At 42.4% G+C, this 140966-nt stretch overlaps 3 protein-coding genes across 5 annotated transcripts; 1 reads left to right on the plus strand and 2 right to left on the minus strand.

Moving 5' to 3' along the window:
* Positions 1–51031: 51031 nt before the first annotated feature.
* Positions 51032–121282, minus strand: raph1a (Ras association (RalGDS/AF-6) and pleckstrin homology domains 1a). 3 transcript variants are annotated; one of them, XM_086144685.1, is made up of 20 exons: positions 121154–121282; positions 93757–93824; positions 85468–85602; positions 84723–84831; positions 84494–84633; positions 84148–84390; positions 82367–82519; positions 81570–81746; positions 75132–75206; positions 66732–66809; positions 65188–65262; positions 64923–65007; positions 62000–62121; positions 61825–61890; positions 61266–61409; positions 61051–61161; positions 60427–60525; positions 59441–59561; positions 58336–58466; positions 51032–55511 (listed from the first exon to the last, which is right to left on the minus strand). In XM_086144685.1, the coding sequence occupies exons 3-20, from the start codon at positions 85600–85602 to the stop codon at positions 53136–53138; spliced, it is 4440 nt and encodes a 1479-aa protein (XP_086000811.1). In that variant the 5' UTR covers positions 93757–93824; positions 121154–121282; the 3' UTR covers positions 51032–53135. The 3 variants fall into 3 exon arrangements, with proteins under 3 accessions (XP_086000811.1, XP_086000813.1, XP_086000812.1); XM_086144687.1 differs by lacking the exon at positions 75132–75206; XM_086144686.1 differs by lacking the exon at positions 93757–93824 and having other exon boundaries at positions 121154–121220.
* Positions 121283–130808: 9526 nt separating this feature from the next.
* On the plus strand, positions 130809–137505 carry cd28 (CD28 molecule). The gene is made up of 5 exons (XM_086144524.1): positions 130809–130954; positions 132851–133095; positions 135164–135320; positions 135407–135558; positions 136413–137505. Exons 1-5 carry the CDS (start codon positions 130882–130884, stop codon positions 136461–136463), a joined length of 678 nt encoding a protein of 225 aa, XP_086000650.1. The 5' UTR covers positions 130809–130881; the 3' UTR covers positions 136464–137505.
* Positions 137506–138984: 1479 nt separating this feature from the next.
* Positions 138985–140059, minus strand: LOC147234376 (trace amine-associated receptor 8a-like). The gene is made up of 2 exons (XM_086146074.1): positions 139887–140059; positions 138985–139807 (listed from the first exon to the last, which is right to left on the minus strand). Exons 1-2 carry the CDS (start codon positions 140057–140059, stop codon positions 138985–138987), a joined length of 996 nt encoding a protein of 331 aa, XP_086002200.1.
* Positions 140060–140966: the final 907 nt, after the last annotated feature.

A 140966-nucleotide genomic window follows, 5' to 3' on the forward strand; every position in this document is an offset into this window, starting at 1 on the left:
CAAGGTGTCTCGGAGAATGTATAGATATCAATATTGCACTTATAACAGTGCTAAGTTGAGCTGGAGGTAGTGCTCATGGAGGTCATGAGCCGGTGCATCAAAGAGTGTTTTGAGATGTTTGTGAGCAGCATCTGCACTAAGCTTTATGTGCTTGTTGCATTGAACAGTCTGACAGCCGATGGGATGAAGGACCTGCAGTGGCGTTCCTTCTTGCAGCGAGGATGCAACAGTCTTTGGCCGAAGGAGCTGCTTAGATCCCTGCAGGGTCATGCAGAGGCTGAGAGGAGGCTGTTGTCAGTCCTCCCACTCTTAGACTTATTGGAAAGAATTCCCTGTTGACAGTCGCCGCTAAAATGGTTCAGTGCTGAACATGTGCAGAGGTGTATCCCAGGGTTCCCTCTATAAATTCAGACAACCAAGTCCAAAAGCTCCCAATTTTACCCTTGTATGCTGATGATATGGTATATTTTGGAAATCTGCTCCAATGTTCATATTATCTATTGATCTTGTCATTGTTACCAACAGTGTGATGGATCACTGTTTCATTAGAACTGCTCCACACGTGTCTTGGACGTAGAATTAAAGTCAGTATCTTTCCAATGTCATATTTAAATTGTGATTGTTTCATGTTGTTTGTGTTTGTCTTCCTTAGCTTTCCTTCCTGTGTGATTCATCAGTCCTGCTCAGTCCAACCCTGTTCCTCATGTCTTGACCAATCAGCTCCCTGCCTGCTCACCTGTCTCTTGTTGTATCCCGTCAGTGTAGTATCTTTGCGACTTTTGTCCCAGAGGACTTGTTGTTTAAACACCAGGAAAGTCTTTGGCTTGAGATTCAGGTATTTTCTTTCATTTCATGGTTGGACTCTGAAGGAGGCTCACTGAACTCTTCTCATGTGTAGAAAAGAAATAATTTGAATTTATTTCTATAAATAACTTGAATGCTACAATCCAGAATGCTGTCGCGGCTGCATCAGTTCCTCTTTAGCCGAGGGAGGTTTTTGTACGACGTTGTATCACTGTGTGAACGGGAAGCTGTTACTCTGCTGACAATAATAAACTCCTGCATCTTCATTCTGGACTCTGCTGATGGTCAGAGTGAAGTCAGTCCCAGACTGACTCCCACTAAAACGATCAGACACTCCAGAGAAACGGCTCGTGGAATAATAAATAAGAAGCTTTGGAGCTTCTCCAGGTTTCTGCAGGTACCAGTGCAGGTGATTGCTAACTCCTGTACTTGCTTTACATCTCATGGAGACGGTCTCTCCTGGAGCAGCAGACGGAGGTCCAGACTGAGTCAGGATAACCTCTCCAGATGAACCTGCAAAACAAGATTTTAGGAGAGAAATTGACGGACGTGGCAATAAAGGAGCACCATTTCTCCAAGGTGGATGCTGCTCATTTGGGTGTTCCTGCTCGGCATCGGAACTTGATGGCGGTGAACCTGGAGCAACGTCTCCAGAGGAGAGTCTCACCCTGGATGAGGAGCCCCAGGGTGGCCAGCTGGAGGATCAGTGACTTCATCATGGTGCTGCCGGTATGTCGGTGCTTCTGAAAGGTCTGGAGCTCTTAACAGCTGGGAGCGGAGAGGCAGGACATGTATGCAAACACAGAGTCAGTCAGCTGGAGCTGTCCTCAACATGTCCTGCTGTGTCCTCCTCACTGCTCCACACATACGCATTTGCCAGTTTCAAAGGTCTGAAGCTCAAGATGTTTGACTGTCACCTTGCATTTATTGTAGTGAATCTTCCTGCTGCTCATAGAGTTCATGTTTGCACAACACCCTGTTGCTTTCTTGGATCCTGGAAAAAAAGCTCCCTTATTAATATTATTTTATCCACTGCTGTGACTGACTGTGGATCAATATATTTCAGTCCAGTCACTCCTGAAGCCACAGAAGAACTGATGACCAATCGACGGTCCATTTTGACCGAGCCCATCTTCCTCTGAGCCTTCTGCTTTTTGGATTCAGGGAGCCTGATTCCAGATGTATCCTTCTTAAGAGACAGAGAATCCACCACTTCATTCAACAGGTCCAGTGCAGAGCATCTTGAGGTTCAGTGGTTCGGCCCGTCTCCTCACAGCAAGAAGGTTCCAGGTTCCACCTGGTGAGTGACTGCGTTCTCTCTGTTTGAGGTCGTCATTGTTCAAGAACTAACCAGTCATACTTGCACTCAACCTCTTCTGCCTGCTTCTTTGGGGTCCCTCATCTTCGGTCCAATTCTATTCAGTTCCTACTTCGTTGATCTGCTTCTGATTTACCCAGAGGTCCAAATCCTGATGTATGCCGATGACACTGTTCTTTGCAACCAATGCGGTCCAACTGATTGTTGTCGTAGCCAGTTTAATACATAAATAAAGAGCATCCTTATTAAGTTTTAGAGCCTTTAAAGTGAACTTTAGACACATCAGCCTGCTGGAAACAGCTTCACCTCTTCAGCATTGGAGGTTTTCAGCAGGTGCAAGGCTGGGGAGAATAGACATTTGACATTTTCAGTCAGGTAACTCAGCCTTGTGATCAAATTTTGAGAACTTTTGCCTAACTATTAGCCCTTTGTACAGTTCGAAAATGTATACATTTTTCTTTCCACGTTCACATCGACATGATAGCTGACACAAGTTTTCACATAAGAAGTCCTCCTGCTTTGTGGACGATAAATCTTCAGTTTGGCGAGAAAAAAAGTTTCATTTAAAAGCAAACGCCACACCATGTTAATCTGAACTCCAAAGGTCGACTGACAGACTTGAAAGATCATCAAAGTAAATTGTTAAACACAAACAGTTAAAAGTAAATACCGTATTTTCACGACCATTAGGCGCACCACACTAAAAGGCAAAGTCTCAGTTATGTGTGCCATTACTGTATTTAACACACATATAAGGCGCACCTGATTATAGGGCACGGGTTTTATATACAATCCACACCCGCACTATAATGTTCTCATGGTGTCCTCTACTACGTCCGCCTTTCAACAACAACAACAACAACAACAACAACACACACAAGCATACAAGGGTCCAGTGTCCCTTTTTAAAAACAGAGCGGGAGCTAAACTGAGTTTGGTATTCATATTTTTTTACCGGTAATCATCATCCATCGAACCCATGGAAGTCCTCATCCTCTGTTTCTGATTTGAACAGCTGCGCTAAATCTCCATCCAACATGCTCGCTTCACTTTCTTCACTGTCACAGTCGCTTTCCTTGGAAATGATGCCGGCTTTTGCAAAAGCTGGAACAAAAGTGCCGGCGGACACGTTAGCCTGAGCAGCTACAATCCATTCGCAAATTGTGGCGTAACTCGCCTTCCACTCTCAGTGAAACCGTGGTCTCAAAGAAGACTTTTCGTACCCCGTTGTGCGTCTCGCTACCGTGCTGGTCCCCTTCTTCTCCACTGGGATGTGGAAAGCGAGCGGCATCTCGTCCATGTTGGTGACGAGGCCGGGCTGGATGTGTTTGTCCGCCATGTTTTCAGGGTTGTTAAAACAAGGATGTTCTGCACATACCTGTTCTTTTATTATACAATCAACGTCCACACTTCCCCCTATAACGTTCTCATGGTGTCTCTACGACACACGCAGGGTGCACTGCACTATAGGGCGCGCTTCACATTTTGGAGAAAATCTAAGACTTTTATGTGCACCTTATAGTCGTGAAAATACCGTAAGTTAAACATTTTAATTTATCAACCGCCAACTTAGTGTTTAGTGAATATATTTGGTGTTTGTTTTCTTAAAAAAACAACTCACACTGGGTTTCTGTTAAATGTTTGTAAAAATCACTGTTTATTTTCAGAGACCTTCAGTTGTTTGATTGCGGAGTTCCTCAAGGTTAAATTCTGGCGCCTTGAGATCTTTCACATTGACTTTTTCCTTTTCAACTGAACTTTTCAAACTATTTGTTAAAGAATCCACGTGCAATATCACGTCTTGTAGTGACCGCAGTGGTTTTGTTCTTTGAAATTTACCAGGTTATTTTCTTGCGTTTCATTACTATTTTATTGACTGTTTGCTGAATCCTGGTTTGATTTCACTGAGAAGCACTTTGTGACTGGAAAAGATTGGACTCAAAGAGAGTGTCATTGAAATGGGAAACCCTGCAGCTACATTTGCGTGTGATATAAAACCCTTCCAGGAGTGTCATGATGAAGACCTGGTGTGTGGAAATGATGCTCCAGCTGCAGCAGCAGACACTTCACTTTCACTTCAGTCTGACTGAGGGGGTTTTTGTACGACGCTTTTTCACTGTGTGAATGTCCTCTGACTGTTGATGTAATGGTAACTCTGACAGTAATAAACTGCTGCATCTTCAGTCTGGACTCCGCTGATGGTCAGAGTGAAGTCAGAGTTTGATCCACTGCCTGAAAAACGATCTGGAATTCCTGATGCTCGACGAGTAGCAAGGTAAATGAGAAGTTTAGGAGCTTGTCCTTCTTTCTGTTGGTACCAGGCTAGAAAGTTCCCGCTGCTATCAGAGTACACATTCTGACTGGTCCTACAGGAGATGGAGACGGCGTCTCCTGGAGCCGAGCTCTTTGCTGCAGGCTGAGTCACCGTGAACTGACCTCTGGACTCTGAGGATACAGACACACAAAGTGAAAGAGACTCCACGGCTTTGCGGGCTTCATCTCACACATAGTGATGTTGAGAGAGGAGAGGAGGTGGACTCTCTGGACTTTACCTGTGAAGCAGCAGCAGAGGAGAGTCCAGATGAGGACGGAGACCCGCGTCATGTTTGTGATGAGGAGGATTTGTGATGAAGGACGGCTGTCAGTCATCCAGGGTCCAAGTGTCAGGACTATAAAGAGTCCCAGAGCACTGGAGCATGGAGCTGCTGATGCAAAGTGTCTCTATGGAAATCAACGCCTGACTCCAGCCAACACTTTCAGGGAGGTCTCATCCATGCAGATGGTTGGTTTTTCATGCTTCTTTTTGTTTCTCCTTTTGTTTTTTTATCTAACCTTTATTTAACCAGGAAAAAAAGTTCAGTTGAGATTAAAAACCTCTTTTACAAGGGAGTCCTGGCCAAGAGGCAGCAGTAAGTTACAGACAGAACAACATTACAAACAGTTCAAAGAAGGAATTACATTTTGACAAGTTGACCTCTAGTGTTCTCAGTTTGGTTTTAAAAGCATTTAGTGAGATAAAATAAGGGAGTTTCCAGTCTTTTTGAAGTCTGTTCCATGCAGTGGGGGCAGCACAGGCAAAAGCCCTTTTCCTTCGTTCTGTGCTTGCAAAAGGGACATAAAGCAACAGTCGATCATGTGATCGCAGCAGGTGAGAATCAACAGTCCGCCTTGTGACTCAGTCACAGATGTACGAGGGCAGCAGCCCGAGCACTGCCTTATAAATAAAAGTGTACCAATGCCCCGACCTCCCGGTGCACAAAGAAGGCCATCCAACACGGGAATATAGTTCACAATGATGTGTTAACCATCTACAATTTGTTATGAACCTCAGCGAGGCGTGATACACGGTGTCGACTTTTTGAAGACTTTGAGCAGAGGCGTTCATGTACAGCAGATCACCGTCATCTAAAATAGCTAAAAAAGTTGCTCCTTAACATTAGAGGAGAAACACACCTTGTTTCGAAAAAGAAAACCCAGTTTTAATTTAAGTTTTTTCACCAGACAGTCAATATGGGGCTTGAATGTCAAAGAGTCATCAAGTAAAACCCCGAGGTATTTCTATTCATGCACCCGCTCGATGACATTTCCCTGGAAAGTTGACACCACGGGAAGATCTGTAGGGACCGTCTTGCTTTTTGGAAAGATCATGAGCTTTGTTTTGTCAGCATTTAGAATCAGTTTTAGCTGCACTAGTGCGAGCTGAATCGCATCAAAAGTTTCTGCACAGATTCAATTGCTTTCACAGGGGTGGATCCAAAGTAGTAGATGATTGTGTCATCAGCATAAAGATGAACATTGGCATCTGACAGATTTTTTCCTAGTTCATTAATGTACAAAATGAACAAGAGGGGTCCTAATATTGAACCCTGTGGCACCCCCTTTTGGACACTCAAAGAGAAACCAGAAACCAGACCATCACATTTAACGCACTGAGTCCTGTCACTCAAGTAATTTCTAAACCAAGAAAGTACAGAGATTCAACATCCAAAACTGCCGATCCGATGCATTAAAACAGCATGATCTACAGTATCAAAAGCTTTCGACAAATCAATAAAAAGCCAGGCACAATATTGCTTCTTATCAAGAGCAGAATGTATGTCATTGACCACCTTTGTGGCTGCTGTGATGGTACGATGTTTTTTCCTGAAACCTGATTGCAAATTTGAAAGAAGTTCACTAGAAAAACTTTTAGCTGATCACAAACAAGGGGTTCAATAATTTTTGATAAGACACACAAATTGGATATTGGTCTCACCTCCGTTTATTGAAGGAGTAACAAAAGCCGATTTCCAAATGGCTGGCATTTCACCACTTTGGTTGGAGAGACTGAAGAGGACTGTAAGGGGCTGTGCTCCAAAATCTGCTGCTATTTGCAGAAAATAAGACTCTATCATATTTGGACCAGAGGGTTTTTTCTATGATCTAAAGTTTTGAGTACTTTATGCACTTACTGCACGGTAAAAGGAATAAAATTGAAGGTATCCCCAGAAAAAAATTGAGGATCTGTGCAGGTGTTTACAGAAGCTGCACCTTTTTGATCAAACAAAGATCTGCACAAGATAAAATGTTTGTTAAAGCAATTTAACATTTCAGCTTTTGCATGGACCGGGACCGAGTCCTTCAGAACAAATTTTGTGCAGACTTAATTACTGATAAAGACTTTATCACCTTCCAAAATTTGTAAAGGATGATTGAGATTGTCAGTTGTGACGGATAAGTAATATTCCGATTTGGCCTTTTTGATAAGAGAAGTGCATTTAATTCTTAGTTGGCTGAAAACAGTCCACTTGGCTGCAATATCACTTCTCCTAGCTTTGGCCCATGCCAAGTTGCGCTGATGGATCATGTCTGACAACTCTGGAGAAAACCAGGCATTTTCACGTCCTTTCACTCTAAATTTCCTGATCGGAGCATGCTTGTTCACCATTCTCATAAAAGTTTCCTTAAAGAAAGTCCAAGCAAGCTCGACATCCGGGAGCTTGTTCACTGAATAGTTTAAAGTTTCTCTTGTGGCGGTGGTGGGCTGTCAGGGCCTGCAAGGCCTTCTCTGCTGGCCTAAAGAATATCTGAATCACAAAGGTTAATAATATTTTCTCCATGAATACTTATGAAATAATTCCAACTGGTCTATTCACTTCCTTTCACAGCTTTTCTTCTGGTTGTGCCGCTTCCAGACATGCATTTTCATATAAAAGCATTTAACCAATCACATTTCAGCCATCATCTGTTGCCAGGCAGGGTCAAAGTCAAAGGAGTCTGGCTGGGGGGGGTTAGTTCTGCAAGCCCCGTTCTGCAAACGGAAAAAAAACAAGTGTTGATGACGTGGTTGCTTCAACCAATCAGATTTTGAGTTGGCAACATCAAAGCCTTCTAGCAGGCTACAGCAATGTCAGCGTACTCACGCCCTCTGATTGGATAGTCAGAGAGTACTAGCCAGCTGCGAACAGAAATATAGTTGTGTTTGTTTCATATCGTTTTTTTCAGCCCACAATGGCTACAGGAGAAGAAACGGATTTAGTTACCAATATATTGTGAAAGCGATTTTCGTTTTGAAGAAAAGCTGGACATAGTAAAGAAAGGTCGGGCAACTCCTAAGCTAGTGAACCTGGCACAACCAGGAAGGGATTTGTCCGACATTTTCAAACCACGAACTACAACCGTTACCCCTGGCTCATAGGATCTGAGGTTCACTGCAAATAGTATTGCTGGGAGCGTTTGGAGCCGAAGCGCACGGATAATCTGTACGACGGAATAATTGAACTCTTTTTGAGGAGAGAAAGGAGGATGAATTTTGTCTACAAATGATCAGCATTTCTGGTGAGTAAAATGCTGCTATTTTCCTAAATAATACTGCCAGTTTATAAGGTTATTATTGGTGCTTTTTATGTGTCGAGGCTGTTTGATATAAAGGCATTTATTGTGGCTACTGTCCGTTTTTGTGGCTCCCGCCATGCGACTCTCTTTATACCGCATTTCTGCATAATAAGATGTTTTTCTTTTTATAGCCTTAAACTAATTATGGGGGGTGGATTGATTCGGAGCACTACTGAAGGCCTAGGTGTAAAATGCACGGCCCGCCACTGTCTTGTGGATAACGAGCGGATTACTTTTAGGGATTTTAGTGTCCCGGCAAGCAGCAACAGCGCAGTGATCACTCATATCATTGCAGAAAACTCCCAGAGATGAGAATTTATGAAGAACATTTGTAAGGATTAAATCAAGTCAAGTGGATTTATCAGGACTACTAATATTTGGCCGAGTAGATTGATTGACCGATTGACTTAGATAATTTGAGTCACAGAACCATTTAAACTCATCCGAAACTGAGGTTAACCAGTCCCAATTTAAGTCCCCGGACAGCAAGAGTTCGTTAGACTTAAGCCTAGATAAAAGATGTCTTAATGTTGACAAAGCTTCCTTTTTGGCAGAGGGAGGCCAATAGCAACCAACAACCGTTAAACACAATTTCTATATTTAAAGCCAAAAACTCCAATTGCTTACAGATGGATTCAGATCAGAAGAACTACAACAAAAAAATCTTGATTTCACATAAATTGCTACACCTCCACCTTTCTTGGGCCTGTAATTAGGAAACATATCATACCCAGGAATGTTAATGCTGTCCTTTGGAGTAGAATTTGAAAGCCACGTTTCAGAGATGATCACGATATCAGCACAATATCAGCTCCTCAGTCACAGTCCACCGTAAAATAGTCTTTAAATCAGATTTGTCAGAAAAGAATATGCAAACATAGATATAGATACCAAGGAACAAGATGGTGTATAACATGAACAACAGACAAACAAAATCTTAACATCTGAGAAGAAATAAGAAAGTCCTTGTGCAGAGAATGGTGATAGAAACAGCAGGTGTACAGTAGGGATGAGGATCCTGAAAGAGACATGATGAGCAAGGTGTCCTGGAGAATGTATAGATATCAATATTGCACGGATAACAGTGCTAAGTAGAGCTGGAGGTAGTGCTCATGGAGGCCGTGAGCCGGTGCAACAAAGAGTGTTTTGAGATGTTTGTGAGCAGCATCTGCGCTGAGCTTTATGCGCTTGTTGCATTGAACAGTATGACAGCCGATGGGATGAAGGACCTGCAGTGGCGTTCCTTCTTGCAGCCAGGATGCAAAAGTCTTTGGCCGAAGGAGCTGCTTAGATCCCTGCAGGGTCATGCAGAGGCTGAGAGGAGGCTGTTGTCAGTCCTCCCACTCTTAGACTTATTGGAAAGAGTTCCCTGTTGACAGTCGTTGCTAAAATGGTTCAGTGCTGAACATGTGCAGAGGTGTATCCCTGGGTTCCCTCTATAAATTCACAGAACCAAGTCCAAAAGCTCCCAATTTTACCCTTGTATGCTGATGACACTGTCATTTCCTGTTGTGTCTCATATTATTTCATGCATAAATGTATTGATCTTGTCATTGTTACCAATAGTGTGATGGATCACTGTTTCATTGGAACTGCTCCACATGTATCTTGGACGTAGAATTAAAGTCAGTATGTTTCCAATGTCATATTTAAATTGTGATTGTTTCATGTAGTTTGTGTTTGTCTTCCTTTGGTTTCCCTCCTGTGTGATTCATCAGTCCTGCTCAGTCCAACCTTGTTCCTCATGTCTTGACCAATCAGCTCCCTGCCTGCTCACCTGTCTCTTGTTGTATCCCGTCAGTGTCGTATCTTTGCGACTTTTGTCCCAGAGGACTTGTTGTTTAAACACCAGGAAAGTCTTTGGCCTGAAGATCAGGTATTTTCTTTTATTTCAGGATTGGACCCTGAAGGAGGCTCACTGAACTCTCTCTTGTGTTGAAAAGAAATAATTTGAATTTATTTCTATAAATAACTAGAATGCTACAATCCAGAATGTTGTTGCGGCTGCATCAGTTCCTCTTTAGCTGAGGGAGGTTTTTGTACGACGTTGTATCACTGTGTGAACGGGAAGCTGTTACCCTGCTGACAATAATAAACTCCTGCATCTTCATTCTGGACTCTGCTGATGGTCAGAGTGAAGTCAGTCCCAGACTGACTCCCACTAAAACGATCAGACACTCCAGAGAAACGGTTTGTGGCATCATAAATAAGAAGCTTTGGAGCTTCTCCAGGTTTCTGAAGGTACCAGTGAATATTATTGCTAACTCCTGTACTTGCTTTACATCTCATGGAGACGGTCTCTCCTGGAGCAGCAGACGGAGGTCCAGACTGAGTCAGGATAACCTCCCCGGATGAACCTGCAAAACAAGACGGCGGAAGATTTTAGGAGACAAATTGACGGACGTGGCAACAGAGGAGCCCCGTTTCTCCAAGGTGGATGCTGCTCGTTTGTGTGTTCCTGCTTGGCATCAGAACTTGATGGCGGTGAACCTGGAGCAACGTCTCCAGAGGAGAGTCTCACCCTGGACGAGGAGCCCCAGGGTGGCCAGCTGGAGGATCAGTGACTTCATCATGGTGCTGCCGGTGTGTCGGTGCTTCTGAAAGGTCTGGAGCTCTTAACAGCTGGGAGCGGAGGGGCAGGACATGTATGCAAACACAGAGTCAGTCAGCTGGAGCTGTCCTCAACATGTCCTGCTGTGTCCTCCTCACTGCTCCACACATACGCATTTGCCAGCTTCAAAGGTCTGAAGCTCAAGATGTTTGACTGTCACCATGCATTTATTGTAGTGAATCTTCCTGCTGCTCATAGAGTTAATTTTTGCACAACACCCTGTTGCTTTCTTGGATCCTGGAAAAAAAGCTCCCTTATTAATATTCTTTTATCCACTGCTGTGACTGACTGTGGATCAATATGTTTCAGTCCAGTCACTCCTGAAGCCACAGAAGAACTGATGACCCAGAGGTCCAAATCCTGATGTTTGCTGATGACACTGTTGTTTCCTCAACACTATTTGTCTTCATCAGTTTTAAGGATACATAAAGAGGATCTTTACAAGTTTTAGAGCTTGTCAAGTGAACTTCAGGCACATCAGCCTACTGAATTCAGGTCCGTCTCTTCAACATTGGAGGTCAATCTGCAGGTGCAAGGTTTGGTAGACTAGATGTTTGACATTTTCATTCAGTGACAGTCAGGAAGCTCAGTTTTGTGATTGATAATCCAGGTTATTGTTCTACATGAACTTTGAGAGAATGTTTTCAGCATTCAATGCACAGTCCGAAATATTAGCCTTTTGTACTGTTGGTGTATGTAATGCAGAGTTCCTTAAAGTTCAGTTCTGGAGCCTCGAGGTCTTTTATTATGACTTTTCTATCCCTTTCTGTTTGTTTCCTCTTGAATTGATTTCACTGAGAAGCATTTTGTGACTGGTGTTTGGAAAAGATTGGACTCAAAGAGAGTGTCATTGAAATGGGAAACTCTGCAGCTATATTTGTGTGTGATATAAAACCCTTCCAGGAGTGTCATGATGAAGACCTGGTGTGTGGAAATGATGCTCCAGCTGCAGCAGCAGACACTTCACTTTCACTTCAGTCTGACTGAGGGTGTTTTTGTACGACACTTTTTCACTGTGTGAACGTCCACAGACTGTTGATGTAATGTGCACTCTGACAGTAATAAACTGCTGCATCTTCAGTCTGGACTCCTCTGATGGTCAGAGTGAAGTCAGAGTTTGATCCACTGCCTGAAAAACGATCTGGGATTCCTGATTCTCGACTTGTAGCCCCATAAATGAGGAGTTTAGGAACTTGTCCTTCTTTCTGTTGGTACCAGGATAGATAGTTCCCATTATAAACATTCTGACTGGTCCTACAGGAGATGGAGACGGGGTCTCCTGGAGCAGAGCTCTTTGCTGCAGGCTGAGTCACCGTGACCTGACCTCTGGACTCTGAGGATACAGACACACAAAGTGAAAGAGACTCCACGGCTTTGCGGGCTTCATCTCACACATAGTGATGTTGAGAGAGGAGAGGAGGTGGACTCTCTGGACTTTACCTGTGAAGCAGCAGCAGAGGAGAGTCCAGATGAGGACGGAGACCCGCGTCATGTTTGTGATGAGGAGGATTTGTGATGAAGGACGGCTGTCAGTCATCCAGGGTCCAAGTGTCAGGACTATAAAGAGTCCCAGAGCACTGGAGCATGGAGCTGCTGATGCAAAGTGTCTCTATGGAAATCAACGCCTGACTCCAGCCAGCACTTTCAGGGAGATGCAATATATGCAAATATAGGATATAGATACCGAGGAACAGGATTATGTATAATAATATGAACAACAGACAAACAAAATCTAAACATCTGAGAAGAAAAAAGAAAGTCCTTGTGAGGAGAATGGTGATAGAAACAGCAGGTGTACAGTAGGGATGAGGATCCTGAAAGAGACATGATGAGCAAGGTGTCTCGGAGAATGTATAGATATCAATATTGCACTTATAACAGTGCTAAGTTGAGCTGGAGGTAGTGCTCATGGAGGTCATGAGCCGGTGCATCAAAGAGTGTTTTGAGATGTTTGTGAGCAGCATCTGCACTGAGCTTTATGTGCTTGTTGCATTGAACAGTCTGACAGCCGATGGGATGAAGGACCTGCGGTGGCGTTCCTTCTTGCAGCCAGGATGCAACAGTCTTTGGCCGAAGGAGCTGCTTAGATCCCTGCAGGGTCATGCAGAGGCTGAGAGGAGGCTGTTGTCAGTCCTCCCACTCTTAGACTTATTGGAAAGAATTCCCTGTCGCCGCTAAAATGGTTCAGTGCTGAACATGTGCAGAGGTGTATCCCAGGGTTCCCTCTATAAATTCAGACAACCAAGTCCAAAAGCTCCCAATTTTACCCTTGTATGCTGATGATATGGTATATTTTGGAAATCTGCTCCAATGTTCATATTATCTATTGATCTTGTCATTGTTACCAACAGTGTGATGGATCACTGTTTCATTAGAACTGCTCCACACGTGTCTTGGACGTAGAATTAAAGTCAGTATGTTTCCAATGTCATATTTAAATTGTGATTGTTTCATGTTGTTTGTGTTTGTCTTCCTTAGCTTTCCTTCCTGTGTGATTCATCAGTCCTGCTCAGTCCAACCCTGTTCCTCATGTCTTGACCAATCAGCTCCCTGCCTGCTCACCTGTCTCTTGTTGTATCCCGTCAGTGTCGTATCTTTGCGACTTTTGTCCCAGAGGACTTGTTGTTTAAACACCAGGAAAGTCTTTGGCTTGAGATTCAGGTATTTTCTTTCATTTCATGGTTGGACTCTGAAGGAGGCTCACTGAACTCTTCTCATGTGTAGAAAAGAAATAATTTGAATTTATTTCTATAAATAACTAGAATGCTACAATCCAGAATGTTGTTGCGGCTGCATCAGTTCCTCTTTAGCTGAGGGAGGTTTTTGTACGACGTTGTATCACTGTGTGAACGGGACGCTGTTACCCTGCTGACAATAATAAACTCCTGCATCTTCATTCTGGACTCTGCTGATGGTCAGAGTGAAGTCAGTCCCAGACTGACTCCCACTAAAACGATCAGATACTCCAGAGAAACGGCTCGTGGCATAATAAATAAGAAGCTTTGGAGCTTCTCCAGGTTTCTGAAGGTACCAGTGAATATTATTGCTAACTCCTGTACTTGCTTTACATCTCATGGAGACGGTCTCTCCTGGAGCAGCAGACGGAGGTCCAGACTGAGTCAGGATAACCTCTCCAGATGAACCTGCAAAACAAGATTTTAGGAGACAAATTGACGGACGTGGCAACAAAGGAGCACCGTTTCTCCAAGGTGGATGCTGCTCATTTGGGTGTTCCTGCTCGGCATCGGAACTTGATGGCGGTGAACCTGGAGCAACGTCTCCAGAGGAGAGTCTCACCCTGGATGAGGAGCCCCACGGTGGCCAGCTGGAGGATCAGTGACTTCATCATGGTGCTGCCGGTATGTCGGTGCTTCTGAAAGGTCTGGAGCTCTTAACAGCTGGGAGCGGAGAGGCAGGACATGTATGCAAACACAGAGTCAGTCAGCTGGAGCTGTCCTCAACATGTCCTGCTGTGTCCTCCTCACCGCTCCACACATACGCATTTGCCAGTTTCAAAGGTCTGAAGCTCAAGATGTTTGACTGTCACCGTGCATTTATTGTCGTGAATCTTCCTGCTGCTCATAGAGTTCATGTTTGCACAACACCCTGTAGCTTTCTTGGATCCAGGAAAACAGCTCCCTTAGTAATATTCTTTGTCCACTGCTGTGACTGACTGTGGATCAATATGTTTCAGTCCAGTCACTCCTGGAGCCACAGAAGAACTGATGAACAAACAACGGTCCATTTTGACCGAGCCCATCTTCCTCTGAGCCTTCTGCTTTTTGGATTCAGGGAGCCTGATTCCAGATGTATCCTTCTTAAGAGACAGAGAATCCACTACTTCATTCAACAGGTCCAGTGCAGAGCATCTTGAGGTTCAGTGGTTCGGCCCGTCTCCTCACAGCAAGAAGGTTCCAGGTTCCACCTGGTGAGTGACTGCGTTCTCTCTGTTTGAGGTCGTCATTGTTCAAGAACTAACCAGTCATACTTGCACTCATCCTCTGCTGCCGCTTCTTTGGGGTCCCTCATCTTCGGTCCAATTCTATTCAGTTCCTACTTCGTTGATCTGCTTCTGATTTACCCAGAGGTCCAAATCCTGATGTATGCCGATGACACTGTTCTTTGCAACCAATGCGGTCCAACTGATTGTTGTCGTAGCCAGTTTAATACATAAATAAAGAGCATCCTTATTAAGTTTAAGAGCCTTTAAAGTGAACTTTAGACACATCAGCCTGCTGGAAACAGCTTCACCTCTTCAGCATTGGAGGTTTTCAGCAGGTGCAAGGCTGGGGAGAATAGACATTTGACATTTTCAGTCAGGTAACTCAGTCTTGTGATCAAATTTTGAGAACTTTTGCCTAACTATTAGCCCTTTGTACAATTCGAAAATGTATACATTTTTCTTTCCACGTTAACATCGACATGATAGCTGACACAAGTTTTCACATAAGAAGTCCTCCTGCTTTGTGGACGATAAATCTTCAGTTTGGCGAGAAAAAAAGTTTCATTTAAAAGCAAACGCCACACCATGTTAATCTGAACTCCAAAGGTCGACTGACAGACTTGAAAGATCATCAAAGTAAATTGTTAAACACAAACAGTTAAAAGTAAATACCGTATTTTCACGACCATAAGGCGCACCGCACTAAAGTCTCAGTTATGTGTGCCATTACTGTATTTAACACACATATAAGGTTCACCTGATTATAGGGCGCGCGTTTTATATACAATCCACACCCACACTTTAACATTCTCATGGTGTCCTCTACTACGTCCGTCTTACAACAACAACAACAACAACAACAACAAAAACAACACACACAAGCATAAAAGTGTGCGTTTTTAAAAACAGAGCGGGAGCTAAACTGAGTTTGGTATTCACATTTTTTTACCGGTAATCATCATCCATCGAACCCATGGAAGTCCTCATCCTCTGTTTCTGATTTGAACAGCTGCGCTAAATCTCCGTCCAACATGCTCGCTTCACTTTCTTCACTGTCACAGTCGCTTTCCTTGGAAATGATGCCGGCTTTTGCGAAAGCTGGAACAAAAGTGCCGGCGGACATGTTAGCCTGAGCAGCTACAATCCATTCGCAAATTGTGGCGTAACTCGCCTCCCACTCTCAGTGAAACCGTGGTCTCAAAGAAGACTTTTCGTACCCCGTTGTGCGTCTCGCTACCGTGCTGGTCCCCTTCTTCTCCACTGGGATGTGGAAAGCGAGCGGCACCTCATCCATGTTGGTGACGAGGCCGGGCTGGATGTGTTTGTCGGCCATGTTTTCAGGGTAGTTAAAACAAGGATGTTCTGCACATACCTGTTCTTTTATATACAATCAACGTCCACACTTCCCCCTATAACGTTCTCATGGTGTCTCTACGACACACGCAGGGTGCACTGCACTATAGGGCGCGCTTCAGATTTTGGAGAAAATCTAAGACTTTTATGTGCACCTTATAGTCGTGAAAATACCGTAAGTTAAACATTTTAATTTATCAACCGCCAACTTAGTGTTTAGTGAATATATTTGGTGTTTGTTTTCTTAAACAAACAACTCACACTGGGTTTCTGTTAAATGTTTGTAAAAATCACTGTTTATTTTCAGAGACCTTCAGTTGTTTGATTGCGGAGTTCCTCAAGGTTCAATTCTGGCGCCTCGAGATCTTTCACATTGACTTTTTCCTTTTCAACTGAACTTTTCAAACTATTTGCTAAAGAATCCACGTGCAATATCACGTCTTGTAGTGACCGCAGTGGTTTTGTTCTTTGAAATTTACCAGGTTATTTTCTCGCGTTTCATTCCTATTTTATTGACTGTTTGCTGAATCCTGGTTTGATTTCACTGAGAAGCACTTTGTGACTGGAAAAGACTGGACTCAAAGAGAGTGTCATTGAAATGGGAAACCCTGCAGCTACATTTGTGTGTGATATAAAACCCTTCCAGGAGTGTCATGATGAAGACCTGGTGTGTGGAAATGATGCTCCAGCTGCAGCAGCAGACACTTCACTTTCACTTCAGTCTGACTGAGGGGGTTTTTGTACGACGCTTTTTCACTGTGTGAACGTCCACTGACTGTTGATGTAATGTGCACTCTGACAGTAATAAACTGCTGCATCTTCAGTCTGGACTCCTCTGATGGTCAGAGTGAAGTCAGAGTTTGATCCACTGCCTGAAAAACGATCTGGAATCCCTGATGCTCGATGAGTAGCAAGGTAAATGAGGAGTTTAGGATCTTGTCCTTCTTTCTGTTGGTACCAGGCTAGATAGTTCCCATTGCTATCAGAGTACACATTCTGACTGGTCCTACAGGAGATGGAGACGGCGTCTCCTGGAGCCGAGCTCTTTGCTGCAGGCTGAGTCACCGTGAACTGACCTCTGGACTCTGAGGATACAGACACACAAAGTGAAAGAGACTCCACAACTTTGCGGGCTTCATCTCACACATAGTGATGTTGAGAGAGGAGAGGAGGTGGACTCTCTGGACTTTACCTGTGAAGCAGCAGCAGAGGAGAGTCCAGATGAGGACGGAGACCCGCGTCATGTTTGTGATGAGGAGGATTTGTGATGAAGGACGGCTGTCAGTCATCCAGGGTCCAAGTGTCAGGACTATAAAGAGTCCCAGAGCACTGGAGCATGGAGCTGCTGATGCAAAGTGTCTCTATGGAAATCAACGCCTGACTCCAGCCAGCACTTTCAGGGAGGTCTCATCCATGCAGATGGTTGTTTTTTTGTCTGTCTTTTTGTTTCACGACAGCAACTCAGCCACCAAGTGGAAAAGTGACGGAGTGGGGTCAGCGGATGCTGAGCATATAGTGCCAAGAGGTCACCAACTTTCTGCAGAGTAAGTCGCAAACTTCATTTTCCTATTTGACTGTGCACCAGTGCACAAAGCAAGCGCCATAAAGACGTTAATGACAGCGTCTGGTGTGGATGAACTTGCCTGGCCATCACAGAGTCCTGACCTCAACCTGCTATAAGACCTTTTGGAAGAATTAGAGCAGAGGCTGAGATCCAGGCCTTCTGGTCTAACATCAGTGTGTGACATCACTAATGTGCTTCTGGAAGAATGGTCCAAAATTGCCATAAACACACTCCTGATCCTTGCGGACAGCCTTCCCAGAAGAGTTGAAGCTGTTCTCGCTGCAAAGCCTTGATCCGTGTCATATTGAACCCTATGGATTCGGAATGGGATGCCACTGAAGTTCATATGCGAGTATATTGGCTGGTAGTTTAGATGTTGTTCTAAAGTGCAATGGACATCCACATGACCAAAGAATATGAGCCATGGATGAGGAACACACATGCTCAGCTTGACCTTGTCTGCCAGTACAGTTAAGATGTAGATTATCTTTAATTCATCGTACAAATAAGCAGAAACGTTACGTGTTTTGAGCATACGACTGACGCCCCACTAACATTTATGTTCCGTCTCATCAGTAAAAACTCACACATCCCCGTCCTGTTTTAGTCGTCAAAGACTCATGTTTATCCCATCACCGTCTGGTTGCATCCTGAAAAATATTTGCATCGGCAAAGTCATTTCATCAGGGGTCGTCGTGGATGAACTCCGCAGTGGAGAGGATGTAGGTTGGCTTTTCTAGCTGACCAGAGGAGGTCCCGCAAGGATCGAGAGAAGTACCACTCTTTCCTTCACGTTTCCCTTCACGTTCAGATATGCTGAACTTGTCACAAGGCTGGAAAGTGAAGGTTCGTCCAGTGGAAGTAGGCTGCAGAGGTTTCATAGCCACTTCAACATCTAGGCTACTCAGGGAGGTGGGAGTTAAAGGACGTGCCCACGGACAGGGAGTCAAGGACTTCTCCAGGGCTGCTGAAAATGGGAGCCAGTGGCTGTGGCTGAACAGAAGAGATCCAACGTGGGTCTTCAGGTGAGCTGATGGCATCTAGGGAGTGAACCTGGGGCGCTGGGATTCACTGCTGAACCCTCTGGAGATGTTGTGGGCCAATCAGTGAAACATTTATGAAGGAGGGTGCTCACTTGACAACCCGAAGGAGGCCATCGCTCACTTGAAACCCCACAGGGTCTCATCGGTGCCTTAGGTATGCTTTCATCAAGGGATATCAACACCTAGTCCTACACAACAGATCTGCTCTGGACTGTTGACGCAAAATACTTGAAATCCTCCAGCCGCTTGATCTCCACTCCCTGTAGCCTCACCGTTCCACCCGAGTTCCCCTCATTCACACACATATATTCTGTCTTGCTGAGACTAGCTTCCATTCCTCTACTTTCCAGAGCATACCTCCACCTCTCTAGATGTTCCTCCCCCTGTTCCCTGCTCTCACTACAGATCACAATGTCATCTGCAAACATTATGGTCCATGGAGATTCCTGTCTAACCTCATCTGTAAGCCTTTCCATCATCACTGCGAACAAGACGGGGCACAGAGCTGATCCCTGATGGAGGCCCACCTCCACCTTGAACTTCTCTGTTACCCCTACAGCACACTGTACCAATGTTTCACAGGCAGCACACATGTCTTGCACCGGTTTAACATATTTCTCTGACACTCCAGACTTCCTCATACAATACTTTTCAAAGTACTCTTTCCATCTTCTCATCACTCTTCAAGCATCTGTCAATTCATTTTCCTCTGTATCCTTAATCACCCGGACCTGTTGTACATCCTTTCCATCTTTATCTCTGTGTTTTGCCAACCTGTATAGATCATTCTCACCCTCCTTACTATCCAACCGAGCATACAAGTCATGGTACGCCCTTTGTTTTGCCTTTGCTACCTCTATCTTTACCTTCCGCTACATCTCCCTGAACTCTTGGCTGTTCTCTTCAGTCCTCTCAGTATCCCACTTCTTCTTTGCTAACTGCTTTCTCTGTATATACTCATGCACTTCCTCATTCCACCACCAAGTCTCCTCTTCTACTTTCCGTCCAGATGACACACCAAGTACTCTTCTACCTGTCTCCCTGATAACACGAGCTGTTGTTGTCCAATCATCTGGAAGCTCTTCCTGACCGCCCAAACACTTTCTCAACTCCTCCCTGAAAACGAAGCAACATTCCTCCCTTTTCAGCTTCCATCACTTTGTCCTCTGCTCTGTCTTTGTCCTCTTCATCTTCCTTGTCACCAGATCCATCCTACAAACCACCATCCTATGCTGTCTGGCTACACTCTCACCTGCAACTTCTTTGCAGTAACTGATCTCTTTCAGGTTACCTCGTCTATACAAGATGTAGTCTACCTGCGTGCTCCTACCTCCGCCCTTATAAGTTACCCTATGTTCCTGTTTTTTCTGGAAAAAGGTGTTCACTACAGCCATTTCCATCCTTTTTGCAAAATCTACCAGCATCCGTCCCTCTTTGCTCCAAATCTGCCCATCACTTCTTCATCCCCTCTATTGCCTTCACCAACATGTCCATTGAAGTCTGCACCAATGACCACTCTCTCATTTCTGGGAAGATTCTGCATCACTTCATCTAACTCATTCCAGAACTTCTCCTTCCCTTTAGATTCACATCCCTCCTGCGGGGCATAGCCACTAACAACATTGAGCATCACACCTTCAATGTCCAGTTTAAGACTCATCAGTCTATCTGACATTCTTTTCACCTCTAGGATGTTCCTAACAAACTCCTCCTTCAAGATAACTCCTCCTCCATTTCTCTTCTTGTCAGTACCATAATAGTACAACTTAGAGCCTGCTCCTAAGCTTCTGGCCTTACTACCATTCCACCTGGTCTCCTGGACACACAGTATATCCACCTTCCTTCTCTGCATCATGTCGACCAACTGTCTACCTTTTCCTGTCATAGTCCCAATATTCAAAGTCCCAACTCTCAGTCCCAGACTCTTTCCTTTCCTCCTCTCTCTCTGCTTCCGAATAAGCCCTCCACCTCTTCTTCTTGTTCTTGTTCTTCGAGCCACAGTAGCCCAATTTCCATTAGTACCCCGTAGGTCATCAGTACCAATGGCGGTCGTTGTTAACCCGGTCCACGGTATGATATAGTTATGGTTGACTCGCATGTTTGGTTTTGGCAAAAGTTTTACGCTGGATGCCCATCCTGACGCAACCCTCTGCATTTATTGGAGAGACACGGGCCAGTGCCGCCCTGAGGCTGCATTATTCTCCGAAAATACAATGGTGTGGGAAAATTATCTGACACTCTGTTCAAACGACTGGTGGAAAATGAAGATTGTGCATCTTTGAAATGTGGCTCCAAGTTTTCCTGCCTGTTAGTGAAGTGTTTGTGTGAGAGTCAGAGAACCGTGTCTTTACACTCAGAGGTTTTTGTACGACGGCTCAATGAGTTTGTGTCACTGTGGTTGACGTTCGGTGGAACCAGACTGGATGTTGGAGGTGAGTGAAGTCTTTGACTTTATCGATTTTACTTCAGACTTTTTTTGAGTTTTCCCGTGAAAAGAGTTGGTTCTCCAGTGAGATCAGGTTGATTTGAGCTGAAGGACAAAGCGGACGGAGGCTTTCAGGTTGAAGAGAGGGGATAGAAGCAGTCAGACGTACAAGAAGAGCCTGAATCCTGGCTGATATTAGACTCTGATCTTCAGGCTGGTAGGTTGAGTTTGTGCCAATAAAGTCCGAGAGTCGTCTCTCCCTCCAGTCGGACGGGTTTGTCGGGCGCCTCCATCACTTTGTGTCGCTGTGGTGGACTTTTGGTGGAGGAACCAGACTGTCAAAGCCACACTGAAGCTGCTGAAGTGAAATGAGGTTCTCAAACGTGTGACGTGGCTGTTTTTCTGCAGTTTTTCTGTGAAGACGCCGTCGCAGAGAGAGCAGATTAAGGCGGGTGTTTGAACAAGTGCTGAACTGCTTTATCAGCTTGGATACTGATGGAAATGTGGTTGGAAAAGAAGTCCAGTCTTTCATAGACGATTGAAATCCTCGTGAAGACGGACTGATGGTCGTCTCTGCACGTCGGATTTCTTTTCATGATTTTCACACTTTTGAGGGATTTGATAGAAGGTCGTGTCAAACTGTTTCTGCTATATCTGCCCGTTTGTAGACTTTCAGTCGATTTGCATGAGAGGCTTCTTGCAGGGAAGTGAAACACTGTGTGAGTGAGTGAGTGACTGGTGGAGCAGAACAACATCTGACAGGAACTCCTTAGGAGGAGATGGTCTCTAAAACAGGAAAGAGGTTTGATTGACAGCTGGAACAGAGTCAGACGTCAGATCATGATAGCATTTTTAAGCTTCAAGCACTTCCAGGTCGCAAGTATCACCCTCATCTCCTCGGCCGCGGAGTGCCGATGGAAAGTTGTCGAGGTCCTGCTCTAACCTGCCCGCCTTCTTCTAGGTGATGTTGTCCGTCCCACCCTGACGGTACTGCCCCCGTCCAGCGAGAAGCTGGAGGACGGCGACGCCACCGTCACCTGTCTGGCCGACAACGGTTTCCCCTCAGACTGGAGTCTGGCCTGGAAGGTGAACGGAGGAAGCAGCGGCAACTGGGAGCAGACCGAGAGCCGTGGGCCGCCGGGGAAGGACGGCCGCTACAGCTGGAGCAGCACCCTGAGGCTCTCTGCAGACCAGTGGACCAAGGTGGACTCTGTGACCTGTGAGGCCACCAAGAGCTCCCAGACTCCACTCAGTGAGACACTGACCACAGCCCAGTGTCTCCAGTCCTGACCCCTCTCTCTGCTTGGACCTCCACACCTATTTCTCTTGGCTACTCTTTGCCCTCCTCTTTCCCATCACATGTTGATTTCCTTTGTTTCAAGATAATAAACACCTTCTCATCAAATCGACACTTGTTGTCGTCTCTCACTTTGACGGTTTTTGGAATTTTTTGCCTTGATTGACCAAAGACACAGGCAGAAGAGAGTCAAGAGTGGAGGTAGTCGTTGTTTGGGGTTCTTTGTCAACAGAAGGTGACCTCCTGGCAACAGGGTGAGTCTGAGGCTGCTGTCTTGATATTGGTCAGGTAGAGGTGAGTGTAATCAGGTGAGGACAGGTGTGGGTCTTGAGCAAGGAGACAAAGAGCATACGGAAAGTACAGTGCTGTCATGGACCAAAGGTGTGCACAAGTCAAAATGGTCTTTTAGTTTCTCCTTAGTCACAGTGACCCTGAAAATAGTTTGTACATTTCAGCAGATACTTTGGTCACAGTGTTTTAGGAGGTCAGTGTCACATTTGTTCAACCAGCAGAGAGGTGTCCCAAAAGGATCCATGTCAGGACCACTATCTGCCACCTTTTGTCACCAGTAGAATAAATGGTGTTCAGTCACCTCAGTAAAGAGGAACCCTTTGGGCAGATCTGTGTCATAGGACATCAGTGCCGGATGACTTTCGATGGCCTTTCTGCTCCACCTGCTTTAAGGGACTTCTCATAAACATCTTCCAGCTATCTCTTCTTCTGATGACACACTGCTTGACCAGAGAGTATTCTGAAGATCACTGTGTTTCTGATGGTTACAAACCCTTGCTGCGAGATGTACTCTCTCTTTCTTATCCTCCTTCAGGCCTGGTTCTCCACCCCTTTCTGCTCAATAGCCTCCATCTTCTCTAAAGAGTATCAAAGAAAGACAGTGAGCGTCTTTATTGGACTTTTGTTAAAGGGAGCTCTCTGATGTTGGATTGCTGACAAAAGGACATTTGTGGATGAATGTAATGAAATCATTTCATGAGGGAGTCTTGTTTTACAAAGAATGACAGATGTCACACAACTTGTGGTGAGCAGAGACCCGACACTGGTCCTCAGTGAAGTGTGTCAGTCTCTGCAGCAGCAGACACTTCACTTTCACTTCAGTCTGACTGAGGGGGTTTTTGTACGACGCTTTTTCACTGTGTGAATGTACCCTGACTGTTGATGCTATGTAAACTCTGACAGTAATAAACTGCTGCATCTTCAGTCTGGACTCCTCTGATGGTCAGAGTGAAGTCAGAGTTTGATCCACTGCCTGAAAAACGATCTGGAATCCCTGATGCTCGATGAGTAGCAAGGTAAATGAGGAGTTTAGGAGCTTGTCCTTCTTTCTGTTGGTACCAGGCTAGATAGTTCCCATTGCTATCAGAGTACACATTCTGACTGGTCCTACAGGAGATGGAGACGGCCTCTCCTGGAGCCGAGCTCTTTGCTCCAGGCTGAGTCACCGTGACCTGACCTCTGGACTCTGAGGATACAGACACACAAAGTGAAAGAGACTCCACGGCTTTGCGGGCTTCATCTCACACATAGTGATGTTGAGAGAGGAGAGGAGGTGGACTCTCTGGACTTTACCTGTGAAGCAGCAGCAGAGGAGAGTCCAGATGATGACGGAGACCCGCGTCATGTTTGTGATGAGGAGGATTTGTGATGAAGGACGGCTGTCAGTCATCCAGGGTCCAAGTGTCAGGACTATAAAGAGTCCCAGAGCACTGGAGCATGGAGCTGCTGATGCAAAGTGTCTGTATGGAAATCAACGCCTGACACCAGCCAGCACTTTCAGGGAGGTCTCATCCATGCAGATGGTTGGTTTTTCATGCTTCTTTTTGTTTCTCCTTTTGTTTTTTTATCTAACCTTTATTTAACCAGGAAAAAAAGTTCATTTGAGATTAAAAACCTCTTTTACAAGGGAGTCCTGGCCAAGAGGCAGCAATAAGTTACAGACAGAACAACATTACAAACAGTTAAAAGAAGCAATTACATTTTGACAAGTTGACCTCTAGTGTTCTCAGTTTGGTTTTAAAAGCACTTCGTGAGATAAAATAAGGGAGTTTCCAGTCTTTTTGAAGTCTGTTCCATGCAGTGGGGGCAGCACAGGCAAAAGCCCTTTTCCTTCGTTCTGTGCTTGCAAAAGGGACATAAAGCAACAGTCGATCATGTGATCGCAGCAGGTGAGAATCAACAGTCCGCCTTGTGACTCAGTCACAGATGTACGAGGGCAGCAGCCCGAGCACGTCCTTATAAATAAAAGTGTACCAATGCCCCGACCTCCCGGTGCACAAAGAAGGCCATCCAACACGGGAATATAGTTCACAATGATGTGTTAACCATCTAGCGAGGCGTGATACGCGGTGACGACTTTTTGAAGACTTTGAGCAGAGGCGTTCATGTACAGCAGATCACCGTCATCTAAAATAGCTAAAAAAGTTGCTTCTTAACATTAGAGGAGAAACACACCTTGTTTTGAAAAAGAAAACCCAGTTTCAATTTAAGTTTTTTCACAAGAAAGTCAATATGGGGCTTGAAAGAGTTATCAAGCAAAACCCCGAGGTATTTCTATTCATGCACCCGCTCAATGACACCTCCCTTGAAAGTTGACGCCACGGGAAGATCTGTACGGACCTTCTCGCTATTTGGAAACATCATGAGCTTTGTTTTGTAAGCATTTAGAATCAGTTTTAGCTGAACTAGTGCGAGCTGAATCACATCAAAAGTTTTTGCACAGATTCAATTGCTTTCACAGGGGTGGATCCAAAGCAGTAGATGATTGTGTCATCAGCATAAAGATGAACATTGGCATCTGACAGATTTTTTCCTAGTTCATTAATGTACAAAATGAACAAGAGGGGTCCTAATACTGAACCCTGTGGCACCCCCTTTTGGACACTCAAAGAGTCAGAATCCAGACCATCACATTTAACGCACTGAGTTCTGTCACTCAAGTAATTTCTAAACCAAGAAAGTACAGAGCTACAAAATCCAAAACTGCCGAGCCGATGCATTAAAACAGCATGATCTACAGTATCAAAAGCTGTCGACAAATCAATAAAAAGCCATGCATAATATTGCTTCTTATCAAGAGCAGAATGTATGTCATTGACTACTTTTGTGGCTGCTGTGATGGTATGATGTTTTTTCCTGAAACCTGATAGCAAATTTGAAAGAAGTTCACTAGAAAAACTTTTAGCTGATCACAAACAAGGGGTTCAATAATTTTTGATGAGACACACAAATTGGATATTGGTCTGTAGTTAGTTAAAACCGCTGGATCACCTCCCTTTAGTAAAGGAGTAACAAAAGCCGATTTCCAAATGACTGGAATTTCGCCACTTTGGGTGGAGAGATTGAAGAGGACTGTAAGGGGCTGTGCTCCAAAGTCTGCTGGTATTTGCAGAAAATAAGACTCTTTCATATCTGGACCAGAGGGTTTTTTCTATGATCTAAAGTTGTGAGTGCTTTATGCACTTGCTGCACGGTAAAAGGAATAATATTGGAAGGGATCCCCAGAAAACAATTGAGGATCTGTGCAGGAGTTTACAGAAGCTGCACCTTTTTGATCAAACAAAGATCTGCACAAGATAAAATGTTTGTTAAAGCAATTTAACATTTCAGCTTTTGCATGGACCGGGACCGAGTCCTTCAGAACAAATTTTGTGCAGACTTAATTACTGATAAAGGCTTTATCACCTTCCAAAATTTGTAAAGGATTATTGAGATTGTCAGTTGTGACGGATAAGTAATATTCCGATTTGGCCTTTTTGATAAGAAAAGTGCATTTATTTCTTAGTTGGCTGAAAACAGTCCACTCGGCTGCAGTATCACTTCTCCTAGCTTTGGCCCATGCCAAGTTGCGCTGATGGATCTTGTCTGACAACTCTGGAGAAAACCAGGGATTTTCGCGTCCTTTCACTCTAAATTTCCTGATCGGAGCATGCTTGTTCACAATACTCATAAAAATTTCCTGAAAGAAAGTCCAAGCAACCTCGACATCCGGGAGCTTGTTCACTGAATTGTTTAAAGTTTCTCTTGTGGTAGTGGTGGGTTGTCAGGGCCTGCAAGGCCTTCTCTGCTGGCCTAAAGAATATCTGAATCACAAAGGTTAATAATATTTTCTCCATGAATACTTATGAAATAAGTCCAACTGGTCTGTTCACTTCCTTTCACAGCTTTTCTTCTGGTTGTGCCGCTTCCAGACATGCATTTTCATATAAAAGCATTTAACCAATCACATTTCAGCCATCATCTGTTGCCAGGCAGGGTCAAAGTCAAAGGAGTCTGGCTGGGGGGGGGGTTAGTTCTGCAAGCCCCGTTCTGCAAACGGAAAAAAAACAAGTGTTGATGACGTGGTTGCTTCAACCAATCAGATTTTGAGTTGGCGACATCAAAGCCTTCTAGCAGGCTACAGCAACGTCAGCGTACTCACGCCCTCTGATTGGATAGTCAGAGAGTACTAGCCAGCTGCGAACAGAAATATAGTTGTGTTTGTTTCATATTGTTTTTTTCAACCCACAATGGCTACAGGAGAAGAAACGGATTTAGTTACCAATATATTGTAAAACGATTTTCGTTTTGAAGAAAAGCTGGACATAGTAAAGAAAGGTCGGGCAACTCCTAAGCTAGCAAACCTGTCACAACCAGGAAGGGATTTGTCCGACATTTTCAAACCACGAACTACAACCGTTACCCCTGGCTCACAGGCTCCGAGGTTCACTGCAAATTGTATTGCTGGGAGCGTTTGGAGCCGAAGCGCACGGATAATCTGTACGACGGAATAATTGAACTCTTTTTGAGGAGAGAAAGGAGGATGGATTTTGTCTACAAATGATCAGCATTTCTGGTGAGTAAAATGCTGCTATTTTCCTAAATAATACAGCAAGTTTATAAGGTTATTATTGGTGCTTTTTATGTGTCGAGGCTGTTTGATATGAAGGCATATATTGTGGCTACTGTCCGTTTTTGTGGCTCCCGCCATGCGACTCTCTTTATACCGCATTTCTGCATGAAAAGATGTTTTTTTTTTTTTTATAGCCATAAACTAATTATGGGGGATGGGTTGATTCAGAGCACTACAGAAGGTCTAGGTGTAAAATGCACGGCCCGCCACTGTCTTGTGGATGACAAGCAGATTACTTTTACGGGTTTCAGTGTCCTGGCAAGCAGCAACAGCGCAGTGATCACTCATATCATTGCAGAAAACTCCAGAGCTGAGAATTTATGAGGAACATTTGTAAGGATTAAATCAAGTCAAGTGGATTTATCAGGACTTCTAGTATTTGGCCGAGTAGGTAGATTGACCGATTGACTTAGATAATTTGAGTCACAGAAACATTTAAACTCATCCGAAACTGAGGTTAACCAGTCCCAATTTAAGTCCCCGGACAGCAAGAGTTCGTTAGACTTAAGCCTAGATAAAAGATGTCTTAATGTTGACAAAGCTTCCTTTTTGGCAGAGGGAGGCCGATAGCAACCAACAACCGTTAAACACAGGGATTTTGCAATTTCTATATTTAAAGCCAAAAACTCCAATTGCTGACAGATGGATTCAGATAGAAGAACTGCAACAACAAATCTTGAATTCACATAAATTACACCTCCACCTTTCTTGGGCCTGTCAGAAGGAAACATATCATACCCAGGAATGTTTATGCTCTCATTTGGAGTAGAATTAGAAAGCCACGTTTCAGAGATTATCACAATATCAGCACAACATCAGCTCCTCAGTCACAGACCACCGTAAAATAGTCTTTAAATCAGATTCGTCAGAAAAGAATATGCAATCATAGATATAGATACCAAGGAACAAGATGGTGTATAACATGAACAACAGACATACAAAATCTAAACATCTGAGAAGAAAAAAGAAAGTCCTTGTGCAGAGAATGGTGATAGAAACAGCAGGTGTACAGTAGGGATGAGGATCCTGAAAGAGACATGATGAGCAAGGTGTCCTGGAGAATGTGTAGATATCAATATTGCACGGATAACAGTGCTAGGTTGAGGTGGAGGTAGTGCTCATGGAGGTCGTGAGCCGGTGCAACAAAGAGTGTTTTGAGATGTTTGTGAGCAGCATCTGCACTGAGCTTTATGTGCTCGTTGCATTGAACAGTCTGACGGCCGATGGGATGAAGGACCTGCAGTGGCGTTCCTTCTTGCAGCCAGGATGCAACAGTCTTTGGCCGAAGGAGCTGCTTAGATCCCTGCAGGGTCATGCAGAGGCTGAGAGGAGGCTGTTGTCAGTCCTCCCACTCTTAGACTTATTGGAAAGAGTTCCCTGTTGACAGTCGTCGCTAAAATGGTTCAGTGCTGAACATGTGCAGAGGTGTATCCCAGGGTTCCCTTTATAAATTCACAGATCCAAGTCCAAAAGCTCCCAATTTTACCCTTGTATGCTGATGACACTGTCATTTCCTGCTGTGTCTCATATTATTTCATGCATAAATGTATTGATCTTGTCATTGTCCCCAATAGTGTGTTGGATCACTGTTTCGTTAGAACTGCTCCACACGTGTCTTGGACGTAGAATTAAAGTCAGTATGTTTCCAATGTCATATTTTAATTGTGATTGTTTCATGTTGTTTGTGTTTGTCTTCCTTTGCTTTCCCTTGTGATTCATCAGTCCTGCTCAGTCCAACCCTGTTCCTCATGTCTTGACCAATCAGCTCCCTGCCTGCTCACCTGTCTCTTGTTGTAATCCCGTCAGTGTCGTATCTTTGCGACTTTCGTCCCAGAGGACTTGTTGTTTAAACACCAGGAAAGTCTTTGGTGTGAAGATCAGGTATTTTCTTTCATTTCAGGATTGGACTCTGAAGGAGGCTCACTGAACTCTCTACTGAGTAGAAAAGAAATAATTTGAATTTATTTCTATAAATAACTAGAGTGCTACAATCCAGAATGTTGTTGCGGCTGCATCAGTTCCTCTTTAGCTGAGGGAGGTTTTTGTACGACGTTGTATCACTGTGTGAACGGTTGGCTGTTACCCTGCTGACAATAATAAACTCCTGCATCTTCATTCTGGACTCTGCTGATGGTCAGAGTGAAGTCAGTCCCAGACTGACTCCCACTAAAACGATCTGACACTCCAGAGAAACGGTTTGTGGCATAATAAATAAGAAGCTTTGGAGCTTCTCCAGGTTTCTGCAGGTACCAGTGCAGGTCATTGCTAACTCCTGTACTTGCTTTACATCTCATGGAGACGGTCTCTCCTGGAGCAGCAGACGGAGGTCCAGACTGAGTCAGGATAACCTCCCCGGATGAACCTGCAAAACAAGACGGCGGAAGATTTTAGAAGACAAATTGACGGACGTGGCAACAAAGGAGCACCGTGGCATCCAAGGTGGATGCTGCTCGTTTGGGTGTTCCTGCTTGGCATCGGAACTTGATGGCGGTGAACCTGGAGCAACGTCTCCAGAGGAGAGTCTCACCCTGGACGAGGAGCCCCAGAGTGGCCAGCTGGAGGATCAGTGACTTCATCATGGTGCTGCCGGTGTGTCGGAGGTTCTGAAAGGTCTGGAGCTCTTAACAGCTGGGAGCGGAGAGGCAGGACATGTATGCAAACACAGAGTCAGTCAGCTGGAGCTGTCCTCAACATGTCCTGCTGTGTCCTCCTCACTGCTCCACACATACGCATTTGCCAGTTTCAAAGGTCTGAAGCTCAAGATGTTTGACTGTCACCGTGCATTTATTGTAGTGAATCTTCCTGCTGCTCATAGAGTTCATTTTTGCACAACACCCTGTCGCTTTCTTGGATCCTGGAAAAAAAGCTCCCTTATTAATATTATTTTATCCACTGCTGTGACTGACTCTGGATCAACATGTTTCAGTCCAGTCACTCCTGAAGCCACAGAAGAACTGATGACCAATCGACGGTCCATTTTGACCGAGCCCATCTTCCTCTGAGCCTTCTGCTTTTTGGATTCAGGGAGCCTGATTCCAGATGTATCCTTCTTAAGAGACAGAGAATCCACCACTTCATTCAACAGGTCCAGTGCAGAGCATCTTGAGGTTCAGTGGTTCAGCCCGTCTCCTCACAGCAAGAAGGTTCCAGGTTCCACCTGGTGAGTGACTGCGTTTTCTCTGTTTGAGGTCGTCATTGTTCAAGAACTAACCAGTCATACTTGCCCTCATCCTCTGCTGCCGCTTCTTTGGGGTCCCTCATCTTCGGTCCAATTCTATTCAGTTCCTACTTCGTTGATCTGCTTCTGATTTACCCAGAGGTCCAAATCCTGATGTATGCCGATGACACTGTTCTTTGCAACCAATGCGGTCCAACTGATTGTTGTCGTAGCCAGTTTAATACATAAATAAAGAGCATCCTTATTAAGTTTTAGAGCCTTTAAAGTGAACTTTAGACACATCAGCCTGCTGGAAACAGCTTCACCTCTTCAGCATTGGAGGTTTTCAGCAGGTGCAAGGCTGGGGAGAATCGACATTTGACATTTTCAGTCAGTTAACTCAGTCTTGTGATCAAATTTTGAGAACTTTTGCCTAACTATTAGCCCTTTGTACAGTTCGAAAATGTATACATTTTTCTTTCCACGTTAACATCGACATGATAGCTGACACAAGTTTTCACATAAGAAGTCCTCCTGCTTTGTGGACGATAAATCTTCAGTTTGGCGAGAAAAAAAGTTTCATTTAAAAGCAAACGCCACACCATGTTAATCTGAACTCCAAAGGTCGACTGACAGACTTGAAAGATCATCAAAGTAAATTGTTAAACACAAACAGTTAAAAGTAAATACCGTATTTTCACGACCATAAGGCGCACCGCACTAAAGTCTCAGTTATGTGTGCCATTACTGTATTTAACACACATATAAGGTTCACCTGATTATAAGGCGCGGGTTTTATGTACAATCCACACCCACACTTTAACATTCTCATGGTGTCCTCTACTACGTCCGTCTTACAACAACAACAACAACAACAACAACAACAACAACACACACAAGCATAAAAGTGTGCGTTTTTAAAAACAGAGCGGGAGCTAAACTGAGTTTGGTATTCATATTTTTTTACCGGTAATCATCATCCATCGAACCCATGGAAGTCCTCATCCTCTGTTTCTGATTTGAACAGCTGCGCTAAATATCCGTCCAACATGCTAGCTTCACTTTCTTCACTGTCACAGTCGCTTTCCTTGGAAATGATGCCGGCTTTTGCAAAAGCTGGAACAAAAGTGCCGGCGGACACGTTAGCCTGAGCAGCTACAATCCATTCGCAAATTGTGGCGTAACTCGCCTTCCACTCTCAGTGAAACCGTGGTCTCAAAGAAGACTTTTCGTACCCCGTTGTGCGTCTCGCTACCGTGCTGGTCCCCTTCTTCTCCACTGGGATGTGGAAAGCGAGCGGCATCTCGTCCATGTTGGTGACGAGGCCGGGCTGGATGTGTTTGTCGGCCATGTTTTCAAGGTTGTTAAAACAAGGATGTTCTGCACATACCTGTTCTTTTATTATATAATCAACGTCCACACTTCCCCCTATAACGTTCTCATGGTGTCTCTACGACACACACAGGGTGCACTGCTCTATAGGGCGCGCTTCACATTTTGGAGAAAATCTAAGACTTTTATGTGCACCTTATAGTCGTGAAAATACCGTAAGTTAAACATTTTAATTTATCAACCGCCAACTTAGTGTTTAGTGAATATATTTGGTGTTTGTTTTCTTAAACAAACAACTCACACTGGGTTTCTGTTAAATGTTTGTAAAAATCACTGTTTATTTTCAGAGACCTTCAGTTGTTTGATTGCGGAGTTCCTCAAGGTTCAATTCTGGCGCCTCGAGATCTTTCACATTGACTTTTTCCTTTTCAACTGAACTTTTCAAACTATTTGTTAAAGAATCCACGTGCAATATCACGTCTTGTAGTGACCGCAGTGGTTTTGTTCTTTGAAATTTACCAGGTTATTTTCTTGCGTTTCATTACTATTTTATTGACTGTTTGCTGAATCCTGGTTTGATTTCACTGAGAAGCACTTTGTGACTGGAAAAGACTGGACTCAAAGAGAGTGTCATTGAAATGGGAAACCCTGCAGCTACATTTGTGTGTGATATAAAACCCTTCCAGGAGTGTCATGATGAAGACCTGGTGTGTGGAAATGATGCTCCAGCTGCAGCAGCAGACACTTCACTTTCACTTCAGTCTGACTGAGGGGGTTTTTGTACGACGCTTTTTCACTGTGTGAATGTCCTCTGACTGTTGATGTAATGGTAACTCTGACAGTAATAAACTGCTGCATCTTCAGTCTGGACTCCGCTGATGGTCAGAGTGAAGTCAGAGTTTGATCCACTGCCTGAAAAACGATCTGGAATTCCTGATGCTCGACGAGTAGCAAGGTAAATGAGAAGTTTAGGAGCTTGTCCTTCTTTCTGTTGGTACCAGGCTAGATAGTTCCCGCTGCTATCAGAGTACACATTCTGACTGGTCCTACAGGAGATGGAGACGGCGTCTCCTGGAGCAGAGCTCTTTGCTGCAGGCTGAGTCACCGTGACCTGACCTCTGGACTCTGAGGATACAGACACACAAAGTGAAAGAGACTCCACGGCTTTGCGGGCTTCATCTCACACATAGTGATGTTGAGAGAGGAGAGGAGGTGGACTCTCTGGACTTTACCTGTGAAGCAGCAGCAGAGGAGAGTCCAGATGAGGACGGAGACCCGCGTCATGTTTGTGATGAGGAGGATTTGTGATGAAGGACGGCTGTCAGTCATCCAGGGTCCAAGTGTCAGGACTATAAAGAGTCCCAGAGCACTGGAGCATGGAGCTGCTGATGCAAAGTGTCTCTATGGAAATCAACGCCTGACTCCAGCCAGCACTTTCATCCATGCAGATGGTTGGTTTTTTGTCTGTCTTTTTGTTTCACGACAGCAACTCAGCCACCAAGTGGAAAAGTGACGGAGTGGGGTCAGCGGATGCTGAGCATATAGTGCCAAGAGGTCACCAACTTTCTGCAGAGTAAGTCGCAAACTTCATTTTCCTATTTGACTGTGCACCAGTGCACAAAGCAAGCGCCATAAAGACGTTAATGACAGCGTCTGGTGTGGATGAACTTGCCTGGCCATCACAGAGTCCTGACCTCAACCTGCTATAAGACCTTTTGGAAGAATTAGAGCAGAGGCTGAGATCCAGGCCTTCTGGTCTAACATCAGTGTGTGACATCACTAATGTGCTTCTGGAAGAATGGTCCAAAATTGCCATAAACATACTCCTGATCCTTGCGGACAGCCTTCCCAGAAGAGTTGAAGCTGTTCTCGCTGCAAAGCCTTGATCCGTGTCATATTGAACCCTATGGATTCGGAATGGGATGCCTATGAAGTTCATATGCGAGTATATTGGCTGGTAGTTTAGATGTTGTTCTAAAGTGCAATGGACATCCACATGACCAAAGAATATGAGCCATGGATGAGGAACACACATGCTCAGCTTGACCTTGTCTGCCAGTACAGTTAAGATGTAGATTATCTTTAATTCATCGTACAAATAAGCAGAAACGTTACGTGTTTTGAGCATACGACTGACGCCCCACTAACATTTATGTTCCGTCTCATCAGTAAAAACTCACACATCCCCGTCCTGTTTTAGTCGTCAAAGACTCATGTTTATCCCATCACCGTCTGGTTGCATCCTGAAAAATATTTGCATCGGCAAAGTCATTTCATCAGGGGTCGTCGTTGATGAACTCCGCAGTGGAGAGGATGTAGGTTGGCTTTTCCAGCCGACCAGAGGAGGCCCCACAAGGCTCGAGAGAAGTACCACTCTTTCCTTCACGTTTCCCTTCATGTTCAGATATGCTGAACTTGTCACAAGGCTGGAAAGTGAAGGTTCGTCCAGTGGAAGTAGGCTGCAGAGGTTTCATTGCCACTTCAACATCTAGGCTACTCAGGGAGGTGGGAGTTAAAGGACGTGCCCACGGACAGGGAGTCAAGGACTTCTCCAGGGCTGCTGAAAATGGGAGCCAGTGGCTGTGGCTGAACAGAAGAGATCCAACGTGGGTCTTCAGGTGAGCTGATGGCATCTAGGGAGTGAACCTGGGGCGCTGGGATTCACTGCTGAACCCTCTGGAGATGTAGTGGGCCAATCAGTGAAACATTTATGAAGGAGGGTGCTCACTTGACAACCCGAAGGAGGCCATCGCTCACTTGAAACCCCACAGGGTCTCATCGGTGCCTTAGGTATGCTTTCATCAAGGGATATCAACACCTAGTCCTACACAACAGATCTGCTCTGGACTGTTGACGCAAAATACTTGAAATCCTCCAGCCTCTTGATCTCCACTCCCTGTAGCCTCACCGTTCCACCCGAGTTCCCCTCATTCACACACATATATTCTGTCTTGCTGAGACTAGCTTTCATTCCTGTACTTTCCAGAGCATACCTCCACCTCTCTAGATGTTCCTCCCCCTGTTCCCTGCTCTCACTACAGATCACAATGTCATCTGCAAACATCATGGTCCATGGAGATTCCTGTCTAACCTCATCTGTAAGCCTTTCCATCATCACTGCGAACAAGACGGGGCACAGAGCTGATCCCTGATGGAGGCCCACCTCCACCTTGAACTTCTCTGTTACCCCTACAGCACACTGTACCAATGTTTCACAGGCAGCACACATGTCTTGCACCGGTTTAACATATTTCTCTGACACTCCAGACTTCCTCATACAATACTTTTCAAAGTACTCTTTCCATCTTCTCATCACTCTTCAAGCATCTGTCAATTCATTTTCCTCTGTATCCTTAATCACCCGGACCTGTTGTACATCCTTTCCATCTTTATCTCTGTGTTTTGCCAACCTGTATAGATCATTCTCACCCACCTTACTATCCAACCGAGCATACAAGTCATGGTACGCCCTTTGTTTTGCCTTTGCTACCTCTATCTTTACCTTCCGCTACATCTCCCTGAACTCTTGGCTGTTCTCTTCAGTCCTCTCTGTATCCCACTTCTTCTTTGCTAACCGCTTTCTCTGTATATATTCCTGCACTTCCTCATTCCACCACCAAGTCTCCTTATCTACTTTCCTTCCAGATGACACATCAAGTACTCTTCTACCTGTCTCCCTGATAACACTAGCTGCAGTTGTCCAATCATCTGGAAGCTCACCCTGACCACCCAGACCCTTTCTCAACTCCTCCCTGAAAACCATGCAACACTCCTCCCTTTTCAGCTTCCACCACAACTCTCACCTACAACTACTTTTGTCACTGATCTCTTTCAGGTTACCTCGTCTATACAAGATGTCGTCTACTTGCATGCTCCTACCTCCGCTCTTATAAGTTACCCAATGTTCCTGTTTTTTTCTGGAAAAAGGTGTTCACTACAGTCATTTCCATCCTTTTTGCAAAATCTACCACCATCTATCCCTCTGCATTCCTATCCTGGAAAATCTGCCCATCACTTCTTCATCCCCTCTATTGCCTTCACCAACATTGAAGTCTGCACCAATTACCACTCTCTCATTTCTGGGAATATTCTGCATCACTTCATCGAACTCATACCAGAACTTCTCCTTCTCTTCAGATTCACATCCAACCTGCGGGGCATAGCCACTAACAACATTGAGCATCACACCTTCAATGTCCAGTTTAAGACTCACAAGTCAATCTGACATTCTTTTCACCTCTAGGACGTTCCAAACAAACTCCTCCTTCAAGATAACTCCTACTCCATTTCTCCTCTTGTCAGTACCATAATAGTACAACTTAGAGCCTGCTCCTAAGCTTCTGGCCTTACTACCATTCCACCTGGTCTCCTGGACACACAGTATATCCACCTTCCTTATCTGCATCATGTCGACCAACTCTCTACCTTTTCCTGTCATTGTCCCGATATTCAAAGTCCCTACTCTCAGTCTCAGAGTCTTGCCTTTCCTCTTCTCTCTGCTTCCGAACAAGCCCTCCTCTCCTTCTTCTTGTTCTTTTTCTTCGACCCACAGTAGCCCAATTTCCATTAGTACCCTGTAGGTCATCATTACCAATGGCGGTCGTTGTTAACCCGGTCCACGACTGATCCAGTATGATATAGTTATGGTTGACTCGCATTTTTGGCTTTGTCGAAAGTTTTACGCCGGATGCCCTTCCTGATGTAACCCTCTGCATTTATCCAGGCTTGGGACCGGCACAGGGAGACACTGCTCCGTGCCCCTCCAAGGCAGTCTTGGAGAGACACGAGCCAGTGCCGCCCTGAGGCTTCATTATTCTCAGAAAATACAATGGTGTAGGAAAATAATCTGACATTTATCTTTGTTCAAACTACTGGTGGAAAATGAAGATTGTGCATCTTTGAAATGTGGCTCCAAGTTTTCCTGCCTGTAAGTGAAGTGTTTGTGTGAGAGTCAGAGAACCGTGTCTTTACACTCAGAAGTTTTTGTACGACGGCTCAATGAGTTTGTGTCACTGTGGTGGACGTTCGGCGGTGGAACCAGACTGGATGTGGGAGGTGAGTGAAGTCTTTGACTTTATCGATTTTACTTCAGACTTTTTTTGAGTTTTCCCGTGAAAAGAGTTGGTTCTCCAGTGAGATCAGGTTGATTTGAGCTGAAGGACAAAGCGGACGGAGGCTTTCAGGTTGAAGAGAGGGGATAGAAGCAGTCAGACGTACAAGAAGAGCCTGAATCCTGGCTGATATTAGACTCTGATCTTCAGGCTGGTAGGTTGAGTCTGTGCCGATAAAGTCCGAGAGTCATCTCACTCTCCAGTCGGACGGGTTTGTCGGGCGCTTCCATCACTTTGTGTCGCTGTGGTGGACTTTTGGTGGAGGAACCAGACTGTCAAAGCCACACTGAAGCTGCTGAAGTGAAATGAGGTTCTCAAACGTGTGAAGTCGTGGCTGTTTTTCTGCAGAATTTCTGTGAAGACGCCGTCGCAGAGAGAGCAGATTAAGGCGGGTGTTTGAACATGTGCTGAACTGCTTTATCAGCTTGGATACTGATGGAAATGTGGTTGGAAAAGAAGTCCAGTCTTTCATAGACGATTGAAATGCTCGTGAAGACGGACTGATGGTCGTCTCTGCATGTCGGATTTCTTTTCGTGATTTTCACACTTTGGAGGGATTTGATAGAAGGTCGTGTCAAACTGTTTCTGCTCAATCTGCCCGTTTGCAGACTTTCAGTCGATTTGCATGAGAGGCTTCTTGCAGGGAAGTGAAACACTGTGTGAGTGAGTGAGTGACTGGTGGAGCAGAACAACATCTGAAAGGAACTCCTCAGGAGGAGATGGACTCTCAAACAGGAAAGAGGTTTGATTGACAGCTGGGGGAGAGTCAGACGTCAGATCATGATAGCACTTGTAAGCTTCAAGCACTTCCAGGTCGCAAGTCGCACCTTCGTCTCCTCGGCCGCGGAGTGCCGATGGAAAGTTGTCGAGGTCCCGCTCTAACCTGCCCGCCTTCTTCTAGGTGATGTTGTCCGTCCCACCCTGACGGTACTGCCCCCGTCCAGCGAGGAGCTGGAGGACGGCGACGCCACCGTCACCTGTCTGGCCGACAACGGCTTCCCCTCAGACTGGAGTCTGGCCTGGAAGGTGAACGGAGGAAGCAGCGGCAACTGGGAGCGGACCGAGAGCCGTGGGCCGCCGGGGAAGGACGGCCGCTACAGCTGGAGCAGCACCCTGAGGCTCTCTGCAGACCAGTGGACCAAGGTGGACTCTGTGACCTGTGAGGCCACCAAGAGCTCCCAGACTCCACTCAGTGAGACACTGACCACAGCCCAGTGTCTCCAGTCCTGACCCCTCTCTCTGCTTGGACCTCCACACCTATTTCTCTTGGCTACTCTTTGCCCTCCTCTGTCCCATCACATGTTGATTTCCTTTGTTTCAAGATAATAAACACCTTCTCATCAAATCGACACTTGTTGTCGTCTCTCACTTTGACGGTTTTTGGAATTTTTTGCCTTGATTGACCAAAGACACAGGCAGAAGAGAGTCAAGAGTGGAGGTAGTCGTTGTTTGGGGTTCTTTGTCAACAGAAGGTGACCTCCTGGCAACAGGGTGAGTCTGAGGCTGCTGTCTTGATATTGGTCAGGTAGAGGTGAGTGTAATCAGGTGAGGACAGGTGTGGGTCTTGAGCAAGGAGACAAAGAGCATACGGAAAGTACAGTGCTGTCATGGACCAAAGGTGTGCACAAGTCAAAATGGTCTTTTAGTTTCTCCTTAGTCACAGTGACCCTGAAAATAGTTTGTACATTTCAGCAGATACTTTGGTCACAGTGTTTTAGGAGGTCAGTGTCACATTTGTTCAACCAGCAGAGAGGTGTCCCAAAAGGATCCATGTCAGGACCACTATCTGCCACCTTTTGTCACCGGTAGAATAAATGGTGTTCAGTCACCTCAGTAAAGAGGAACCCTTTGGGCAGATCTGCGTCATAGGACATCAGTGCCGGATGACTTTCGATGGCCTTTCTGCTCCACATGCTTTAAGGGACTTCTCATAAACATCTTCCAGCTATCTCTTCTTCTGATGACACACTGCTTGACCAGAGAGTATTCTGAAGATCACTGTGTTTCTGATGGTTACAAACCCTTGCTGCTAGATGTACTCTCTCTTTCTTATCCTCCTTCAGGCCTGGTTCTCCACCCCTTTCTGCTCAATAGCCTCCATCTTCTCTAAAGAGTATCAAAGAAAGACAGTGAGCGTCTTTATTGGACTTTTGTTAAAGGGAGCTCTCTGATGTTGGATTGCTGACAAAAGGACATTTGTGGATGAATGTAATGAAATCATTTCATGAGGGAGTCTTGTTTTACAAAGAATGACAGATGTCACACAACTTGTGGTGAGCAGAGACCCGACACTGGTCCTCAGTGAAGTGTGTCAGTCTCTGCAGCAGCAGACACTTCACTTTCACTTCAGTCTGACTGAGGGGGTTTTTGTACGACGCTTTTTCACTGTGTGAACGTCCACTGACTGTTGATGATATGTGCACTCTGACAGTAATAAACTGCTGCATCTTCAGTCTGGACTCCTCTGATGGTCAGAGTGAAGTCAGAGTTTGATCCACTGCCTGAAAAACGATCTGGAATTCCTGATGCTCGACGAGTAGAAAGGTAAATGAGGAGTTTAGGAGCTCGTCCTTCTTTCTGTTGGTACCAGGCTAGAGCATAGCCACCAGCACTACCCCGGTAAACGTCCTGACTGGTCCTACAGGAGATGGAGACGGGGTCTCCTGGAGCAGAGCTCTTTGCTGCAGGCTGAGTCAGTGTGACCTGACCTCTGGACTCTGAGGATACAGACACACAAAGTCAAAGAGACTCCACGGCTTTGCGGGCTTCATCTCACACATAGTGATGTTGAGAGAGGAGAGGAGGTGGACTCTCTGGACTTTACCTGTGAAGCAGCAGCAGAGGAGAGTCCAGATGAGGACGGAGACCCGCGTCATGTTTGTGATGAGGAGGATTTGTGATGAAGGACGGCTGTCAGTCATCCAGGGTCCAAGTGTCAGGACTATAAAGAGTCCCAGAGCACTGGAGCATGGAACTGCTGATGCAAAGTGTCTGTATGGAAATCAACGCCTGACACCAGCCAGCACTTTCAGGGAGGTCTCATCCATGCAGATGGTTGGTTTTTCATGCTTCTTTTTGTTTCTCCTTTTGTTTTTTTATCTAACCTTTATTTAACCAGGAAAAAAAGTTCAGTTGAGATTAAAAACCTCTTTTACAAGGGAGTCCTGGCCAAGAGGCAGCAGTGAGTTACAGACAGAACAACATTACAAACAGTTAAAAGAAGCAATTACATTTTGACAAGTTGACCTCTAGTGTTCTCAGTTTGGTTTTAAAAGCATTTAGTGAGATAAAATAAGGGAGTTTCCAGTCTTTTTGAAGTCTGTTCCTTGCAGTGGGGGCAGCACAGGCAAAAGCCCTTTTCCTTCGTTCTGTGCTTGCAAAAGGGACATAAAGCAACAGTCGATCATGTGATCGCAGCAGGTGAGAATCAACAGTCCGCCTTGTGACTCAGTCACAGATATACGAGGGCAGCAGCCCGAGCACGGCCTTATAAATAAAAGTGTACCAATGCCCCGACCTCCCGGTGCACAAAGAAGGCCATCCAACACGGGAATATAGTTCACAATGATGTGTTAACCATCTAGCGAGGCGTGATACGCGGTGTCGACTTTTTGAAGACTTTGAGCAGAGGCGTTCATGTACAGCAGATCACCGTCATCTAAAATAGCTAAAAAAGTTGCTTCTTAACATTAGAGGAGAAACACACTTGTTTCGAAAAAGGAAACCCAGTTTAAGTTTAAGTTTTTTCACAAGACAGTCAATATGGGGCTTGAATGTCAAAGAGTCATCAAGTAAAACCCCGAGGTATTTCTATTCATGCACCCGCTCGATGACACTTCCCTTGAAAGTTGATACCAAAGGAAGATCTGTAGGGACCTTCTTGCTATTTGGAAAGATCATGAGCTTTGTTTTGTCAGCATTTAGAATCAGTTTTAGCTGCACTAGTGCGAGCTGAATCGCATCAAAAGTTTCTGCACAGATTCAATTGCTTTCACAGGGGTGGATCCAAAGCAGTAGATGATTGTGTCATCAGCATAAAGATGAACATTGGCATCTGACAGATTTTTTCCTAGTTCATTAATGTACAAAATGAACAAGAGCGGTCCTAATATTGAACCCTGTGGCACCCCCTTTTGGACACTCAAAGAGAAACCAGAAACCAGACCATCACATTTAACGCACTGAGTTCTGTCACTCAAGTAATTTCTAAACCAAGAAAGTACAGAGCTACAAAATCCAAAACTGCTGATCCGATGCATTAAAACAGCATGGTCTACAGTATCAAAAGCTTTCGACAAATCAATAAAAAGCCAGGCACAATATTGCTTCTTATCAAGAGCAGAATGTATGTCATTGACCACCTTTGTGGCTGCTGTGATGGTACAATGTTTTTTCCTGAAACCTGATTGCAAATTTGAAAGAAGTTCACTAGAAAAACTTTTAGCTGATCACAAACAAGGGGTTCAATAATTTTTGATAAGAAACACAAATTGGATATTGGTCTGTAGTTACAGTGGAATGAAAAAGTTTGGCCACCCCTGATCATTTTCAAGATTTTCCCTTATAAGTCATTGGTTGTTCATGACAGCAATTTCAGTTTAATATATCATATAGCAGACAAACATAGTGATATTTAAGAAGTGAAATGAAGTTTATAGGATTTACAGAAAGTGAGCAATAATTATTTAAACAAAAGTAGGCGGGTGCATAAATTTGGGCACCCCAACAGAAAAATTACATCAATATTTAGTAAATTCTCCTTTTGCAAAAATAACAGTCTCTAAATGCTTCCTGTAGCTTCCAATGAGGGTCTGGATTCTGGTTGAAGGTATTTTTGACCTTTCTTCATTACAAAACATCTCCAGTTCAGTCAGGTTTGATGGTTTCCGAGGATGGACAGGCCGCTTTAAATCACACCACAGATTTTCAATAATATCCAGGTCTGGGGACTGAGATGGCCATTCCAGAATGCTGTACTTGTTCCTCTGCATGGATGCCTTAGTAGAATTTGAGCAGTGTTTAGGGTCGTTGTCTTGTTGAAGTATCCAGCCCCGGCGCAACTTCAACTTTGTCACTGATTCTTGAACATTGTTTGTAAGTATCTGCTGATAATGACTGCACTGGCCACACAGCCCAACAGCATGATGGAACCACCACCAATTTTACTGTGGGTAGCAAGTGTTTTTCTTGGAATGCTGTGTTCTTCCGCCATGCATACCGCCCTTTGTTATGTCCAAATAACTCAATTTTAGTTTCATCAGTCCACAGCACCTTATTCCAAAATGAAGCTGGCTTGTCCAAATATGCTTTAGCGTACCTCAAGCGACTCTGTTTGTGGCGTGTGCGCAGAAAAGGCTTCTGCCACATTACTCTCCCACACAGCATGTCCTTGTGCAAAGTGCACTGAATAGTTGAACAATGCACAGTGACACCGTCTGCAGCAAGATCATGTTGGAGGTCTTTGGAGCTGGTCTGTGGGTTGAGTTTGACTGTTCTCACCATACTTTGCCTCTGCTTATCCATGATTTTTCTTGGCCTGCCACTCCGAGCCTTAACTAGAACTGTGCCCGTGGTCTTCCATTTCCTCACTATGTTTCTCACAGTGGAAACTGACATCTGAAATCTCTGAGCTAGCTTTTTGTATCCTTCCCTTAAACCATGATGTTTAGGTCATTTGACATTTGACAGTTATTTTGAGGCTCCCATGTTGCCACTCTTCAGAGAACATGCAAAGGGAGCAACTTGCAACTGGCCACATTGAATACCCTTTCTCATGACTGGCTTCACCTGTGTATGTAAGTCAAGGGTCAATGACCTTACCAAACAAATTTTGTGTTCCAATAATTAGTGCTAAAGGTATTCAAATCAATAAAACAACAAGGGTGCCAGAATTTATGCACCTGCCTACTTTTGTTTAAATAATTACTGCTCACTTTCTGTAAATCCTATAAACTTCATTTCACTTCTCAAATATCACTATGTTTGTCTACTATATGATATATTAAACTGAAATTGCTGTCATGAACAACCAATGACTTATAAGGGAAAATCTTGAAAATGATCAGGGGGGCCAAACTTTTTCATACCACTGTAGTTAAAACCGCTGGGTCACCTCCCTTTAGTCAAGGAGTAACAAAAGCCGATTTCCAAATGGCTGGAATTTCGCCACTTTGGGTGGAGGGATTGAAGAGGACTGTAAGGGGCTGTGCTCCAAAATCTGCTGCTATTTGCAGAAAATAAGACTCTATCATATCTGGACCAGAGGGTTTTTCTATGATCTAAAGTTTTGAGTGCTTTATGCACTTGCTGCACGGTAAAAGGAATAAAATTGAAGGTATCCCCAGAAAACAATTGAGGATCTGTGCAGGAGTTTACAGAAGCTGCACCTTTTTGATCAAACAAAGATCCGCACAAGATGAAATGTTTGTTAAAGCAATTTAACATTTCAACTTTTGCATGGACCGGGACCGAGTCCTTCAGAACAAATTTTGGAAGGTCTGTGCAGACTTAATAACTGATAAAGACTTTATCACCTTCCAAAATTTGTAAAGGATTATTGAGATTGTCAGTTGTGACGGATAAGTAATATTCCGATTTGGCCTTTTTGATAAGAGAAGTGCATTTATTTCTTAGTTGGCTGAAAACAGTCCACTCGGCTGCAGCATCACTTCTCCTAGCTTTGGCCCATGCCAAGTTGCGCTGATGGATCATGTCTGACAACTCTGGAGAAAACCAGGGATTTTCACGTCCTTTCACTCTAAATTTCCTGATCGGAGCATGCTTGCTCACAATACTCATAAAAGTTTCCTTAAAGAAAGTCCAAGCAAGCTCGACATCCGGGAGCTTGTTCACTGAATTGTTTAAAGTTTCTCTTGTGGCAGTGGTGGGCTGTCAGGGCCTGCAAGGCCTTCTCTGCTGGCCTAAAGAATATCTGAATCACAAAGGTTAATAATATTTTGTCCATGAATACTTATGAAATAATTCCAAATGGTCTGTTCACGTCCTTTCAAAGCTTCTCTCTTGGTTGTGCCGCTTCCAGACATGCATTTTCATATAAAAGCATTTAACCAATAACATTTCAGAGAAGAGATAGTGAATATATTGGTAGACGGATGCTGGAACTGGAGCTGCCAGGCAAGAGGTCTCGAGGAAGACCAAAGAGAAGATTTATGGACGTAGTGAGAGAGGATATGAAGGTAGTTGGAGTGAGAGAGGAAGATACAGAGAATAGGGTTAGATGGAGAAAGTTGACTCGCTGTGGCGACCCCTAACGGGAAAAGCCGAAAAAGAAGAAGAAGAAGAAGAAGAACCAATAACATTTCAGCCATCATCTGTTGCCAGGCAGGGTCAAAGTCAAAGGAGTCTGCCTGGGAGGGGGGTTAGTTCTGCAAACCCTTTACAGAAAAAAACAAGTGTTGATGACGCGGTTGCTTCGACCAATCAGATTTTGAGTTGGCGACATCAAAGCCTTCTAGCAGGCTCCAGCAACGTCAGCGTACTCACGCCCTCTGATTGGATAGTCAGAGAGTACTAGCCAGCTGCGAACAGAAATATGGTTGTGTTTGTTTAATATTGTTTTCTTCAACCCACAATGGCTACAGGAGAAGAAATGGATTTAGTTACCAATATATTGTTAAAGCGATTTTCATTTTGAAGAAACGCTGGACATAGTAAAGAAAGGTCGGGCAACTCCTAAACTAGCGAACCTGTCACAACCAGGAAAAGGATTTGTCCGACATTTTCAAGCCACAAACTACGACCGGTACCCCTGGCTCACAGGATCCGAGGTTCACTGCAAATTGTATTGCTGGGAGCGTTTGGAGCCGAAGCGCATGGATAATTTGTACGACGGAATAATTGAACTCTTTTTGAGGAAAGAAAGGAGGATGGATTTTGTCTACAAATGATCAGAATTTCTGGTGTGTAAAATGCTGCTATTTTCCTAAATAATACTGTGGGTTTATAAGGTTATTAGTGGTGCTTTTTATGTGTCGAGGCTGTTTGATATAAAGGCATTTATTGTGGCTACTGTCCGTTTTTGTGGCTCCCGCCATGCGACTCTCTTTATACCGCATTTCTGCATAATACAATGTTTTTTTTTTTTATAGCCTTAAACTAATTATGGGGGTGGATTCATTCGGAGCACTACTGAAGGCCGAGGTGTAAAATGCACGGGCCGCCACTGTCTTGTGGATAACGAGCGGATTACTTTTAGGGATTTTAGTGTCCCGGCAAGCAGCAACAGCGCAGTGATCACTCATATCATTGCAGAAAACTCCCAGAGCTGAGAATTTATGAGGAACATTTGTGAGGATTAAATCAAGTCAAGTGGATTTATCAGGACTTCTAATATTTGGCCGGACACCGTCGGCTTACGCAGGTGTGATGCTGCAGACACGGATCCCCTTTGCCAGCCGTTGGTCTGGCAACTAAGACTTGTAAACCTCAGAAGAAATTTGTCTGGAGAGGCACGTGCCTCCAGTCCAATCCCAGGACCTGGATCCTGAATTTCTCTGTGAGGAGGAAGCTGATGAGACAAGAAGAAAAAAGCTGAAGAAAATTCCAAGCCGATTGTAGAACATTCCTCGAGCCGGTCATAATGGAGAATTAAGAGCACATGAAAAAAAACTCACTCTCCTTCTCCTAATCCAGCTGATCTGTACGGTGGCACTCGACCAATAAACAAACCTGGTCTTTCTGTTTCTGAACACACGATGAATGTGAGCTGGAGAAAGAATCCCGCAACGTACTGGAAACAAGAAATACTCAATCTTTCAGATTTAATTTGAAAACTGGAACAAGCCAAATTGACGACTGCCACCTGAGCATTCTTACACTGTAATAACATAAACAATATGTAAATAAATGAGTCTGTAAAGTGATGTTTTTAAGAAGATGGCCAGAATGTGGAAGCTGAGAATTTCCTAAGTAGAGTAAAAACCAAATAATGAACAATATGTTGGTAACAAAGGTAAAGGCTCACCTTGTAATATTTATGCTGCTGCCACAGGGAGAAGCAGTTCAAATAAATCTTGAGATATTCAGATAATAACAGGAAGAGGAAAATGGTGAGAAGGTTTTACATTGCAATGGTCAATTGCAAGTGAAGCTTTCAAATACCGCTGTCCAAGTCACTACTTTATCTGTAAGTTTCACTCTTTTATGCGTGTGTACCCTTTATTGCATTTATAACTTGTGTTGGAACAAACGTACCCTGTGTGTAAGACGTCATGAGAAAATCTGCAGTGACTTACAAGCCCTGTGTTTCCAGTGAAGTTGGGATGCTGTGTAAAATGTAAATAAAATAAAATGATTTGAACCCTTTTCAACCAATATTCAATTGAATACATGACAAAGACGAGATATTTAATGTTTAAACTGATAAACGTTAATGTTTTTGCAAATGTTCACTCATTTTGAATTTAGTGTAGCCTCAGGGGGCCACAGGCCTGTGTCTCCCTGAGCTGGTCCCAAGTCCGGATAAATGTCAGGAAGGGCATCTGATGTAAAACTTGTGTCAGGGTTCACAGCTGATCCCCGTTGTAATCTGCGCCAGCTGCAGCAGATGCCGCTAATTGAGATCCCTATAAAGGGCAGCGGCACTCTCTGCCTGGTGCCGGGGGATTGTGGTCTTCATGGACTACTGTGGGACCCTGCCACGACCCGGACCCCACCCCTGCCAACCCGGACCTCACCCCTGCTATGACCGGACCCCAGGTGTGACCTCCTTTCCCTTCCCGAGTCATGGCCGGCGTGACCTCTGTTCCCTTCCCGAGTCACGGCCGGGCCCAGACGGCCGCCGTGACTCGGGAAGGGAACAGAGGTCACGCCGGCCGTCTGGGCCCGGCCGTGACTCGGGAAGGGAACAGAGGTCACGCCGGCCGTCTGGGCCCGGCCGTGACTCGGGAAGGGAACAGAGGTCACGCCGGCCATGACTCGGGAAGGGAACAGAGGTCACGCCGGCCGTGACTTCTGTTCCCTTCCCGAGTCACGGCCGGGCCCAGACGGCCGGCGTGACCTCTGTTCCCTTCCCGAGTCACGGCCGGCGTGACCTCTGTTCCCTTCCCGAGTCACGGCCGGCGGGTACTGTCAGGGTTCACAGCTGATCCCCGTTGTAATCTGCGCCAGCTGCAGCAGATGCCGCTAATTGAGATCCCTATAAAGGGCAGCGGCACTCTCTGCCTGGCGCCGGGGGATTGTGGTCTTCATGGACTACTGTGGGACCCTGCCACGACCCGGACCCCACCCTTGCCAACCCGGACCTCACCCCTGCTATGACCGGACCCCAGGTGTGACCTCCTTTCCCTTCCCGAGTCACGGCCGGGCCCAGACGGCCGGCGTGACCTCTGTTCCCTTCCCGAGTCACGGCCGGCGTGACCTCTGTTCCCTTCCCGAGTCACGGCCGGCGTGACCTCTGTTCCCTTCCCGAGTCACGGCCGGCGTGACCTCTGTTCCCCTCCCGAGTCACGGCCGGGCCCAGACGGCCGGCGTGACCTCTGTTCCCTCCCGTACTGTTGAGGCCCAGCCTCTGCCGTTCAGTCTGCAACTCGTCTCGTCCAGTCTGCAACTCGTCTCGTCCAGTCCGGTCTGCAACCTGTACTCGTCCCGTCTGCAACTCGTCTTGTCCCGTCTGCAACTCGTCTTGTCCCGTCTGCAACTCGTCTTGTCCCGTCTGCAACCCGTCCCGTCTGCAATCCGAACTGTTAAGGCCCAGCTTCTGCCGTTCTGTCTGCATCTCGGCCAGTCTGCAAACCGTCCAGTCCAGTCTGCAACTTCACCCAATTAAAAGCGCTTTCCACCCATCTCTGTCCCGAAGTGTGGTTCCCTGCTCGAGTCCGCCCCAGCACATCGTGACAACTTGTGCCAAAACCAAATATGAAAACTGAACCTAAGAATCTCATACTGGATTGGTTAAGTCCCGGGTAACAATGACCGCCATTGGTGCCGATAACCTACAGGGTACCAGTGGAAATTGGACAACTGTTGGTCGAAGAAGAAGGGGAGGAAAGCGTGTACGTAAGTAGAGACAGTGAAGGAATTGCAAGAGTCTGGGACTGAGTGTAGGGCAGTGGTTCTTAACCTGGGTTCGATCGAACCCCAGGGGTTCGGCGGGTCAGTCTCAGGGGTTCGGCGGAGGTCAAGACACACATTGGTGATGACATCACTGGCCGCAGGTGATCACGCTACATAGCTCGGCCTATCCGTGCTGCGGGGATTTTGGCGCGCTCAGTTGTAGTAGCTTGTGACTGTCGTGATGGTACGTCATGTGATTTCTTTCTTAATATTTTAATCCCTTCATACTAATTATGTCGGGCAAAAAAAGAAAGCGGTCGGAAGAATACGTACAATACGGATTCACATGTATGACGGAACGTGATTGGAATCGATGTCCTAACTGCATGATTTGCAAAGACAAGATGAGCAATTCTAGTCCAGCACCGGCAAAACTAAGGGAAGGCTTCCTTAAGCTGCATGGAGATGGGAACTACAAGAACATACCGCTTGCTGAATTCAAGGTGAAGGGAGCCAGATTCCATGAAAAGGCTACTCTGCCTGTTCTTTGTACCCATCAACGAACCGATCCTCGATCCAATAAAGAAGGGTTCCGTGAATGCGCATGTAAAACAGGTGGGGTTCAGTACCTCCAACAAGGTTAAGAACCACTGGTGTAGGGACTTAGAATATTGGTACAGTGACCGAAAAGGTAGAGAGTTGGTTGACATGATGCAAAGAAGGAAGGTGGATGTACTGTGTGTCCAGGACACCAGGTGGAAAGGTACTAAGGCTAGAAGCTTAATAGCAGGTTTTAAGTTGTACTATCATGGTACTGACAGGACGAGAACTGGAGTAGGAGTTATCTTGATGGAGGAGTTTGTTAGGAATGTTCTGGAGCTAAAAAGAATGTCAGATAAACCAATGAGTCTGAAATTGGAAACTGAGGGTGTGATGCTCAGTGTTGTTAGAAGCTGTGCCCCACAGGTGGGATGTGAGTTAGAGCAGATGTAGAAGTTCGGGAATGAGCTACATTAAATAATGCAGTGGTTGAAGCTGAAAAGGGAGGCGTGTTGTCTGGTTTTCAGGGAGGAGTTGAAAAAGGCTCTGGGTGGTCAGAGAGAGCTTACTGGTGTTTGGAAAACTCCTAGCTAATTTCACAGAGACAGGTAGGAGAGTGCTTGGTGTGTCTTCTGGAAGGAAAGTAGATAAGTAGACTTGTTGGTAGAATGAGTAAGTGCAGGAGTATACACAGAGAAAATGGTTAACAAAGAAGAAGTGGAATAATGAGGGGACTAAAAAGAACAGACAGGTGTAAAGGGAGATGCAGTGTAAGGCAAAGATAAAAGAAATATTGGCAAAGGGCATATGATGACTTGTATGCTCTTGGACAGTAAAGAGGGAGAGAATGATTTAAACTGATTGGCAAACAGATATAGAGATGGAAAAGGTGTACAGCAGGCCAAGTTGATGAAGGATAGAGAGGGAAATGTATTGACAGATACTAAAAGAGTGATGGGAAGAGGGAAAGAGTACTTTGAAGAGTTGATGAATTTGGAAAATGAAAGAGGCAAGGGTAGAAGAGGTGACTATAGTAGACCACAAAGTAGCAAAGATTAGTAAAGGTTTAGTGAGGAAGGCCTTGAATAGGATGAGGATTAGAAAAGCACTGGATCCTGATGATATACCTGTGGAGGTGTGGAATCAACCTTCTCCATCAAACCTTATTCCCTGTTTCCTCCTCTCTCAGCCCAACTAACTGCATATCCTCTCTCACTTTGCCCATGAATCTTCTCTTCTCTTCCTGGAGAAATGCAGAAGTGTAATGGTGCCCATTTTCAAGAATAACGGGGATGTGGAGAATTAAAGCAGCTCTAGAGGGATACAGTTGATAAGGCATGCAATGAAGTTATGGGAAAGAGTAGTGGAAACTAGACTGAGAGGAAAAGTCAGCATTTGTGAAGAGCAGTATGACTTCATGCCTAGAACAAGTATTACAGATGCAGTATTTGCTTTGAGAATGCTAATACAGAAGTACGGCGAAGGTCAGAGGGAGCTGCAGTGCGCTTTGTAGACCTAGAAAGAGCATACTAAAGGGTGCCGAAAGAGGAACTCGGGTATTGCGTGAGGAAGAAGTAATGTCAAACTAGTGCAGGACATGTATGCTAGCTGTGAGACAGTGGTGAGGTGTGCTATAGGTGTAACAGAGAAGTAACAGAGAAGGTCAAGGTGGGCGGTGGGACTGCATAAGGGATCAGATCTGAGCCACTACTTGTTTGCAGCAGTGATGGAGAGGCTGATAGATTAGGTTAGACAGGAATCTCCATGGACCATGATGTTTGCAGATAACACTCTGATCTGTAGTAAGAGCAGGGATTATGTTGAAGAAAATCTAGAGAGGTGGAGGTATGCTCTGGAAAGGAGAGGAATGAAAGTTAGTCGCTGCATGACAGTATCTATCTGTGTGAATGAGATTAATCCAGGTGGAATGGCGAGGCTACAGGGAGTGGATATCGAGAAGTTGGAAGATTTCAAGCACTTAGGGTTACAAGTCCAGAACAAAAGAGTGTGGAAAAGAGGTAAAGAAACGCAGGTTGGAATGGTCGGAGAAAAGTGCCTAGGGTACAATGAGATAGAAGACTGTCGGCCAGAATGACAGGAAAGGTGTACAAGACATTGGTGAGACCAGTGATGCCTGGAAACTATGGCCTAGAAACAGTTACAATGACAAAAGGACAGGAGGCAGAGCTGGAGGTCGCACAGGTAAAGATATTGAGGTTCTCTTTGGGAGTGACCAGGATGGATAGGATCAGGGATGAGTCCATCAGAAGGACAGCACATTAGATGTTTTGGAGAGAAGGTCGGAGAAGCCAGAATGAAATGGTTCAGTCATATACAGAGGAGGGATAGTGAATATATTGGTAGACAGATGCTGGTAATGGAGCTGCCAGGCAGGAGGTCTCGAGGAAGACCAAAGAGAGATTTTATGGACAAAGTGAGAGAGGATATGAAGTTATTTGGGCTGAGAGAGGAGGCTACAGAGAATACAGTTAGATGGAGAAAGTTGATTCCCTGTGGCGACCCCTGAAGCCGAAAGGAAAAGAAAATATAAATAAAATGTTACTTGATGTACATTGGCAACAGACATGGGCTTTTAATGATGATGATCTCAGAAAATCTTCCAATCTTCCATCTTCCTACCCAGGACAAACCATGGGTATTCATTTTTACCCAAACCTGTTTTCTTCATTGACCCCCCTCCCCGTATTCTTATCTCAAAGTGATTCGACAGCAAGCGGTAAGATGGCAGAAGTGAGTTGGTTTATTATCTGGCAGGTTGATCATCCTTCATAGTTTATTGCTGACTACCGTAATATCTGAATGACAGAGTTTACTGACTTAATAAATAAACAGACATCTCGATAGTGTGCTAAAACAATGTTGTTGTGAAATTCTTCTATCACAGTGAATTCAATTGATCTGATGTCACAGATTGGCACGCTGAGGCTGAGCTTAGGGTCACGGTGCCCTGCATTAACTGGGGTGCCGTGTCTGGTCAGTCAGCTCGAATAAAATCCCATTCGTATTTATGCATTGAACTCTAAAAAGGGCTCTTTGGACAGTTTGGGGGGTGTCTAAGGCCTGATATGACGTGTCATCTGAGATGCGAGAGAAAAATGGGAGGGGACTCCTGCATGGTGCACAGTTCACTTTGCTACCATAACTATAAAACGTAGCGGGTGATTTAATTTTTTTTTTTTCGGGACAGGAAATTACTTCAAAACAGCTGAAATCTGACAAGCGTCCGGTCTCCCCCTCTTGACTACGCCATATAAATATACTGCTCAAAAAAATAAAGGGAACACTTGAACAACACAATGTAACTCCAAGTCCATCACACTTGTGTGAAATCATAGTGTCCACTCAGGAAGCAACACAGATTCATTTTGACTTGTTTTAAGGACATTACATCAAAGTTGGATCAGCCTGGAGTTTGTTTTTACACTTTAATTTTGAGTGTGATTCCTCATCCAGACCTCCATGGGTTGATACAATTGATTTCCATTGATCATTTTTGTGTGATTTTGTTGTCAGCACATTCAACTGTGTAAAGGGCAAAGTATTTCATAAGAATATTTCATTCATTTAGATCTAGGAAGTGTTCCCTTTATTTTTTTGAGCAGTGTATATCCCGTTTGAGCCACCGAAGGATCAAGAACGAAAGTGTAAAATGTAAAAAGTATTATTAAAAGAAATCGCCCAAACAAACCCTCAGCTGAACCAAACTGCTTAACCCACATCAAGGCTTTGATGCGTCAGGAGAAGAAGAACCCATGTCCTGTCAAACTTATTGTCCTTCAACATTTCTTCTTAAAACTTAAAATAATTATAATAACAATATCTTTCCAATATTAAATAATCTTCTATAAAACACACAAAAAGGTTGGAAATAATCATTCCACTCGTAAACCCTGCTCCCAAAGCTTACATCATAATGTTTCTGTACACATCGCCCTCGGTCCATCCGTCCTTCCCTTCGTCAGTACTTGGTTGCCGCGGCTCCATGCGAGTACCACCTTTGTATTTTTCTTTTTTTCTTTTTTTTGTTTTGCGGCAAAATGTCGCCGTTGTCGTTCAAGTTTCGTCCTATTTTTCGAAGCGTTGTGAAAAGAAAAGCTGGATAGGTGATTTTTTTTTTTTTTTTTTTTATATCTGGCTGCCTGTATACACACACACTGTATACATGTATATAATATATAATATTTTCATGTGTAAATGTGTGTTTGTGTGTGTGTGTGTGTGGGGGGGGGGATTACTCCTGTCATTGGCATAAACATATATTGATAATGATGCTAATAATGAGTATAATAGGAGCAATCTGAGCCTAAGCGTTAAGAAAGATGTTTGGGGGGGTTTTATGGCACAGCCAGACCGAAAACGCCATTTTGTTTCTATACAGAACGGGGGAGAGACAAAGGCCTCCCTTCCACAAACAACTCCTTCCAACTCCTATTCAGGTGGAGTTGGAACACGTAAATTCGTATGACTCTCCAGAGAACAATGCATAATTCATAAATACTTGATTATATTCATCTTTTTGTCTCGCTGCTGAGTGCAATGGCCATGAACAGGAAGAGGATATATGATATTTGACTAAATGCTATACAATTTACAATTTGGTGGATTGCCCTGACCCTCTGGCACATGCTTCCAGCTCCCACACAGATTTTCGGTCTGACTGCAGCTTTAGGATTACAGGAAAGAAAGAGAAAGAGAGAGAGAGAGAGAGAGAGAGACAGAGGCAAACAAGATAATACGTTGATTTTTTTTTTTTCTTTCTGCAGGAACATTGACACCTTAAATGGAATGGAAAGTCCTCGGGGATCCCCCCCCAGGTCTCTGCGACTCTACCACTCGCTCGTCAGTTTCGTGCTTTGATCCCGTTTTGGTGGAGCTGGCGGCGGACCTCGCCGCAACGTTGCATAGCCTGAGATGTTGGCGTGTTTGGTGGAGTTTAAGTGTCCGTGGTGGCGAGACAATGTCTGGGAGTGCTGCCGGACCGCTTGCTGCTGCAGGAGCTCGGGGGGCGGCGGCGGAAGGAGGGCCATGTCGTCCATTGTGGCCATGGGCTCCATCTTCGAAGAGGGGATGAGGCTGGAGGAGGTGAGTGAGGCATGGCGAGACACCGACTTCCTCTTCAGGGTGCGATTGAGGTCTTCTAGGAAGTGAGTCTTTAACGTCAGGGAGCTTGGCCCCGCTGATTTTGGAGATGTGGGTGGGACAGGAGACGAGGAAGATGAGGAGGGGGAGTAAGAGGACAGGGAAGGCGGTGGGGTCTGGGAAAGAGGCGGCGGCGAGACGGGCGTGAGGTTTGCATTGTCGTATGGGGTCGGGTTGCTCGTTCGCCGGTTTAGCGCCGGGAGAGGGACGGTCCCTTTTTTCAACGAGCCTTGTTTCCACAACGATGACGAAAAGGAGGAGGTCACCGGCTGCTGCGGGGGCTGCTTTTGCGGCTGAGGGTTCACTACCGCCACCTTAGGGGGCTGGTGGAACTCCGATGGGTGTGGCGGGGGAGGGAACAGTTCGCAGTCACTCGGCGGGGGAGGGAAGTAGTCGAGCGACGACTCGAAGTGAGCGGGCTGGGAGGGGGGCGGAGGCGGGGGCGGGGGCGGGGACAGGAAGTCGGACGGCTGGTGGTGCTGGCCGGTCTGCAGCCCCTGGAGCGCCAACGGGAGGTTTGCCAAGTTCAGCTTCCCCGGTTTAGGCAGCGGAGCGGGAAGTGACGAGGAATCTCTCGAGGGAGACCCGGTCGCCGACGAAGAGCTAGACGAGGTGCCGGTTTGACACGTTTGGCCGAATTTGTTAACCAGGCTCTCTACTTTTTTCGGTCGATCATCCTGGGCCTCGCATGACGAACTAGAACGGATGGAGGAAGCTCTCTGCGGGGCCGGCGGAGGCCCCCGCTTGTTGGAACCTGTCGACGAGGCGGACGGTGATTTCTTTATGGGGGAGCCCGTCTTGGAAGAGGATGCGACGGAATGGGTCGGGATATCTCCCGCTGAGTTTTCAGGCGGAGGAGGCGGGAACTCCGGGGACTGCGGAGCAGCGACACCCCCCGGTTGCCATTTCGGTTTGGCCTTGACGGCCGGCGGCGACTGCGGAGCGGTGAACTTGTTTCCTTCCATGGAGTTGGACGAAGGCAAGGAGGAGGGGGCGGTGCTTCCCGGAAACTGGTTGACAATCTGTTTGACCAAAGAGGAGGTAGCTGTTGCGATGGAGACCGAGGAGGAGGAAGCGGAGGGGGACAGCGCGAGGGATTTTGATGACAGGCTGTGCTGCTTCGGCAAAGTGGGAGGCGGCTGGTTCGGTGAGTGTCCCGTGGAGAAACTCTGCTGCTTTTTTACCGGCCCGTGAGCGCCGGTAAGAGGCGTGGGGGACAGCGGGGAGAGGGCGATCGGGAGGGAGGACGGGCCAGAGGGCTTGGGAGCTGTTTGGGGGGGGAACCCGGCGGTTAAGGTTTTAGGAGGCGCGGGCAGGGCGTCGTTGGGGGACAGAGGGCGTAGAACCTGCAGGGATGCGGGAGGGGAAAGCTCAGCTGGAGGTGGAGGCGGAGGGGGAGAGCTGTCTTCCAGCACAACCGGACTGAAGTCATAGACCATATTAGGAAACTTCTGTGCCAGGAACTGCTGGAGGCCGGTGTTGGAGAGCTGTGGCAGGGAGTCTGCGACGTGATCCGTGGGTGGAGGTAGGCCACTGGACTCTAAGCTCTCCGGGGGTGGCGGCGGGAGGTACGCCAGTTCCTGTATCTCCTCCTCCAGGGGTGGCGGCGGGGGCGGGAGAGAGGAGGGGCTCGGCAGACCGAACTTCAGCGCAGCCATGGCCGAACCGGGTGTAGGTGCTGAGGGTGGAGGTGGAGGTGGGGGGGATGGCGGCAGCCCAGGGGACATGTATGCAGCGGGGAGCGTGTTGTAGTTTGATTTGGGGGGTGGTATGGGAAGCGGTACGGCTCCCGCTGGCGGCGCTCGGGTTTGTCCCTGGCCCTGCAGGCGAGCCAGGGTGCTGTATTTTACATAGGAGGAGGGCGCCGCCTGGTGGGACATGCCTGTGACTGTGGGAGGAGCTGGAGGAGGCGAGGGCGCCGACGGGGACGAATCCTCCGCTGGCGCCAGCCCGTCGGTATAGCTGCTCCTGGAGGGTGGCGTCTGAGGCTGCGATAGAGGGTGAGAGGAGAGGGTGGGGATCTGCACGGGTATCGGCCTACTGATAGGGTCGATCCTCATCATCTGCACGGAGAGAAAAAAACGGGAAGTAGAAGAGAAGGCGGGGGGGGGACAGGGAGTGAGAAAACAGTATATCTGGAAGAAAAAAAAAAATCTGAAACAAAATGTAGGAAGTCGAACAGCAATCCAGAAAAACAACATGAGAGCAAACATCAGCAGGAGATGCAAACAGGACACACAGGACGGGACGGGACGCGTGCATGGGACACACTAATGTTTGGGGGATGCTTTGTCAATGTCTCACCGGCCATCGAGAGACAACACACTGGTTAAAACAAAGACTTGAATATGATTAAAAAAATGAATGGCTCCGCGAACTCCATCAAGCTTCTTCTGGCACAAAGCTGGCTTTGACTAGTGTGCTGTCCTGAGGAGTGTGACACACATCCTGCAACTAAACCCCAGAACAGAAAGCGCTCTCCGAAGTGCCTTGTGACTCCAGAAATGTTTGCAAACTCATTGAAACCGTCTGACCTCTCAGAAACACTTGGTATTACTAGATGCTTGTTAAGGAATTTCATCACACCACAATGTTACCAAACCCAACAGTTCAGTTGCCACCATTTGAATACAGTATGAACATATTTTTTCTTGCCATTTCTGATAAAATATACTCGATTATTGGCGCAGCTGACATGCATGTCATTTTCTCAGTTATACTACGATGTGCACGAGACTATGTGAGGTAGAGATTAGGGCGCACCAGTGGTTGGCAACCTATCCGACAGAAAAGGAAACACTGGGAGTCACAAACCCATTGTGACGTTTAAAATGATGATAAACCTGCATTCATTTATTTGTTCCTTTATGCTATTCATAAAAAACTATAGTGTGTTGCAGTTATGCAATCAACTAACTGCAACGGAGACGATGAAATTCTATTTCTGCATGCAAAAAAAAACATTGAATTTTGGAAAAAAAAAAAATGACTGGTTGGAGGTTATATTATATTACATTATATTAGGTTATATGAGTCCTCCTCATATTTCTGAAATAAAAGGCTGAACTTAAAATGGCATCTGCTTGTGAGTGTCGAATGTACTGGGGCATGCAGTTAACTTGAATGTAAAAAAAAAAACCGACAATTTCACTGTGCTATGCAAAATATATATTCACAAATAAAATAGATTATAAGAATTTTAATTTTAGCTGATTAATGTGATTTTTGCTCCTGGACCTCAGCGCACAGTCGGCACACCAGGGCTATAGAAGCTCAATGAAAATGTGTTGTTGGTGCATGTTTCTAGCATCAAGAAATTAAATACCATTTATTTTTATGTTTCAACATTACATAAAAATTAGCAAAAAAAAAATGAATAACAAAAAAAAAAAAACGAACGCACTTATATAAAATTAATCGAAATTAAATACTAAGAACTTCTTTTTACAAAGCCTTGTGGCTCCAGGGTTGCCAATCCTTGGAATGCACACACAATAAAATAAATTAAACACTATTTATTTTTATGTTTCAAGACCACCATAATCGTAAAAATTTGAATTACATAAAAATTAGCCAAAAAAAAAATGAATAACAAAAAAAAACAAAAAAAAAAACGAACGCACTTATATAAAATTAATCAAAATTAAATACTAAGAACTTCTTTTTACAAAGCCTTGTGGCTCCAGGGTTGCCAACCCTTGGAGTGCACACACAATAAAAGAAATTAAACACTATTTATTTTTATGTTTCAAGACCACCATAATCATAAAAATTTGAATTACATAAAAATTAGCAAAAAAAAAAAATGATAACAAAAAAAAAACAAAAAAAAACGAACGCACTTATATAAAATTAATCAAAATTAAATACTAAGCACTTCTTTTTACAAAGCCTAGTGGCTCCAGGGTTGCCAACCCTTGGAGGGCACACACAATAAAAGAAATTAAACACTATTTATTTTTATGTTTCAAGACCACCATAACCGTAAAAATTGGAATTACATAAAAATTAGCAAAAAAAAAAAAAAAGAAAAAACGATTGCACTAATATAAAATTAATCAAAATTAAATACTAAGCACTTCTTTTTACAAAGCCTTGTGGCTCCAGGGTTGCCAACCCTTGGAATGCACACACAATAAAAGAAATTAAACACTATTTATTTTTATGTTTCAAGACCACCATAATCGTACAAATTTGAATTACATAAAAATTAGCAAAAAAAAAAATGATAACAAAAAAAAAAAAAAAAAAAACCAAACGCACTTATATAAAATTAATCAAAATTAAATACTAAGCACTTCTTTTTACAAAGCCTTGTGACTCCAGGGTTGCCAACCCTTGGAGGGCACACACAATAAAATAAATTAAACACTATTTATTTTTATATTTCAAGACCACCATAATCGTAAAAATTTGAATTACATAAAAATTTGCAAAAAAAAAAATGAATAACAAAAAAAAAACGAACGCACTAATATAAAATTAATCAAAATTAAATACTAAGAACTTCTTTTTACAAAGCCTTGTGGCTCCAGGGTTGCCAACCCTTGGAATGCACACACAATAACATTATTTATAATTTAAGAAAAAGTAATTAGAAAAAGTATGTTATTTAAACAGATGCTTTTCCAGTAGTGTTGAAAAAGCATCAACACAGTCGCATTACTGTTTCTAAGGTGGCAACTGAGCTGTTACCATTCTTGTTACAGCACTTCTGTCTAACCTCCACTCCCTCCTCCACCTGCACAGAGAGGCATCGCCATTCGCCCCTTGACCTTCGAACACTGATAGGAGAGCATGGGGGGAGGTGCACGTGAGAATCCAGAGTTCAACGGGGCGAAGGGAAAGGCTTGGTGTGCGTGTGTGTGTTTTGTGTCGCCGTCGAACCTCTCCTTGCGTGCCCCGCCTCCAGGCGTCGGAGAAGATGGAGCTGACCACGCTCTGGGAGCGAGCGTGACCCAATGACATCATTTCTGAGACGCCGCTGTCGGACTGGCTGGAGTGGTTGGACTGTGACTCTGGGGTGGGAACGCAAACACAAGACAGATGTTTGGGCAATTTTTACCAAACTGACTGATTCCATCTAACTGACTGTCGGGCCACTTGTGTAACTTTCAGAGATTCTTTCGTCCTGATGCACGGTTGTGAAATAAGATTAATTTCTTGAAAGAGTGCAGCCTTTCTCAATACATTAATGGGGTGGTGAGTCCATTTGAGAGAAAATATACTGCTCAAAAAAATAAAGGGAACACTTGAACAACACAATGTAACTCCAAGTCAATCACACTTGTGTGAAATCATAGTGTCCACTCAGGAAGCAACGCAGATTCATTTTGACTTGTTTTAAGGACATTACATCAAAATTGGATCAGCCTGGAGTTTGTTTTTACACTTTACTTTGGAGTGTGATTCCTCATCCAGACCTCCATGGGTTGATACAATTGATTTCCATTGATCATTTTTGTGTGATTTTGTTGTCAGCACATTCAACTGTGTAAAGAGCAAAGTATTTCATGAGAATATTTCATTCATTTAGATCTAGGATGTGTTTTTTAAGTGTTCCCTTTATTTTTTTGAGCAGTGTATAATGCTGGCTATGAATTTCTCCTCACTATTGGACTACCACATCAAAATAAAGCCATTTTAAACAATAAAAAAGCCCTGGTAACTGGCAAGTCCCCCTTCTAGCTTCACTACACACTAGAACTGACCGTCATATAGACTCTTACCATACAGTAATTTCCATTTAATACAGAACTGGCTGAAAATCTCTTTTGCAATATAACTGATCATACACTATGTTTTACAGTGTTCTGCATATCGAAAGTCAAGTCAAGTACAATTCTATTCATAAAGCAGCCTATCACAAAGCAGTTGTCTCAGGTTACTTAAACGTATAGTCTTTAAAATTATTTACAGAAACCCTACAAAGCGCCCGGCAATAGCAGCAAGGAAGGACTGCATATTATCGGTGCAGAAACCAGAGACTGACCTGGAAGACTCGAGGAGCTGGATCCCGACTTAATGGAAGATGAGGAAAGGGATGACCAGTCGGAGGCCACCTCCGACCTTCTGATAGCCTCCTGGAAGTTAATGTACAGCTGTTTCCCGTACTGAAGGGACAGACAGACACACTGGGTTTTGGCCGGCAGAAAGTAACACAAGAAGCCTGTTTAATCTTACATAAATCAGATGCACTGAGATCAGTATCTCTGTCTCAGGTGAGGCCTGGGGAAAAAAAAAATACATCCACAGCAACTAATGTGACAAACAGTAACACACTTAAAAAATGACATCGTAAATATGATCCCGATCTTTGCAAGTGAGGATTCCAGTTTAATAGCAGTTAGCTCAGTTCATTCGATGACATGCACAGACTAGAAATGAGTTCATAACCAGACAGGGTGATGATTACATTTTATGTGTTCTAATGATTTATCAAAGTGATCAGTGGAAAATTCTTATAATTCTAATCATTATAAAATCTAATTATTAATGTAAAAGTGTATTTATGATAGAAATTCCACAATTGCTAATGTTATTTCATGCTCTGTCCTGTTCCTTTGTTTGAAATTGTTACGATAAATTGCACTTTTTAGGTGTTTGAGGTCCAGTTGAAACTTGTTGTCCTTGTACACTGTCAATAATTTTTTAAATTTTTTTTATTGAAGTTTTGATGTGAGTTTTCAACTTCAGCTGGCTTAAATGTGTTAGTGTTGTTCATAAAGTCAGCTCCAACTGAATTTTGAATTTCTTTTCCCAACATTGGCATCTAAGGGTACTTAAACACATGCAAAACATGTTTTTATGCAGGGTTCTCCGGATTACCCACAGAGAAAAAAAACGACTTCTACTATTATTAATATGTGTTTATATGTGTATTAATATGAGAATAACCTCCGTACACGATACGAGAGGACATGATGTACTAAACCTCCGGCAATGGGTTTGATGTTAAGCAAGAAGACAGGCTTGTACCTTTGCAATGCGGATACTATTGACCCATTGTTGAAGGGTTCTGACATCATCACAGCACAGGTACTTGATGTACTGCGACTTCTTCTGGATCTGGGGATGCTGGGTGCACACACACACACACACACACACACACAGCATTTGAACTGCGTTTTTCCCAGAGCAACCATATCAGTGGGGACATTACTATATAGTCAGAGAATTGTCAGATTATATTTTTCAATATTAATCTTCATTATTAGAATCAATGTGAATACACCCAAAGAAGTTCGACAACCTTTAATAATGTTTGATTCACTAAGTAGGCGTATTTAACATTTATGCTTTAAGACGGGGGTGAAAAACTCATTTGTAGTAGAAATATAAATGTTTGACTTATTTATCTTAAAACAATTACACCTTTCAAGACGTTCTCTGAGTTTAACATATGTGCTTTAAGGAAAACATGAAATAGCATCTTATGTAGCAATTTATGTTATTCAGATTACATGAACACCACTAGGTGGCACTACAAGACTATGTTTCATACAACAGCTTGACTTCCAAGAAAGGATATATGTGTGTGTGTGTTTGTGTGTGTGTGTGTGAGAGAGAGAGAGAGAGAGAGAAATAAAGAGTTTAATTTACCTTTAACACCATGCAGTAATCTGTGGGAGCCTTGTACTTGTTCTTATAGTCCTGGCCATTGTAGACATTGACATGATCCAACTGGAGAAAACACACCAGGTCTCGGGATGCCTAAGCAACACATGCGCACACACACACACATAGGAAAATGACCTCAGCACCAGACATCATTTTTTATTTTTTTCCATAAATCCTGTTCAATCCATAACTCCCACCTTGGCTTTGCCCTTGGGTACGTAGTAGATACCGGAGGCTCTCAGGAGGAAGTAGCGCTTCTTCCATGACTTTTTTCCGTCCTCTTTTAGCCACAGCACACCCTCCATCTCTGGGACGGACACCGAACTTCCCCCAAAACACTCCTGGTAATCAGCGGAAAACACAAAATCGCTCTTTTAGGGCTACAGAATGCTATGCAAATGTATAACAATAATATATGCACATATCTATAGTTACTAATAGGAAGAGTATTAAATTATTCTAAACAAAAACACCCCAAAGAGCAATGGGTTCTTCGTCGAGATGATTCATATCTTCCAACGATTTTATGTTTCCAATAGCAACAGATGCAGCTGCTTGTTAAAAACCTGTCATTTAGGATACAATGATGTCCAATGTGTACTTAAATTTAAAGTCCCTCAGCTGCAATTACAGCTGATTATTTGCAATTACAATCTGCACTTTCCAGCAATTCAGGTGATTTTTGTTGGTTGTGTCAGATTGTTTACCAACAGCACAATTGGGCGTCATTGCATGATTCGAGAAAAGCAGACTGACCTCTAAAAGGGCCTCTTTATTCCTCTCAGCCATCTCACACGTCTCCTTCCGCCCTAAGAGATAGTTCTAAGACAAAAAGCAGAACAAAGGGCAAAACATCCAGGAAGGAAAGTGGTTTAATAAACATGCATCCGGGTGATTTGCATTATGTGGTCTGTATTTGTGGACATGTTACCTGTGGGTTTTTAAACAGAGCGTATTTCTCGATGCGTTCTGTGAACATCAGCCGGTTCTGGCTGTCTCTGGTCCAGTTCAAGAGGTTTTCCACCAGATTCTCATGATCCTCAAAGATTCGCTCTGCGAATTGCCAACGGGACACGTCAGTCGACTTTAAGGTTATTTAGGAAAAACACTAGAATTTGATATGAGAAAAGAACCTTCAATGTAAATTACGTGTACGACATTCTGAATAAAACTCATTTTTATAAAGCCGCACAACCAATGAAACACCGATCCAAGCTCTGAAGGTTGAACTGGGCAGACAATATCAAAAAAAAGCAAAGGTAAAAGGGGCCAAACTGTATTCTGGGCTTGACACTCAGCTCATCATGGCCTGACTGTGTCTTTGTTATCATGTTATTCACTGCTGTAATATAATGATCATTAAAAAACAATACTTTCTGGTTAACTTTTCAGTAGAACTATTCTGTGGAACAGACCTTTCTTGTCATTATACATCTTTTAAGAACGTCATGAAAATTTAAAAAATATTACACGCGTCTGCCGTACAAGTAGTTTTTTTGAATTGAAAATTTAATATTCTGCCATTTTCATAAACAGATGAGCATCCAGTACAACTGGTAGGATACCTAAGTATCACCTGACCTGTAACCACACAAGTGTTCTACTTTACATTCGACAGATTTTAAATTAGGATGATGGCGGTACTGAAATCAAAACAGGAATATAAATACAAATAGACTGTCCCTCAATAAGGAGCATGTCCTGGTAATGTGCAGTTTCCAAATACTGCAATAAGATGCGATGTTTGACGGCTGATTTTGGCAACATGACTGGAAGGAGACACTAAATAATGATTTCACCTCTGGTAAATATTGAATGGACATCATTCATGCTTGCAATCTCCCACAATATAAACATATTAAAACAATGTAATTACTCTGCATTACACTGTCTGAGGATCATGTTTGTCAACTGTAGTTTTCCACAGTGTGTCTGCTGCCAACGCAGAACTAGGTGTTTGTGTTAAATAATACAGGAAGGAAAAAAGTAAGAAAATATGTGACCAGAAGGAAAGTGCACAACTTTACAGATACTAAGACACTTATAGTTTTATCACTTGTTTACTAAGACACTTTCTAGTTTCACTGAGACACTTTATAGTTTATAGTTTATTTTATTTCTAATTCTGCCTTTTCTTTTTATTATTCATTACTGTTATATTTTCTGTAACTCTGGCACAACAATTTCCTTCGGGATTAATAAAGTTGTTCTTATCTTATCTTATCTTATCTTATCAAATGTTTACTTTAAATTTTTAATTAAGGACAAAATCCTTCATAATTGGCAGTACTTTCATGACTGGGGCAATGAAATAGCACTAGTATTGTTTATAATATCGATCACTAGTATTTGTACTGGTAGAGCACATTGTGTCGAAATCTTCTGTCGAGGCTTCTTCAGTTCACTAACAACCGAAGAAGCCTCTTTGACAAGTGGTGAAATATCTTCAAGTGAAGAAATTCAAGTCCAGTTGCCAAGACAAGAAGATTTTGAGAAGAATTCACCATGACCTGGATGATTGAGAACGCCTACAGACAGAAAGCACATTGTAGTTTTCTGTCTGAAAAACAGTAGAGGTCAGCATTTACAACTGGAGAGGAAGTGAGTCTTTTGCCAAAGGCCCAGCAGCAGGGTGCTAATGATTGTGGTGGTGCTGGTGTTTGGGAGCATGTGTGTGTGTGTGTGTGTGTGTGTGTGTAGGGGTACAGTCATAGGTCAAACAAAATGGGAAATTAAAATATTCCTTCCCCATGACCCAGAGGCCCAGGTTTTAAAACCAGGTTTTAATACTGACTAAAGCTGACCTTTCAGCCCTGAAGATGTGGGTTAGATCACACACATCATTACACAAGACCTACATAAAAACTCTGTGTGTGTATGTGTGTGTGTGTGTGTGTGTGTGTGTGTGTGTGTGTGTGTGTGTGTGTGTGCGCGCAAGCATCCACTCACACCACCCTTGGGGGATGAATGCATGTTTCCCAGCACACACTGTATTATGAGCTTCGACTCAACTTTACACTCTCTGACAAATAAGCACACACACACACACACACACACACACACACACACATCCTTGTGCCTGTGTATCTGTGTTCTCTGAATGCGGCTGAATGCGCCAACAAATGGATTCTGCAATGTTCTTCCCTGCATGCGCTAATAACCCTCAGCATGTAGATGGATTACACAACTTGGATAATAAAATCAAGCAGTGTTACTTAGCAAAAATACCCCTGTTTGGCCCGTACACTGTGTAATTGAGGTAAAACTAATAGGTGTCGTTGCATTGCTATCTATTTTTTTTTATACTTCTTTTCAAAATGACTACATAGGATATATAATTTAGATAGGACCAGTGTCATCTTTTTTCCAGTTCACAATATCTAGGTGAAGAAGTTCACAAAACCCTATAATTGTGAATATACATTTATATAGATTGGAGAAGGAGGGGATCATTATTAGCATCATTATTTTATTCATTCATTTCGCAGCCTGCATCACAGGACCACATACAGAGAGACACAAACATTCACTCATTCATTCACACATCTGGGCGCCTTTGGCATACAGGTGGAGAAAAGCAAACTTTATACAGAAAGGCCTCTGTTGGGATTAAGTTTGTGCTAACCAATGCACCACACTCATCATCTTATTTCATTTAAATATGTGAGTACATCAGTTCACACAGTGTAAATATGTTTTTCAACATTAATTCAGTTAAGATAATTCAGTTCAATGGAGGTAGAATGCGAGGCCGCTTTCAAAGGCACGCGCTATTAAAACTGATAATCATGATGTAGCAATGAGTGGTACAAAACAGCATGTGTGTGTGTGTGTGTGTGTGTGTGTCTACTTACCCATCTGCAGTTCACTAATAGTTTCCACCAGCGACCAGTCTGGGCTGTGACCACAGTGGGATTTCTCCAGCAAACTGTCCAAAACCTGATGAAACCGACCTGCATTTACTGGTGGTAGAACTTACATGCCTCTACATTTTGTGTACAATAACAGTAAGATGTACTTCTAAAATGACACTGCGGCTACCTTACAACATAAACTTTGATAAAACATGACGTCAGGGTCCCGTTACTGTCACAGTTACTACTAGAGTTTGTGCGATACCTGCCGGACTGTCTGCCTCTCGTCCACCATCATGGTCTTTGAGCTCTCGTCTGACAGGTGAACACGAATCACCAGCTATGAAAAACAGGGAGGGGACATTATGAGTGTACACTTCTGTCGTAATTAATACACTTAATTAAAATGGGATGGGGGGTGCGGCACCATTTATTGCTTTCATGTAATATTTTTACACTTGGGACTATGTCATTATGGCACATTCTTGTTAAATTATAGGGTAAAAGTCAAGATAAAATACATCCCACTCTTTGCTTAAAACATAAAACATTAAAACTGCAGTACGTTTGCTTATTTAGCAAGAAAAGGTCCCATTCGAGGCTAAAGCCTTGTTACGGTTGCAGTTTAGCTGAGGTTTCAACAGTAATCGCACAGTGATACACAATTCACCATAGGTTTGTGGAATAGAAAATGGCATGTTTATTTATTCACTTTACACGCATGCCACAAGTCAGCCGTGATTTGTGTGAGAGAATGTGTGTGTGTTCATATATTGTTGAACAATAATTCATGTCCACTGCAGAGGACAATAGTATGGAATATTAACATAGCAATAGTGAATATACTGGGTTTGAGCTGCCTTCAAAAGTTCTCATACCTCAAGTGCATTAAACTAAATGTGTGCATATTAGAAAAAAAAACAGTGTACTGTACATGCAGACCGCGACACACACAGACACACACGCACACACAGACACACACATACAGCACACAGAACTTTCGTTCATGAATTTTTGACTTGGAGTGGATGGTGATTCCAATAAGAGATATAAACCCAGCATGTGATCAAACATTTAAGACTGTTTATCAGCCGGCATGAAGCAGGAAAGACCTGAAACACCAGGAGATCTGAGGAACGGACATGAGATAAAACTGAAGAGGACAAAGATCAGTGAAGTCTATTTTTTGCTGGAGACTCTTACGAGTTACCGATGTGACTTTGGCCGATTGTTTCTTCCGGACCAGAGTAAAAGAAAGATGCTCAAACTCCGAGAAAGAAACCATTTAAAACAGACAAATGCATTTGGTTGCAAATATATGCAAATCTGATGAAGAAATGTGTTTGCGTGTGTGTTTACAAACTGTTTATAACACAGTGACTTGTAAGACAAACACGACCAGTACATTTGCACGGACACTCCTGCTCCGACACACACACACACACACACACACACAAACGCAGGACCCTTAACGTTGTCTTATAACCTAGAAAATCCAGGCAGTTATTCTAGACGGTCTTCCTCTCCATGAGATAGGGATTTAATTTGCAGTAGTCATTATGTTGAGTGCTATGTGTTGGTGCTATTTTGTGTGTGTGTGTGTGTGTGTATGTGTGTGTGTGTGTGTGTGTGAGCGAAAGAGACAGTATGTTGACCCCAGCTGCTATTGACCATAGAAACACTGACCTGACCCAGAAAACTCTGAACACATGCCAGAAACACACACACACACACACACACACACACACACACATACACACACACACACGTAATTAAAATCTTAGCAAAACGTAAGTTAACTGAACTCACCTTTTTAACTTGGGCCTCCTTGATCTTCTCCAGCGCTATTCGTATTTTATCTGCCTTCAGCTTAGCCGCCTGCTCCTCCTTCACACACACACACACACACACACATAGATCTCAATGTAATCAAACACTAAAAGATCTAAGTCCATTAAGACACACAGTCACAAAGAAGTTCTTTACCTGGCTCCTCCAACAGGAATTCATTCTTACTTTCTTTTTTCCTTCAGACAAAGCTTCTGTGTCTGCTCCGCCTCAACTAAAAAAAGCACGGTCTGATGTTTTGAAGAATAAAAAAAAAAAAAACATACTAAACTCCACAACGACTCAAGAGTTTACCAAAGAATTTCCTGTTGTCTGACGGCGAAACATCGATCATAACGCATAATTCCAAGTCATGGGTGGCAGTGGGACATCCATCATGGTAAAAGCTTCCAAACTGCATGATGGCGGGGAAAAGTTGGGCGATCACATCGACCGGAGAAGAGGAATGAATGCGTCCCAGCAAGACATGCCTCTCCTCATCTTCTTCAAAACCATCAGTGCTGTCATATCTGTGGAGCTGTGTGGCGACTCACTGCTCCCACTTCCCATGTCAGACCATAGTTAGTCTCTTTAGAGGATTATACAAATACCCCAACACACACACACACACACACACACAAACACAAATACACCCTAACTGTAAATACTGCCCTCAACTGCGGCCAACTACGCTAGACGACAGATGGAAATGTGAGAAAAACAAATCACAGTAGAGAAACGTAACGAGTTCCTTCATTCTTCAGCAAACGGACGTTTGGATGAGGGAGCGGATTTAGCCGGACGGCCAGACGGATCATTTCAAGATCCGGGGTGCAAAAAAATGAGACGATAACTTCCAATACAATCCGAGAAGCGGTTTAGTCTAGGTGACATCATGTCGACGAATCTAGTCATCAGATGACTTCCACAACGGCCTCTTAATTAATTATACAGTTAATCTAGTGACCGACAGAATATTTACCGCTTGGTGAACCAGCATTAGAAATAAATGATAATAAAGTGCCGCTTTGTCCTGTCATATCCATCCTTAGCTGAGCGTGGCGGTGAGAAATGAGCGGAGAGAGTGAAGAAAAGCTGGTTGAGGGGAACGAGAGGAGGAGCGAAGAGCGTCGGTTAAAGAGAGTTAAAGGGGGGAGGGGGTCGTTGCTGCAGGGAGGAAGTGATCTCTTTATCTCCAGCTCTCCTCTATTATTCTCTCTCTTCCTCTGACAGTGTTTAGTGTTTTCCCCTCTGCATAATGTTGTGCACTGAGTCCCCCCTTCCTCCCCTCGCACTGCCTCCACCAAATCTTTACTGTCTCTTCAGGATATCAGTGGGTCTGGTGTGAACGGGGAAAAGTGGAGAATGGAATAAGGAGGATGAGGACGTGGAAGAGGAGATTAGCGGACGAATCTGCTTATGGGAAACCTCCCCCCCCTGAAGAACACAAGCTCATCCACGAACATGGAGGTGGAAGCTCATGAATGGCTTCGTGGTGACAGAATAATAACGTGAATTCCCATCGTTTATCTCTTTTTGACCAACATATGTTGAAGGCTGACATTTTACGCCATCACACATTTATCCAAATATCTTCTTGGATGAGTAAAACGCACTTTTCCAGCTAGTAGGCGACATTGTAATAAGTAAATGTTCCCACTCATTTGATATTCCTTCATTATTTTTTTCAAGCTAGTGCTCTAATATTGGGAAAAAGTTTCAGGCTGCAGAACTGTATTACATAAAGTTATTACATAATAAATACAATTTGGTGAATATGGTTCTGTGGGATCTTCAGTGTGTCCTTTAGAATAACTCTACAGACCTTTAGAGTGCAACATTTTATGAAAACCCTGTCCATTACCATGAAAAAATGTGATAAGACCCATCTGTACTTTATCAGATAATATTTTCATGTAGCATTAGTCGCTTTTTAAAGGCTTTATTTAGGTGGAGACAATGGACTTACATAATGGCCATTATTCTAGTAGTTACCGGTAAAAATTTGGGATTTGAGCAAATACCACGAAGAATTACTTTTTTTTTTGTACACAATATTACACAATATGGTCTGTGGACTCTAAAATGAACTAGTTCCTGTCAAATGTTAAATTTATTATATGTTTACCTTTGTGTGCCTTTTACGTGCCTGAGATGTACCTGAGGATGCTTAATAATGATTATCAAACAATACTAAAGTTGATGGTGAGTGTATGAGAAATGTGTCCAACTAATTCATTTTTTTGTATTTCCTTCATTTTGAAGGAGATCATTTACATTTACAGGCAAGTTATTTTTCAGTAATTTAAAAGGCCTCTGTAATACAATTTATGTATTGAGAATAATCCGGTCCCGTGTAATAAACATGAAGTCTGACGCCTTTAATTTGAAAATAAATATATTCATAAGTATATATTCATAAATATATTCTGTTTGATTTGAAACAAAACCAACTATTGTTACAAGTTATGATGCGGATTAAACCAAGACTTTTGTATTAAGGTCTCATCATCCACGTGTGACATCCATTAGGCCAAAATCTTGCATGCTTATTTCTTTTTGGCCTACAAAATAAAGCTTAACGCATCAAAATTAAACATGTTCTTTGTGCTTCCCACCAAATCATGTTACTCCTACCACTTTCCTTTACAGCTTGCAGCACATATTTTTTCCCCTCCCACTGCCTTGCAGAGATGCAGCAGCTGACCTACATTGCAGGGTTGCTAAAATTAGCATGTGATCAGGAGAGATTCTGCTGCCTTGGAAGTCATGAGTAATGTGTCCCTCCTGAGCCGCCATAGATTTGAGTGCTGCGATTTAAAGAGCAGCAGCAGCATAAGTGGGCCAAAGCCGTGCATATATGTGTGTGTGTGTGTGTGTGTGTGTGTATTAGAGGGAGAAAGAATATAGGGGACTGCAGCTATTGCTGATGCAGTGTAACAGTGACACAGAAAGAGCAGTCTCACATATAAGTAGACACAAGCTTGTCTCAACACACACACACACACACACACACACACACAAAGAGCTCCTCAGCCTCATCGCTGCAGCAGCAGTAAGACGCCCTCCCACCCCCTCAACCCTGCTCTTAATCTGTCCAGAATCTTGGGGGTCGCGGTGGCCGCACTCCTCTAATCCTGGAAACACAAATTTAAAAAATCTGTTTCAAAGCAACAGCTAAAAGCACTTGGTTTCATTTGCTTTGCCGTAGACAGCGGAAGCGCTGATATGTACACTGCTCAAAAAACATAAAGGGAACACTTAAAAAACACATCCTAGATCTAAATGAATGAAATATTCTTATGAAATATGAAATCTTTACACAGTTGAATGTGCTGACAACAAAATCACACAAAAATGATCAACGGAAATCAATTGTATCAACCCATGGAGGTCTGGATTAGGAATCACACTCAAAATTAAAGTGTAAAAACAAACTCCAGGCTGATCCAACTTTGATGTAATGTCCTTAAAACAAGTCAAAATGAATCTGTGTTGCTTCCTGAGTGGACACTATGATTTCACACAAGTGGGATTGACTTGGAGTTACATTGTGTTGTTCAAGTGTTCCCTTTATTTTTTGAGCAGTATATTACATGATGTTAGACCGCCGAAACCTTTTGTCTTGGCAACTGGACTTTCTTCACTTGACGACGTTTCACCCCTCATCCGAGAGGCTGCTTCGGTTGGGGGGTGGGTCTAGTTTGGTGGCTTGTTGTATAAATCGATGAGTTGATCTGCAGAAACTGGGTCAAAGTGGGTTGTTATGCTAAAGGGGTGTCATTCGTTGGAACAAAAGAGCAATTTAGTGGGATTCCCTGGATTGGAATGTAAAAAGGTAAAGCTAAACAAAACTTGTTGAACTCTGAGGCTCACTTGGACATTGCTGGTTCTGGTGTTGGGTCTTTCCTGGTTGTTTGGAGGAAACCAAGAAAGACCCAACACCAGAACCAGACCCCAGCAACATCCACATGAGCCGCAATTCATGTGATCAAACCTTCCATTTACACGACAAGCCACCACAACCTAGACCCAGCCAAAAACCTGGCGCTTCTATTCAGAAATTCACCGCAGGTCATTTGAACTGAAGAAAAATCTCAGATGAGGGCTGAGGCGCCTTCAAGTGTAGAAATAAAATGCACACTTTCACCCGATTGGTCCAAAAATTATCTATTCATGGCAAATAATGTGTCTTTGTACATCTATTTATGTGGGGAGCATTTGTTGCCGTGACAGGCGGAACAATTACCCTTAATTACGGCATAAACGTCGCTTCTTTTTTCCCAATCTTAATAGACTGTGGCTTTTACTACAATGCGGCTAATTTACGGATTTTCATTGGTTATTACGGTAGCTTGCTTCCGCCAAAACCTTCACATTGGACACTTGAAACTGTTTCAGCAAACCCATTCGCATTTACGATAATTCTTCAATTCAGCCATTTTTTTGCACTTTTTGCACCCACCCCCAGCATGAAAAAGACGTGCAGAACTGTTTTTAATGCTTTTTTTTAAGTCCAAAGTGATCAGTTTGTCTGTTGAAGAAGGAAATAGAGCTACTGCACATTAGTTCGGCATCTGTTCTGAAAAAAAGCCATTGTACCGTTAGTTGTAGATGTTACCGTCATTTATTTGATTAAAAGTTTTCAAAAGATCTGTCCAATATCATCTTGCTGCATTAATATTTCATGCTTCAAAGGGAACACCTCTAGCTTATTTATGTACAATACCGTTTTTCTTTTAAAAATTAGTAGTTGTGGCCTACATATAGGTGCACCCGATAGTCCAGAATTACGGTAAATGCTCTTCCACGGAATGGCAACAGGTAGTGAATTAACCCATGAATCTACCTGCTGCTGCTACAACAGCAGTGTAAATAGTGGTGCTTCGAGTGAAAAATTAGAAAATTATAATGAAAATTATATTGTGCTTGGATTCACTTTTACCGGGGAACCGACTGAACCGACTCTGTTATGCCTGGTGTCCGGGGGAAAAGCTGTCCAACACTGCCATGGTTCTAAGCAAACTTAAATCCCATCTCCAAACTAAACACTCTTCAAGCTGAGAACACAGACTATTTTCTTCTTCTGCGTAAACAGACTCAGAAACAGGCAGCGTTGTTGAAGAAAACCACCAAGATGAGTGAGAAAGCTCTGAGAGCTAGATATAAAGTTGCTGAACTCATCGCTAAATCCAAACAGCCATTAATACTACCTGCCAGCAAAATCATCTTCGAAGAAATGCTCGGCCTTGCGCTTAAAGAAATATTCCAAGTCCCATTCTCAAATAATACCCTTTCCAGACATATTGATCTGCAGACACTGAGAAAAGTGTTCTGGAAAAGTTGCACATCAGTGGGAAATTTGCATTGCAACTCGAATGTTTCGAATATTAGATTTCACACCGAGTAAGTAAATTGAGACTAGTTTTATTCAGTTTCATTAAAAATGTTTTTTGACATATTTATTCGGTGGTGTGCCGTGTGATTTTTCTAATGTAAAATAAGTGCTGTGGCTAAAAGATGGTTGGGGCTCTAAAGTACTGTAGGCTGAGATTGAAACCACTGGCAGCTGCTATAAAATAAATTGCGCTTTAAAAGCAAACAAAAAAAAAACACATTAACCTGACTATGTTATTAACCTGACTACTATATTACATTTACATTCACAGGAAAAGTTAACACATTGGATACAGGAAGCGACGTGGAGGCGATCAGGTGGGGATGAAGGAAACAAACAACATCCACTATTTGTGCGCATGTGTTTTCATATGACGCTCTGAGCAATCACCAATCCAAAGAGGATTATCAGCGCCAATCTGAACCCAACACACACACACACACACACACAAGCATGTGCATGATAAAACCTCACCCTTAGCCATTAAGACCCCTAAAGCATTAGCTTGAGAGCGATGGAGTTCAACACTGTACCAAGGACACAGACGCACATTATAAATGTTCCACCGAAGCACTTTAATAAGCCTTAGCTAATCTTAGTCTACACCCACGGTCCCATTATCTGTATTGATTGGCGCTTGCTGCCCCAAGTTGAGCTCTATTATACCATCTGGCTGTGTTCCAGGCAGACATTTGTGTTGATGTAGAAAAAGATGAGTTTTTTTTTTTTATATTTCAAGTTTGTCCTCTGAAAGTACACCAAATACTCAGCTGTTCTCTATAATGATGAAATTGAGATACCTTGACCTCCTCTGTCATCATAAGCCTGATGTCAATGAGTTTTACTTTATTGTCACAGACTGAAAAGCTAATTGAGGATTTTTGTAATAACTAAAAGGAAATAAGTTATTGCAAACAGACAATACTGTCTTTGTGGAAAATTTGCAACACTATCAGGCTTCAAAAGCAGGGAGATTTTGTTCTTCAACAGTTTTACTCAGGTCATGAGATGCATTTTGATGAAAAGTACCCTGACATTTACCCTCCAGATTCTTTTCAGAGAAAAAAGTGTTTGGTATTTGATGCACCATCTGAAGTCTTACCAATATTGCTATGATTGCAGATGATTTATAACTTACTTACCTTACTTAAGAATGCTTTCTGCTAATATTCAGAAGATGGTTTTATTGAGTTCTCAACTACTCTATATATGTTGTGATAATAATAATTCTATAGATTTGAAGGGGAACTATTTAAGAGCAATTTAACAATTTGGTATTAATAAAACTCTGAAGTGTATTACTGAAATAAAAAAAAATATGAAAAGTTTTGTAGAAAATACGTCATGTTTTAGGTTAAAATTTATATTACAATAACATCTGTAATTATTTCCTTAGCTGGAACAAGCAGGCTCTGTAATTCTGGATTGTGTCATTTGAGCTTAAATGCTAGTGAAAGGGGTGAATGTTGAAAAAGTAAAGGTAAACTCCCCTCTCTGACCTGAATTGAAATTTCCTGGGAAAATTTCCTCACTAATCATAGAGTCGTGTGATAAACTGTTTCAATAATGTGAGATTAGAGTTTCAGTTGATTGAGGGCCTTCTTTCCCAGCAAGTGCTGGTTGTCTGCAGAGATCATGTGGTTACTGATCGAAGATAGAGGAGACGTTAACTCAAACAGCTAATCCTTATTCTGTGGTCGGAAGTCAAACAATTTTTCCTACAAACCTCATTCTGGTCAACATGAGAGTGACAAAAAAAGGCTTCAACAAATCTTGATTTAACTGACTGGGGGCTAAACGTAAGACAAAACATTATCCTTATCATATAATCATTATTATTATTACTCTTTTTACCATGAACGTTGTTTCATATTGGAGAAAAAATGCTCAGGCCGTGAAGAAATAGTTGACGAAAGCAGACACAGAACGCCTCTTGTTCACTTACCTGGACTAACGTGAAAAATCATTTTCTCATGACATTTGTGAGATTTGTGTACAGCACAGTGAGTGAATGGGTTTCACGGTACTCTTTCCATCGCTGGCAAACCCTCTAAGGTATGATCAGATTTAAGATAAGATAAGAAGATATAAAGAGTCTATAAAGTGAAACTATAAAGTGTCTTAGTAAACAAGTGATAAAACTATAAGTGTCTTAGTAACAAGTGAGGTAAGGAGTGCACAATAGTATGATAAAAGGAAAAATTGTAGTGTAGCTGTTATGAAATGAAATATTGCACAGTTCTGAATATTGCACAGTGAAATTGAGATTTATCAGCTCAGCCAGGTTGGTTGACGGATGATCAAACTATCCATCAACCCCCCCCCCCCCCCACACACACACACACACACACACCAAACAGCTTGTTTTATCTCACAAACTTGTCAGTGGACATCCAGATGACACGCCTCACTGAATATTTCACTTAAACAATCGTATCCTTCTCTACATGTTAAACTAATCACACCAAGTATCATTTTCAGAATGGTAACCTTACATTAACTTTATTATCATCTTATTGTGACTCCAAAAACATTGCTCTTTCATGCAAGCTTTCAGTGAAATAAAGGATGTCTGCTATTTGGGTGTTATGACAGCTGTTGGTCTATAATAAAATCAGTAAATGAAATGGTCATAATCGTTTACGTAGAGTCTCTCCGAACAGTAATTTGTCTTACGAAATTACTTTTTCACAATGAAACAAGTTTCAGCAGAGTTTAAGCATGAGCCGGTAAAAGTTTTCAAATTCAAATTAGGGTAGGGTATCGTGTTAAAGAAAAAAAAAGACGAATCGCCGTAAAGATTTGGTTAGTTAACTCAGGCAAACTTAGAGCCAATAATCTGACGATCTGATGACGAAACACGAAAGGAAGGGAACGTGCGAGGAGACGGCTGTTCTGGTCGCTGCGTTCCGACTCAAAACGACATGCATGATAGTGAGGTGCAGAGGGTTGTCAAAGCATGCAAGTGGAAGGGAGGGAGTCACCTTGGTCAGCAGGTGGGAAGGTTTTCCTGCTATGTTTCTCAGAATCAGAGAGGTTTCCCTGTCCAGATAGGAGTGCTTGAAGGAGAAAAGGACAAAGAAAGTGCAAGTGAATTAATCCACTAATCGATTGATCGGATGTGGCAGTTTAGCGAAAAGCTGTGTGGTGAAGCAGAGATCAGCAGCAGAGAAACCTTGCTGGCAAGCTGGACTTCAACCCTGTGGAGAGATGCTACATACAGGTTGAATGGATTTTTGGATGGGAACCAGGGGCGACAGAAAATGTCATTTGTAGAGGTAAAAAAACAAATAAGTGAGATTTTAAAATTAAACAGACCAATTGATCCACAGCAGTTTATTATGGGTGCAGCATCAACAAGCGATTTTAGGAAAAAACAGGTGTTTACGCTTAGAGTTCTTCTATTAATTGCACATAAAATGATCACAGTAAACTGGCTCAAACCCCAAAAACCTACCCTGGACCAGCGGCGTCAGAGGCTTAAGGATGTAAACTGCATGGAACGCATAACAGCAAACTTACGACTTCAGACAGACCTATATCTTGACAAATGGGCACCCATTAAAAAATATTTGGAGAGTTGAAGATATTATCTCTATTTGACTGAGTTAGATGCTTTTCTTTGTGTTTTTTTTTTTTTTAATGATTTTTTTTTAGTTTTATTTTATTTTTCACGTGCTATTGAGGAAATAAGTGACCTATAAAGATTATTATACAATGTATATCTTGTTATGAGGTTTTGTAAGAATGTGTAAAACTCTGTTAAGGAACCTGTTCTAATAAATGTTGAAAAAAAAAAAGAAAAGAAAAGGATTCTGTCCTCCACCTTGCATGACATGCTGATTATTTATGGGCGCTGTGTTATGAAAATGTTGTGACACTGTTCCTCTCCTGATTTTTGCACAAAGTGATTGAAGCAAAGATCAAGAGAAGCAGAATTTGTTTTTAAACTTTTAACAAGGTCACATTGTTAGGATTGCTGAAATGGTTCAAGGTAAAAAAGGAGCAGTTGAAAAATATTCTGTTAACCCCCCTTTTCTCGGTTAATATGTCTACTGTGTGATGAAACTTTCACGGTTTTCCATTAAAGATTAGATGCTGTAAAAAAAAAAAAAAAAAAAAAAAAGAAAATGTCATTTGTTTTGACTAATATTGGAAGATTAAAATCACATATTCAGGAAAACTCCATTATGCATCATCAGCCTCATTAACATTCGAGTGAAAACATTTGTATTCTAATTGCAATGACGACTCGGAAATTTCTTACACACTGCTATGAAAGAGAAATGAAGACAGGAGGAAAACAGTTGCTGTGCTTATATGTCAAGAAACAGCTTGCAGAGCTAAATACAGGAATGCTGAGGTCTTTCCCATGATTGTAACAGAGTGGGGCCGCGATGCGTTTAAACACCGGCATTCGGACACCCCGCCGCCTCATCGCTGTCAAATGCAGAAGTAAAAGTCGCAGTTATGTGAGTGACGTGCTTGAGCTGACGCTTCCTATCAGCATAACGTTGCAGAATTGGTGCCGAAAACAACAAATGATAATTTCTGTTAATTATATGACAAAACGCAGAGTAGTAGAAAAAAGTGTTTCCAAAATCAGACGTAAAATACCACCCTTGAGCATCTAAACTCAAGAGTTTTGAACTGGTCCACTTTCTTGTCTTTCTTTGAGAATTGTCTTTAAACCTTTCTGTTTAAGAAAGCTTATACAGCCATTGACTATGCAGCCATAGACCTACTCTGCAGAGAGATATTCAATGATGCTCTTCTCTCATTCCTCCGACTTTTCCTATCCGCTCTGCAGTCATGTCCCATCATAGTAACCTCATATCTTTTCCAACTTCCCGGGTTCTGTTATTTCCAAGGCCCCCAGGGCGTCTGGACTGATCTGTTGCAGTGGTCTTTGCAGGCGTTATTTCTTATATGAATATCAAAGCTATTAGTGTATCATTTCAGCTATTACCATACAACTGTTAAAGTGATTGTTATTAATAGTAAGAGATCATTCGTTCCTGTCGGTCTCAATGTCTAAACCCTCGCCGTCTATCACTCTCTTGCTTTCTATTTCTATCCTCTTATCTTTCTACCCCAATTATTAATTGATTAAGGCGTTAAGTTAGGATCTGCCCAAGGTTTCTGCTCTGTAAATGGCAATGTTTCCTCAGTGCTGTCACCAAGTGCTTGCTCCTGGGGAATCACTGCTTTTCTGTACCCAGACCCGCTAAACATGGAAAGTGACAACTGTGTTGTGATTTGACAATGTATAAATAAATTAAGTCAGACTTAACCTGACTTAATAATTACGGTAAGTTATGTTAATCCTTGTATACAAGTCACTTAAAGTTGTTCAAGCATCTTTTAAACTCACTGACACATTTTGAATAACAGTAATGACAGACTTAGGTATTGTTTCTGATGATATGCGAAAACCCTGTTGACAAAAACTTACGCTGCTCATAAATCTTTGAAAAGATTTTGAAAAGACTTGTGTAAAACTAAACAATTGACCCAGATGACTGACCGGACTGACGTGTAAGACTCTTAAGGGTTCCTTCCAACTTTCAGTTTTAAGTCTGCGACTGACAAAAATCATAAGGTGCAAGGCCGGCATTAAGTGATAGAAGAGGAAAAAAAGAAAATAAAAACAGGTTAAGGGGACGAACAAGAAGCGACATAATAACATTTTCCAAACGTATTTAGGTGGTCGCTGCTTGACTGATCAAAGCAATGCAGCAAATTTGCGAAATTATCACACCTATGGATGCCGATCGTGGCATTCATGTTCAGATTTGGCTGAATCATTTAGTAACGCTGCAGCATTTGCTTTGCCTGGGTTGGACTGCAGCACATATACAGATCGTGGAATTTAAATAGCATGTGCTTGGGATGATTTACAAATATAAGCAATAATAAATATCCTTTTGACCCCATCATATAAATTGTATTAAAATCTTTATTGTCTCAACTCACACTGCTTTGACCAATTGTCTGTCTTGGCTAAATAGTAAAGGATGATTTGGAAATATTTTGAAATATGTAACTTTTCAGCCCTTCTCGATATTCCTTACATTTGATGCACGCAGAATTATGTTTTTCATTAAATATGTAAAGCAACAACAGTGAGGCAACTGTTGGGTTTTTCAAGAAGCACGAATGCCAAACATGGTCCAAACATGGGACGACTTCCCGATTCACATTGAAGCAGCTCAGCTTGACAGTTGACAAACGGATTTTGTTCAATTATTGACAGGCAGAGACTTTTTACTGCACAGCTCAGATTTGCAAACTAAGGTAAGTGAATAAGCCTAATAGATAAAAACAGCTGTGAAGCAAAACTCCCTGGCTTGAGCATTCAGTCAAACATCCACACCAAGTTCAATCTCCATCCTAAGCAGGTTTCACGCCATCTTTTTTCAGATATTTAACATATGAACGGGGTTTTGAAGTAAAATGATCAATTTCTTCAAATAACAGTCTTAACATTTATTGTTTTCCTGACTGTTAGTATTAGAGCGTATCTGTTCTAAATGTATTTAATCTTGTGGCTCTTTCAATCACTAGATATCAGTTTATAGAAAGCATTAATATGCCCTTGATATGCACAGATAAAAAAATATTTGGGTCAAACACTCAAGTGTGCACATGTGCGCGTGCCCCCCCCCACACACACACACACACACACACACATGCACACACACACACGATTACAGTCAGCTTTTCCTTTGGCAAAGATCTGACCGCTAACATCCAAGAGCGCACATGTGTTTATGTGAGTGCGTGTGTGTGTGTGTGTGTGTGTGTTTATCTCCTCCTGGCTAAAGTAATCATGGTGAGACATGCTTAACACTGAGGGAAGCCTTTGAATATATGCGCGTGTGTGTGTGTGTGTATGTGCCCATATAAAAAAACAACATTCAGACTCTGCATAAGGCAACTGCCTTCAAACTATCAGGCTGAGAAGCTTGTTTCCACATTGGATGAAAGAGTTCTATAGTTTGTCCAGCCTCGCTCCCACCAGGCTTTTATAACCTTAGAGTGATAATCTTGTGGCTGTTAGAGGCCGTCAGATGTGACAGGCTCCACATACGTGTGCTTTTGTACGCACTTGCAATTCTTCTCATCCGAGAAAATTAGCAGGCGTGTCCTCGACAGAAGGAACTTCCACTTGGGGTTTGCGACTCAATGTCACCGACTTGGTCGTGGTGGTACAACTTCAAATGGTGTTTTTTTTTTTTTTAATGAGTAGGAATCATTAAAGCAGCGTCTCTGAGCCAAAACTAACACATCCTTTCTCAGATGTCTACCCCCTGCCGGGTTGGCTTTCCTTACTATCCGTACAACTGCGTGGCTTGCAGCCTTTGTTATGCTCTTTTCAGTTCCCCCCCCCCCCCGAGTCAAGCCGAGCAACTGCGTCAAGGTTAGCGATTAAATTCCACTGCACGGCAGCCAAATGAAAAAAAAAAAACAAGGACACGGAAAAGGAATCGTCTTAAAAGGTCACAAGCAGCTTGTGAAATGAAAATGGAAATCTCGTGTTGAAAAACACAAACCCTGAAAATCTAAATTGAGACTTTTGGGATTTTCTCCTCTGGGTTGTCTACGGATGAAGATTCACAGAAGTTTTAAGGAGGGTTATTGTTAGTCAATTTAATTCAATTTTTTATTCTAGATGTACCGGAAGTCAGGACAAGACCCTGAAGCAGCGCTAACGCTCCCATCCCGTAGTCCTTGAGACGATCAACTACCAAAGAGAGCACCGCAGCTTCAAATCATTAAATTAGGGAACTGAACCATATATTTCCTTATCCCGGTCACCTGAAAGACCTTAAAAAACAACTTGCAGAAAGAGAGCATGCGTAGTCCTCCACCTTCAGAAGCTCAGGTTTAATCTGTACGCATGCATGTCGTTTAGGCCCCCGTTTATTGGTTGAAGCGCATAATCTCTGCGTAATCTGTTTAAAATGATAGCGGGCTCAGCTTAATCCCAGCAGAAGACAGGTGTTGGCGTTGAACTAGAGGCTGGACCCGGGCCGAACACATCAAGATAGATGGAAGGCAAGGAGTCGTCATGTGATCCACACAGCGAACAATACAATACAGTGGCCAGACGACAGCTTTTTTAAGCACCCATCTGTTTTTTCCTATTGCTTCCTTTCCGCCCATTTTGGAGAAAGCGCCTGGCGGCATTTCTGAAACCTTGATGTGGAGAGCAGAGAGTGAGCCAGGACTGAATCCATTAACTTTGAGGGAAAAATATTATTTTGTAGAGAAGAATATCCTATCACGGTATCAACAGTACCTGATTTGTCTGCTCCGCTGATTTTACATCCGCTTTGGATTCAGGGTTTTGACCCCTGACATACATCTGGGAATAGTGATCTTTTTTACCTCTACAGTAGAAGTACGGGGAAATTAAGAGCCCCATCAAAATATGAAACGTTCGGCCATTGAAAACAGGTTCCGCATCATCAAATCACTTCTTGAGAAATATTTGTCCGTTTTTTGTGGCCTCCGCCACGGGAACGGACTTTGTTGTCCTGGTGTGTTTGGACTTTGTTGTCCTGGTGTGTTCGGACTTTGTTGTCCTGGTGTGTTCAGATTTCAGTCAGGGAAAACATCACAATGGTCAGGAACTGATTAAGCAAGAATGGTCAGAAAATACACTTACAAGATATACCAGGCCAGAGATATCCTTGGCTAGAATCAATGTCACACCGAGGGGATCGTCCACCCTCCCTGGACATCCCGCTGGGGTGCGACCAGCTGAATAAACTAAATAAACTATAAACTATAAAGTGTCTCAGTGAAACTATAAAGTGTCTTAGTAAACAAGTGATAAAACTATAAGTGTCTTAGTAACAAGTGAGGTAAGGAGTGAACGGACTTTGTTGTCCTGGTGTGTTTGGACTTTGTTGTCCTGGTGTGTTTGGACTTTGTTGTCCTGGTGTGTTCAGATTTCAGTCAGGGAAAACGTCACAATGGTCAGGAACTGATTAAGCAAGAATGGTCAGAAAATACACTTACAAGATATACCAGGCCAGAGATATCCTTGGCTAGAATCAATGTCACACCGAGGGGATCGTCCACCCTCCCTGGACATCCCGCCGGGGTGCGACCAGCTGAATGTGCAGGGGAGGAGGTTCTGGCCCCAAGCCAAGGGGGCACCGTCATTTTATACCTTCGCCCCCACGCTGGGGTCACGTCCCGATCACACTCTTGGAATTGAGCGACTTGGATGCCAGGTTGCACCTTGGACTGAGTCACAGGGTACGTGATTGATTGTGCATGGGGGGGGTGTCAATGGAAAAAGACAGAGTTGGGCATCCCTTTGTTGTCACGTGATGCGTTCCCGCGGGTAAATTTTAACATACAGTTCATTGACCTGATAGTCCATAAGAGATAGACATGTACTGTACCTCTGAGATGTCCCGACTTTGACTGGCGCCTTCAACTGAGGGCAGGCCTGACGACTCATAGCCGCCTGACTCGGAACGGAGAACACTGTCCAGTGAGTCCATAGAGGAGGCAGAGTTAACCGACGCCCCGGAGGCTGAGGCAATAGATGAGCGGGAGGAGTGGACCATCGATCGAACCTACAGAGGGTGATGGGGAAAAGTGCTGGTTTTGGTGGCTACTAAATGAATTAATCTAGTAGCCACCAAAACCAAAACCACCAAAACCAGGGCCACATATAGTGACAAACAACCAGCCGCACTAAATGTGGCACCCGAGGCCAGACTTCATATGTTGCTCCCTCCATTGGTCATTTACATTGCCTCACGAAATAAACTGAATAACACTGTATTGTTTTTAATTGATGAGATAATATGTTTGCCATGTTTACAAAGTACTCTGAGGTCACATCAATTCGGCTTTCTTCCCACAGCATGGAATATCATTTGTAGCAATATTAGGCATTTCTTTGCATTTGAATCAATGTAAGAGAGTTAAAAAAGTTAAGTTTAAACTAGTTTTAATATGCTGCAATTATATTTAAGGCATTTTTTTTTTTTTTTTTTCCCAATTTTGTGGTGCCTCCTGGAGGCCACGGCACCCTTTGCGTTTGCCAACAATGCCCAATGGGCTGCCTGGCTCTACAAACAACCATTCAGTCCTACATTCACAACCGAGGGCCAATTCATTTCAGACAAACAGTTCGGACCTGAGATAGACCCAGGAGGATAATTTATTATTAACAAATATTCTGAGTTACCTCATGTTCACTGACTGTGCCGACCGATCCTGTGCGCCGATGTTGGCGCTGAGAGGAACCCGGGCGTCTGGTGTCGGCTGATGTATAAGTGGAAGCGGAGCTGAGTGAGTGAGAGGAGGTCTGGCGAGCAGCCTCGTCCATGCTGAGAGATGCCTGAGGTACGAAAGACATCCCCAATGTCGAGAGAAAAAAAAAAAGAAAATTGTATTATTTCCGGTTTCAAGTGATCTTCCTCTGTTGCTGTGCTTTGGTAATCTTCCAGTCCCGGTCTAACAAGTCAAGAATGTGCCAAGAGCTAAAACCATGCACAAGGCCAGAGACTGCTTTAACATCGGCATCCTGCCATGACATCAGGGTAAAATAGAGAAAAAGTAACTTACTTAGTAAGATAAGATAAGATAAGATAAGATAAGATAAGATAAGATAAGATAAGATAAGAACAACTCTATTAATCCCGAAGGAAATTGTTGTGCCAGTTACAGAAAAAATAACAGTAATAAATAATAAAAAGAAAAAGGCAGAATTAGAAATAAAAATAAACTATAAACTATAAAGTGTCTCAGTGAAACTATAAAGTGTCTTAGTAAACAAGTGATAAAACTATAAGTGTCTTAGTAACAAGTGAGGTCAGGAGTGCACAATAGTATAATAAAAGGAAAAATTGAAGTGGAGCTGTTATGAAATGAAAAATTGCACAGTTCTGAATATTGCACAGTGAAATGACCTTAACTAAATTGTCACTAAGGAAGACGAGTAAATAAAATTAAAAAGAAAAGTAGAAAATTTACAAGAGAGACACTAGATGAGGAGAAACTCTGGCAGGCAGCCGCCCGAGGCAGCGCCGGAAGTCGAATGTAAGCTACTTTCTGCTCCTTAAATGTATTGTTATTTACCAACATGACCACAATTAGGAAACCTATAGTTAGTTTGAGAAGCGTGCAAACAGGGGTTAAGACGCTATCACAAAGCTACTTATAACAGAGCACCAATGAAAGTCAGACTTTCTTGGGCCAGAAAGAAATAAAATAAAATAAAAACACAGCAGTGTTATGCAGTTAGTTAAATCCACTGTAAATCCAATGGGGTACTGCATATACAGTATACAACATGCTCAAAGATGTTGCTTGACAATACCTAGGAAGACCTTAAAAATGCATTAAAAACGAGGGTTAACAAATGTGTAATTACTATTTCTATAGATTAGAATACTACCGATTACGCGGAATACCTGATGTATAAATAATAGCATTATACATTACATAAACCCTGTCAATCCTATCTGCGGGGTAAAAGTTACAGTAGACCTCAACCCATGATAAGAAAAGAAAAAAGAAAAAACATAAATAAAAGAAACATTTAAATGATTTTGAGAACGCAATTAGCAATGAGAGGATCTAGGCTAGGACAGGAATGTCAGGCACACTTCGAAAGCAACATCGAAAGCCCGAACAAACATCGAAATTGTGGCAAACATTTCCCAAAAGGTTAGAATGCTTTCTAAAAAAAAAACATGTGCAAATGATGATGAGCTTTCCATAATGTGGATTTTGTGAGGCAGTATTGAGTTGCGCCTCCTGGTCCCCACAGGGAACAGATCGGAGAGGATACATACATGGGGACTCATTATTGAAGCAGAAAACAGCTGAGCTTTGTCCTCCTTTTTCTGAACCGCAGGCTGAAAAAGCCTGTGGTTCCATCTGACCTAATTCTACCGTACCAGACCAGAAGATCAGGAGATCCGGCCGAGCCGCTGAGTGTCTAAGCTAATATTGACAACACACCCTTTCTAGCTGGGCAGTGATATCATCCAGGCTGAAGTTGGAGGCCAGCGCCGGTCTCCCATGATGCCCCTTGGGAGCTCTGATGGTGCCTGCCGGTGAAGCTCTGGTGCTGCTGCTGCTGCTGCTTGCGCCGCTGCTTCCACCTCCACCACTGACGCTGTTGCCGCCGCCTCCGCCGTCACAGCTGCCGCCCCCTGCTGGCTGCTGCCTGGTACTGCGGCCAACTGGAGGCTTCTGACGAACCTTGGAAAGCAGCAACGTGGCAAAAATTACACTCCGAATACCCTCAGTTAAAGCTTTTCCTAATGTTCTGCTTCCCCTTTTGGAGATATTTTGCGAGGTTTACCTTGGTATCGGTCAATCCAAGGCGGGCCATGCCACTCGTGCTGTTGGGTTTCGGATTGACGGTGCTAAGTTCTTGCTCGATGGAGCATAGATCGGCCATGAGAGCGTCAAGATCCACATTTTCCCCCTGGTTCAGGGCCTCTGTGGGGCAAGACGGGGAGGAGACGCCACTGCTATTGCCTCGTAGTTCTTGCGAATGAGTGAGAGTGCACATGGTGCGAGTGTCCTACCGTTGATATTGTATATGGAGAACCTGTAGGAGAAGTTGGCCATGTTGGTCTCCTGTCTCAGGGGGGCTTTCTGCTGAGGCGGCCGCTCAAGGCAGCCGTCATCCAGGCTCTGGATGCACGCAAAGACTTGAGTAAATTCTTAGGGTTCATTAATTTGCACATTTTATACCCACTGGCTTAAGTACATATGTGTGGATCTGGGACAGAGTAAGGCCACATATCGGTAATTATGACTTTTGTTTAAATGTATAATCCCCGAATCAAATCTTTATTTTTCTAACATCCGAAATTGAAATACATAAATTGAAATCTAGATGTGGACATGGATACACTGATCGTTTCACAGATAAAATAAAAATTAAAGCACTGATGTAGAGACATACATATATAGATATGGTAGATAGATGGTAAATGTTTCGGTGGAGATTTTTAAATCTGAATAAACGACAAATCAAAAATCGATGGGGGCCGTTGGATTGTGATATGCAAATAACATTTCTTGAAGCCAAATAAATATAAACCTCAGTGAGTTTCCATAGTCACACTGACTGACACCTTGGCATGAGGTTCACCTTACTTCCTGATAAAATGCCAAAAATAATGTAGAGAAATTGGGGGAAAAAACAAGATCAACCTTTATATTTTCCTTTTTAAACCGTCCCTATTTTTAATGCCCGCATTTAAATTAAGAAAGCTATTTAGGACCACAAAGAGGAGTGGTGGGTTAGCACAGTTTCATCTGCACCTGTGTAAGTTTGTCCAGTTCTCCCAGCCAGGCTCCAAACATCTGATCCAGGTCCTGGTCCTCCTTGTCACTGTCTTCTTCTTCCTCATCCTCTTCCTCCCTCACCTCCACCTCCTCATCTGACAGCTGCTCCATCTGCGGAGGCAGGGGGCAAATCAGAAGAAGACGTATAAGGGTAAAACAGCACTGATATCACAGCTCCATCTAGTGACTAAACTTTTTCAACAGACCTGGTTGTATTTTTCACATTTGGACCCTTTTTTTTTACAAGTTATCAGCTCGGGGTCAAAGGTTGATAATCGCCTCCGCATAACAAAATGGTGACCAAATTACTGTAGAGAGATTTCTATGGGTTATGGAATTGTCTTTGTTTTATAATCTAATTTTCTCTGAAATTGCAGTAAGGAATCTTAAGTTTTTGAAATTCACTGGTAGTCCTTTAAGAAAAGGAAAGAGAAGACTTAGAAGGACTAATGTTTAATATACAGGTAATTTACATGGGTTCCCAAGTGCAACGATTTTTGACTGTGCGATGACTACTCGTCACTATAAGGGCTTTTTTTACCAATTTGTTATGTTATAAGTTTTGCTATTAGTCATTAGTCATCTGTTATTGCTTTGGTTAATAATAGTGATAACCATAGAATACAAGGTTGAAGGCATTAGGATGAGCCAAGTCAAGTCATTTGAAATCCCTTTTTAAGTGTGTCTTAAAAAAACACTTGACATTTCGACCGGTTTTTCTTCCCTGTGGGGGAGGATAGACGTATGTGCTTAATCTCAAAATAGTGCTAATAATAACAATAAACATTATTTATAAAAGGCGTGACAAGATAAACCAGGGGAAGGGTAGGGAGAAATCTTGCAAGTGAGGGAGTGCATTTCTCTGTGTGCAGGTGTTGTTGATTGTTGGGTGTGAGCAACATTTATAATTAAAGATTCAATTTTTGGTTTCTATTCAGTTATAGACACTGAATAAGCAAAAAAGAAAAAAAAAAAAAAAACTTTTACCGGCACTGGTTCAATTTGTGACCAAACCCAAATTCTGGAAAAAAAAAAAAAAAAACTCTATTCTTAGTTAATCGGTTGTGTCGTCTCCTGGACATACATGCTTGATTAGAGAGGAGAATCACACGGGCCCACATAAAAACATGTCAGTGCAGTCGTACAGCAAGGAGTGGCGCTGCAAATAGAGCCCTGCGGTTGGCATTGCCATTCATTTGGACGAAGCACAGGGCCACTGTGTGTGTGTGTGTGTGTGTGTGTGTGTGTGGTTTGGAGGTCCGCTGAGGGACCTGAGGAGCACGGCGATAAATCTCACAGCTGCCACTTCCTCACTAGTGTGTTAACATGGGAAAGAAAATATCTTTTTTTTTCTTTTTTTTTCTCTCCGCCTCCTCTGCAGGGATGCCTTAAATACAAAGCGTATCTATTTGGTGCTGCACCTGAACTCAGATCTGTTCCCCAGATCACACGTTCTTGCATATTAAAGGATGTCACAGTTACTTTGTCATGTAATGTGATGAAGCACAGCCTATCAGGCAGTTTGAGCAAAATTTGAAGTTATCAGAAGTCCAATATTTCAATATTCAATATTTGCATTTCATATCAGCCTAACTCTGATACTGTCATTCAGCTAAAAGTAGAAATATCACAACTTCTCCAATTACTGATGTCCAAAGATTGTTTACATTGTTGTTTTTTTTTTTTTTTTAAATACTAGTACTCCAAAGTAAATGCCAGTGTGAATTTGCTGTTAAACTGTTAATTTGGGTAAAACAAAGGAGGTCCATTTTTTTTCTCTTTTTTCATGCACTTTATTCACTCATTTTTTAACATGCTGTGGTAATAATAAACTTTCAGTTTAAATTAAACTAAGAGATTACCAGTGTTTTTTTAAGGATAGACAAAGATTCAAATGATCACTCAAACTACTTTATACCTATTGCCTATAGATAGATAGATAGATAGATAGATAGATAGATAGATAGATAGATAGATAGATAGATAGATAGATAGATAGATAGATAGATAGATAGATAGATAGATAGATAGATAGATAGATAGATAGATAGATAGATAGATAGATAGATAGATAGATAGATAGATATTACTAATTTCAAAAAACACATTTATACACAATCTATTATTTCATATAATCAAATGGCTTGACTAATTCAACAACTGTAAAGACCTATGTGTTTTGTGATTAGGTTATCATTTATGAAAACAGCCCATTAGGCTATGATGACATAAATCATGTTTTTCAAGAACAAATTCAGATAGAGGCTGAAATCATGAAAACAGTGAGGCCAATAAACGCAATGGACAACAATAATGAATTAAAAAAACAAATTTCGATGGCTGTTATGAAATTCTGTGTTTTTTATAAAAAGAAAAATTCAGTTGCTGTACAAACAAGTCAGTTTGAAATCTGAAATGAAAGGGTTAATGAAGTATTTGAGTATGACCACAGAAATGTCGCTGTCTGCGGTTTGGATGGACTGAAGGAAAGTCGAAAAGGTTTGAAAAAAGAAGAAGAAAAAAAAAAAAAAAAACACTGACACTGATGATGTTGTCGTTGGAATCTTGACTCCCAAGTGTCGGGCATGCAGCGCAGCGCCCGCCCAACAATGCATTTCAAAGAGTGTACGATGGCCTTCCACGCCACACTGAACTGAGACAGCAAGTCTCAGTAATGGGCTTTAAGTGCTGTGTGTATGTGTGCATATGTGTGTCTATGTGTCCAAAATAAACAGTAATTACTTTGCTGCTACAGCCACACTCCTCCTGTCTGAAAACATGCAATCATCCTCCCATTCTTCATTCCTCCCATATATTCATTTCATCTTCCCTCCCTCTTTTCCATCATTTCTTCCCTCCCATTCTCGCCTCTTGTAACCCCCACTCCTCTGCAGCCAAATGAAGGACTGTTGCTATTTCTGCCTTGTTTTAATGTAGGAGTGTGACACAAAAAACAAACGAAATACCTTGCTGTAACATTGAGTGTGTTTATAAATACACTAATAAAAAAAAAACATTTATTTAATTTGTAGGGGGACACCATTATTCAAGTGTGCAAAGGGCATAGTCTAATAACCTGTGCTGGACAAAAGCATTTTTTTAGATGATGAAAATTAAAATTACATTACACAATAGTCTTGTAATCATGTCCCATTGCCTAATTTGATTCAATCTTTTTTTAGTGCACGCCATAATAATAGTGTTTACATTCACTGTTTTCTTACTTATAATGTACCTACTACCTCAACTGCACTGTACACTTTCTACTGTGCAAATTGAAAAACCTCCACCGATTAAAGGCACATTCTATTCTATTCTATATTGAAAAATACATTTATTATATTTGGCTGAATCATATTCAGGCTTTTAAAAGGTAAACACGGTCAAACCTCCTGATGAAAACTATTACTATATATAAATTCTTTTCAGTGGATTGAAGTGATGATATTAGCACACACACACAGACAAGCTTGTGCTTCTAAAGGTCCCCCCTCACACACACACACTTATGCTGAAGAGAACCACTTTCCAGAGACGGCGAGATGCTACAGGCAGGAAGCAAGTGACACCCGCAAGCGCTGACCTTTGACATTTTATGCTCATTTTTACTCTTCACACAGAGTTAAATATGGAGGGTGAGGCAGCTGCTGTGGCAAAACTGACACTGACTGGCAGATGCTCATACAATGTTACGTGGCATATTTTTAGAGGAAACACCAGGCTTGCTTGCTATGCTCAAGGATAGGAAACACAGCCAAAGAAAAAAATAGCTATGAATTCCTTCACGGCTATTTTTTTACGTAAGAAAAAATTAGCAAAAAATAAGATGTTGTCTAGATCAGGGGTCGGCAACCCGCGCGGCTTGGGAAAATAAATTATAAATATTTAATTGAAGTGTATTTCATTTGTGTTGGTTCCTTTTTTTAACTTTTAAGTTCTAAGTTGGAAGATTATTGTGATCTTGAAATATTAAATAAAATTAGATTTATTATTTTTCGCCGCACAAAATAACGTCACACTTGCGGAAGCCGGTATACCCGCCACAGATGCTGTGCGCAAAAGTTCAGGAGCAGAAGTCCCATAAACCAGGTAAAATGAATATTTATGAGGATATTTTGCAAATATTTATTTTTTATTGTTTAATGACACAGTGATTTTTTTCCCGATTTATTTTTAAAATTCAGGTCAAGGCTCCGCTACACGCTCTGAAAGCCCAAAGCTAAAAAATGAGTTCATTACATAAATAAAATGTAATTTTCTCCGTAATTCTTTGTGAATTTCAGAAGAAACACACTACGCACTTGTTTATACAAAGTGTAAAGGTAATAAAAAGCAACATATACAGTGGTACCTTTATTTCAGACGTCAAAAAGTAATTGCGGCACCCAGTGTTTTCTTTTCCGAGGAAACCGGGTCCAAATGGCTCTTTGGGTGCTACGGGTTGCCGACCCCTGGTCTAAATATTGTCAGTAGGTTGAACAGGTTGATCGATATACGGGGGTTGTAAAAGTCCCTGAAAGCAGACATTTGAAGATGACTTGAAATGATGTAATGCAGATCACATTTTTGGTAGTATTTTCCACCGAGATGCTGATCCATGTGCATGTTTTCAGGGCCCACCACCTGAACGGAGTGTATGAGGTAACGCCACCCTGCCCCCAAGTGGACCGACGCACTATTTTGTGCAACTGAATTTGCAGGGGGGTATGGAGACTTGGGTTGTGCCAGACAATGATTTTTTTTAAGTTATGTTAAAAAACTGGTCCCCATAAAACTGTGTAGAGGAATTGCAAACTCCTCAGAGGGTGTGTAAACATACCCCCCCCCCCGTGTGTCCTTGCATGTATTTGTGTGCAAAGAAACACCAAAAAAAAGTTTATTTTTTGATTCTGTACTTCACCCACAAAGCAACAAGAGGTGTCCACCCACAACAACAGAGCTCTGTAAAAAACCTTTTCAGATGCCTTCAGATTTGGCCTCTTCCCACAGCTCTATATCAGGCCAGCTCACAAATGCAGACAAAGTGGTATTTTTAGGCGTGCTTGCTTGGGTTTGTGACAGCAATAAATCAGATGCAGAGGGGAATAAAAGCGTGTCAGTGAGTCAGACAGGCAACTGTGATTCTATCTCTGTGAGAACAATCATTGATAGGTTACAACCTCAAACCCCCTAACTTTTTTGTTGTTTTTTTTTTTTACCGTCGAATGTCCAATTGGCCACACAATGCGTTTGATAATCTAATTTTGTGCAAAGCCTCGACCGCTTTAACTCATATTCTGGCTGTACATCTGTGGCGTCCGCAGGGGTTTGTGGATAAACACAAAGACGCTGATCTTGTGAGTGAAATGGGGAATGACCTTACAAACATACTGACCCCGTATGGAACAGCACTTGGAAATGAATAATGAATCTATTCTTACTGATTCTCCTGCACACTTGTGGTTGGGACGTGGTGGGGTGGTGCCCGTCTAGTTTGCATTTGATACCCGGATACCTATTAATCATGGAGCCACATATCCACTTATCACATAGCTATTTATCCAAGACATCTAATAAGACACTCATTCACACCTATTAATGGCTCAGTATGCATTTAATATATAATCGAACTCTCCATGTCTTTAATTTTCCTTGTCCTTTTTCCTGAAACCGAGCATCATGTTAGCACAACAAAATTTTGGTGCAGCTGGACAGGAATATGCATCCCAGAAGAATGAAGAAAGGGTCAGGAAGAAGGGGATGACTTGAGGAGATGCCTGCTGATCCGGCAACAATAATAGCACTTCCCCTGAGACTTACAGGATGGATCGCATCATTTCCTTTTCATTCCCCTTCATCATGTCACCATCTGTCTCCCGATACAAAGAGGGGAGATAGATACAAAGGGAAAGGTACAAAGAGTAAGCTCAGCTGAGATGTACTATGATACAACTTGAACTACCCAAAGTACATGCAGTAATATTTACAGTACACTGGATGTAAACAGTGCAGTGTAAACTGTCTACATCCACATTCCCAAGTACCCCCTGTAAATAAAGCCAAAACAATGATACTGAAACAGATGGCAAGGCATGCCAGCTTTCGGACAGAGCACATTAATGTTGGCTTCTATTTTTGTTATATAAGAAACAAACAAAGGTCACCTGGAAGTTCATTATACTGTACAACTAAACCAATTCGTGTTTTTTGCAATCCAGTCGTGTTGAGAGGATCCTGTGCTGCGAGATCATTCTGATGGTCCTGTACACAGGCCGACTGATGGACATGGGAAAAGCTAAATAACATTGCTATTCATAGGTGACTGCCTTTTCATCACAGGGTCCATCTAGTCATAACAACCAGTCTGAAAAATCCACCTACGGCAACGAGTCTTTATACTGTGAGTCTGCTTTTGCTTGAATCTTATTAGTCAAGCATTTCTAGTAGGTTATTGCATAGTCTGTCCAAATTACACAGTAGGGAACCAGCTGCGTCCCTTGTGAGGTTTCATGGTATGCTTCAGATTTATGTGTTAAATAGAGGACCGGGGAAGAGACTCGTTCTGTAAATCGACTGTAAATCTGCAAGGCGACTAATATTCCATCTCCTGTGACACACCTGCAGGTTCAAGCCAAAGGAACTGGTGTGCTTCAGTGCTGGCATCAGCTTCACTCCCATTCATTTTCATCCTGAATTTATTTTTACCTTCTAATGGTTTGCCAAGTCTGTGTAACTCTTTATATATGTAGGATCATGAGCCACTCCTTTGCAAACTCCCACAACGACACCACAATGCAAGTATATATAGTACACACACACACACACACACACACATGTACACAACTTTCTTTTCTCCATTGGTGGTTAAAGTGGAGCAGCTGTGTGTGTGTGTGTGTGTGTGTGCGCAGCTAAACTATCTTTTGAAATTGATTTGTGAGAGGAAAATACACTCACACACTCTCATGCACATGGACAGATCACCTAAATATCTCGTGTTTATGGAAAGCCAATAAACCAAAATCATCTCCTAACTTCCAGCGTTCACATAATGTGATGGTCTTCATCAAAACCCAATTGTATGCTTTTTCAAAACTTTCTACCCTCAATTAATTGAGTCGAAAACAAATTATTCCACTTGCTTTTTGACATTTGTGACTTTGTTATTTCATCAATTACTGCCTTTTGAAAGAATTTTAATACGTTCAGAAGTTTCCAGGAATAACTCGCCAAACGCAGTCTTTCTGGACAGAATACCTCAGTTCTGGATTGTTGGTGGCAGAGCCAGAATAAACAAGTACAGGACATTACTGGGACCTTCTCCACTGATCGATCCGGAAAAGAAGGAAGGAAAAGTATCTTTATGTTGAATTATCTTCATCATTTCTTGGTATTCTGACAAAATTTCTGTCCTGGAAAGATATAGTGTAGTTACTGTGTTTGTGTATCTTTGTGTGTGCATTGCCCTTTTTTTTTTTTACATGAAATTGCAATTCGTCCGTAGTGGTAGAGGCCGTTACCTGAACTGTCCGCCACAACAATATGTTATGTTTCAGTCATCATAAACATTTACATACTTTTGATTAAGAAGAAGAGAAACAATAAGATGGCTTTATATAGCAGTTGCTTCACCGACGAGTGCCTGAGTGCCGTTTGAGACTTTAATTTCCCGACTGCCTATATGTATTTCATTAGTCCATGTGTCGTGGGTGAAATTGAGGCAATCACCATAAAGAGCGGTGAAACCATGCCAGGAATACTTTTTCGATCCAAACCTGATATTTACCGAAACATTTCGTCAGTACTTTCCTGCTGAAATTGGGAATGGATTGGGAAAAAGCAAGCCAAAGTTGACGGAGCAACCAAACTTTACACCTGTTAAAAAAATGTCTCTCAGTGCATCAGCGGTGGTTATGCTCTATGATCCATCAGTGATCCCGGTCTATTTTTGAGTCAGAGAGAGATTCTGGATGTTCCAACAACCTTAACTCCACATATTGGTTATGCGCTTTCTACGAGATTTGCATTGGGCTGAGAAAGTATTAGTTCAGGGCAGGCTGAGCTCACATCAGCTGACAGCGCAGCTGATTTCCATTGATGGATATGGATATGATTTGCCAAATATAACTTTGTGCAAATAGTAAGGACTTCATGCTTTTCGCACAAGTAGTTCTTTGAGTTCTTTTAACTTAAATAACCAAATATTATGTTGCGCTACACCCCCTCCCCACCCCATCCCTAAAAAACCAGAAGGTTTCGCATGTGATTTAAAACAATGACATTATTTACCTTTGGTCTGTTATTAAGATTCAGTCCAGCTCCAGCACAGCGGACAACCTCCAACAACCTAGAACACCCTGCAGAGGGACAGAGAGTAACATTATCATTACGGCGGCTCATGTTTATCTAAGATGGATGGCGAGGCAGAGGCATTGCGCTTTTTCCTGCCTTCAGCTGTATATAAAACCACAATGGGCCTTTGAGAACTGCATATGTATCTTGTGAAAGCCAAAATACTCTGCTTCCTCTGCCAGCTGAGGTGATACTAGCAAATAGGTTTCTCGGTATCTCAATCTATAGCCTGGTTATGTAGACAGATAAGTGGTACTCCAGTAAATGGTAAAAAAATATTCTTCTTCTTTTGGCTTTTCCCTTCAGGGGTCACCACAGCAAATCAACTTTCTCCATCTAACTGTATTCTGTGTATCCTCCTCTCTCTCACCAACTACCTTCATATCCTCTCTCACTATGTCCATGAATCTTTTCTTTGATCTTCCTCAAGACCTCCTACCTGGCAGCTCCAATTCCAGCATCCGTCTACCAATATATTCACTATCCCTCCTTTTGCATGACCGAACCATCTCAGTCTGGCTTCTCTGACCTTCTCTCCACAACATCTAGCATGTGCTGCTACTCTGATAGACTAATTCCTGATCCGATCCATCCTGGTCACTCCCAAGGAGAACCTAAAGAATCTTCATCTCTGAGACCTCTAGGTCTGCCTCCTGTCTTTTGGTCATTGTAACTGTTTCTAGTCCATACAGCATCACTGGTCTCACCATTGTCTTGTACACCTTTCCTTTCATTCTGGCCGATAGTCTTCTATCGCATAGAACCCCTGACATTTTTCTCCACCCATTCCAACCTGCTTGAATCCATCTCTTCACCTCACACTCTCCGTTGCTCTGGACTGTTGACCCCAAGTACCTGAAATCCTCCAACTTCTTGATCTCCACTCCCTGTAGCCTCACTGTTCCACCCAGGTTCCTCTCATTCACATATATATATTCTGTCTTGCTGTGACTAACTGTCATTTCTCTCCTTTCCAGAGCATAATCTATGTTCCACTACCTATTCTCTGCTCTCACTACAGATCACGATGTCATCCGCAAACATCATGGTCCATGGAGATTCCTGTCCAACCTCATCTGTCAGCCTGTCCATCACCGCTGCAAACAAGAAGGGGCTCAGAGCTGATCCCTGATGGAGTCCCACCTCCCCCTTGAACTTCTCTGATACACCTACAGCACACCGTACCACATCTCACAGCTAGCATACATGTCCTGCACCAGTCTAACATACTTCTCTGCCACTCCAGATTTCCTCATACAATACCAGAGCTCCTCTCTTGGCACCCTGTCATATGCTTTTTCTAGGTCTACAAAAACACAATAAAGCTCCCTCTGGCCTTCCCTGTATTTCTCTATTGGCATTCTCAATGCAAATACTGCATCTGGAGTACTCTTTCAAGGCATGAAGCCATAATGCTGTTCACAAATGCTGACTTCTGCTCTCAGTCTAGTTTCCACTACTCTTTCCCATAACTTCATTGTATGGCTCATCAACTTTATCCCTCTATAGTCGCCGAAATTCTGCACATCCTCCTTATCTTTAAAAATAGGCACCATCCCACTTCGTCTCCTTTCTTCAAGCGTCTTCTCAGTCTCTAAGATCCTGTTGAATAATCAGAGAGTCAGAAGTCAGAAACTCTACCGCTGCCTCTCCTAGACACTTCCACACCTCCACAGGTATATCATCAGGTCCCACTTCTTTTCCACTCTTCATCCTCTTCAATGCCTTCCTCACTTCACTTTTATGAATCTCTGCTGCTTTGTGGTCTACAATAATCAACTCTTCTGCCCTTGCTTCTCTTTTATTTTCCACATTCATCAGCTCTTCAAAGTACTCTTTCCATCTTCCCATCACCATTCCAGCATCAGTCAATACATTTCCCTATCTAGCCTTAATCACCCGGACGTGCTGTACATCCTTTCTGTCATTATCTCTCTTTTTTCGCCAACCTACACAGATCATTATTTCCCTCCTTAATGTCCAACTGAGCATACAGGTCATAGTACCCCCCCTTGTTTTGCCTTTACTACCTCTATCTTTACCTCAAATTCTCTCTCCCTGTACTCCTGTCTGTTCTCTCCAGTCCTCTGAGCATCCCACTTCTTCTTTGCTAACCGCTTTCTCAGGATATACTCCTGCACTTCCTCATTCCACCACCAAGTCTCCTTATCTACTTTCCTTCCAGGTGACCCACCAAGTTCTCTCCTACCTGTCTCCCTGATAACACGAGCTGTTGTCCAATCATCTGGAAGCTCCCCCTGACCACCCAGAGCCTCTCTCAACTCTTCCCTGAAAACCATACAACACTCCTCCCTTTCAAAAATAATTAAAGACACTGTATGTGTAAAGACACTGTAGACACTGTAAGACACTTTTTTAATTCCTCTTCCCTCAGCCGCAGGGAATCTTCAATCTTTGTAGTTACTGCTAACAGCTAAGACAATTTATATTTCATTATATGTCTTATTCTTCCTCCTTTCCACTATTGTCTATTACTGTTATGTTTTTACTTGAAACTCTGGCACAGCAATTTCCTTCGGGATTAATAAAGTTGTTTTCATCTCATCTCATCGTATCTTGCTGCTGCCTCAAGATATCCTTGGTCCAACCAAGTCAGACCCACATCCCTTGCTTGTGCCCACTGTTGGGTTTTCCAGTTTCTACTTCTATATCTAAAATCCACCAAAGAAGCTTGTAAGGGTTTCAATGCGCCTAACTTTTATTGGGACGCAATAGATAATTGTTTTCTGGAGGCATGAGTTGAGTAATCCATGAACGTGGTATTGTGAACTGTCCAGAGGAACTTATTGACCCTGCACCTTTGTGTCCTCCAACCATGTAACTGCCCGATTTGCATTAACCCCTGACCTGCATTAGATCTGCTGAAATTGGTGACATTTTCAGAAAATCACTGTGACACATAGTGTCAATGTCTCATCTAGAGAGACTCAATCCAAAAAATTGTGTATGCAAGACCCAAACAAACACTCACACACACAAATATACACACACACACGCACAAACACACCAACACACACACACACTCAAAGGCATGCAAATACACACGCAAAATCCCAGCTTGCATAAGATCATTAGCAGCGCTCATATGATCAGTGGCTGATGGTTGGAGCAACAAGAAAACTTTTGTTGGTACAAACAAATGCACACACATCACCATAAAAACCCACGAGAACATCAGCAGATAGTGCTGAAGATGAAAGTATCGACCGCTAAACCAGTCTCCTGAATAATGAGCTAACACTGCAAGCCAGGACAGCTGACAGCTTAACACATTTCTGTTTCAGAAATTTCTTTTTCATTACTTGTATGGCAAAAAACAACCCTAACAATCAGTCACTTTGATGGATTTAATATAGGGAGTGGCTGACACTTGTAGAACCTACATATCTAAAAGGCAGTTTTAGCATACACATCATGTCTTATCATGCATGAATGACCTAGATAGTTCATTTACAGAAAATTACGTTTGAAAATCACTTTTGCCATCTTTTAATGACAAAAAAAATAATCTGGTTATCCCACAATGGCATTTGTGGGCTGCATTGAGCCAATCATTGTTTTTTCCATCACATGTTCCATCACCTTGATTAGTTGTGAGTAATAATTGTGACGGCATGAAGAATAAGTTTGGTCTTTGGACAAGGCACCCTGGAAATGTTAGAATCCAAGTATTATGCAGATTATGCCAACTGCAATGGCACACATGCTTTCTCCTGAGAAAGACTGTGACATACATGGTCAAAAACCATGCAAATTACAATCACAAAATGAATGAATGGATTGAAATATCATATAGAGGGAGCAATAATGTAAACATTTTGGAAAGAGCTTGTTGAGGTGGGCACTTATAACCAATTTATTTGTTATATTGCCACACACTGGGGAGTTTTCCAGCTAATCCCTGCATATTGTGACGAATTAACTTTACGTATGCTTTGACATCTCTAGGCTGAGGAGGATGGTGCCCGTATAAAAAACAATAAAGAATTTAGCTCTGTAACCGTTTGCAATAAGAATAAGAGAGATACAGGTGTTTACTCAGTTGGGCAGCTAGCTTTGTTAATGTAACAGAAGCATTGTAATGTGTGAAGTGGGTTTCTCAAGGATTGGAAAAATACTCTCACATTTTATTCAAAATATACCTTAGATGAATTCAGAAACTAATGATGTTAAAGTTGCATCTTACTCCAGACTTCCTATTAAGATTATTCACAGTTGAACTTAATTCCAAGGCACTTGTTTAAATTCAACCACAGATGGGGCACTACAGTAAACAGATTGTCATCATCCATGTTACAGGGGTACAGGTAATAGTTAATAGGCAGCATAGTTGATGGACAACATTTATAAAATATTGTTATGATTACCAGAACGAAAAAAAAAAAAAAAAAAACTTTTACAACATATTCATTAAAATGTAAGCTGTTGGGAAGACCTTCTATAAACTATGCCAACTTTCTGGGGCATTCACACACTGATGGCAAACACATCAACAGCCTGTTGGTTTGCAGTGTCTCAGTGAAGGAAATTTGACACTGTGTCTGGAGGCTCTCGTGTGCAAACCAACGTCTAGACGACACGAGCCACAGCCAAAGCAAGAGAATACTGTATTTAACTAATACACGCAGCTTATACTGTCCATGACAGAATGTGTCAAATGCATCCTTCCCCAACAAGGTCAAATTCTGCCTGATGGGATTGTGAAAAAAAAAAATGACAATAAAACAACATCATCTGTGTAATGGACTACTTGTAATGGATTAGCGCATCACACTTATAAAAGGGACTTCTGTCTTTTTATTGGTCTATTTATTGGTTCAAAAGATGATAGTTGTGTTTGTGAACATCTTACGAATTCTTACCATCATTTTGGAAGTTTTGCACTTTTCATTATTTTCATTATATATAATTGCTTTGCTACTTTATGTAGGAATGTTCGTAGTCAGCCAATGACGACAAGAAGGATTATTCTTTTGGAAAAAATAATAGTTGGGATTACATTGCATAATAAATCAGTATAAAGTCCATGCTTTTGCGAAATTCGGAAATCCTATTATTGAATCATAGTTCGTTATCTGGAAATTTTGTTAGGCCTTATTATTCACAACAACAACATATCACATAGTTGTGGTGGTATATCTGTATGTATGTTAGAGATAAAGAAATAATTTTCTGATGGTATCATCATATTTTGGAGAACATATGGTGCCTTTAAAGACTCAAGTAAGAAGCAGCCCAAATCCAAAGTGGTCCTACGTTTTCCATATCTTCACTGCTCTGAAACCTAACATGTATGTGAGTATGTTTGTTGAGAATATTATGAATCCCTGGCACTCCTTCGCGGGACTTGCGACTGTGTTGCCCAACCAAACTGCAATAAAGACAGTTATGAAACACTCCAGGCTCCTGTTGCATCAGACTGTAAATAATAGCTGCATTTCTCCATTTCTTCACCCAATAATGGCATCCAAGGCTTTTTAATATTTGTTAGCAAATAGGAGGATTTCTGTTATTTCAATTTCCATCATAAATTACGTATATTTAATTGGGAAACCAAATTTCTAGACAGTAAAAATGTTAGAATATATCTGGCTCAATGCATCAAGCAATGTATCTGATTCTTCAAAGAATTGCTAGGAATACAGTAAAATCGCATTTACTTTAATTTAATTTATCTGACAATAGTTTGCAATGGTGGCTGCATGGTGGTGCAGTGGTTTGCGCTTTAGCCTCAAGGCCCGAAGGACCATGGCTCGGACATGCAGGTAAATTGGATGGGGGAAATTGCCCCGAATGAATGAGTGAGTGAACGGTTGTTTGTCTATATATATATGCGCTTGACTGGCGACTGGTCCAGGGTGTACGCCGCCTCTAACCCGATGACAGCTGTGATAAGCTCAAACATCCCCCATGACCCTGACTGCAGGATGGATGGATGGATCGTTTGCAATGGTACTGCTTCGATGCAAAAAATTTCAACTCAGAAAGAAGTGACTGAAAAATTTTCCAAAATTGAAGAACTAGCGCTATTGACTATCAGATGTACAAGGATAAGTTTTGGAGGTTCAACCCTCTAGAAAAGCCCCTCTAGACACTCATCTGCCCCATAGGACAAGCATGAATCATTCAGCAATTGAAAAGGAAACTTAAAATGTCAAGTATATGTTCCAACCAAAATTGACTTTGCCCTTTGAAAAATATAATACAAGCATTGCAAGCAAATACTGATGTTGGTACTGTGGCTTGGGGTCTTTGACACGGTTCAAGTAATCAAGCCTTTGACAGGACAGGGATGATTTACGAGTTCCACGCAACAAGACATGAACCACAGAAGGATAATAACTATAACATGAATCGAAAAAACTCTTGTCTGACATTTCTATACACGTCAGGATTTCAGTTATGCTGAAGTTGGAGCTTTCGATCCAAAATAAATCAAATCACATTGTAGCCTGGCAAACACATTAGGACATTTATTGAACTGAATGAATCAGGAAGGTGCTAGTTTCTTTCTTGTGGGGATATATTTCTTGGAGGATATGGACCTTGTGAGTGCGTATTACCCACCCCTCAAAACACACCTATTTAGGACAAATAGCATCCAGGAAGGCCATTTAATACAGCCTTAGGGCAGCACAGGCTAGTAACTCCCTTAGCCACTCTCAGCGGGGCATGGAGCTGTGTCTCCCTGAGCCGGTCCCGAGCCCAGATAAATGCAGAGGGTTGCATACCGGATCAGTCAAGGCCTGGGTTAAGAATCACCGCCATTGGTAAAGATGACCTACAGGGTACCAATGGAAACTGGGCTACTGTAGGTCAAAGAAGGAGAGGAGGAAGGTGTGTCCAGAAGCAGAGAAAGAAGAGGAAAGGCAAGAGTCTGAGACTGAGAGTAGGGACTTTGAATATTGGGACTATGACAGGAAAAGGTAGAGAGTTGGTGGACATGATGCAGAGAAGGAAAGTGAATATACTGTGTGTCCAGGAGACCAGGTGGAAAGGTAGTAAGGCTAGAAGCTTAGGAGCAGGCTATAAGTTGTACTATTATGGTACTGACAGGAAGAGAAATGGAATAGGAGTTATCTTGAAGGAGGACTTTGTGAGGAATGTTCTGGAGCTGAAAAGAATGTCAGATAGACTTATGAGTCTGAAACATGAAATTGAAGGTGTGATGCTGAGTGTTGGCAGTGGTTAAGCCCCGCAGGTGGGATGTGAGTTTGAGGAGAAGGAGACATTCTGGAATGAGTTAGATGAAGTGATGCAGAATATCGCCAGAGATGGAAGAGTGGAAATTGATGCAGACTTCAATGGACATGTTGGTGAAGGCAATAGAGGGGATTAAGAAGTGATGGGCAGATTTGATATACAGGATAGGAATGCAGAGGGACAGATGGTGGTAGATTTTGCAAAAAAGGATGGAAATGGCTGTAGTGAACACCTTTTTCCAGGAAAAACAGGAACATAGGGTAACTTATAAGAGCGGAGGTAGGAGCACGCAGGTAGACTACATCTTGTATAGACGAGGTAACCTGAAAGAGATCAGTGACTGCAAAGTAGTTGTAGGTGAGAGTGTAGCCAGACAGCATAGGATGCTGGTTTGTAGGATGACTCTGCCTTTGTCCACTTGATCTTGTCACCAAAGTGGTGGAAACCGAAAAGGGAGGAGTGTTGTATGGTTTTCAGGGAAAAACATGGGAAGAGTTGAAAAAGGGTCTGAGTGGTCAGGGAGAGCTTCCAGGTGATTGGACAGCAACAGCTAGTGTCATCAGGGAGACAGGTAAGAGAGTACTTGGTGTGTCACCTGGAAGGAAAGAAGATAAGGAAACTTGGTTGTGGCGTGAGGAACTGCAGGAGTATATACAGATAAAGCAGTTAGCAAAGAAGATGTGGGACACTGAGAGGACTGAAGAGAACAGACATGAGTACTGGGAGATACAGCGTACGGTAAAGATAGAGGTAACAAAGGCAAAACAAAGGCCATATGATGACTTAAATGCTTGGTTGGACAGTGAGGAGAGAGAGAAAGATCCAAACAGGTGGCGAGAAAAAATGGAAGAGGGAAATACATTGACAGATGCTAGAAGAGTGATGGGAAGATGGAAATAGTACTTTGGAAAATGAAAGACAGGCAAGGGTAGAAGAGGTGACTATTGTAGACCACAAAGTAGCACAAATTAGTAAAAGTGACGTCAGGAAGGCACTGAACAGGATGAAGAGTGGAAAGGCAGTTGGTCCTGATGATATACCTGTGGAGGTGTGGAAGTGGCTAGGAGAGGCAGCGGTAGAGTTTCTGAATCGACTATTCAAAAGGATCTTAAAGAGTGAAAAGCTGCCAGAAGAATGGAGATGAAGTGTGATGGTATCCATTTTTAAGAATAAGGGGGATGTGCAGAATTACGGCAACTATAGAGGGATAAAGTTGATGAGCCATACAATGAAGTTATGGGAAGGCGTAGTGGAAACTAGACTGAGAGGAAAAGTTAGCATTTGTGAACAGGGGTATGGCTTCATGCCTAGAAAGAGTACTACAGATGCAGAATTTGTTTTGAGGACGCTAAAAGAGAAGTAAAGAGAAGGCCAAAGGGAGCTGCATTGTGTTTTTGTAGACCTAGAAAAAGCATATGACAGGGTGCCAAGAGGGGACGTTTGATATTGTATGACGAAATCTGAAATGGCAGAGAAGTATGTTAGACTGGTGCAGGACATGTATGTCAGCTGTGAGACAGGGGTGTGGCGTGCTGTGGGTGTAACATAGAAGTTCAAGGTGGAGGTGGGACTCCATCAGGGATCAGCTCTGAGCCCCTTCTTGTTTGCAGCAGTGATGGACAGGCTGACATATGAGGTTAGACAGGAATTTCCATAGACCATGATGTTTGCAGATGACATTGTGATCTGCAGAATCTCTCTCTGTCCCTTCAATGAAGTAAAAACTACAGCTGAGTGGCACATTCCGGATAGTTGGAGTTCATGTGGTCGGCACACTTTGATATGTTTCATATATTTGGGTACATTTTCTTATGTTTGGGTACATATGATTATACCATTGCTATGGAAAACTGTAAAATCGCTCCAGCTCACTATTCAAAAGGTCTTGGGAAAAAAACAAAAGAACCATCCAATATGCAGCTGATATTTTAATTTAACACACCACCAACAATATTCAGAAACAGACTGGATTTAGCTCTAAGTAAATGACGGAGGTTAGGAGTAGAATTTTCCTTCAACGCACATTGACACCCAAACCATGAGGTCTCACGTTAAGAAGAAAAACGTAAAATTTTCCACTCTTGTCTGCCTCCACGTTTGGAGAGGTTCCCACCAAAAACAACATCTGCAGTGGGAACCAACGATGACCTCTCAAAATGAGAGAAACAGGACAAGGATGAACAACTGAAAGCAGAAAATGAATTGAGAGGATCGTGGAGGGGTAGCTGGTTAGTGTTTGGAAGGGAAAACTGAATTGGTTCGGTTTTTCAAAAGCAAACTGACACGAATGAGTTATGGAGATAACTGTGATATGGGACTACTATTAAAACTCAGTTAAGACTCAAACAGGTTCACTTTATTTAGCAGCACTAATTATTTTGCAGCTTAATACACCTCAGGGTTAAGTACTACTTAGCGAGGTAATATGTTATATGTGAATATTCCTCCCACATTACAACCCTCTTTACCTTAACTGCTCTGCACTGGGGGCTTAATAACATAATCAATTTAACCCATCCAACCATATCAACAATGTCCTTGTGAGACAGCGCTTGATCACTTGTAGTTTCCAAGTTGAGGCAAAGAGATGGAACAAGGGGGTTTTAAGTCAGAGGTCACAAAACACCCACTTTTCTCATATGAATGTGATGGAGGTGTCATTCATGCAATTCTCTTCTGTCCTCCTTCACCTGATGTAGCAGGGCTGTGTTTGTATATTTGTATATTTGCTGATCCACTCTCATATTTCCCGATCAGATCAAATGAATCAAATTATATCCTTGTGGTAACAGCGCACAGCCAGCTGGAAAAGGAATACGCAATTATCTAATGATTTAGAAGATCTGCTTTTGAATGTTTCAATGGCAAATACATAGCTGAAAATACTGGATCTTCTTATTCTACAAACGATTGGCTTTTGATATCAGATTCCTCCGTCTCGGAATACTCCAGAATACTCGGAAAGGAAACATAAATCAAAAAAAAACAACAAAAAATTTTCAGAGCCTATACTTTACATCAATTACCTTTGCATTACAATCTAACTTTCGGCCACTTAGAAATGTCTTCAGTTCCCCCTGTAGAGACTTTTCCAATGTAGTCTTCTGCATGTTTTTATTTCACAATGTCGTACCAAGTTTACTCAAGATGAGCTGAACGATGAATTATACCTCAAATTTTTCTCAACAATCCAGAAATTACTTTTTGGGGTTTGTTTATAGCGTGATCATTTTTTTTTTTTTTTGTGAAATAACTACCTTTAGCACATTAGTAACAATTTTTCTGTCATATATTTCATCATATCAAAAAAAAAAAAAACCTTGGCAAACATTAACTTGCCAAGCTCCTCTTTTGTGGAACCAATCTCACTTCTAGGGTGGACACCCTTTCTTTGTTTCAGAATAGGCTTAAAACCTTTCTTTGTGAGAACTATTTTAGCTACTAAAGACGCCTCTCAGATGAGGGGTGAAACGTGAAAGTCAAGAAATTCAAGTCCAGTTGCCAAGACAAGAATATTTCGACAAGAATTCTTTAGTTACACTAACTCTTCTAAGGAATATCCCATGTTGCACTTCTTTCATTGCCTTCACTTGTGGTCCCTCATAAGTAACATCACATTAAATATCATTATAGTCATTTGGCTGACGCTTTTAACCAAAGCGACTTACAAGAAGTGCAATTCAGTCATCGAAGATCCAAAGTACCAGTAGTTAGAAGTAAGAAGTACGCAATAGTAACCTCATATCTCTCAATTTGCAGGCTCCGGGGGGTGTGGTTTGATCTATTGCAACAATCCTGCCAGGCACCCACCATTATTTCTTTTATGGATATCAAAGCTATTATTGCATCCTGTTAGCATTTTCATGCAACTTCTGGTGCTACTATTATTATTAGTGAGAGCTAATTTGTGCCCGTCCCTTCCATGCAGTGTGTCTTCACCACTCTCTCCAAGTACTTGCTCATAGGGGAATGTTGGTTTTTCACTATACCATAACACTATGGTCCAGGTCTGCTCTACCGGCGCTATATGAATAAAATCCAACTGATCAGGATGAAATAAGGCAGTTCCTTTAACACAGTGGCAAGGTAATTAAAGCTCTATGTTAGCGGGGGACCGATTACCATACAAGGAATTTGATTGGCCTAAAGGCAAATAATGTCTGGATGTAATTAACAATACTAAATTCAAAGTTCAAAGGATTATGTTGCTACTGCATGTAGCTTCAGAGGCCTCTTCTATCTTTTGCATCACAACCACTGTTGCATTTGTAACAGGTTTAAAAAGGTGAAAAAACTCAGGTACAAATAAAACTTGCATATCAGACAATAGTTCGGGCCAGTATTCAATAACACAAATGTGTAGTCTTTTATATGCACTTGTCTGTACAGTGCGCCAATAAAGGCACCTTATCATTATAATAATTATTATTATTATTATCATTATTATTATTATTATTCAAATCAATTTATCATCCAGCTCTGGCTGGTTCACCATCTCTCCCATACTCTGTGGGACCAAGTATGATAATTCTGAAAGTAGTGATTTTGACCACAAACTTAAGAAAATATTTACTAAGCCAGTAGATCAAGTAAGAGGCTAAACCTCTTTCAGCTTCTACTCAATCCCTTTACAGCCAGAGATGTCGCCCTTCTTGGCCGATTTAGGCCCATTTTATGTCTGGAGGGGGTTAAAACAACATAACTGTCACCCCTTCTGAAACATTTGAGTTAGATGTGATCCAATTAGAAGATTTACCAATACATACGAAGCAGGAAAATACAACAAAGATCCTGTTCTGACTGTTTCTTGACAGCATTTGGAATTTCTCGCAATATAACTGCTATCGTGGGCAAGCGCATTCATCCACCTCTTTCCATCCACACCTTTTTTCAAACCAGTCAGAGATACTGGAGTCAAACATTTAACTCATTGGCAGATATGTGCAGTGATTTTATTCTCCTGCTGAATAAAGAAGAATTCCAGCACTTCAATTCTGCTGTTAATCATTCCAAACATAAGAAGTGAGAGGATGAATCATGAAAACGAGCTATATCTGGGACAGTTCAGCGACATTCGGTACATATACGCACACACTCACACACAAACACGCGTGCAAATCTTCATACTTCATGTTATGATTCCCGAGAAAAAAAATGGGGCATCAGACAGAAAAAAGACTCGCATACTTTCCATCAGCACAGCAGCGCTGTCTGGACATGGGATGTAGCTGTGGTTTGGTCTGGATGCTGCTTCATGTCAGTGCTTGTTTTTGTGTGTAAGGGAGCTGGTGCATAAAACAGTAGCTGTGCCCAGGCACGTGTGGGGATAACCAAATTAATTTAGTTGCATGCACCCAAGTACTCACACATGCCTAATTATGCAAATAATCTTTGCAAAATAAGCAAGGCATTACATAAACCCCCAATTTCTGTGCTCCATGGCTACTTTTACAGCTTTTGCACTACAATGGGAGTCAAAGAAAACAGCTGACTTTGCTGTCACTCTTTATGCTGTTGCTGTTGCTGTTGCCGTATCCAAAGAATTGGTGATCTTAGTTGTATTTTACTTCTTGTGGGTTTAAAAAAGCAACTGCTGTGCTCGGAAAAATTGTTCCAATACCTCAAGATTAGCTTTCGGTGAACACAGATTTTTTTTTTTTTTGTACATACTTTTTTTTCACCCATGCTGTCCCCAGCCTTTATATTTTTGTGAGCTAACTTTGGAGGCTGATTTGTGTGACCATGTTTAAGTCAGCCATGCAGTTTGGAGATGGGGAATACAAAAAGAAAAGAATCTATTTTTGTAGATTTTTGAGTAATTCTAGCCAAAGTAGTGTGAGAGTTTTGCTGTGTGGTTGTGGAAACAATTGAGCAAATTTGATGGGAAAAGTATAAATAGGGCATAAAATATAACAAAACACGAAAAAAAAAAACACAAGAAAAGTATAGATTTCAGAAAACAAACAATAAATAGATAAATAAAGTTCAAACCAAAAAATGGCAGGCCAATGTGCAACCATTTTCTTCAATGTTCCTGATCCTGAAATAAACAAATAAACAAATAAACTAAATTCAGAAGTTCCTTAATGGGGTTCAGATTGGGAAAGCTCTGGTTTCCATGTTATAACACACTGACTAAACAATAAATGGTTATTATTAAGTGTATACAAGGGGGTGTTCAAAACATTATCTGTTGAAAATATCTGCGCTCAAAGGGGATGGATGAGGAATGGATGAGCATCACCTTTTTCTTGGTCAGTATCTACTGCGGCAGTTTCCTCAACTGCTGTGGATCCATATCATCTCAAAGATCACAGAATAAATGTAACTTTCAATGGTCCCACTGCTTTCCATTTGTTTTATATAAGCAAATTGAGAGGTTAATGGGCTCCATTCAGCATAGTCAAAATGAAAATCCTGATTCCCAGCTGCACAGCCTGCCCCTGGATCTCCATGCAGACTGAGACACACAGACACAAGACTACAAAAGAGAGAGAGCGACGGGAGAGAGAAAAGCAGCTTGGCGGGAGTAATGGAGCTCAGAGGAAAAACATGAAAAAGGAAATAAAAGAAAAAAAAAAAAAAAAATAGATTGCATTTTCCAAGAGCAAGGCCAGCAAGTAACAGCAATGGGGCCTGAATGAGCATACATCTGTCTGGAATTAGCAAGAGGGAGAGACAAGCGCTGCCGCCGCTGCTTCAGACCTCGATGCTTTGTTTAAGGTGAAGGGGGCTGTATAACATCTGCCCCATGCTTGCAGCTTGAACATCCATTCCCTTCTTCAAGGTTGTTTTTCACAACACCAGTGGACTGTGGCTGTAAGCTATTACTGTATCTCTCAAAGCAGGTTAATTTTTTTTTTTTTTTCCCCACTAATCCTCTGAAACAATAATTTACCCGAAAAATGATCCAGAAGCTAAATCTGCCAAGACATCACAGAAATTAAATCAATCAAATCATCAGACACAGACATATTCATTTGTATTTCAATAATATTGACACATGTCGTAGAACATGGACGCGTTTGCCAGAAGCAAAACTGAATTGTTTCCTACATTACCTTCAGTGCATTTCTGCCATGTGACATTTGCAACCAAGGTATTTAGACGTTTGTGTTTAAAAGTGGAGTTCATCCAAACGTCAGAGTAGATTGTTTAGGTGACAACTGTGCTCTGCATTTGATAAATCAGTTTGTTTACACAAACCCCATGTATGAGAGGAATGTCCCCTCCACCAACACTAGCCTTCAAAATGATCCTCCTGACCTCTAGACCCTGACATGTGGGGAAACCCTGCAAAGAATATCACCTTAAATGGTTTTAAACTATCTGGAATAAAATGAAATGAAATTAAACACAATTAAAAGTAACTTAAGAATCTGTTTCATTTCTGCTTCTTGGTTTGTTTACACAACAAGCAACAGTGGAGAAACAGAGGAAACCAGAGAACTGTTCCCTCATCTGGATACTTCATTAATACCATGTGCTGGTGTGTGTGTGTGTGTGTGTGTGTGCGTCCATGTGTGTCTGTATTCACATGCACGCTTGTGTGTGTCGTGTCACATACACACACAAAAAGGTTGAGAAGTGGCATTCTGTGGCCAGATGCCTGTTTTAACAACAAACAGCAGGAAAAAAAAAACATTTATTGCTATCTCCCCTGCACACATGCACACACACATACGTAGACACTAACACACACACACACACAGAACATCTATGATGAGGAGATCCAAAAAAAGATATGTCTCTTAATGACAAAATGTGCAGATAAACAGATGCAGCTGAATCACTGTCCAATCAGAGAGAAAAGGGTAATTATGGGCTGGACATACCAGAGTAAACTTCAATGTACTGATATCCAACAGTTCTAAGTTGCTGCCTCCCAATGATTTGCATTTCACTCAAATTTCTATGTTTTCGTTTTAAAATTTTGATAAAGCAAACAATTGGCTGTATCAGATTTAGTTCACTCTTCACACAAACTTGTTCTTACAAAATTTTGTAAGTTTAACAAAATTTACATTTTTTTATGTTTAACCATTTAAAAAGTAAAGGATCAAAAAGGATTATCTAATTTATCACAGTGGTCCACCGTGTTCAGCGAAGACAATCCTGCCTCTGCTACTTGTGAGTCTTGCTGTGGCTGTAGAGGCCAATCCTTGATCCACACTGTCTGCCACAGTCCGAGCAGGTGAATCCACAGGCTGGGGGTTGTGCCTATAATGCTGGCTTCATGTCTCCTTGTGCGTTTCTTCATCTGTCCATCAGTTCGGTCCCCCACAAATCTGTGCACTCCTTGTTGGCAGAGCCTCTGCCAGGTGGCTAACTGGGTGGTGGCCTCTTCTAGTTGGGTTGGCTTCTGGCTGCGCTTCTTCGTCAGGGTTTTCAGTTGGTGTTTGTATCACCTTTTCTGGCCACCAACAGAGTGTCAGCGTAGATGGAATTGGCGGTAGAAAACTTTCCATGGCAGGCATGTGTAGGACACGGTCCCTCCAGGACATATCCAGGATGCATTGTAGGCATCTGATGGGGAAGGCCTCGAGCATCATTATGTGTCAGTGGTTTGTAGGATGACTCTGGTGACAAGGAAGATCAAGAGGACAAAGACAGAGCAGAGGACAAAGTGGTGGAAGCTGAAAAGGGAGGAGTGTTGTATGGTTTTCAGGGAGGAGTCGAGAAAGGGTCTGCGTGGTCAGGGTGAGCTTCCAAATGATTGGACAACAACAGCTGATGGTATGAGGGAGACAGGTAGGAAAGTACTTGGTGCGTCATCTGGAAGGAAAGTATATAAGGAGGGTGGGTGGTGGAATGAGGAAGTGCAGGAGTATATACAGAGAAAGCAGTTAGCAAAGAAGACATGAAACACAGAGGGGACTGAAGAGAGCAGAAAGGAGTTCAGGGAGATACAGTGTAAGGTAAAGACAGAGGCAGCAAAGGCAAAACAAAGGGCGTGCGATGACCTGTATGCTCAGTTGGATAGTAAGGAGGGTGAAAATGATCTATATCGATTGGTGAAACAGAGAGATAATGATGGAAAGGATGTACAACAGGTGCGGGTGATTAAGGATAGAGGGAAATGTATTGACAGATGCTAGAAGAGTGATGGGAAGATGGAAAGAGTACTTTGAAGACCTGATGAATGGGGAAAATGAAAGAGAGGCAAGGGTAGAAGAGGGGACTATTGTAGACCACAAAGTAGCACAAATTAGTAAAAGCGAAGTGAGGAAGGCATTGAAGAGGATGAAGAGTGGAAAAGCAGTTGGTCCTGATGATATACCTGAGGAGGTGTGGAAGTGTCTAAGAGGGGCAGCGGTAGATTTTCTGACTAGATTATTCAACAGAATCTTAGAGAGTGAGAAGATGACTGAAGAATGGAGACAAAGTGTGATGGTGCCTATTTTTAAGAATAAAGGGGATGTGCAGAATTGCAGGAACTATAGAGGGATAAAGTTGATGAGCCATACAATGAAGTTATGGGAAAGAGTAGTGGAAACTAGACTGAGAGCAGAAGTCAGCATTTGTGAACAGCAGTATGGCTTCATGCCTAGAAAGAGTACTACAGATGCAGTATTTGCGTTGAGAATGCCAATAGAGAAGTACAGAGAAGGCCAGAGGGAGCTGCATTGTGTTTTTGTAGACCTAGAAAAAGCATATGACAGGGTGCCAAAGGAGGAACTCTAGTATTGTATGAGGAAGTCTGGAGTGGCAGAGAAGTATGTTAGACTGGTGCAGGACATGTATGCTCGCTGTGAGACTGTGTGCTGTAGGGGTAACAGAGAAGTTCAAGGTGGAGGTGGGACTCCATCAGGGATCAGCCCCTTCTTGTTCGCAATGGTGATGGACAGGCTGACAGATGAGGTTAGACAGGAATCTCCATGGACCATGATGTTTGCAGATGACATTGTGATCTGTAGTGAGAGCAGAAAAAAGGTAGAGGAAAATCTAGAGAGGTGGAAAGGAGAGGAACGAAAGTTAGTCGCAGCAAGACAGAATATATGTGTGTGAATGAGAGGAACTCGGGGGGAATGATGCGGCTACAGGGAGTGGAGCTCAAGAAGCTGGAGGATTTCAGGTCCTTGGGGTCAACAGTCCAGAGCGTAGGAGAGTGTGGAAAAGAGGTGAAGAGACGGGTCCAAGCAGGTTGGAATGGGTGGAGAAAAGTGTCAGGGGTACTATTTGCGTCTTTGTGTACCGTGAAAAGCGCTATACAAATCGTATGTACTATTATTATTATTATTATTATTATTACTATTTGATAGAAGACTATCGGCCAGAATAAATGGAAAGGTGTACAAGACAGTGGTGAGACCAGCGATGATGTATGGACTAGAAACTGTTACAATGACCAAAAGACAGCAGACAGAACTAGAGGTTGCAGAGATGAAGATGTTGAGGTTCTCTCTGGGAGTGACCAGGATGGAGAGGATCAGGAACAAGTCTATCAGAGGAACAGCACATGTTCGATGTTTTGGAGAAAAGGTCAGAGAACCCAGACTGAGATGGTTCGGTCATGTACAGAGGAGGGATGGAGAATATATTGGTAGACGGATGCTGGGATTGGAGCTGCTAGGCAAGAGGTCTTGAGAAAGACCAAAGAGAAGATTTATGGATGTAGTGAGAGAGAATATGAAGGTAGTTGGTGTGAGAGAGGAGGATACAGAGAATAGGGATAGATGGAGAAAGTTGACTGGCTGTGGCGACCCCTGAAGGGAAAAGCCAAAAGAAGAAGAAGACAGTGTCCATGTTTCAAAAGTATAGAGGGGTGTTATTAGGACTACTACCTGATAAACCGATGTTTTTGTGCAGAAGTTGAGGTGTTTGTTCTGAAAGAACCTTTGTCTAAGTCGCCCAAAAGAAGAAGACGCTTGATTGATCCGATTTTGTAACTCCCTTTCCATGCTGCAGTCGTGGGAGAAGAAGCTGTCTAGGTATTTAAAAATTCTTTAATTGCAAGGGGCAAGTCTGAAATGGTGAAGGTTGGTGGGAGAGGTCTTTTCTAGTAGCAGCAGTGTCACAGATAGCAGGATGATATTAAAACGGAGCAAGGTCACATCCCTGATGCACACCACCACAGACCCTGAAAGGGTCAGATTCCTGGCCTCCAGTAGTGACCTGTGCAATCATCCCAGTGTGGAACTGTTGGAGTAGAACAAATTTCCTTGTGCAGCTGAATTTCAGGAGGATACTCCATAGGAGCTCCCTGTTGACAGTGTTGAAAGCCCTTGATAGGTCGATGAGCACCATGAAGAGGTCCTGGTTTTATTCTGCATTTCTCCTGAAGTTGCCTTGCTGTAAAGACCAAGCCCACAGTGCTTGTGTTCCTTCTGAATCCACACCGTGATTCAAGCAACAGCTGCTTCGAGATGTTATCCACCAGTCTGTGCAGCATGAATTTGGCCAAGACTTTGCCAGCAACCGCAAGTAGAGAAATGCCACCGCTGTTGCCACAGATGGACTTATCTCCTTTGCCTTTGTAGATGGTGATGATGTTTGCAGACCACCACTGTTGAGGGACTGTTTCTTGCTGCCAGTCACCTGCAATAAAGAGGTAGAGTGGACGAGTGCAGACGTAGCCTCGATATTTGAAGATCTCTGCAGGGATGTTATTGGGGCAAGGGGCTTTGCTGTTCTTCTGCAATTTTATTGCACATCTAACTTCCTCAAAGGTTGATGGGAGATTGAGGTCTTTGACAATTGGGGGGGTCAGGTAACTCTTCCAACCATGAGGGGTCTGTTGGGGTCTTTGATGAGGGTTGTACCATTAGAAGCCCTCAAGAGAGAGACTGAGCAGTTTCTTGGGCCACAGATGTTTTTCACTGCATCATGAAAGTTGTGCATATGGTGGTGATTGGCATATGATTGTATTACATTAACCTTCAATGTCCACCACCAATGTAAACCGGTCCTTATGTTTTCTGTTCCAATGCTGATGGCTTAGGCTGCTGCCTCATAGAGCCTGAAGCTGACGAAAGATCATTTAGCATTAATGGTAATATCTGTGCGCAGCAAAGACTCAATGTCCCTCAGGTTTCCAGCCAGGGAGCAGCAAAGATTGTCCTTATCTATAGGGTTTTCAAGACTGGTGCAGTCAAGCCTCTTCTCTGACCTCTGGGGATGGATGGCGGGGCGTATTTTCACTTGGAGTTTGGTTATAGTCAATGGTCTGTCCAGCCCTCTGCACCTCACTGCACGGGTAAGCGAGACGTCTTTTTCCAACAAGTACCAATGGTTGGAGCATGGGTGCATCCAGGATGTTTTGTATTTATTTTTGAGCTGGAATAGGATGTTTGTGATGATCAAGTCATGCTCAGCACAAAGACTTAACAGCCACAGGCCATTGGCCTTGACTTGACCGATACCGTGACTCCAAATGACTCCCTTCCACACCTTGCTGTCCTTGCTGTCCCCCAACAAGAAGACCTTGTTCTCCTTAGGTATGCGATGGAGAGCCTCACCTGACCCTTGGTATAGGTAGTCTCTCACGTCATTCTTCGATGGAAGAGTTGGAGCATAAACACTCAAAGGGGTGGCATACTCCCTCTTGGCCAGAAGGATCCTTAGTGACATAAGCCTTTAACTTATGCCAGTTGGTGTTTCCGGGAGTCTTGGTAGAATTATGTTTTTATTGCCAGTCCTACGCCGTGCTGATGCTTTCTTCCTGTTGGGTTTCCCTTCCAGAAAAAGGTGTAACAAGTTTTGGGCCACCTTTTTTAGGCTACTCTCTAAGCAGTGTGGCTCCTAAATACGGCTGCTTAGACACACAGGGGTCTGCTGGGAGCAGCTAACACTCAACCCCAGCTGTTAACGACCATAGATAGCCCTGTACTGCTGGTGTGCAGGTTTCGGATTAGGAGCTTCCAGTGCATTGAGACCTGCTCCTGCCACAAGACGTCTCATTGCCAACAGACTTCGAACATTTCCTGTTGCTGGTCTCACCGAGGCAGGGGTGGATACCTGTGCAGGGAGATAATTTCAAGTGCCGCTGGGGGTGCGCATGTCCCAGTAGCACCTCTTCACTGCAGGAGGGTGAAATCCAGTAGCAAGGAGGGCTTAAGACAACCGGCATGCTCTAGCAGTTGCAGGGGGCTGCCAGAACTCCAGGAGTACCGCCTATCCTGTGCCACCAGCATGTAGCTTTTCTTTCGGGGTGTTCTACCTTAGCCTTTTGTCCTGCCAGACTCACTCACAAGCTAGTGGGGCAGAGGTTGATAAGTGCCAGGGCATATGCTACTTCCAGATCCCCTGCTAAGTAAGCCAGTTACCATCTGTTCCACGAGGTACTCTGGCAGGAGTCTTGGAGATGGAGAAGCTTTGTACTGGCAGGAGAAGACTGATGCATGACTTACTTCTGCAGTCAACACAAGGGCTAGCCAGCGGCAGCTCTGAAAGCGAGAGGTAGCAAACAGACAGGAAGTAGGCACGCACACTCCTCTTACAACTGCACTAGATGCGTCACAACACCTTGTGTTGTGATACACACACACACACAAACACGAGATGCACTATATAAACAATGTACCAAAACAATTTTCCCAAAGATGATTTTTATATTTCTCTGCAAAAATACCAACAAACAATCGCTACTCTTCCTAATAAGTGTGTTACTATTTTGCTATTCCAGTCTGATTTAAAGGTATTTAGTAAAGTAACTTAAAGGATAAAGGGAAGTTAAATAAAAGTAAGTAAAAAGCAAGCACACAGTGCAGTGGGTGGGGAAGAATGTTGACGCTTACACTGGCACACACCCTGGATACAAGTTTAGAAAGACGTCATCCGGGACCAGGGGTGGACTAGTGAAGTGAAAATAAGTTAATGGAAAGACATACTTGAGGAGCTGGCTCAGTCTGACTTGCTACCTAGATCGCAGGCATACGCATTATGAGGGCTCAACATCAACGCAAGTCCACACATCCAGCCACACACAACACGTTGATTATCTCCCAAACGATGACAATAGATGTGCGAGTGCCTCACAATAATGGCAAAGTGGCACAATTTGCAATAAACAACAACCAGAGCTGCATACGAGTATTTAACCTCAGCATAAACAATAACCACTGTATACATTTAGACATAGTTTCAGGCCAAATTAGTGAAAAAGGATATTGTTTTGAAAATAGTGACATTTTCAAAGCTTGTCTTTGTTTTGGACTGGTGTCTGTTTCATTCATTAAAACAAAAGCAGGTACAGAAGCCTAAAATATGAGACACTCTGCAGCCATGGAGCTGGAAAGTTCTATTCTCGCTCCCTGGCTTCAAACTCACCTTTCATGCCTAACTGACTTAAAACTAAATATAACCCTCATCCCTGTCTCCATATCCAAATATACTTCAGTTTCCACCACCCTTTTCTGTGTCATCATGTTTCGTATTCTGCCTTCGTACTTCCTGCACGTAAACTAAATATCCACTGAAACAGTTTTCAGCGTCAGGGCAAAGGTTAAAGGACCTCTAGGACTATTACAGATATCATTACATTGCCAAAAAGTGGCTGCAGCCACTGCTCTGAGTGCACTAAGACAATGTCATGGTTGGAATTTAATAAAAGTAAATAAATCTGAAATCAGGGCCCAGAGCTAATCCGTCCTCTGTCTCCCCCCTGAGATGCAAGAGGAATTTCCTGCAAAAAGGAGCAATGGCTTTTCCATTCAGTTGGCAAGAAGGCAAAGAATAAGAACACAGTGGGAGAGGAAGGGGGAGACAAAACAAACAAACAAACAAACAAACAAACAAACAAAAACTCTGATGTTGTGATGTTGTCCCAATTTGACCTCATGTAGCCTCTGGTGAGAAAAACACTGACCAGCGGCACAGGAACAGCTGCTACAGACATTGATAAGTTGCGAGCAGCCGTGGCAAAGAACAGTAGCGAGTAAACCAAGATGGCGACATGAACAGCCGCTGAAATGACCTCTGGCAGGGTGGTGCCTACCTGCAGCTTAAAATGGTAAAGGTAAAATGGTCGCGAACCGATTCCAAATCCTGTTACTAATACTCATCCGACTGTTGATGTGACAAAACAAATATCTTGTGACACCAATAAGAATTTTTAATTTACCAAAAGTTGACGTTCTTTATCTCAAAACAGTTGTTCTTTTCCAATAGCCGGAGTCGTTGCCCTTAAAATCCCACAGTACGACCAATTTGTGCATTTTCTCACTATCTGAATATTTTTGTCACTTTATTCTGTTGATAAAAAAGGCACCGGTCCCTTCATTGTTTACTAAATATAAAAATGATTTAAAAAAAAAAAACCTGACCTTTCAGTCTGTTGTTTCACATCTAATGAGGGTCAGATGCAAAATATAAATATTTGCAGCTATATATAGCTGCAAATATTTATATTTGAAACAGACTTCTGATTGCAAAAAAACAAATAAAGATGAAGAAAAAGAAAAGTTGAAATAATTGAACTTAAAAATGACATTCCTATGTCAGATTTGACAGAAATGCATTGAATAATAAATTACATGCACGCTTCAGTCCATTATAATGACAACATTATAATATTTTGTTTTTTTGTGCTATATATTTACACCACATTATTTACCTGCATGTAAAGTGCAAATATTGGTTCAAACTGTGTTGATCCTTATTCCTCATCTGAAAACTTACTACCAAATTCTGACCACCTTAAAAATTCTTTCAATTTAATCCCGACTTGCAAACAGAGAGCAATATTTTACTAGTTTCGTTTACATTTATCAAAGTTTGGAAGCCAGAAATGCATTCAAATGTGAATCAAAATGCGTAAGCCTAAAACGCCACAATGCACAGTGGTTAACACTACCAAGTGGCAGCTATAGGATTCTGGATTTCAGGCTGAACAGGGTTTTTGTCAATATTCTCCTTATGTCACAACATGTTGATTCTAATGAAGAACTCCGGCTTAAAAGGAGACTCTAGGCGGGAATGTATGTCTCTGTGTTACCAGTGTCTTGCTGTGAGCAGGATAAATGGCATATAAAATATCAATTTCAGGATATTAATACTTAACTAACCCTCCCAGGGATTTACTCAGCCGTTGTCCCCAATGAAGACGCTTTTTTTCAGGCAAGAACTACTTCGGAGACATGCTTTGTTTTTATACGTAGTATATAGAACTTACTGATCCCAATGCAAAACAAACAAAAGCTCAGGTGACTGGAGTTAATAGAATATCATCACCTACCACCACTAATAATAACCACTAGGGATGATGAACGATTCTTTCACGTGGTCAACAAAAACTGACTAGTTATAATCTACATAGAAAATGACAGAGAGCCATGAAGTAAACAAAGAGTTTAGAAACATGATCCTTTAGGGTTTGTTTTATACACAGCACAAGGGTGTTTCATTTGAGTCAGTGATTTTTTTAAAGATTGCCAAAGAGAACAGGGTAACCAAAAGTCAAGACCACAAATATCAAACACTTCTTTACAGTATTTTCATTTTTGACAATTCATATCTCTATCATATTGAACACCTGGAATTACGATACAACAGTCTTGATTTGAAAATATCAAAGATCATATCTTTCATACATATAACAAGCATACTGGTGCAAAATGGTCTGGTCCTGAAATGGTTTCAAAACTGGTTCTTCGGTAGATCCCTGGGCAAAAATGGCGTAGCCACCCAGCAAGGGCAGTAAATCAGGATTGTAAACATGGAAATAAGGATCCTACGTCGAGCAGACATCTGAAGACTGGCCAGGCAGTTACAGCAGCCTTTAGTCAAAGTAGGGCAGTAGGGATTTTTATACTCCAGTTAACCCTGACCACGACTGGGAGACATTAGCCCACTTTTCTGGATGCAAGTATGATAGAGGTGGAACCTCTCGCCTAGAATTACAACACTTTAGCTCTGACAGGCCCGGTTGGAGGCGACCAGTTTACTAATCTAATTTTCAAGCCAGCATTTTTCTTTTTTTCTTTTTTTTGTAAAATAAAGATATTGTGTACTTATGTTATGACAATGAATAAAAGGTGGAATAGCTTCATACATTACTAAAAGGGTTTTGATGAAAACAATGCTTACATTTTGGAGATGAAGGGAAAATGGGTAATGGATACAAAAAGACTGATCTTGTAAAAGCGGGTGTAAAGACATTTTTTTAGGGCAGAACAGGACCAGGAAAAGGATGTCCCTTATTTGTCCTAATATCCTTGGACTGGTATTAGAATTACCCACAAGAATAAATCTGATAGACGACTTACTCTGATTTAATTGGGAAACAAAATACTGGACAATATAGTGCACGCAGTCCAAAGAGAAATATATAAAATGCTAAGCACTGAACAAATGCACTGTACTGTAACTTAATAATACAATAATTAATAGCTTACAATTAACTTTGACATGGTTTATGACTGGAACACACAATAATGAATGCCGAAAAATGTTTGTAACTTACATCTGCGCAATTCCTAAGTCACTCCAATGAATGGCCAGCTGGGAATGGCTGCAGGGATACAATTGGAGGCTGAGAAATGCCACGGTAAATTTGGCATTCAGGGGCAGAAAAGTGTGGAGGTGAGGCCTGAGCTACACCTCAGTAAAGTGCATCCATTCATGGCATTGCTTAAGGAACACAGAAACAAAAAAATGGGTTGAGCCACTGCTGCCGCCTCTGGATGTGAAAGCACCGGCAAGTTTTTTGATGACCTCAGCAGAAACCATATTGGCCATTAGTGTTATTAGATTCGAAGCTATCAATTGATATTGCTAAAGAATCTGTAAAGCAGCTTATGATGGGGAAATAGTGCGAGGAATCAAACTACTAGCATAAACAATGCAACCCTGAATGACACAGTCGGATTGCATATAGAAAGATGATTCAGAGCTACAGTTTAAGCGCCTGAATAGTTGAATATAACTGAGTATTCAATTTTTACTGAATACATTGCTATAACCCTACATAAAAGGATAATTTGTGGATCTGCTTAGAAGGATCACTCGTGCAAAAACGTCTCCAAAAAAATCTATAAAACATTTTTATAACACTTTCATAATCCAAATTGTGCTGCAGATGCCTGCACCGATATGCTAGTGATAGGACTGAAACTGAATTGCTGGTCATTGAACAAGTTTCTGAGTCGACCATTACCATTATTTTAGTATTGCAATGTTGAAACATATGAAGTCCTGTCAATGAGGTTTGCCACCAGCAGGTTCAGAAGAAGCTGAAGTCACAGCACCACATTTTTTGGGGTTGTTTTGCAGCTCAGTAGATGACTGAGTCTACAGTCAATTGATTTCATACTTTCGTAGCCATTTGGCTGGTGGACAAAAACAGATTGCATAATGACATAAATTGTTCTTTACTAAAATTATTTCTTTGAGAAAGCAGTGTCTAGAGAAGTTCTGTGTCATCCCTTTGATGCGGAAAATTTGCAGTGAACTGTGTCGGCAGTTCGTACATTTGTACATTTTTAAAATCTTATAAACAAAATACCAATCGAAACACGATTCCCATTTGAGTTTTCTTCCACATTTTAGTTCGTCCCTTTTGTTTCAGCAAAAACTATTCTTCTGGCTAGTTTGTGGAGCTATTCTCCAGCTGGGGCTCAATGCCCCGCTGAAAACTTTCTCTGAGCCATCATATTGAAACCAAATGAAAAATGGAGTTCTATCTGCTGATGGAAACAAGAGTAAAAATATTTTTTTAATGGAACAAGCGATATATTTCATAGTGTATACACACTTGGCCCACAAGTCACAAGTGCATTCTAACATGGTTGCTTTGCATTTCTATTCCAGGTGAAAGCAATCAGATCAATTTGGTGGTTCAAGGCAACCAAAATCTAATCATCTTCTTCTTTGGCTCTTCAGGGATCACCACAGCAAATCATCTTCGTCCATCAACCCTGTTCTCTGTATCTTCTTCTTGCATTAACTGTCCTTGAAGCTCCTCTTAGGTCTTCCTCTAGCCCTTCCTCTAGACCACCTGGCAGTTCCTCAGTATTCTTCTTCTTCTTCATCATCTTCTCCTTTCAGCTTTTCCCTTCGGGGGTTGCCCTAGCGAATCAACCTTCTCAAGCTCACCCTATCCTCCTCTCACGCCAACTAAAATTCATATTCTCTCTCACTACATCCATAAATCTTCCAACCTCAGCATCCTTCAACCAAACCAAATCTCTTTATCTCACACTAAAACAAAGGACTGTTTCTCCTCTCAGTCATTGGGCCTTCTAATTGTATTACGATCATGCTGTCCAAAGCTAATTCTGTAATGCATTAATGAATAAACCATTATCCTGCTTCTCGTCGAATTTTACGATAGCCAGAGAGCTTTTTGCTCTGCAAAATAAATTAAAAAAGGAAATCACGCGCTGTCACCTTGGTGGTCCAACTTGGTTTGGTGCTGAAACCCAGGACAAACATCAGTCCTGTGCCTGAGATGGTGGGACAAGTTTTTTTTGTTTTTTTTTTTTTTCCCCCAGCTGAAATCCAAAGGCTGAGGACACAGGAACCAAGATGGTGAGGCTAATTGACAGGGAGACCCAGATGGCAGGCCTGCATGTCTAATGATGCTGAATTTCAAAACCAAATTTGCTCCTCCGCTCCAACGCCAATTCAACCCAATAGTGACGTAACGCTGAAAGGGGGTTCTTCATAAGCCGTCCCCCATAAACCATAAATCACGGGGGGGGGGGGGGGGCACGCCCATATCTATGCAATGCTATATGACTGCCACGCCTTTCTGGTATCAGACCCGCACGCCGGGCCTCCGATCGGGGGGGGGGGGGGGTACCAGACCATAATCTCCTGGAAAGACGCTGTCAAATGGGCTGCAGCTCCCCGGCGGACCTGCGCATCCAGGCCGGCGGAGTGCGCCGACGCAGGGCCCTGCGGCGGGTCATCACATATAAGCACATGCACGATAAATAACGGGGATTGATAAAAGGAGCGAGAGCCGTTGACTCTTTGCTGGAAGGCTAATTGTTTTCTGTGTCACTTCCTCCTTCCAACCCTCTGCACCACAAGCAGCCGCTAAACGGGATTGATAGGCTTTTATTCCGGGCAGATGTTCATTCAGAGATCCACCATCACCCGCGCACTGATAACAGAGAGGAAAAAGCAGCGAGGGGGAATGAGACGTCTTGAATTACGGCGCACTCACCGTGCAGACCCCGCGAGGATTGCTGGAGAAGCCCGCGGCGGAGGAGAGGGCTCCGGCCGAACCTCGAGTTCCAACGGTAGGGGCTTGGTCTGGATCTCGACCGGCGCTGTCACTGCTGTCAAGTCAGCGCTCAGCAAATAGTTTAACTTCCGGTCAGGGGTTTCAAAATAAAAGCGGTAACCCCCTTCTCCGGCGAAATTTAAAAAATGCAATGCGCTGGCACAGATCATAAGAAGTAGTAATACACAACAAATCCGTTTTGGAGCAATGAAAGTATCAGGGTTCTGCACAGAAGATGAGCTATTTAATTTTTATTATGCTCGATTGATACCTGCCTTGTTACCAACAGGGGTGGGAAACATTGGGGAGAGGTGAAAGGGGGTGAAAAAATAAACTATTAATAATTCAAACATAATTTAATATTAAATTAAGCTTTTGACATCAAACGAGCAAAGAGTTCAAATAAATCAAGTTGGGCTACAGGTCTGATTCGGTTTTAACCTTTATTACGAAGTTGAATTTATTCTGCTTCCGGTTTCGTCACTAGTTTAACACTTTCATTGCCCTCCACCCAACGCCCTAAAAAACACTTAACGGGAGCGCGTGTCCATGTCCTGCGCGCTCCCGGCTCCTTGTTTCCTGTCATGCCCAGCCCAGAAATAAGCTTCAACCAATCAGGGCTGATGAGGTCATTCTACTCTATTCGTCTCCTTTTTTTTTTGCTTTCGGTTTTTCCCGTCAGGGGTCGCAACCGTGAATCCAGCGAACCAAATTCTTTGTATCCTCCTCTCACACACTGACTAACTTCACTCCATGAATCTTCTCTTTGGTTCTTCCTCCAGACCTCCTGTCTGGGAGTTCCAACCTCAGCATCCTTTGACCGATACATTCACTATCCCTCCTCGGTACATGCCTGAAACATCTCAGTCTGGCTTCTCTGACCTTCTCTCCACAACATCTAACATGCTGTTCCTCTGATGGACTCGTTCCTGATCCTGGTCCCTCACGGAAAACCCTCTCCATATCTGCTACCTCAAGCTTTGTTTCCTGTCTTTTCTAAACGAAAGAATAAAACATTGATTTATTCAATCGTTTGTTATGGTTCTGTCAGGGTTCACAGCTGATCCCCGTTGTAATCTGCGCCAGCTGCAGCAGATGCCGCTAATCGAGATCCCTATAAAGGGCAGCGGCACTCTCTGCCTGGCGCCGGGGGATTGTGGTCTTCATGGATTACTGTGAGACCCTGCCACGACCCGGACCTCACCCCTGCCGACCCGGACCTCACCCCTGCTATGACCGGACCCCAGGTGTGACCTCCTTTCCCTTCCTGAGTTACGGCCGGGCCCAGACGGCCGGCGTGACCTCTGTTCCCTCCCGGAACCCGTACTGTTGAGGCCCAGCCCCTGCCGTCCAGTCTGCAAGTCGTCCCGTCCAGTCTGCAAGTCGTCCCGTCCAGTCTGCAAGTCGTCCCGTCCAGTCTGCAAGTCGTCCCGTCCAGTCTGCAACTCGTCCCGTCCAGTCCGGTCTGCAACCTGTACTCGTCCCTTCTAGTCTGCAACTCGTCCCGTCCAGTCTGCAACTCGTCCCGTCCAGTCTGCAACTCGTCCCGTCCAGTCCGCAACCTGTACTCGTCCCTTCTAGTCTGCAACTCGTCCCGTCTGCAACTCGTCCAGTCCGCAACCTGTACTCGTCCCTTCTAGTCTGCAACTCGTCTTGTCCAGTCTGCAATCCGAACTGTTAAGGCCCAGCTTCTGCCGTTCTGTCTGCATCTCGGCCAGTCTGCAAACCGTCCAGTCCAGTCTGCAACTTCAACCAAATAAAAGCGCTTTCCACCCATCTCTGTCCCGAAGTGTGGTTCCCTGCTCGAGTCTGCCCCAGCACATCGTGACAGGTTCATGTTTTAATGACACTAAAATTAAAACATGTCTGGTGTTTTCACATCTCTGCGTCCTCCAACTCTGCTTCCTGTCTTTTTGTTAGTCACTGTTTCTAGACCTCTACTCTAGATACTAGATACTCGTCTCTCTACTGTCTCGTACACCTTTTCTTTCATTCTGGCTGATAGTCTTCTTTCGGATAGCGCCCCTGATGCTTTTCTCCACCAATTCCAAACTGGGTGAACCTGTTTCTTTTCCTCCTTTCCATAATCTCCATTGCTCTGGATTGTTTACTCCAAGTACTTAAAAACCCACCATCCATGTAACCTCACCGTTCCACATGGGTCTCTCTCATTCACACACATATTTTGCTTTGCCGTGACTAACTTTCAGTCCTCTCCTTCCCAGAGCATCACAAAGATGCACAAAAATCACAATGTAATCTGCAAACATCATGTTTCACAGAGATTCATATCTTTTTGCCTGTCCATCACCACTGCAAATAAGAAGGGGCTCAAAGCTGATCCCTGATGTAGTGCCACCTCCACCTTGAACCTCTACACATCACCACTGTCTCGCATCTTGCATACATGTCCTGCACCAGTCTAACATACTTCTTTACCACTCAAGACTTCCTCATACAGTCCTCTCTCAGCATTGCCATTTGCTTTTTCTAGGTCCACAAAGGCACAAGAGGACTTCGACAAGAATTCACCATGACCTGCAGGACTGAGAACCTCCACAGCCCTTTTTTTGTATATACTCCTGCACATCCTGAATCAATTGTAAGTCTCTATGTACTTTCCTTCAAGTCATTCATAGTCATCCTGCAAACTAAAATTTACAATGTCTGGCTACACTCTCACCTACTACTATTCTGCAGTCACTGATCTTCAGATTCATCGTCTATGCAAGATGTAGTCTCAACGCTTACAAATTACCCCATGTTCCTACCTTTTTTGGAAAAAAAAAAAGGATTCATTATAGCCATTTTCATCCTTTTTGCAAAGTCTCCACCATCTACCCCTCTGTTCCTAGCCTAGATACCACACCTGCTTACACATTTTCATCACCTCTACTGCCTGCGCCAACATGTCCATTAAGGTCTGCACCAATTATCACTCCCTCACCTCTTGTGATATTCAGCATCACTTTGTCTAACTCGCTCCAGAAATTCTCCTTCTCCAACTCACATCCCACCTGTGCAGCCAAGCCCCTAACATTGAACATCACGCCTTCAATTTCCAGTTTCACACTCATAAGTCTCTCTGACACTCTTTTTGAATCAAGAACATTCCTCACAAACTCCCCCTTCGAGACAACACCTTCTCCATTTCTCTTCCGGGTATCTTCCTTTTCTCCATCATGGCAACCAATTCTCTAGCTTTCCTGACATCGTCCCAATATTCAAAGTCCCTACTCTCAGTCCCAGACTCTTGCCTTTTCTCTTCTCTCTCTGCTTCCTCCTCGCCTTCTTCAACCCACAGTGGCCCAATTTCCACTGGTACCCAGTAGGTTATCTTTACCAGTGGCGGTCATTACTAACCCAGGCCTCCGCTTATCTGGTAGGAGATTCATAGGTTCAAATCACATATTTGGTTTTGGCACAAGGTTTATGCTGGACACTTCCTGACGCAACCAGCTACATTTCTTTAGGCTTAAGGCTAACACACACACACACACACACACACACTGCTATCTGTACCACTGTTTACTTAGTCTGGCACCTAGTGGCGTAAAGAAGTAAGTGTAAGCTCGGGACTGTCGTGACTTTGTGCTTCTCAGAAGTCACACACATTTCATATACAGCGGAAAAACTGCATTTGACCTGAAGGCATACTTTGTAGTTAATTTAATACAGAAATACACAAGGATAGAAAAGTCAAATAGAGTACACAGAACCCCTGCAACCCCAAATAGGCAACCCAAAGAGTGATGCTTTTCCAAGTAAACAATATTCTATTCTATTCTATTCTATTCTATTCTATTCACACTTTCATTTGTGTGTATGTATAACTGAATGAATAAATGATGAATAAAGGGCTTCTGTCTTCTTTTTGTGCCGTTGCAGGAGCTCATCTTGTTACCTGCAAACTCCAACTTTGCACTCTGTGAAAAATATCTTCACTTCCTTTCCTTCCTTCCAAGCCTAAAATTACTTCCCAAATCCCAGCAGGCTCGGTTTTTGTTAATTGTCATTTCATAATTGGAAAATTATGACATTTGCACTGTCTGAAATTCCTACGAAGACAAATGCATATTGTGGAGTGTTGTTTTTTTGTGTGCCAGGAATGTTGTTAAAGAGGATTGATCGGGAATTAGTCCTCCATTCATTTCTGATCCTATCAATACTCTTCACTCCAAAAGAGATCCTCAACATTTTGATCTCTGCTACCTCCACTTTAGTTTCTTTTCATTCCTCAGTGTGACTTTCTCTAAACCGGATGCCGTCGCTGGTCTCCCAACTGTCTTGTACACCTTTTGTTTCACCCTGGCTGATACTCTTTTGTCACATATTACTCCTGACACTTTTCTCCACCCATTCCAAGGTGCTTGCACACATTTCTTCACGTCTTTCCATTCTCTGCCTTTCTTAGAGATTATGAAATGCCATTACTGGGATATGTGATAAGGATAGGTGTTACAGACTGTGTGTGTCTACAGTCTGACCCTGAACCTGAAGGTACCTCTGGGACTGTAATATGATGTTTTCTGTGATAAAAAACAGAAGACATGTTGACCATCCTTGCATGTTTTTTTTCAGCCTGGGGTGTATTTCCTGTAGGCTTGATATCTGCAGCCCATTAATTACATCATGTTAAGCAGTCTGAGTGTTGTTGTCACAGAGCAAATTGTAATGTGTGCGCTATAATTATATCATAAATGTGTGGAGAGTAATATCAAACCTCTGCAACTTTACAAATGTAGTTATTATGTACAACAAACTGAATAAAAACATTTGGGTGGCCGAGTAAGAGTTATTTTTGCTAGCTGACTGTTAACTGATTCTTCTTTTAAATTAATCCTTGTTTCTTTTGCAATAAATTAACACAGCACTGTAAAGCTAAAACAACAGTAATGAAGACACAGAAGATGTTTTGAAAAGTGCAGCGCTTCATGTCATTGCAAGATAATATGTAATATAACACTGAGACAAGCTTCCTGTAATCGACTGCCCATGACAGCTTATGTTCACTTCGCAACAATTATTGTTAACCACGTCAAGGCTATGGAACGATTTAATGTCCTTTCTTTTTCTGTTTCTGTGACCGTAATTTCTGTCAAACTAAGAATGAGACCTGAAACCTCAGATGAGATATCAAACTGACAAGCTCAGTATTTTCAGTGTGGGTTTTCTTAAAACACCAGTACCTATTTTCCACTGTTCTGTGGAGATTATCAATGACAGTGTGGTTTTGGTCTCAGAAGTCACACATTTTCACAGACTCCATAGATATAATAAAATAAATAAAGCAAATGCAGTAAATTAATCAGAAATGACTTTTTACAATTCTTAATGTAAATTAGAGTAAATTGTTGTAAATGTTCACTGATAATAAAAAGATGTCAATGACACAAAATTTTGTCCATCTGGTATAGATAGCTACACTGCTCAAAAAAATAAAGGGAACACTTAAAAAAACACATCCTAGATCTAAATGAATGAAATATTCTTATGAAATACTTTGCTCTTTACACAGTTGAATGTGCTGACAACAAAATCACACAGAAACGATCAATGGAAATCAATTGTATCAACCCATGGAGGTCTGGATTAGGAATCACACTCCAAATTAAAGTGTAAAAACAAACTCCACGCTGATCCAACTTTGATGTAATGTCCTTAAAACAAGTCAAAATGAATCTGTGTTGCTTCCTGAGTGGACACTATGATTTCACACAAGTGGGATTGACTTGGAGTTACATTGTGTTGTTCAAGTGTTCCCTTTATTTTTTGGAGCAGTATAGATAGCATATAGATAGCATATAGATTACAGTGTATATCACTGTCATGGATTTCATGGCAACCATCAGCACACACACACCCTTCTCTGAGAGGTGCATCAGGAACCCGTCATTGCCAGTCATTGCGATAGGTGGCTGCAGCTGCCAAAGACCGTCTGAAGCTTGATGCTCTTGTACCCAGTCGCACACTCGTCCCCCTACAGGGTCTTGGACTCTCCCCAAAAGGAAGTATACAGGTAATTGTGGGTCCTGTCCAAACATCAAGAGATGGGTGGCTTCCCTCATAGTCTGGGGGGGGGGGAGTAGTATTATAGCAAAATACTACCCGGGGTAAACATCAGCCCAATCTCTTTTCCCAGGAGCTGGGAAGGTCCTCAACAGATTGTGCAAGGTACGGTTAAACCGTTCACATCAGCAGGGTGGTAGGGCGTTGCACGAGACTTTGGGATGCCATACATACGACAGAGCTGCTGGATCAGTAGGCCTTCAAAACATCGCCCTTGATCAGAGTGCACACGTGCAGGTATGCCAAACCCGTAAAACAACACGGTGACCCGCACCTGGGTCACCATAGGGGGCATCTGGTCGAGGGTAGGGATGGCCACCAAGTACTTGCTGAAGACGTCCATAAACACTAAAACATGCGCCACTCCCTGCCGGGTATGCTCGAGTGGGATAAAATCCACTACAATAATTTCATCGGGCCAAGATGCTAAGACATGGCCCATGTATGTTACCGCAGGAGGGTGTGAATCCTTAGCCAACTGACACCTGTAGCACTCTGCATACCACTTCTGCACCTCTTCCGACATCACGTGCCATGTCACCTCTTTTTCACCAGCTCTAAGGATCAGCCAATGCCCTGATGGATGGATAGATAGATAGATAGATAGATAGATAGATAGATAGATAGATAGATAGATAGATAGATGCATCAATACATCCATATATACATCCATTAAACTGTAAGAGCAAATAAAAAAGATTCTCTGGTTCCAAACCTTAAGATAGATCAGATTGTTTTCAAGCATCTTGGGAGACCAAACTGCATATATCTGTAATAGTTTATAGATACATATATATGTGCACACACACAAGATATATTTTCAATATAGCTCAATGCAGGTCAATAAAGATACTTTTAAATGCTTATGTGCCACAGAGGTAGAAAAGGCAGGTTTTTATATTCAGTATGTTCCAAATAATTTTCATTTTCATTTATTTTCATCAGTGGTATTTCCCAATTTATAGGTTTTACGAATCTTTGACATGGAACATTTGTTCATATTTAATTATCCCCATTGTCTAAAAGTGTACTTTCAGATGTCGCAGTAATATTGATATTAGTGTCTGTATGCTGACCTCAGGAAATCATCCCTAAAGGGAAATGTAGCGACAGGATGGAAGGAGGGAGGGATGGGGAATGGAGAACACTAATTTTAATTATGAATATTCAAAGATGGATGAGGTTAAAAAGACATCAGCAACTTATCTTTTCTTGTAAGATTTCAAATGGATGATACATACATACATACAAAAATGCATGCTTGCATGCATTCATACATCCATACATCCATACATACGTATGTACATACATACGTTAAACTGTAAGAGCAAATAGAAAAAGATTCCCTGGTTCCAAACCTTAAGATAGATCTGGATAATCATTTTCAAGCATCATCGGAAACCAAACTGCACGCAAATAAGCTATATTTTCAGCAATTCAGCTTAAAGCCGGTCAATAAAGATACTTTTAGCTATATGCTTATGTGCCACAGAGGCAGGAAACGCAGGTTTTTATATTCAATATGTTCCAAATGTTTTAGCACGGTGGAGCGGGTAAAAGGTAAAGAAATGTTTAAGAACAACAGATTCACAGCTGGTTCAAAGACAGGAAAAAGTTAGTTGAATATTGGATGCAAAGGAAGGATTTAGTTGGTAGGAGGATTTTTTTATTTTTGTATGATTTCGTCACAAACTTTGGTCCCAGTGGTGTTGGTCCGAAGTGTTGTTGAGCGAGACACTGAACCCCCATCTGCTGGCCAGGGATTTCAAAGTTAAATACACAAAGCCCCCCCAAAAAAATTGTTACGAGCCGAGGGCCGGACTAGTTCAGTGTTTATTAAAACATAATGAACTGACTGAACAAAGCCTATTGAACCAAGACCTAAATGCATAAATGAAATTGCATGCATTATAAACTGAAAATGCAATATTGTGCATCAGTTACTGCATCGGTTACTATCATATCAGTTACTGCTTTCAAATAGTCAAATGAGAAAATAAAAACAAATAAATCAAATCAGTTGTATTCTTTCTGATGGCTTCTATCTGCAATTACTCCATTAACTGAAATATAAATCCAAACTGAAAAATAAATATAAATAAATAAAATACAATAAATTAAAATACAAAAATCTATGGCACACAGACAAAACAATACTTTCTTCAAAGAATAATCACATGTATTGTAGAAACCAATGTAAAAATGTAACCTAATTAAAAAAATAAAAATACGTTCATGCTCTGTGATGATCCCTTGTCTGAGGCTGAGCCTGATACTTGGTGGTGTCTCATCTTTTGTACAAGTTAATCAATGTTCGGGGTCAGAATCTGAGATGAGGAAATCCTCAGGATTGAGTACAAGTGCTTAAAAGACGGCTCCTGTGGGATGTTTTGTTTAGCTTCATCAAAGAGAACAGTTGTAAGTGAGATTTTAAAATTAAACAGACCAATGGGTACAGCATCAACAAGCGGCCTAAGGCAAAAAACAGGTGTTTACGCTTAGAGTTCTTCTATTAATTGCACATAAAATGATCCCAGTAAACTGCCTCAAACCCCACCCACCTACCCTGGACCAGTGGCGTCAGAGGCTTAAGGAGGTAAACTGCATGGAACGCATAACAGTAAACTTACGACTTCAGACAGACCTATATCTTGACAAATGGGCACCCATTAAAATATTTGGAGAGTTGAAGATATTATCTCTATTTGACTGCGTTAGATGCTTTTCTTTGTGTTTGTGTTTTTTTCTTTTTTTTTCTGTTTTTTTTTTTTTTTTTTTTGAGTTTTATTTTATTTTTCACTTGCTATTGAGGAAATAAGTGACCTATAAAGATTATTGTATAATGTATATCTTGTTATGAGGTTTTGTAAGAATGTGTAAAACTCTGTTAAGGAACCTGTTCTAATAAATGTTCAAAAAAAAAAAAAAAAAAAAAAGAGAACAGTTGTTCACACAGGTATGTGCTGCCGAACATAGAGAGCGTCTGACTAGCTTGGACGCGCAGCTGGGATATTGTGTCGGGGATGAAACGTGCAAACTCATCAGCACCCACTCCCTCATACTTGTCCTTCAGTGAATCATTGCACTGGAGCTCAATCAACTCCATTTGTTGGTTTGATGGTGCATTTTCCACGTTCACTGCAAAAGGATTGCCGAGCAGTGCAAACCTGTTGGTGCGTTCAAAACCCCAGCAGGTGGCTGCAGCCTGCGGGAAGGCTCTAATAATAATCTATTTCATCCCAGGGGCCAGAGGTATTATATACAATTTTTTTTTTGAAACATAAAAAAAAAAAAACGTGATCTCAAAGCCTGCTGAAATGGTTTAACTCAGAAAAAATCTTTTCATTTTCCAGTCAACACTATTTTTCTCTTTTTTTACCAGCAACACTGTCATCATTTCCTGTGGTGCCACACAGTTTCCATGACAGAAAAAGGAAATTCAAGTTCATGCTTGTGTTACGTTTATATGCAGGTGTGTTGAAGTATTTGTGGCAATTCTGGGTTATCACAGTTCAATGAAGTTGGTTGTAGATTTCTGAAGGATTTTTATCTCTCATCCGAAGTTACTTCTTCAATTTTGAGCTTTCAGGTGCGAAAGGATGTCCCCAACTTACTTCATGATGGGATGGATTGTGTTGATGCTTCTCATTCTCTGTCAACAAGTGTGGACCGGTGAGTGAATGAAGAATTTCAGTAACGACAACAACAAAATTGTGAGACTGAACTGTCCAGAAAAATATCCTTTGGCATTGTATTTCAAGCAAATTTCCAACCGATTTAGTGTTTCTGTTGCATACTAGGTCATTATTTTCCCATTGAAGTCATTCAATGATTATTTAAAATTGGAGGAAAATCGAAATTGACATTTAAATGGGGCAAGCAAGTTTTGAATTTGGGGAATCGCCTGAAAATGTCATAGAATTTTTCAAAACTTACAGAGGAAACAGTGATGTAAAATAAAACAAAATAGCCCTTTATTGTGTTGTATTTGTGGATCCTTTGTACTTTTCTTCAGAATGAATAATTCTTTTAGAATTTCATGACTTGCATGAATTTAATGGCAATTTGAAATATATCTTTTAAATAAAAGAAAGCATACTGACAAAAATAGCAGTTTCTATCAAACGGGTTGAATTCAGCAACTTTTGGGTCATGAATACTAATTTTCTGTCATTCTTTCGAGTAGCTCTGCAATTCAATATTTGTATTTCCTCAAAGAATTATGCATCATACGCATGGTCAATGCTGTGAAAAAGAAATACATTTGGAAAATTTAATTTGAAAATATTTTACTTTTTCTAAATGCTATTACATTTAATATGGAATTAAGCTGTTTTCCAAAACACTGGACTTATAAGTTGAGTATTATCACTGTGTGCAGCTCATGAAAATAGCCTTATTCGTCATCTTTCCATGAAAGCTGAGAACTAAGAGTACAATATTTTTGAGTTAATCAGGAATAATATGTGAAACTTTATTTTGATTATCAGATGGAAATTGCATGCTTTCCCCAAAGGGGTTGGTTTGCGATGAGTTCCTTGAAGAGGGGAAGCATATTTTGACACTAAATACAATAAGTTAACCCGTGCGTTTACATACAGGCACTTATCAGAGCTGTTGACAGTGCTGTTGGTAGAACCACCTGGTTTTGCTGGTGTTCCCTCCTTGTCGGGATGGGACGTCTGCAGGGCCGCTGAAAAACCACAACGCTTCCTTTTCAATTTCTCTTACCATCACACTAGAAAGAAAGGCTGTGCGAGTGCAAAGAGTTTGCTGCACTAATCCAAGCATTACAAATAGTTGCTGATGTCAGAGACCGTTGTTGTCTCACTCATTTCTGAAAAATGTATCTCACAATATGTTGACTGTACCTCCTAAATATTCCAAAGGGAATCCTATGTCAGTTTTATAGCGAAACATTTCCTCTGGTTGATTGAAATTTAATAATATTAGATTTGGAATTAGGATTTAATTTTTTTATTTCTTAATTAAAATGACATAAAGGCAATTAACTGAAAAGAATCATATGACATGGCTTTAGATTAGAAAATAATGAAGAAAAATAAACAAAGTGTAGTTATCTGATGATTTCAGTTGAGTTTCAGCTTTTATTACATGATTTATGAAAAGACCCACTTTGGCTGGTCAAACAAACGCACTACTTCATGAGATCAGGCCGGATGCAATGGCAGCATTCAAGTAATTTGACAGCTTGGAATTTTCATTTTGTTGAACGATTTACTAAACTTGAAACTGAATCTTTACAACCGATGAAATTCAAGTGAAATTACACACGTAATAATGTCAAGTTGTAAATGAAGGAAATGCATTGTTATGGCTAAGTGTTCAAAATTCATTTTTAAATCTAGTCATAGTTAAATTCAGTGTAAAATCATATAAATGTCATATTTATGACTGCTTTGCTTTTGATAACAGGATATGTATGACATCAGTGGTGTGGACGTTTTGATAGAAGTTTGAAAATAAAAGCACGATGAACTTTTCTTACAATGAGCAGAAGCACTTACAAAATCATTCCAATTATTTTCATTATTTGTATTTTTTTAGCAGTAAAAGTAACCCAGCCCTACAGTGCGGCAGCTACCAATGGAACTGCACAAGTTCGCTGCTACATCCGGTTCCAACCTGCCAACCAACATTCACCCGCCACCTCTGGCCAAATGGCATCTCATGCCTACCCTGACATCGAAGAGTTTCGAGTTTCTCTGCTGAAAGGTCTCCACGGCAACCAGGAGGTGTGCTCATCAATCCTCAACATCACACAGCAGAGTGGTTTGGAGAGACAAAAACAGGTGAGTCAATAAACATGCGAGTTCACAATCCCCCCGAAATGTTGCAAGTTTTTTTTTTTTTTTTTTTTTTTTGTCTGCCCTTTTCAAATGTGTCTCATTTCTTAAAACCAACATGATTTTATTCTCACATAAAGTGTAGAAATAAGTAGATGGTGCCTCTCCTGTGCTCATGTATGAAATCACATCACTGTTGCTTACTAGTAAATCTAAGTCATTGATTCATTGCTTTTATCACATGTCCTTAACTCATGGTTACAGGGTTAGTGAAGCAAGTCCCAGATATAATTGAGAGAGTTGTAGGGTTCTGACTGTTACCAGTCAATCACGAGTCCATTTAGAGATTTGGAGGCATCCAATCCCTCATTCTCTCATTCAAACCTATGGATAATTATATATCATGATATATATAATATATCATGATATATAAGAAATTGACCTGGTGTAACGTGTGGACTTTTAGGGGAAGCAGGAGAACTTGTGGAAAACCCACTCGGTGATGGGAGTGGTGCAAACTTATCACAGACCTTATTTTTTTTATTTAGTTTTCATTTCATACATATAAACACACAGCATCAAATACCCATCCATCTATTAACAAGCTCTTATCCTGCAGTCTGGTTGGTCGGATACTGGAAACTATGCCAGATGTCTTTGGCTAGTCAACTACAGGGCCACATATTGAGAGAATTAACCATTCACTCTCTCATTTGCACATCTAGGCAATATGTATATATGTATAAGAAAAACAAATCCTGCAAGTTCCCAAAAACTGTATATTGTGGTGAGCTGAGCTCAACAAAGTAACAATTGGAGTCAATGATAACATACTCTCAGGATTATACATTTTGGAAGATGGTTTTACTTCACACCCCAGTTACAGTAACTAACTTAGTGTCACACATCAAGCATAACATTGTACAGCTATTCAACAACGGAGTTTCCTCACAGCATCATAACTCGCAAAGGATTCTGGAGTTCTGCCGCTCAATCTCCCCATCACACGCTACAATATGTTCTCAGAGAGAGCAGCAACACTACTGACACTCCGCAGCTGTCGATTTTTATTTGTTGAGTTTATCCAGATCTGTGTGTAACAGAGAAACGTATGCGGTTAAGATCAACGCACGGCACAACTAACATCTTTGAAGCGGTATGCGGATGTGTAAATGAGATGGCTCTGCCTTGGGATAAACTTGTGACGGGAGCTCCATCTGTTGTCAGTGTCACAAGTTTGTTTTCACATTAGTGACCACTAGCTGGTGCTAAAAGGTTTCTATTACAACATGCTGAAGTCGAGGAAAATGAGGTGTGAGTCAAAATGTCATACTTAGGCCTTAAAACTGTGGTTCTTAACCTTGTTGGAGGTACTGAACCCCACCTGTTTTACATGCGCATTCACCGAACCCTTCTTTATTGGATGGAGGATCGGTTCGTCGATGGGTACAAAGAACAGGCGGAGTAGCCTTTTCATGGAATCTGGCTCCCTTCACCTTGAATCCAGCAAGCGCTATGTTCTTGTAGTTCCCATCTCCATGCAGCTGAAGGAAGCCTTCCCTTAGTTTTGCCGGTGCCGGACTAGAATTGCTCATCTTGTCTTTGCAAATCATGCGGTTAGGACATCGATTCCAATCGCGTTCCGTCATACATGTGAATCCGTATTGTACGTGTTCTTCCGACCGCTTTCTGTTTTTTGCCCGACATAATTAGTATGAAGGGGTTAAAATATTAAGAAAGAAATCACATGACGTACCATCACGACAGTCACAAGCCAGTGATGTCATCACCAATGTGTGTCTTGATCTCCGCCGAATCCCTGAGACTGACCCACCGAACCCCTGGGGTTCGATCGAATCCAGGTTAAGAACCACTGCCTTAAAAGATACTCAGGGTCCTAAAAGCTGTCTATTTTGAAACTTGAACTCCCATTAGACACCCATTAAATGAAATTTGGTATCAGATATGGAATAGATTCAGTCAACTGTTGCATTTAGAAGAGTGAATAAGATATTTGAGGTGGGCTTTCTGGTGAGGAGAAGGCTGAGATACTGTCCTGTGACTGGTGTTCCAGGGTCAGTGCTTTGCTGAGGTCAAGGACAGCGTGGTGGAGGTAACAGTTTTTGGGCTAAAGCCTGCAGACACTGATCTGTACCGATGCAGGATTGAGATATACTACCCTCCACCTTTCCTGAGCAGCACCGGGAACGGAACACTCATTCACGTCTCCGGTAAAAACGCACTTGCACATTCTAACGATAATGAGTCCGCTCTTTACGCGCACATTTATTTTGTCCGCACTGTTTTCCTTCTCTAGATAGCCAAAGCTGTCCGGTGCACGAGTCTCAGAGACAGTTCACACTGCAAGGTGATGATGAACAGGATGATGAAGAGAATAAGACGATGGTACCTGTTGTTGTCCTCCTCATTCTGGTTGTGTTTCTGCTTATCATCATTATCTCCTTCCAGGTCAGTGCTTTTTACCCCCTATGCATTTTTGGAAATGATCACAAGTTGAAATTGTTATTAATAACAATTTCCCCGGTCAAATTTTGAGCTTCAGTTTTTTGGTCTTTTTCCTATCATTGATTATGGTTTGAATTTAATTTGAGTTCTTCTGCTTTATTAAACATTTGCTCCCTTCATGTTATTTTCCTTCCTTTTCCATGCTTTTATCTGATAAGGTTCCTGCCTGCTTTTAAATGTAACATGTGTCTTTGCTCCATTCGGCCGGTTTGTATTTTGATTCTGACACATTTGTCACAAAGGTCACAAAATAAGCAGTTGTACTTACCATTGGTAGATGCTGCATGTCTTAAGTTATGAACTAAAGTGTATCCTTTTAATAAACTACATATAACAGGGGTGGGCAAACTACGGCCCGCGGGCCACATCCGGCCCGTTGGTCTTTTTCATCCGGCCCACCAAAGATTGGTACAGAACTCTTACCTGCTGGGAATGATTGAATGATTGGATCAATGAATGTGGGAGTTCAAACAGGGGATTCTTTCATTTTTTGAGCTACTTGAGAACAATTGAGCCCGTCTGTCAACTTTTAAGTCAATGTGGCCCATGAGCCAAAAATTTGCCCACCCTTGATATATACAATCGAATTAAATTAGCATAAATTTCAAAAAGAGTAAGAATGATTGAAATACACACACACACACACACACACATACATTTATTTATTTGTATTTCGATTTATTTCTTCGTAAACAAGATGCCAAAAGTGTTGCCTTGTGTTCCCACCAAATAAATGTGTAGAAGCATAATACCTATCCTCTCCTCTACATGAACAATTATCTGATTCTCTCTTGTAGACTCTTCTTTGCAATCAAGAGAGGGAAGTCATGAATCTTCTCCATGTGTGACTGCAGCTCAGCTGGATGGAACTCATATTTGTGAACAAGAATATAAATCTAAGTTGTAGTCTTGACATGAAACCCTTCTCCACTGATTTGCTCATCTAGTTGTTGTCTCACTTCCAATGTGTCAACCGCCTGCCAAATCCCTAAGTGGTCACTTTCTGTGTGCAACCAGCTCCAAGGTGAAGGTGTGTGATATACACTCAGACACACTTTTGATGTTAGCAGAAGCAGCTTTTATTCATTGTTTGTTCAACTCCATAACAAATAATATTTCACAAATGGTTTGCCTACAAACCGGCTGCACTGAATCCCCTCCTGTACAAGGCCATCACCCGATGCACCACTTGCCACACACTATGCTTTGAGTGTCGTACATGGGCATTAGGTGCCTGGCAACCACTTACCAGCGGTTCCACCCCAGTGAACACAACAACAGCACATTCAGCTTGGAGCTGCTTGCACTTTACCTTGCTCTTGACACTTCATTCACTGCTGGAGAGCCCATAGTTCACAGCTTTCATCAGTCACAAGCCAGTGATGTTTGGAGTGGCTCAGGTATCTGAAGGGTGGCCATCCTGCCAACAGTGACACCTTGCTTACATCTCAAAGTACACTTCAGATATACAGATATACTTTTCACGGTTTCGCTACTTCACGGATTTGCATGGTGTATTGTGTTCTGCATTCTGATTGGCTAAAAAGTCACTCCACTTCTTCTCTACCTGTGCGTCAGTAACCTTGCAGTTTAATATGTACACGTACGTGAAACAGCTTGCCGAATTTACATGACGTACCTGCAAATTGCAATTTCGAGTTTCTCTAAAACCCATAATGTTGACAAAACGCTCTGGACCGACAAAAGCACCTCGCAGGGCCCAAAAGGCAGCGGAAGATGCTATCTATCGTAGGTAAAGTTAAACTTCTGGACATGCTAAGGGAAGGTAAAAGCTATGCGGCTGTAGGTCGGCATTACGGAATCAATGAATCTTGCGTTTGCTCCATAAAGAAGGAAGAAAAAAACATAAGAACAACAGCAGTAATGTATAATATCGTATTTAATTGTATAATAATTGTAAAAAAAAAATAAAGGTCTCTACTTCACGGATTTTGCCTATCACGGGTTCTTTTTGGGACGTAACCCCCGCGAAAAACAAGGGTATACTGTATAACACATTGCAAGTAAAGCCAACCTCGTCACGGGCTGCCTCACGGTGCCTTTGCTGGGGCCTCCAACGAGGGATCGACAAAGTCCAGAAGTTGGCTGATCAGGCCTCTGACCCATATGTCATTCAGCAGTCGTTCAGAACCGCAACTTCTGGACTGCTGTGGTCTCTTTTAGCATCACCGCATTACTTTGCGGTATCCCCACCAGACAGCAATTGCACATTATTGCCACTGCATGTAGGTAGTGGGCTTATAAGAATAAGAATAATAATAAGAATAAGAACAACTTTATCTATCCCGAAGGAAATTGTTGTGCCAGAGTTTCAAGTAAAACATAACAATAATAAATAATAGTAGGAAGGAGGGAGAATAAGAAATACAAATAAAACTATAAAGTGTCAAAGTCAAGGGTATAAAGTGTTTTAAGGTCTTAAAAAGTACAAAGATTTGAATATTCCCTTCGGCTGAAGGAAGAGGAATTAGGAATTATAATAATGCTGAGCACGGCTCCTTCCACTGTGAAAGGAAAGTGTTTCCTTCCATGGTGGAAGATTTATGGATGTAGTGAAAGAGGACTTGAAGTTGGTTGATGTGAGATAAGGAGATACAGAAAATAAGATCAGATGAAAGGGGCTGATTCACTGTGGCGACTCCTGAAAGGAGCAGCACAAAGAAAAAGAATAATTAATTTTCTGATTAAGCAAAGCAAGTTTCACTTTATCAATATCTTAAGTTAAAGGGTTTAGTAGCTTTTTCATGTAACCAAATTTGCTGAGAGAAAGAGTTGATCAGGTTTGAAACAAAACACTGTCATATATTTCAAAATAAATGATAAAGAAAATGTCTAAAGTTCACAATAATCATCGGTGATAATAATTTTTCTAAATAAAATAATTCAGTCAGGTATAGAATACTTTTTATTTCAATGTATTTATTTAACGCGATCCTCCACCTCCACCCTCAACTGAATTATGCAATGTGACATATTTTCTGATTCTGTTTCATTTACATGATATCTTTAACTAAACATGGATGAAACTAAATTGTCATCCATACTCACAGCATTTGTAAACTCTGATGTGTGACAAATATAGAAATAAAGAATATAGATCTGATTCCAGCAAACATTTACATCCAATGAAATAACATAAAAGATATTTCATTCCCCTTTTAAAAACAACAAATACAATAACATTGAGCTGACAATGAAAAGCAAGAATCACAAGATCCAAGACTATTACTTTTACTAAAAACACTTATCTTATTTTTTTTTATTATACCAAATTTCATACAATACCTTTACATTAAGTTTCACATATCACTTCAACATGAGTTATTCTTCGTCGCATGATTGTTCATTTTATTTCTCCATTACGTTGGCCTCACGGGATTCAGGCAGCATTATTTGCAGTGTGATTATAAGTTTAACACTTTTCTTGAACCAGGGGTAGCAAATTGTGTATATCAAAGGGTTGAGACAGGAGTTGAGATAGAAAAGACATATTATTGCTGAAGCAGATGAAGCATTAAACAAGGTGTCCTGGCCTGAAAGCGTGACACAGAAATAGGGACAAATACAAACCAGAAAGACAAGTACAAGAAAACCCAGAGTTCTGGCTGCCTTCATTTCTGATTTATTAGCCCTTGCACTCACAGCCTGGTGCTGCGAGGAAGCAGCGGTGTGAGACCGCATGGTGCGAGCCTGAGATACGACAACTACAAATATTCGGATATATAAGACAATGATGATAACGACTGGGACAATAAAAGACAATATGAGATCGATAATTCCGACGATGTAATTGACGGCAATAACGCACTCTCCAACGCAGTGATTGTCCTTGCCTGGCTCTAACAAGCTATCCATGAAATTCGCACAGTGGAAGATTGTAGAACAAGACCAGCACATAAAAATACAGATTTTAACTCGGGTTTCGGTAACTTTGATAGGGTAATGAAGAGGGTCACAAATGGCCACATAACGGTCGACCGATATCAGCACCATGTTACCGATTGAAGCGGAGGTTATAGTGTAGTCCAGGATATAATATACGGTACATATGAAGTCACCCAGAAACCAGCAGCCGCTGACGAGGCCAACCTGAAACAGCATCAAGATACCTACAAAGAAATCCGAGACAGCCAGAGACAGGAGAAGGAAGTTGGTCTGAGTGTGGAGCTTCCTGTTGAAGTCAAAGGCAATTATCAATTGTGGGCGCCATAAAGTAGTCCATCAAACATTGATGAAACACAGATACTTACTTATAGTGGGAGATGGAAATGATAACCAGGAGGTTGAGAGTCACGGTGAGTAGAGAGATAAACGAGAGAAAAATGTAACTGAGCACAGCTGAATAGAAAGGAGGCTTGACTACTCTGCAGGAAGTATTGAAGCACTGTGGAAAGCAAAGATCATATCCATCAAGTTTCTCCATTATCTGTGTCAGCAATCATCAGTTTCTGAATATCAGTGTACATCTATTGTAAAATAGTCACGCAACCCCACGCCCACCACTTCACCACACCCCCCAGCATCTTTCTTATTGGAGAGAAAATGAGAATGGGTAATCCCCTCAGTGATCACTGGATGAGTTGAAAATACATAATACATATATCCCCGGTGGTAGATGTGAATGTTTAACGTTCAATATGACTCAAAAACATACAAAAAAGTCAGTATATGTTATTACGGATGAAAGTATGTAACCCTACTTTCAAAGCCACTGGGTTTTTGTTGATAGTGTTACAGATGGAAATTGATGATTTTATTTTCAATTGATGCATTTGCCAACATATTATCCTTTAGTCCACATGTCTTCTAGGTGAGTAGCAAGACTAAGAGTGACTCAGCCATGGTGCAGGACATGTATGCTAGCTGTGATACAGTGTGCTGTAGGGGCAACAGAGAAGTTCAAGGTGGAGGTGGGACTCCATCAGGGATCAGCCCCTTCTGGTTTGCAGTGGGGATGGACAGGCTGACAGATGAGGATAGACAGGAGTCGCCTTGGACCGTGATGTTTGCAGATGACATTGTGACCTTTATTGAGAGCAGAGAACAGGTAGAGGAAAATATAGAGGTGGAGGTATGCTCTGGAAAGGAGACTAATGAAAGTTAGTTGAAGCAAGACATGTGTGTATAAGTACACGTGTGTGAATAGGTGGAACCTGGCTGGAACAGTGAAGCTACAGGGCATGGATTTCAAGAAGTTGGAGGATTTCAGGTACTTGCGATCAACAGTCCAGAGCAACGGAGAGTGAGGAAAAGAGGTGAAGAGACGGGTTCAAGCAGGTTGGAATGGGTGGAGAAATGTGTCAGGGGTTCTATGTGATAGAAGACTTTCA

This window comes from Fistularia commersonii, chromosome 4 (assembly GCF_037954325.1).
Source record: "Fistularia commersonii isolate RoL2024-O1a breed Wild chromosome 4, RoL_Fcom_v1.0, whole genome shotgun sequence".
Taxonomy (NCBI): domain Eukaryota; kingdom Metazoa; phylum Chordata; class Actinopteri; order Syngnathiformes; family Fistulariidae; genus Fistularia; species Fistularia commersonii.

Coding starts and splice junctions, on each gene's coding strand:
- LOC147234376 (XM_086146074.1), bottom strand. CDS start 140,059: ATGGAGAAACTTGATGGATATGATCTTTGCTTTCCACAGTGCTTCAAT. Junction 139,808..139,886: donor ATTTCCATCTCCCACTATAA/GTAAGTATCTGT, acceptor TGACTTCAACAG/GAAGCTCCACACTCAGACCA.
- raph1a (XM_086144685.1), bottom strand. CDS start 85,602: ATGGAGCAGCTGTCAGATGAGGAGGTGGAGGTGAGGGAGGAAGAGGAT. Junction 65,263..66,731: donor AGGAGGCCCAAGTTAAAAAG/GTGAGTTCAGTT, acceptor TGTTTTTCATAG/CTGGTGATTCGTGTTCACCT. Junction 55,512..58,335: donor GGCGGGGCACGCAAGGAGAG/GTTCGACGGCGA, acceptor CTCTCCGTGCAG/ATGATGAGGATCGACCCTAT.
- cd28 (XM_086144524.1), top strand. CDS start 130,882: ATGTCCCCAACTTACTTCATGATGGGATGGATTGTGTTGATGCTTCTC. Junction 130,955..132,850: donor CTGTCAACAAGTGTGGACCG/GTGAGTGAATGA, acceptor GTATTTTTTTAG/CAGTAAAAGTAACCCAGCCC. Junction 135,321..135,406: donor AACACTCATTCACGTCTCCG/GTAAAAACGCAC, acceptor TTCCTTCTCTAG/ATAGCCAAAGCTGTCCGGTG.